The 134,280-nt window shown below is 44.2% G+C and overlaps 1 protein-coding gene across 7 annotated transcripts; it reads left to right on the top strand.

Annotated features, from left to right (window-relative positions):
- The first annotated feature begins 14,544 nt into the window (after positions 1 to 14,544).
- Positions 14,545 to 129,009, top strand: LOC144595905 (sodium channel protein type 2 subunit alpha-like). Of its 7 annotated transcripts, none has more exons than XM_078403790.1 (27): positions 14,545 to 14,709; positions 42,881 to 43,197; positions 44,883 to 45,003; positions 45,884 to 45,971; positions 47,365 to 47,493; positions 49,082 to 49,173; positions 52,499 to 52,756; positions 54,441 to 54,504; positions 55,922 to 56,063; positions 58,369 to 58,575; positions 59,817 to 60,095; positions 62,977 to 63,357; positions 68,032 to 68,164; positions 71,134 to 71,372; positions 75,006 to 75,179; positions 75,926 to 76,282; positions 77,572 to 78,048; positions 89,305 to 89,425; positions 103,191 to 103,345; positions 104,064 to 104,237; positions 104,629 to 104,751; positions 109,144 to 109,416; positions 113,522 to 113,575; positions 115,491 to 115,628; positions 121,876 to 121,980; positions 122,335 to 122,605; positions 124,663 to 129,009. In XM_078403790.1, the coding sequence occupies exons 2-27, from the start codon at positions 42,934 to 42,936 to the stop codon at positions 125,844 to 125,846; spliced, it is 6,003 nt and encodes a 2,000-aa protein (XP_078259916.1). In that variant the 5' UTR covers positions 14,545 to 14,709; positions 42,881 to 42,933; the 3' UTR covers positions 125,847 to 129,009. The 7 variants fall into 7 exon arrangements, with proteins under 7 accessions (XP_078259916.1, XP_078259918.1, XP_078259920.1 ...); XM_078403792.1 differs by lacking the exon at positions 14,545 to 14,709 and adding an exon at positions 17,011 to 17,223; XM_078403794.1 differs by lacking the exon at positions 14,545 to 14,709 and adding an exon at positions 17,299 to 17,682 and having other exon boundaries at positions 62,977 to 63,324.
- Positions 129,010 to 134,280: the final 5,271 nt, after the last annotated feature.

Raw genomic sequence — 134,280 nt, 5'->3', positions numbered from 1 at the left:
ATTATTATTATTGTAGTGGCCTGGCGGAGGCCAGAGAAAAGGCAGGACGCCAGGCAGGTTTAGATAAAGGTCTTTATTAGGCTGTGAGCTCCTGCTCACAGCGTAGTCCACCTAGGGATGAGCCACGCCTCCCAACGGGCTGGCTTTTAACCCCTTACGCCTGTCCGTCAAGTGACGAGGGGGCTGACCCAAGGAGTGGCCTGATCCCCAGGGACCGCCACAGGACCCCCCCCAAGAACCGGAGGTACAAAACGGACAGGAGGGCGCACGAGGCGACCAGCCCGGGTGCGCACCATGACCGGCGCAGGGACCGGCGACTGACCGACAGGTGGAGGGGTCGTAGCAGACACTGGCGGGGGTAACGTGAACGGGGGGCGACCGCGCGGGTGGGGCTGCACAACCGGCACCGGCCGATCAATGTCCACGTGTGCCGGCTTCAGCCGTGCGACCGAAACAGTCTCTCTGCGACCCCCCATGTCCAGAACAAATGTGGCCGAGCCGTGTTGCAGGACCCAGAAGGGGCCCTCGTACGGCCGTTGGCGAGGTGATCGGTGCACGTCCCTGCGCAGGAACACAAACTGGCAGTCTTCCAGAGCGGCAGGGACGTGTGGATGGGAGGTCCCATGACGTGACGTGGGCACAGGTGCCAGCCTGCCCACCGTCTGCCGAAGACGTTGCAGGGCGTCCGAAGGCTGCTCCACTCGACCCTGCGCCGGTGGGATGAACTCCCCCGGAACCGTCAAGGGGGCCCCGTACACCAACTCGGCGGAGGAGGAGGCCAAGTCCTCTTTGGGTGCGGTGCGGATCCCCAGCAAAACCCACGGCAGGGCGTCCACCCAGTCTGGGCCCGTGAGCCGAGCCTTCAGGGCGCGTGATGAATGTCGAGGTCACCAGTGTAGTGGCCTGGCGGAGGCCAGAGAAAAGGCAGGACGCCAGGCAGGTTTAGATAAAGGTCTTTATTAGGCTGTGAGCTCCTGCTCACAGCATAGTCCACCTAGGGATGAGCCACGCCTCCCAACGGGCTGGCTTTTAACCCCTTACGCCTGTCCGTCAAGTGACGAGGGGGCTGACCCAAGGAGTGGCCTGATTCCCAGGGACCGCCACATTATTATTATTATTATTATTATTATTGTTGTTGTTGTTGTTGTTATTATTATTGTTATTATTATTTACAGTGTACTATGTTTACATATTCTGTTGTGCTGCAGCAAGTAAGAATTTAATTGTTCTATCTGGGACATATGACAATAAAACACTCTTGACTCTTGACATGTATGCACAGAACGCTAATGAGTTGCTTATTGGAGGCTTGTTAATCTTTGGACTTTAGGCTTTTGAGAAACAGCACAGAAACAGGTCCTTCAGCCCACCGAATCCGCACAAACCACTATTACCCCATACACTAGCACTATCCTACACACTAGGGACAATTTTACCGAAACCAATTAACCTACAAACGTCTTTGGGATGTGGGAGGAAACTGGAGCACCAGAGGAAACCCACAAAGATCTGCCAGAGAACAAAAACGTTGGATCTGGAAAGATTATGTGGCTCCAACAGCTAATATGGACCAAAAAGCCAAACATTTTGTGGCTAAGGTTGGTTCAAATTATCAGTGGGCAGTACTTAAAATGTGCATTAGGGGTGTGTATTTGTGCATTCAAGTATATAGTATTTGCTCATCTTGAAATGTCTCTGTCAGCTCTCTTCACTGATATCATGACTGGGGAACCAGACATGGAGAGCATGATTCTCAAGAGTCAAGAGTCTTTTATTGTCATATGTTCCAGAAAGAACAATGAATTCTTACTTGCTGCAGCACAACAGAATATGTAAACATATTACACTGTAAACAATAGTACACTGCAAACGAGAGAGAAATAAAGTTCAGTGTGTATGTGCACGCAGGGATTAAAAGTACCATTAGCAAATTTGCAGATGATACTAAGCTGGGGGGTAGTGTGAATTGTGAGGAAGATGCAATAAGGCTGCAGGGTGACTTGGACAGGTTGTGTGAGTGGGCGGATACATGGCAGCCTTATTACACACGCACAGTTTAATGTAGATAAGTGTGAGGTTATTCACTTTGGAAGTAAGAATAGAAAGGCAGATTATTATCTGAATGGTGTCAAGTTAGGAAGAGGGGATGTTCAACGAGATCTGGGTATCCTAGTGCATCAGTCACTAAAAGGAAGCATGCAGGTACAGCAGGCAGTGAAGAAAGCCAATGGAATGTTGGCCTTCATAACAAGAGGAGTTGAGTATAGGAGCAAAGAGGTCCTTCTACAGTTGTACCGGGCCCTGGTGAGACCGCACCTGGAGTACTGTGTGCAGTTTTGGTCTCCAAATTTGGGGAAGGATATTCTTGCTATTGAGGGCATGCAGCGTAGGTTCACTAGGTTAATTCCCGGAATGGCGGGACTGTCGTATGTTGAAAGGCTGGAGCAATTAGGCTTGTATACACTGGAATTTAGAAGGATGAGGGGGGATCTTATTGAAACATATAAGACAATTAGGGGATTGGACACATTAGAGGCAGGAAACATGTTCCCAATGTTGGGGGAGTCCAGAACCAGGGGCCACAGTTTAAGAATAAGGGGTAGGCCATTTAGAACGGAGATGAGGAAGAACTTTTTCAGTCAGAGAGTGGTGAAGGTGTGGAATTCTCTGCCTCAGAGGGCAGTGGAGGCCAGTTCGTTGGATGCTTTCAAGAGAGAGCTGGATAGAACTCTTAAGGATAGCGGAGTGAGGGGGTATGGGGAGAAGGCAGGAACGGGGTACTGATTGAGAGTGATCAGCCATGATCGCATTGAATGGCGGTGCTGGCTCGAAGGGCTGAATGGCCTACTCCTGCACCTATTGTCTATTGTCTATTGTCTACACACGCACAATTAAAAAAATATATATATATATGCACACACGCACACATATATATATATATATATACACATACACACGCACACATACATACACACAAAAAACAAACAATAGTAGTGCAATAATAACAATAATAGTCTATTGTAGTTCAGAGCTTTTTTGAGGTTGTGGTGTTTTATAGCCTGATGGCTGTAGGGAAGAAGTTGTTCCTGAACCTGGATATTACAGTTTTCAGGCTCCTGTACCGTCTTCCCAATGGCAGGGTTCTATGGAGATTATGCAACCTGAAATTTCTCCCCAAGATTTTGAGTGGGCTGGGATGATACCATTACATAACCTTTGGACGAGGATCAGCAATTCGGTATATTGGAGATTACTGTTATGAGTTGTATTGTGTTCAGCTTTTAATGAAACATTTATGCAAGTGTTACACCAAACTCTGTTCCTATTCCACTTTTCTTTCTAGTTTGGAATCCTTTGGAACCTGGATCAAAATCAAAACGGGTTACTAAAAGTTGGAAATCAGAAGCAGCTTTGAATCTGGCAGCTGCCAGAGCTCCCTGCAAGTTGACAGGGCTGTTGTGTGGTTCATGTTCAATTCTTATATTAACCTGGGATCAGCTTCAGCTCATGGAGCATGGACTCACCTGATGAAAGAGCTTGAGTCTTAATCTGTGCTTAAACGTTACCTAGCCGTTACAAGCAGCCAGAAATAAATGGCTTGAACACTGGCCTGCAAATTATATTATTTATTTAAGCCTGTGTAATAATTATCCATTTTTCTCTTTTTATGCCTTTCACATCCCTTTCAAGAGAGCATTTTCCAGTCACTTCAAATATTTTTATTATAGTTACAATTGTAGCAAACTCCTACAAACAAGTGATAATTGCCCCATAATTTATTTATTAATGTTTCCAAATACACAGGACAAGATGTTAGAAATCCAAAGTGCCAAATGTCAACTTGCTCCCGGTGGTGATGGGAGGCTTATGCACTCACCTATGCTCCTCCGATGTTGAGAAAGGCTAGGCAGACACATCATTGGGGTTATCAAGTGGGCAACTACTTTCATCGACGTTTCGCTGATTGGACCCACGACTTCTCCAGTAGGCTCAGCAGTGCATTCTGGCGTCCCAGAACCACCCCCCTCTGCATCTGCCTAGCTGGCTTATTTGGGAGACCAGATGGGGTCTTTCCTCTTCAGCCAGAGCCACTGGCTACTCCGCTCTGCCACCTGTGATGTTTCCTTGATAGCCTGGCGTAGGGCTTGTCCGCTGATCCCCAGGTCCTTCATCAGTCTTACGGTAGATGTTGCCACAAATCCTCGACATCCAACTTCTACCGGGCAGATCTTTGCTTTCCAGCCCCGCTGTTCTGCCTCCGCTGCAAGGTCTGTGTAGCGCAGTATGTGTGATAATTCTCCCATTATAAAATAGTAATGGAATCTTTCCAACTGAGCATGTAGGCTGGTTTATGGCACGATGACCTTCAGTTATTTTCACAATAAGCGTGATCTTTATTCAGTTACAATTCATGTTTAAAAACAACAGAGACAGCAGCGTGTCGTTCATTTTCACATCATGAAACATTAGAGAAAAAGGCAATATTGCCCATCGTCTTTACTATCAATCCCATACCTCCACTTATTTCCTTACAATTTATTTTCTCATGTGCCCACAACTCCACCTTGATTCTCCTACTACTATTTGAGGTAATTCCGAGTATTCAATTAACCTACTTGCATGAAGTTGGGATGTGAGAGAAAATTGGAACAGCAGGGCAGGAACTTGTACAGTCACAGGGAGAATGTAGAAGCTCCACATGCCATTGGGGGTCAGGATTGAACAGTGATGAGTGAAGTTGCAAGGCAGCAGCAGCAACTGCAGTCCAAGCCATGGTTGACCGAACCAACACGAACATAATGGCTGAGTAAGCCTGGATACCCAAAAATGATGACCCCTCGTGCTTGTTTCACTATTCAGTACAATTGTGGCTCATCTTTTACCTCCAGTGTGTCACTTGCTTGCACCTGCCTTGTGTCCCTATATTCTGTAGTTCCTCAACGTCTAAAAATGTGTGTTGGTCAGTTTTTGACAGTAATTCATGCACTCTGTCTCTCTTCTCTTTCTCTCTAAATGTCTTTACTCAGAGTTGCGAATCTTTGGAAATCTCTAATCTCCGAGGGCTGAGACTGTGCTGAGTATATTCAAGATCAAATCAATTTCTTGTCCCAATGTGTGGAAGGGGTCAATTAAGCATCAGGGTGGTTGGGGTAGAGGGGAGCAAGGTATATTTGGAGAGAGATGAATGGGAGTTTGAGCTAAGTGGTGTGGGCAGTAGATTACACACAGTGGTCCACAGTGGTCTTTGGTCCACAGTGGTCTTTGGTCCACAGTGTCCGTGCTGAGCATATAAAGTTCAACTAATCTTCTCTGCCTGCATGTGCTCTATATCCCACCATTCCCTATATATCTATGTACCCATCTAAAAGCTCTTAAATTGCATCTGCCTTCACCACCACCACTGACAGTGTATTTCATCACACTATGCTCATGTGCGGGCATGGAGAAACTTGCCCTGTACATCTCCTTTCAATTTTACCCGTCTCCCCTTAAGGCTATACCCTCTGGTAATTGACAGGCATTTCCGCCCTGGAAAAGGGGAGCTGACTGTCTACCCGATCTGTTTAGCTTAGTTTAATGTAGAGATACAGCATGGAAACAGTGTGTAATTGTATACACTTCTATTGTCTCCACTCAGCCTTAGATTCCCGAGAGAAAACAATGCAGGTTTGTCCAACCTCTTCTTACACCTAATACCCTACAATCGAGACAACATTCTAGTCAAGCTCTTCTCCCAAACCTCCACTTCCACCCTGAGCTACACACTGTACTTAAAATGCAACCTAACCCTTTCAAGTGAGAGTTAGATTTAACTCTTAGGGCTAAAGGAATCAAGGGATACGGGGAAAAAGCAGGAACAGGGTACTGATTTTAGATGATCAGCCATGATCATATTGAATGGCTCAAAGGGCCAAATGGCCTATTCCTGCACCTATTTTTCTATGCTTCTCTGTTTCAGGGTCACAGGGAGAGTGTACAAACTCTGTACAGCCAACACCCGAGGATAGGATCGAATCCGGCTGGCGCTGTACGGCAGCAACGTTACCGCTATGCCACTGTACCGCCCTAATCAATAATTCATTTGTTTCTTATCAATAGAAAGTAATGCATGATGGTTGGTGCGAAAGAGATCAGGGGGAAGAAAATATGAATGTGGCCGGGAAAGGGTGGATTTTCAAAGGTTTTCCCTTGTAGGTTTGGTGGAATTGCTGCCGAGGCAGTTTCCAATCCCTCTGCAGTCTATAAATAATTAAAAAGCTTAATGTTAACCAAAGACAGGGCCAGATCTTGAAATATATCAGTACTGACTGAACGGAACATCAGTGGGGAGGTTTTCCCTCACTCTTTTCTCGCAGGGCAGGGGAATCAAGAACTTTAAGGTGAGAGGGGAAATGATTTAGTGGGAACTCGAGGGCCAACTTTTTCACGCAGAGGATGGCGGGTGATTAGTAAGGGCATTAAAGTTTACGGGGAAATGGCAGAAGAATGGGGCTGAGAGGGAAAAATAGATCAGCCATGATCAAAAGGCAGAGTAGTTTTGATGGGCCGAATGGCCTAATCCTACTCATATGTCTTATGGTCTTATGGTATATCAAACGAGCTGCCAGAGGAGGTAGTTGAGGTAGGTACTATAGCAACATTTAAAAGATACTTGATCGGGTATCTGGATAGGAAAGGTTCATAAGTTCATGTTCATAAGTTCATAAGTTATAGGAGCATAATTAGACCGTTCAGCCCATCGTCTACTCCGCCACTCAATCATGGCTGATCTACCTTTCCCTTTCAACCCCATTCTCCTGCCTCTCCCCATAACCCCTGACACCCGTACTAATCAAGAATTTGTTTAAAAGAATATGGACCAAACACGGGCAAATGGGTCTAACGTAGATGGGGCATCTTGGGGCAGCATGGATGAATTGGGCCGTATGGCTCCATCACTTCAAATAAATACCAAAGTTTATTATCAATTCTTAACTGTTGTGTTTGATAAGGAGACAAGGAGGTGGGAGTTAGACGAGGAATGCGTCCACCTGACATTACATTATTCCAGGCCTGCTGGTGTCTACTGGATACCCAGAGTTAGTCGTGATCTTCGGCAGCAGTGACTGGAGCAATGTAACATCACCGGCACAGACCACAATCCGATACAGGACTGCTGGAAAACAGTGACATCCAACAAACCATCACACTGGGAAATAGGAAAAAAACATTCAGGGGTGGCACAGTGGCACAGCGGCAGAGTTGCTGCCTCACAGTGTCAGAGACCCAGGTTCAATCCTGACTAATGGTGCAGGCTGTATAGAGTTTGCATGTTCTCCCTGTGACTGCGTGGGTTTGCTACAGATGCTTGGGTTTCCTCCACACTCCAAAGACGTACAGGTTTGTAGGTTAATTAGCTTTCGTAAAATTATCCATAGTATGTAGGATAGTGCTAATGTACAGGGATCGCTGGTCAGCGTGGACTCGGTGAGCTGAAGGGCCTGTTTCCATGCTATATCCCCAAACTAAACTTAACCAAATGAACACAAATCAATGGACCAATTGTAAAATTTTAAACATCATCAAAATTCCTAAAAATCTAAAACACTGAACAGGAAATGATGCATGCACAGGAGAGGGTGCAGAAGGTGTTTACGAAAATGATGCCTGGATTAGAGGGTATTAGCTACAGGGAGAGGTTGTTCAGACTTGGATTGTTTTCTCTAGAAAGCCGAAGGTTATGGGGAGACCTGATAGAAGTACAATAAATTATGAGGCGTAGATAGATAGGGTAGACAGTCAGAACCTGTTTTTTTCAGGATGGAAACGTCCAACACTAGAGGCATGGCTTTAAGGTGAGAGGGGCAAAGTCTAAAGGAGAAAGCGAAAGTTGTTTTGCACAGAGAATGGTGAGTGCCTGGAATGTGCTGCCAGGGGTGGTGGTGGAGGCAGATACGATAGTTGTGTTTAAGAGTCTTTTAGATAGGCACATGGAAGTGCAGGGAATGGAGGGTTATGGATCCCATGTAGGCAGTGGAGGGGAGGCTGCTGAAGTCAATGGTCACGGGTGGGTGGTGTTGGTGGGGGCGGCCATGGGAGGCCCTGCAGCCGGCGGGTGAGCAAGCGGATCGAGCGCAGCCTGCGGCAGCTGTATGAAGCGGTGGTGGAAGGAGCCGACGGCATCGCGTTAGGCCAGGAGAGCCAACAGACTTCAGGAGAGGCCAACAAGGCGGTCAGAGATATTACGCGTGGACAATAGTGTTGGAGTTTACTCTAACGTGGGGTCTGTTAAATTTTAATTTAATTTAATGTAAAATCGTTGAAAACATTAGCGACGCAGTGGTATAAGAAAATAATTGCAGATGCTGGTACAAATCGATTTATTCACAAAATGCTCGAGTAACTCAGCAGGTCAGGCAGCATCTCAGGAGAGAAGGAATGAGTGGTGCTGGTTTCCGACGGGCACGGTGACGGACGCACCACACATCTCTGTCCTCCATATAGCTGGCAAACTCCTCTTTTGTCTCTACATATGCGACTTCCATCAATGTCTTCAGCATGGTCTTGTTTGGTCGTCCCGGGTTCCGTCTTCCATGGGTGGGTTCCCACACCACAACCTTGATTGCTGGTATTTCTGGATGGCAGTGGGAATGACGAGCGAGCCTCATCCTTCTCGACCTGATCTTCTCGGTCAGAGGAGGGATCTCCCCATAGAGCTGGGCATTGGTGATGTGGTCCCTCCAACTAACATTTTGAACTTTTCTGAGCATTCGGGTGTAGATACCATCGGGAGACTTGGACAGTGCTCGAGTGAGAGTCCATGCCTCACGTCCATACAATAATATTGTCTCTACAGTTGCATGGAAGAATCTCAGTTTGAGACTGTTAGACATCCGAGACGTCCAAATATTCCCCATGTTATTGAGGGCTTTCCATGCGAGCGCTTTCCAGACCTTGTTGTCATTCTCCGAGCTCTGCATCCTCGCTCCCAGGTACTTGAAGTCCTCCACTTTCTTGAGAGATGCACCGCCACTGGTTTTAAGAGGCTCATGGTCACCACCATTGAACGCCACGTATTCCGTCTTCTTGGCATTGAGGTGGAGGCCCACTTTCTCGCACTCCGTCTCAACCCTGCCGAGCAACTTTTTTACCTCCCCAATTTGGTCTGACAGCAGGGCGATGTCATCAGCGAAGGTGACGTCTGACAAGTTTACTGACCCGATTCTTCTCGAATGCCTTGGGGTGATTGTGAAGCCGAGATCCTCGCGTTCCTTGAGCGCCTGCCTCATTGCATAATCAACGACAAATGACAAAGAGAAAGGGTGCCAGCGTGTCTCCCTGTAATACCCCCGCGAGGATTTCAAGCAGTTTGCTCTCGCCACCCGGGATGCCAACCTTAGCCGCAGTGCCCAAGTGCATATCCTCAATAGCTGTCAGGAGATGAGGAGGAATACCATAAGCCTTCAAAATCCTTATCATTTTGCATCGATGAATCGAGTCAAACGCCTTCTTGAAATCAATGAAGGTTAGGACAGCCGGCAGGTTGTTATTCTTCACCTCCTCGATGATTCTTCGGAGGCAAGGATCTGCGTGACTGTGTTCCTCTTCTCTCTGAAGCCGTTCTGATTGTAACGTAGCCTCGGGTCGATAGCAGCCCTAATCCGGTTGAGAATCAAGCGGTTGTAGACCTTGGCCAAGACACATGTCAGGCTGAGGCCACGATAGTTGTCAGTCTTGTTCAGGTTCCCAGATTTGGGGACTGGGATGATGTTGGATTGTGACCATTGTGTTGGCTAGTCATTCGTCATTAGCGCTGTGTTGCAGAATTTGAGCATGATGTCGTCGAGCTCACAGTTTTCCAACACCTCTGGAGGGATGTTATCAGGGCCTGGACTCTTCCCTTGATTCAGCGTCAGAGAGTTGGACAAACCCACCCATTGCAATTGTGGCCTGTTGGAGCCATTGAGCCCATCTTCTTGCTAACCAATTGGCACACAGGGCTAGTCGCATTTACCTGCATTTGGCCTATATCCCTCTAAACCCTTCCTCTCCATATAAATGAAATCTGATGTTATGGGGCCCTCAACTTCCACAAGATTTTAATTTATGTTGGAGATTATTTTTTGCATTAGAAGTCCCAGAGGTTTCTGTGGCAACCATGTAGAAAATTGATATGTGGGAAAGGAAAGGTCATCATGAATAAAACAAAACACACTTGATGTATTCGAGGTCATTGATGAAAATATTGCTCTTGGAATTTTGGCTGCAGTAAAATTCTGGCTTTTTGTGACAATGGAAGTCTGATGTTTGTACAAGGATCAGAGGTTAAATGTACAATCTTTGTTTTCATAAAACATTGAGCATAGGGGCAACACAGTGGCACAGTGGTAGAGTTGCTGCCCTACAGTGCCAGAGACCCGGTTCAATCCTGACTATGGGTGCTGTCTGTACGGAGTTTGTACGTTCTCTCTGTGACCGCGTGGGATTTCTCTGGGTGCTCCGGTTTCTTTCCACATTCCAAATACGTGCAGGATTGTAGGTTAATTGACCAGTAAATGTGTAGGACAGTGTTTGTGCAGGGGATCGCTGGTCGGTGCAGACTCGGTGGGCCAAAGAGCCTGGTTCCGTGCTGTATCTCTAAAACTAAGAGCAGTACAACATAGGAACAGGGCCTTCAGCCCACAATGATCATGTTGAACATGATGCTAAACTAATCTCATCTGCCTGCACATGATCCACATACGTTCATTCACTGCGTATCCATGTACCTATGCAAAGGCCTCTTAAACACCAACAAACTGGCTCATGAATCTCTTTTAAACTTTGCCCCTCTCACCTTAAAGATGTGCCCTCAAGTATTTGATATTTCCATCCTGAGGAAAAGTTCTGATTGTCTACCCTATTTTTGCCTCTCATAATTTTACGTACTTCCATCAGATCTCCCCTCAAATTCCAGCATTCCAGAAAAAACTATGCAAGTGTTCGACCTCTTCCTGTAGCCAATATCCTCTAATCCGGGCAATGTTCTGGTAAACTCCACCCTTTCCAAAACCTCCACATCCTTTCAGCAATGAGGTGACCAGAACTGTACATAATATCCCAATTGCAGCCTAATCAAAGTCCTGTAGACATTTGGCAAAAAAAGACATTTGGACAGGTACATGGACAGGAAAGATTTAGAGGAATATGGGCCAAACGTGGACAGGTGGGACTAGCACAGATAGGCCATGGACAGACAATGTTGCAGGCCAGTCTTCTTCAGACTGATGGGGAAAAAAGCTGGAAGAGAGAGTGATAGGTGGATACAGGCAAGGGGGTAATTAGCAGGTGGGTGAAGTAAATGACAAAGGCTTGAGGTGAAAGGAAACAAAAAGGTTGGTAAATAAGGAGAGAAAAGGAGGAAATCTGGAAGGAGGGTATGAGTGGAAGGGGACAAATTGGGCTGAAGAGTCTGTTTCCATGCTGTATGGCTCTATGAATCTATGACTCTATAAAGTTGCATCATGACTTCCTGACTCTAATACCCAATTCCCCGACCAATAAAGGCAAGCGTATTGTAAGCCTTATTTATCAGTCTATGTGCTTATGTTGCCACATTCAGGGCGTTTTGGAGTCCATTATCTCTCTGCACATCAAAACAAACCTACATCTTTCTGGACAGATGTTGTCATTCCTCGGGGCATGTTCTCTGGTGGCTTCGTGGACTGTAGGCCAGGCTCTCTGAGCGACAGATGCTACACTTCATCACTGCATTGCCAAGGCTGCTTTCCTCTCCTGTTCTATCCTGTTACCTTACCAGCAGACTAACTGATAACCAGATGTGCCAAATGTGTTTCACTGCATTAATCCACTGAAGGTCTCTCTCTTATGCTTCTCACCTGTATTTACTGAGGGTGAAGACAGGGATGCTTAGGGATTGAGGGAAATGAGTAGTGATATGTTGGACCATATCCAAATTACAAAAGAAGAGGTTCTAGCAGCATTCAAGGATATCACGATGGATAATTCCCTGGGGCCTGACAGCCTGGGATTTCTCCAGGTCCTCTGATTTATTCCCACACTCCAAAGATGTGAGTTTGTAGGTTAATTGGCTTCTGTGAATTGGCCCTAGGGTGGGCTTCCCCGTGGTCCAAGGAATGGCAGATGGAAATAACTCTGACAAATGTGAGGTGTCAAACCAAGGCAGGACTAATGTAGTGGATGTGAAGGCACTGCAGGGTGTTTTTGAGCAGAGATACCTGGGGTTAAAGATACACAAGCTAGTAACCATTTGAAATCTGCTTCCCATTCCCAAACTGCCCATTCTGTCCTGGACCTCCCCCTTTGCCAGTGCGAGATCACACATAATCTCAAGGATCTGCACCTTATTGCTTACAATGAAACCGATATACCTCTAGTTTCCCTCTCCCTTGACTCAGTCTGAAGAAGGGGTTCGACCCGAAACGTCACCTATTCCTTTTCTCCAGAGATGCTGCCTGAGTTATTCCAGTAATTTGTGTCTATCTTCTCACAACGCAATGGTATGGACAATGGATTCTCCAATTTCAGGTAACAAACCCTCTTTTCCCCCACACCAACTCTCTCTTCTGTTGCCCCCACCCCTGTACGCACCCATTTCTCAAACCATCCTGCCCCCTCCCCCTGCATGTCCCCCCTCACCTCATCCACCCATATACCTCCGTCGGCTTTACATTTCGCTCCTACTCTTCTCTCCTTATCTGACACCCTTTTGTTTCCTTTTCACCTCCAGCCTTTGCCACTTACTCCACCCATCTGCCAATTACCCCACCCATCACCTGTATCCACCTATCACTTGCCAAGCCTTTGTTCTGCCTCCATCTCTCTCTTCCAGCTTTTTCCCCATCAATTTGAAAAACCTGACCCAAACATCATCTGTCCATGCCGTCCATAGACGCTGCCTGACCTGCTGAGTTAAAACCATAAGACATAGGAGCAGAAATAGCCCATTCAGCCCATTCAGTGCCTGCTCTAGCATTCAATCATGGCTATCTATTTTTTTCTGCTCAACTCCATTCTCCTGCCTTTTCCCCGTAACCTTTGATGCTCCAGCAGTTTGTGCTTTGCCCCCACCTCTTTTCATTATGAAGATGAGTCCAAATCTGAAACGTCGCCCATCCATGTTCTCTGGAGATGTTGCCTGACCTGCTGAGGCACACCGGCACCTTTTAGTTCAATGTTTACTGTTCAATTGGAAAGCAAACCATCAACATCTACTGATCTATGTTTATATACAGGGGTGTTGCATGTGTATTTGTTATAATCGAATCAAGGCGATGATGTGTTGGCAAGCATTCGGAAGTGTTTCTGTTTATTGGTCTTACCTGCCGAGGATTCCCCAGGGTTAACCTACCTTTTGAATTAATGCCCAAGAGGGTGATACATCAGCTTTACGCTACAATTGGAATTAAAAAGGAAACATATATTGGATTGGGGTGTGGTTGTATTTTTAATGTTTTGTGAAATTTCAGTGATGGGAACCAATGTTTGTTTTAGTGGCACAGTGGTGAACAGTGGTAGAGCTGCTCCCTCACAGCGCCCGAGACCCGGGTTCCATCTAGACCTCAGATGCTGTCTGTGTGGAGTTTGCATGTTCTCCCTGTGACCTCATGGGGTTACCTCCGGGTGTTCTGGTTTCCTCCCACATCCCAAAGACGTGTGGGTTTGTCGATTAATTGGCCTCTGTAAATTGCTCCTAGTGTGTAGGGAGTGGATGAGAATATGGGATAACATAGAACTAGTGTGAACAGGTGATTGATGGTTGGCGTGGACTTGGTGAGGCGAAGGGCCTGTTTTTATGTTGTATTTCTTTCTTCCTAATAAACAAATAAATAAATGTAATGGTGGAGGAAGGAACTGCAGATGCTTGTTGACGAAAAGAAAGACACAAAGCGCTGGAGTAACTTAGCAGGTCAGGCAACATCTCTGGAGAACATGGATAGGTGATGTTTCAGGTTGGGTCTGACGAAGGGTCGCGATCCAAAACGTCACCTATCCATGTTCTCCGGAGATGATGCCTGACCCGCTGAGTTACTCCAGCACTTTGTGTCCTTTTTAGTAAATGGTCTATCTTGGTACTAGCTATTACCAAGCTTTTCCAGCTTTCTTCTCCCCCTTTCTTCCCCAAATCAGTCTAATCAAGGTTTATATTTCCTAAAGTGTAAAAGATTAAAGACAGATTTTCAATATATTAAGGAAAAAGGGTGGGACAAATGGAAATACTTGGGACATCCTGGACTTGGAATTTGGCCTAAAAATGAGTCAGTTAGCAAATCCTTCTCGTCTTAGTGTAATTCATTGAACATGTTCGGCCTCACTTTCATGTATCACCAGGTCCAACAAGCCGGCATGCAGTGAAGTGCTTTGTTGTTTGTGTGTGTGACTGGGATGGAACTCAACATTAAACAGTGCTCCCTCCCTCGGATGCCTCCGCCAATGAGGGATTAATCGGTGCATGGGAGACCTGTCTGAGTTGACATGGAAATCAGACAGACGTCCTACACGGTGTGTGATCCTCAGAGGCATCCGCGTCATTGTTACCAGCAGGGGAATGAATGACCGGAAACCAGCAGTCTCCCCGCTGCCTGTAACTGACGAGATATATATCTGTCCTAAAGACGCTGAATTCTCAACTCAACCCTTTACACAGCGTGCAGATCAGAAGGCAAATTTGGGGAGTAGACTCCGTGAAGAGACACATTGGGAAGAATGGTGAGTCTGTAATTGGGGTGATAGGGCAGGAATTTGTTAAAGGGATCTGATTTTCATTGGGAAGATGGAGCGTGTTGATGGCAGGGTGGGAATTAGCTCCAGATGAGATGGATGGATGAGGCTGATAATCGGGCGCGTCTCCCATTGATGCAACGTTTTGCAATGAAAAACAAACTGCACCTAATTTGCTGGATGCACCACCTTGAATGAGACTTTTCGAGAATTCTCTGGGTGTGAGTTCAGAATGTCTCTCCCCTGTGGACAGGAGCAGTAAAAACACTCGCAGAGATTCAACTTGTTGCTCCTTTGCAGACGATTCGCCACCCGCGAATCATCTGCAGATGATTGTCAGGGAAACCTAGAGGGTGGGGAGCTCTTCGCTGGCTTTTTTCTTGCATTTCTCAATTTACCGTGTACCATTTGTTTTAGTTTTAGAGATACAGCATCGAAATAGGTCCTTTGGCCTTCTTACACCCTTCAGCCAAATGAGTCCACGCCGGCCCGTTCACACGAATGCTACGTTATCCCACTCTCTCACCCACTCCCTACACACTAGGGTGCAATTTATGGAGGGCCAATTAACCCACAAACCCGCACGTCTTTGGGGTGTGGGAGGAAACAGGAGCACCCGGAGAAAACCAACCGAGTCCTGAAGTGCTTAACATTATAAAGGAGCAATTTGCCTGCTAAAGTAATGACATATTTCTCATATTTATTTCGGTAGACAATGAATCGAAATCGGTAAAACATTATATATTACTAGACCAAGTGGATCCGTTGGGCTCAAACCTCTCCTGCATTGATACAGCACCCTCTCCTACCCCTCCCCTCCCCCCTCCCTCCCTCCCTCCCTAGGAGATAGATTTAAACTTTAAAATGTGAATAACTTTTAAAATATAATACAGATTTCAATAAAACTACTTGCTTTACCATTAAAGCGATGACGGTGAGTAAGGTGGGCCTAAAATTGTCAAGCTATCGTGTACCGTTTTGGCTGTAGTTCGATCACAAATAAACAAACAAACGAGAATTTTGGTATATAGATGATAGCGTGTTGCAAGGTGTTGCGTTAAAGGAACCACATGAAAATGCAAATACGAAGTGAAATATCGGTTATCAATAACCTTAGGGAAATCTTGAACGATGTAGTTTATGTTAAACAATCTATATAACAATAACAACAACTTGTTATGACACCTAAACGCAGCAAAGGGTGCTTCAGAAAAATATATAATTCAAACAAGAGACACGAGGAACTGCAGATGCTGGAATCTTGAGCAAAACACCAAGTGCTGGAGGAACTCAGTGGGTTAGGCAGCATCTGTGGAGTGAATAGACAGACGATGTTCCAGACCAGGGCCTTTCTTCAGATTGAATGGAGTTGGGGGAGCTGGAAAAGAGAGGTGGGGCGGGACAAACTAGATTTAACATCCAGATTGGCAAAGACCAGATGAGGAAGAGAATGTCAGGATTTAACTCACTGGATTAGACACTGGTGGGTTTATATGGGGATGTTGAACTCAGAAGTCAAAGCTTCCAAGTATCCAGAAGGACTTGGATCTACTGCAGATCAGAGGTGGGCTTGGCCTTAAACAACCGTTCTTGTTTATTTTAGACTAACTTGAACAACTTTTCAAGGCTAATCAGAAATATTACTAGTTTTAAACAAGACGAACAGCCAAACGATTAGCTATCAGCTAACAATCCATAAAATAATGATCTGCAAAATCAGAAAACATAAAATGTATTGGAACCTTTTCCCCAGGGTGCAAATGACAAAGACTAGAGGGTATTGCTTTAAGGTGAGAGGGGCAAAGTCTAAAGGAGATGTACGAGGCAAGTTTTTTTACACAGAGGGTGGTGGTTTTTTTACACAGAGGGTGGTGGGGGCCTGGAACATGTTGCCAGGGGCGGTGGTGGAGGCAGATACCATACTGGCGTTTAAGAGGCTTTTACATAGGCACATGGATGTGCAGGGAATGGAGGGATATGGATCTTGTGAGGCTAATTATTCTTGGCATCATGTTCAGCACGGACACCGTGGGCCAAAGGGCCAGAACCTGTGTTGTACTATCCTATGTTCTAAAATAGAATTGAAGTTAGTTCCAATTTATGACATTTACTCAGATTCAATGACAATGTAGAAATAAAGAGCAGATGGTATGACAATTGCTGATAAAATAATATCATTTAAAAAAAATCAAATATCAATATTTTAACCGTGTATTGGACTCATTTTGTTAATAAGATAATAGAACTGATTCTTCACTTCCTCCTCCCTTGCGACGAGAAGATGGTTGATGGGGAAGGTGGTGGTGATGGAAGAGGAGGCTGGGTGAAGTGGCTGGCTGGGCTGAGCTAAGGGAGCTGGAGCTGGGCGGAGATCTTGAAGAGAGACTGTGGGGAGAAAACCATCAAACATGGCGAGCGTTGCAGTCTTCTCTTGCCTCCCCTCCCTCCCTCCGTTCCTCAACACCCATTGCTGACTGACTGACTGACGCCTTGCACGGAACTGTAAGGAGGGGGGGGGGGGGGGCGAAGAAATGCGGCTATTTATATACAGTATGGGTTTTTTTGGGGTGACTGGAGCTTTGCAATGTGGAGCTCCGCTTGCCAGTCGCTGTCCATGGTGCTGACGGTGCCGCAGGCTGATCAATAAGCCCAGCACCACCGTCCCTGTCCCAGTCTCTGTCTCTGTCCCACACCGGGCGTCTGTAACCATCTACTGCATCAGGGCTAACAACTTCAAGTGGTGAGCCGCGGCACGGCTGCTGATTTCAGGCGGTTATCGGTGGACGTGGCGGCAGGGCCGTGCATCTTTGGACAGCAGCGTGTGTCAGGGTGTTACAGCGATACCAGGCGTTTGATTTAAGACTCTAGAGGTTGGGGAGGAAACAGCGCCCTGTTTGCTTGATCAGCGACTCTGTCAGATTCAGCTGTGGAACATGGACGATGTTTACCCTCACCCTATCTGTAGGTAATGGTCGGATATCACCGCTGCCATGTCGTCTCTGCTTGTTTTTTTAAAATATATAATGCGGCGATATAATGTGCATTTTATTTTGCAAAAAAAAATCCAGCCTTTCCATTGTGTGCGGGATTCGCGAGGTTGATCAGAGCTGGTTTATGATTTAGCAGGGAACAATTTCAGGATTGGGGTGTTTACCTTTTGGGATGGGGGTAGGGATGGAAATCAGGGTTTCTGGAGAATATTGTGACATGGATGTGTTGGTGTGATGCAAATTTAAATCCTGCTGGGTCTAAATGTATTGATGTTTGTATGTTGTGAATGGTCAGGATTTAAAATGGTCCTGAGCAATGTAATAGACATTATATCATTTGCACGCACAGGCACACACGCACACACACACACATAGGCACACACACACACACACACACACACACACACACACACACACACACACACACACACACACACACACACACACACAGATTTGTGAATTTTGCTAATCTCCTTATGAATCTGATATTAAAAGTAGTAATTAAAGACAAACAAGCCGTGTGGCTGCCCCCTAAAACAAACCATGTATATGTATCAAGTTGTGATCACCACCCTTTTTCTTTGAGGACAATCCTTCGGTGGGATAAATTGTTGTCTAACAAGGTGGGGGCGGGGTGGGGGCAGTAGTTATTGATTTTATCGTCTTTCTCTACTAAGGGAGCGTATGAGAGATGTTGAAGCCATCATCTGGTATGAACTATCGTCATCACGATGTGAGATGGAGAGAGAGAAAATTCTAGTACAACCAGTTTTCAGTAGCTTGCATGGGCGGGATTCACAGGCAATATCATTATCTTTGTACCTCATGCTATGTGAGGTGGTTGGGGAAATGACCAGGGGATTGCTTGTCTCAGCACTCCACATATCGGACTATATTTGGTAAACTTACTTACCTAGGGTAAGAAACCCAAAGAGTGCACAAATATTGTTTGCATATTGTTAGATAAAACTATAACCAAGGATCCACGAATAACATAAATAATCATTCCTTCAATACAGGTCATTTTATGGTCATTTATGCGTGCATCGAGTAACAATAAATATTTTTTAGCGGAGAAGATTTACGAGAATGTTGCTAGGACTTGAGGGCCTGAGCTACAGGGAGAGATTGGGCAGGCTAGGACTATTCCTTGGAGCACAGGAGACTGAGGTGTGATGTTATAGAGGTGTATTAAACCATGAGGGGCATAGATAGGGTGCATGCACAGAGTCTTTTACCTACAGGATAGGGGAATCAAGAACCAGAGGACATAAATTTAAGGTAAAAGGGGAAAGATTTAAGGGCATTTTTTTCACACCAAGGGTGGTGGGTATATGGAACGAACTGCCAGAGGATGTAGTTGAGGCGGGTACTGTAACAAAATTTAAAAGACATTTGGACGTGTACATGGATAGGAAAGGTTTAGAGGGGTATGGCCAAACATGGGCAGAAGTCCCTTGTATGGGGACACCCAGAATGCAGATGGGGCATGTTGGGCCAAAGGGCCTGTATCAGTGCTGTATGACTCTGAGATGATATTTAAAGTAATAGTGCTTACACAAAGGTATGCTTCAGGGAAGGATGAGTTTGGCCAAACTAATTGTTATTTACATTAACAGTTTGGGTGCCAATGTTGTTAACATTGAGTAGACTTGCAGATGACACCAAAATTAGTGGTACTGTGGACAGTGAGGAAGGGGATCTACGTTTACAACATGATGTAGTCCAGTTGGGAGGGTGGGTCAAGGAATGACAAATGGTATTTAACTGACAAGTGTGAGGTGTTGCACTTTGAGATGTCAAACCAGGGCAAGACTTACACAGTAAATGGTAGAGCCCTGGAGAGTGTGTAGAACAGAGAGACCTGAGGGCACAGGGGCATGGACCCTGAAAGTGGTGAGTCAGGTGGACAGCATGGTGAAGAAGGCATTTGGCACCCTTGCCTTCACTGAGAAGGGTTGCGAGTACAAACGTTGGGACATCATGATGCAGAGGTACAAGTCGTTGGTAAGAACTGCACACAGTACTGGCTGCCGAGCTATGGGAAGGATGTCATTAAGCTAGAAACGGTGCAGTAGAGATTCACGAGGATGTTACCTGGGCTTGTGGCCTTGAGCTATAGGGGAAGGTTGGATAGGCTGGGACTTTCTCCTTTGAAGCATTGGAAGTTGAGGGGTGACCTTATTGAGGTGTACAAGATCATGAGGGACATGGATAATGTGCACACTCACAGTCTTTATGCCAGGGTAGCGGATGCTAAAACTAGGGGGCATAGGCTTAATGCGAGAGGGGAGAGGTTTTAGAGGGACCTCAGGTTGTTGATAATATTGACTGCATTCTGGAGTGTAGATGGAGTCAATTTTGGGGTCTGAAGAAGCGTCCCGACCCGAAACATCACCCATCCCTTTTCTCCAGAGATGCGGCCGGATCCACTGAGTTGCTCCAGCATTTTGTGTCTATCTTCAATGGTGGTGGAGTTTGGTCTGTGTGATGGACTGGGCTACTTCCACATCTCTCTACAATTTCTTATGGCCTTGGGCAGACCTGTTGCTAAGCGGAACTGTGATGCATCTTGATAGGATGCTTTCTACGATGCATCTGTAAAACTTGGTAAGAGCCATTGGAGACATGTCGAACCGTTTTAGTCTTGGTGGAGGTGTTGGTGCGTTATGTTGGCAATGACTTTGATGTGGTTGATCCAGGACAAATTGTATACTGAGAATCTTGAAGCTCTCAACCCCATCTCCACTTCAGCACCATTGATGCTGATTGGGGCATGTACTCCATCTTGCTCCCTGAAGTCATTAACTAGCTCCTGCACCTTGCCGACATTGAGAGAGAGAGAGAGAGAGAGAGAGTTGTCATAGCACCATGTTACTCAACTCTCTGTCTCACCATTGTTCAAGATCCAGCCCACCATAGTGATCGGCAGACTGCGGTGGTGGGCCGGATCTCCAACAACGATGAGAAGGCCTACCGGGAGGAGGTGGCTGATCTGGCACTCTGGTGTCAGGACAATAGCCTCCTCTTGAATGTCACTAAAACAAAGGAGCTGATTGTGGACTTCAGAAGGGCTAAACATCCAAGGACGTACACGCCACTGGAGATAAATGGGTCTATTGTGGATAGGGTGAGCAGTTTCAAATACTTGGGAGTCCGCATCGCAGAGGATCTGACGTGGGCAACGCACATTGCCGCACTGGTGGGTAAGGCTAAGCAGCGCCTTTACCACCTTAGACAACTGAGGAAATTCAGAGTGTCGCTGAGGATCCTTCATTGCTTCTACTCTGGGGCTGTAGAGAGCATCCTGTCCGGCAACATTACAGTCTGGTTTGGGAACAGCTCTGCCCAGGGCAGGATGGCCCTGCAGAGAGTAGTGCGTTCGGCAGAACGCACCATGGGAACTACACTCGTCCCCCTGCAGGACCTATACATCAGGAGGTGCAGATCCAGAGCAAGCAAGATCATGAGGGACCCCTGCCACCCCAGTAACGGACTGTTCCAGATGCTACGGTCAGGCAAACGCCTCCGCTGTCACGCTGTGAAAACGGAGAGGATGAGACGGAGCTTCTTCCCACAGGCCATCAGGACTGTCAACTTTGATAACCCCAGAGACTAAATTTTTGTCGACACTTTTTGTGCTATGTTTAGTAACTTATTAACTTTATTTATATGCTGTAACTGTAATTATTTTTGTGCACAACCCGCAGGCATTGCCACTTTCATTTCACTGCACATCGAGTATGTGTATGTGACAAATAAATTTGACTTGACTTGACTTGACTAGTCAGCAATTTCAGTTTTGTTTTATTGCAGCAGCTGCTGGTAACATTCCAGCTGAAGTAATTATTCCAAAAGATAGAGAGGGATAATTAAATGGAAAACATATATCGATATAAATCACTTTCTGGTGAAAAAGGTAATATTGGTCTGTTTTTATAAAATTAGTTTATCTTGGTTGGGAGATGCCAAGACAGAGTGTGGGTGTGGGTGTGGGTGTGGGTGTGGGTGTGGGTGTGGGTGTGGGTGTGGGTGTGGGTGTGGGTGTGGGTGTGGGTGTGGGTGTGGGTGTGGGTGTGGGTGTGGGTGTGGGTGTGGGTGTGGGTGTGGGTGTGGGTGTGGGTGTGGGTGTGGGTGTGGGTGTGGGTGTGGGTGTGGGTGTGGGTGTGGGTGTGGGTGTGGGTGTGGGTGTGGGTGTGGGTGTGGGTGTGGGTGTGGGTGTGGGTGTGGGTGTGGGTGTGGGTGTGGGTGTGGGTGTGGGTGTGGGTGTGGGTGTGGGTGTGGGTGTGGGTGTGGGTGTGGGTGTGGGTGTGGGTGTGGGTGTGGGTGTGGGTGTGGGTGTGGGTGTGGGTGTGGGTGTGGGTGTGGGTGTGGGTGTGGGTGTGGGTGTGGGTGTGGGTGTGGGTGCGAGCATGTGTGTGTCTGTAGCTTTACACTTAATGTTAAACTCTATGCTGTAAGGAAACAAGTTTTTCCCAAAATATTTGTGGTTTCATTCGGTGCAAAATATTTACTATATATTGATTTTCATTGTATTTGGTTAATTGTCTGATAAAGTGTGAACAAATAACCACAGAAAGGAACATATGCAGATATTACTAATTGAGATGCCTCCTGTTGTACATTCCTGAAGGCATATCTGCGGTAGAATGTAACTAGGAGGTGAATGTTTAACAGATTAAATACTGGTCAGAAGAAGAGTTGGAACCTCACCTATTCCTTTTCTCCAGAGATGCTGCCTGACCTGCTGAGTTACTCCAGCGCTTTGTGTCTATCTTTGGTAGAAACCAGCATCTGCAGCTCCTTCCTACACTGATTAAATACTATTGTTTTCAAGAATATGCATACTTTGTGTCATAACTGAATACATGAGCAGAATCTGTCAGCTGCACTATTTCCCGCCTTGAGTTTGTTGGAAAAGCTGGGGTGAATCTTTAGACTTGAATTCAGTGATTTAAGGATTGGCAATATATGTCGAACATCTGATGATGTATGATTGTAAATGAGAAGAAAACAATACATTGTTTTATTTAAAAATATGGTACTGATTTATTTGTAGCTGTCAGTATTTAAACATTTGTATTGAAGTGTGGGATATTCCCCAGCCTTCCCCTAAAGATGGCTTGCACTGGGATTGGGACCGTCTTTAAGGTTGGACAATACCACGTGTTGGAAATGCCAAGTGTATCAAGCAAAATGCAATATAATCGTACCTGCAGAAATCTACAATTTTAACTTGAGCTAAAATAACAGGCAAACAAGATGGAGATACAAGGAACTGCAGATGCTGCAATCTTGAGCAAAACACAAGGTGCTGGAGGAACTTAATGGGTCAGGCAACATCTGTGGAGAGAATGGACAGGTGACATTTCAGGTCAGGACTTTTCTTCACTCATGGATTATAGCCACCACCCTCTGAGTGAAAAAGTTACAGTCAATGTACAGAGCAAAGAAATTAGAATATAATGTTACAGTTGTACAATATATTGGAGAGGCCGAATGTTGAAAGACTGGAGTGACTAGGCTTGTATACACTGGAATTTAGAAGGATGAGAGGGGATCTTATTGAAACATATAAGATATAAGATTATTAAGGGATTATTAAGGGGTTGGACACGTTAGAGGCAGGAAACATGTTCCCAATGTTGGGGGAGCGCAGAACCAGGGGCTACAGTTTAAGAATAAGGGGTAGGTCATTTAGAACAGAGATGAGGAAAAACTTTTTCAGTCAAAGAGTTGTAAATCTGTGGAATTCTCTGTCTCAGAAGGCAGTGGAGGCCAGTTCTCTGAATGCTTTCAAGAGAGAGCTAGAAAGAGCTCTTAAGGATAGCGGAGGCAGGGGGTATGGGGAGAAGGCAGGAACGGGGTACTGATTGAGAATGATCAGCCATGATCACATTGAATGGTGGTGCTGGCTCGAAGGGCCGAATGGCCTACTCCTGCACCTATTGTCTATTGTCTTTTGTCTATTGAGGTATTGTGTTGTGTTGAATATTGGTCACCCTGGAAAGGGTGCAGGGAAGATTTATGAGGATGTTGCCAGGATTTGAGGGGCTGTGTATAAGGTGAGGTTGGAGAGACTGGGACTTTATTCCTTGGCGCGCAGGAGGATGAGGGGTGATCTTATGGAGATGGAGATGCATAAAGTCATGAGGGGAATCGATAGGGTGAATGTAGTCTTTTACCCAGAGTAGGGGAATCAAAAACTAGAGAATATAACTCTAAGGTGAGAAGGGAAAGATGTAATAGGAACCTAAGGGGCAACTTTTTCACACAGTGTGGTGGGTATATTGAAACAACCTGCCAGAGCAGGTAGTTAAGGCAGGAACAATAACAACCTTTAAAAGGCACTGGGCCGTAGATGGATAGGAAAGGTTTAGAAGGATATGGACCAAATATGGGCAGGTAGGATGAGTTGTAGATGGGGCATCTTGGTCAGCATGGATGAGTTGGGCCAAAGGGCCTGTTTCCAAGCTGTATGACTGGAAAGAAAATACTCTTAGTGCGACCTCACCAATGGTGGATTCAAGCAAGCACAAACCCTTTCCTATGTTCTACGTTGCTTAAGTAGGACCTTCTTAGAAACCTATTTACATTTGGCCTAGTTTTGTGTTTCACCGAACCTTGCCAATTGTGGTCCACTTCAACATATTGAATAATGTTTGTGTGCTTGTTGTAGGTGGGTGGACATGGTGGGACCACGAGATGCCACTGAGAAGAATGTGGCAGATTGCTACTGGCTATTCTGTGGATGTTGTGCACTGAGGTCATAGTGTGAGGCAAAGTAGCCATGGGACCTTAAAGCGCATGTATTAGTGCCAGGCATCATCTTCACAGTTTAGTTTATTGTCACGTGTACTGAGATACAGTGAAAAGCTTTTGCTGTGTGCTAACCAGTCAGTGGAAAGACTATACATGATTACAATCGAGCCGTCCACAGTAAAGTCCGATTAATGACAGTCTCCGACGAGGTAGATAGTGGCTCAGGACTGCTCTCTAGTTGTTGATCGAATGGTTCAGTTGCCTGCTAACAGCTGGGAAGAAACTGTCTCTGGAGGTGTGCATTTTCAACACTTCTATATCTCTTGCCTGATTAGAGAGGGGAGAAGAGGGAGTGACCGAGGTGAGACTGGTCCTTGATTATTATGCTGGTGCCGAGGCAGTGTGAAGTGTAGATGGAGTCAATGGAAGGGATGGTTGCTTTGTGTGATGGTCTGGGCTGCGTTGACAATTCTCTGCAGTTTCTTGCTATCTTGGATGGAGCTGTTTAAAAACCACACTGTGATGCATCCCGATAAAATGCTTTCTATGGCACATCTGTGGAAGTTGGTGAGAGCTGTTGGTGACATGACACCCTCTTCCACTGTTAAACTCGGCTCTGAGATACAATTAGAATGATTCTGTGTACAGCCACACCTGATTTTTAAAAAGTCAGGTTGCAAGCAGGTTCCACGGAGCCATCCACAAGCAACTCCTGCATAATTAGATGGATGAGCATGTTGGCATTCAGCCCACTGAAAGCAGCTTGTTTGCTGTAAAAAAATAAAGCTACTCAGCTTTCATTCTTATTTACCAAATTAACTCAGAGGAAATGCACATTTCTCATTAAATCATCCGGTCATAAATTCTGGAAAATAGAAGGCTTGGCCACATCTTATTGTACCGGGCCAGATTTTCCATATTGATTGGAAATGTCGCTTTTGGTAGGCTGGGAGCATTCCTTCCTCACTTGCTATCATTCCCACTGAACTCATCTCTGCAGCAGTACCTGAAGATCAGCTATGAGCAACGTGCCTGGCATCTGACCAGCCTGCCTCTTGCCTTGAGAAGAGAGTGAACGAGAATATTTATCTTATTGGCTGGTATTTTGCAATTGACACTTAAGGGTCAGATTCCTAGCTAAAGACAATTCTTGGCTTATTGGCTAAATGTTGCAGATTCATTTACTTGAAAGGTACAATACCCTCCATAATGTTTGGGACAAAGACCCATCATTTATTTATTTGCCTCTGTACTCCACAATTTGGGATTTGTAATAGAAAAAAATCTCATGCGGTTAAAGTGCACATTGTCAGGTTTTAATGAGGGCTATTTTTATACATTTTGGTTTCACCATGTAGAAATTACAGCAGTGTTTATACATAGTCCCCCCCCCCCCCCCATTTCAGGGCAACATAACGTTTGAGACACAGTAAATGAAAGTAGTCATGTTTAGTATTTTGTTGCATATCCTTTGCATGCAATGACTGCTTGCAGTCTGCGATTCATGGACATCACCAGTTGCTGGGTGTCGCCTCTGGTGATGCACTGCCAGGCCTGTATTGCAGCCATTTTTAGCTTATACTTGTTTTGGGGGCGAGTGCCCTTCAGTTTTCTCTTAAGCATTTAAAAGGCATGCTCAATTGGGTTCAGATCGGGTGATTGACTTGGCCACTCAAGAAATTACAATTTTTTAGCTTTGAAAAACTCATTTGTTGCTTTAGAACGATGTTTGGGACCATTGTCTTGCTGTAGAATGAACGTTGAGTGTTGAGGCATTTGTCAATGAGTTTTGAGGCATTTGTTTGAACTTGAGCAGATAGGATGTGTCTATACACTTCAGAATTCATTATGCTACTACAATCAGCAGTTGTATCATCAATGAAGATAAGTGAGCCAGTACCTTCTGCAGCCATACATGCCCAGGCCATAACACCCCCACCACCGTGTTTCACAAATGAGGTAGTATGCTTTGGATCTTGGGCAGTTCCTTCTCTCCTCCATACTTTGCTCTTGCCATCACTCTGATATGTTAATCTTCGTCTCATCGGTCCACAAGACCTTTTTCCCAAACAGTGTTTGCTCTTTTAAGTACTTCTTGGCAAACTGTAACCTGGCCATCCTATTTTTGCGGCTAACCAGTAGTTTACATCTTGCAGTGTAGCCCCTGTATTTCTGTTCATGAAGTCTTCTGTGAACAGTGGTCATTGACAAATCCACACCTGATTCCCGAAGAGTGTTTCTGATCTGTCAGACAGGTGTTTGGGGATTTTTCTTTATTATAGAGAATTCTTCTGTCAGTAGCTGTGGAGGTCTTCCTTGGCCTACCAGTCCCTTTGCGATTAGTAAGCTCACCAGTGCTCTCTTCTTAATGATTTTCCATTTGATTTTGGTAAGCTTAAGGTTTGGCTGATGTCTCTAACAGTTTTATTCTTGTTTCTCAGTTTCATAATGGCTTCTTTGACTTTCATTGGCACAACTTTGGTCCTCCTGTTGATAAACAGCAATAAAAGTTTCCAAAGGTGATGAAAAGACTGGAGGAAAGACTGGGTGCTGAGAGCTCTCTTATACCTGCATTAAGGAGGCAATTAAACACACCTGAGCAATTACAAACGCCTGTGAAGTCATGTGTCCCAAGCATTATGGTGCCCTGAAATGGGGGGACTATGTATAAACATTGCTGTAATTTCTACATGGTGAAACCAAAATGTATAAAAAGGGCCTTTATTAAAACCAGACAATGTGCACTTTAACCGCGTGTGATTTTTTTTCTATTCCAAATCTCAAATTGTGGAGTACAGAGGCAAATAAATAAATTATGGGTCTTTGTCCCAAACATTATGGAGGGCACTGTAAAATCCCAAATATCATAACTTTTTAAGATGCCGCTGCAATGACCGTATGAGGGTCCTTTCCGGGTGCTGCAGCACGGCACCTCGACTTTTGTGCTCGACATGGGTGGCCGGCGAGAGACTGTTTCGGTGGGTCGTCTGAAGCCGGCTCATTTGGACATTAGTCAGCCAGTACAGGTGACCTTGCCTCGCCGTCGGGGACATCCGCCGCCCGTCCTCTCCCACCCTCATCGTTGCCGGTTGTATTCCCGAGCAAGGGTGATGTATTTACGAGATCGGGCCACCTCGTTCGTATGCCCGCTCATTTTCATTCCTCCGGTTCTGGGGGGGGGTCATGTGGCGCCATCTAGTGGCCAAGCCACTTATTGATCAAACCCTCGTCAGTAGAGCTGGAACGATCACATGACTTGGTTTTTGGCAAGGAGGAGAGAGAGAAGACGTCAGTCGAGTAGTGTGTTCAACAGCAGCCAAAGGAACTTTGCCTTGGTGTGCACTACACAGCAACAACACGAACTTTGCCTCAGTGTGCTCTACACAGCAACAACAGGAACTTTACCTTAGTGTCTATCAAACGCGCGTGTGTACGATAGCTGTAACTGTTAATAAAACATTGGATTGTACATGCCTGTGAGTCTCTACAATTTGTTTATTTGTTTCTCTGAGGGAATGAGAGGCAATTTTATTTTCATGTCCAGTGAGGAATAATCATGACCCAGTCTACCTTTCAGTTTAGTTTAGTTGAGTGTTGCAGTGCGGAAACAGGCCCTTCGGCTCACTGTGTCCGTGCCGACCAGCGATCCCCGTACACTAGTTCGATCCTACACATTAGCAACAATTTGCAATTTTTTCCAGAGCCAATTAACCTACAAAAGTAACGTTTATGGATTGTGGAGGAAGCCAGAGTACTTGGAGAAAACTCGCGTAGTCACAGGGAGAACGTGCAAACTCCGTACAAACAGCACCCGTATACAGGATCAAACCCAGGTCAGTGACGCCATAAGGCAGCAATTCTACTGCTGCGCCACCGTGCTGCCCCTGAAAACTCCCCAGTGCAATTTAGCTTCCTCAATGGCTTTTTCAGCAAGAATTGCAGTACTGGGGAGGCACAATGATGCAGTGGTAGAGGTGCTGCCTTACAGCGCCAGAAACCTGGGTTCAATCCTGACTACGGGGGCTGTCTGTATGGAGTTTTCTGTCAGTTTTTCCATCTTTACCAATGGAAGTACTTGGTCAATATGTGGTGGCATAAAGAGGACTGAAGCAAAAATATTTGAAATCTACACTTCTACTCATCTTATGAGTGTGTGAGACTTGAATGCTTGTGAGCTGCATGAGTCTTAAATGTTTTTGCAAATTAAACATTTAATCTTAAATATAGGAAAGATTTAATAGGAACCCGAGGGGCAATTTGTTCATTCAGAAGGTTGTGGGTATATGGAACAAGCTGCCAGAGGAGGTAGTTGAGTCAGGTAATATAACACCATTTAAAATACATTTGGACAGGTACATGGATAGGAAAGGTTCAGAGGGATATGATAAGTGGGACTGGCTTAGATGGGACAATTTGGTCAGTATGGACAAGTAGGGCTGAAGGGCCTGTTTCCGTGCTGTATGACTCTCTGGCTCTCTGTGTGGGTACCAGCCCTTTCAAATGAATGCTCCATCTTCATTGAATTGCAAAGATTCCCAGCATACACATAACGAGGGTGACTAATCTGACAAACTTGAAATTTATAGTTCAAGTCGTGTAAAGGTTTGGTAGTGCAGCACTGGGGGTGGTGTGAATGAGTGTGAGTAATTCACAGAGTTAGTCGATGCAGCAATGAAAAAGCTGAAAATTCTATTAACTTGCCGTTGACACCTGGTCCAGTAATACATCCTGCAGAATAGGATGAGTGCGGTACATTTTTCATCAGGCCAGTGTTAACTGACACTGTTATCAGGCAACTGTACCATCCTCTCACCAACTAGAGACCTCCCATCCATCTCATTGGAGACCGTTGGACTTTACTGGACTTTATCTTCCACTCTACACTATGATCCATTTATCCTGCATCTGTGCACAGTGGGTGGCTAGTTTGTAAATAAGCATAGTTTGTTTCGCTGATTGGATAGCACGCAACATAAAAGCTTTTTACTGTACCTCGGTACATGTGACAATAAACCAAACTAAACCTGTTGGTGTGGGGAGCAGAAGAGCAGCAGGAGTTACGGGTGGGGGAGCAGCGTGAGAGGAGGCTCTTTCATCCAGGGACTGAAAACATCATCCTTCCGACGGCACGGACTCAGTGGGCCAAAGGGTGTGTTTCCTTGCTGCATCTCTAAACTTAACTCTAAACTCATTTAAATTAGTTCCTTCCTTTAATTTAGCCATAGAAACATGGCATCATGCTGGCAAGATGGTTATGGTTGTGTTCTACCCAGGATCTCCCATCACCCTTACAAGAAAGAAGTTGGTCTTTTACCCAGGGTAGGGGAATCAAGAACTAGAGGGCACAGGTTTAAAGTGAAAGATTTAGTAGGAGCCTGAGGGGCAACTTTTTCACACAGAGGGTGGTAGGTATTTGGAACAAGCTGCTAGAGAAAGTCGTTGTGGCAGGTACAATAATTATATTTAAGAGATATTTGGGAAATTACATGGATTGGGAAGATTTAGAGAGGTATGAGCCTTGCCAGGGCAAATGGGACTAGATTAGATGGGACAAATGTTTTGTTACACTGCTACCACGTCAGGTATTTAAGGGGTATATCACCAATCATTTTATAGATTTTCAGTTCTTTTCTGAGAACCATATCTCTTCCTCAGCTTGTTTAGGGTGACACAGTGGCGCAGCGGTAGAGTTTCTGCCTTACAGCGCCAAAGACCCGGGTTCGATCCTGACTATGGGTGCGGTCTGTACAGTGTTTGTACGTTCTGCCTGTGACCATGTCGGGTTTCTCCGGGTGCTCCAGTTTCTTCCCTCACTCCAAAGACGTGTAGGTTTGTAGGTTAATTGGCTCTGATAAAATTGTAAATTGTCCCTGGTGTGTAAGATAGTGCGAGTGTATGGAAGTGATTGCTGGTTGGCGTGGATGGTGGGCTGAAGGGCCTGTTTCCATGCTGTATCTCTAAAATCTAAAGTAAAGTTTAAATTTAACTCAGTAACAATGCCTGCATAATTACTCTGAAGTTATTATTGCCAGCCAATTTTAAATCTTCTGTCTTTGCATATTTGCTGCTGCAGGCTTTGTAAGTGACACAGAACAACGGTGGATGAAAGAAATGACGATGTAGATTAACTATTATGTCACTGGTCGGTCAGACTGATTTGAGAACCAAGGCGTAGGAGCAGTCTCTTGTGAAGAGAAATCTGGAATATTCTCGGATCTCCTTCCTAAATTTGTAGCACTAAATGGGGCGGCACAGTGGTGCAACGATAGAGATGCTGCCTTGCTACGCCTGCGATATGGGTTCAATCCTGACTATGGGTGCTATCTGTACGGAGTTTGAACATTCTCCCTCTGACCGTGTGGGTTTTCTCCGGGTGATATGGTTTCCTCCCACACTCCAAAGATGCACAGGATTGTAGGTTAATTGGCTTCTGTAAATTGTCCTTAGTGTGTAGGATAGAACTAGTGTGTGGATGATCGCTGATTGACATGGAATCGGTGGGACAAAGGGCCTGTTTCCATGCTGTATCTCTAAACTAAACTAATTGTGGAACCCTTTATCCTTCATTAGTGCGTATAATCTATTTGAAGATAGATACAAAGTTTTGGGTTGAAACCCTTCTTCAGAGTGAGAGTCAGGGGAGAAGGAAGCTAGAGGTATGAAAAGGTACAGGGTCTTTTCTTTGATGGTATAGCGTGCAAATAAAAGCTGTTCACTGTACCTCGGTACATGTGACAATAATAATGAACAAAGATCCTGGAATCCGGAATAAGGATCATGTTATTTTTGATGAGCTCTCAGGGAATTCTGTTGGGTCCCAAAGTAATTTTTCAGGCACCATTGAATAATTAGACTTGTAATTGATAGCAAGCTTCTGAGAAAATGACATGGAAAATAGGAAATGATCTGGTCAAAAACCACTCTCAATATGTGAAGTGATCAAAATCTTTAGAAGGGTAGAATGCATGCATTTGGGATTTAATGTGGATAAATGGAAATTTGATGGCTTTGAGGAAGAGAATTGGACAGATGAGTATTCAATTAATGGTCTCATGACTTTGAAGAAAACGAGTAAATTCAGCAATCAGTATATTGAGCTGCAGTTTGTAAAAAACAACTAGGGAAAATGGCATGAGAGCAGAGTATAAATGACATTGTTCTGATGGATCCGTTCCTAATGCGTTGTCTCATTTGGGTTCACGCCCAAGCTTCTGTGGCAGTCCGGCAGGACTCCAGTGTCGGTGTGTCAGAGGGATGAGGCATGAGGAGAGATTGACAAAGATTGAAGATTTGTCAGTTGATTAATGATTGTCATTGTTTCATACAGCACGGAAACGCCCATGTTGACTTATGTGCCCCAGCTAAGCTAGCCCCATTTGCCCATGTTTGGCTCACATTCCTCCAAAACACTCTTGTCCATGTGCTTTTGAAACGTTATAGTCCCTGCCTCAACTACCTCCTCTGGCAACTCGTTCCATATACCCTCCACCCTAGTGTGAAAAAGTTGCACCTTGGGTTCCTATTAAATCTTTCCCCCTACTCCCCTCATGATTTTGTACTGTAAGATCATCCCTCAGCCTCCTGCCCCATCACGATGTCCCATCTACATTAGTCCAACCTGCCCGTGTTTGGCCCATATCCCTCTTAACTTTTCCTGTCCATGTAAATGTCCAAATGTCTTCCTGTTGTTATAGTAGCTGCCTCAACTACCTCCTCCGGCAGCTCGTTCCATATACCCACCACTCTCTGATATGGAAGAAAACAAATTTATAAAAATGTTTGAAACTTAACTGGAAAGAGGCATAAGAATTAATTTTAATCCATTTGATCAATGAATGCTAAGCAAGCATTGTCCTGTTGGATATTTCCCTTTGTACGTTTCCCTGCAACCACAGAGGATGCAACACCTGTCCCTATACCTTCTCCCTTGACTCCATCCAGGGATCCCGACAGTCCTTTCAGGTGAGGCAAAGGTTCACTTGCACCTCCTCCAGCCTCATCTACTGTATCCCTTGTTCTCGGTGTGAACTCCTATATAATCCAACTCTTATGTGCCTGTGCATCAACCATATCCCTCCATTCATTCACGTTATTCCCTTTATCATGCATCTGTACACTGTGGATGGCTCGATTGTAACCATGAATGTCTTTTCACTGACTGGTTAGCACGTAGCAAAAGTTCTCATCACATAACAATAAACTAAACTCAACTCAATCCATGCACCTATTTGAAAAGTCTCATGAACACCACTATCGTATCTGCCTCCACCACCACCCCTGGCATTGAGTTCTATACACTCAACACCCTCTGTGTAAAAAACATAAAAACCTGCCCCCCACATCTCCTTTAAACTTTGCCCCATACAACTTAGAGCTATGCTCTTTAGTATTTGATATTTACATCCCAAGAAAAAGGTTCTGATTGTCTACCCTCTCTGTGTCTCGTGATTGTTTACACTTCTATCGGGTCTCCTTGCAACCTCCGGCATTCCAGAGAAAACAATTCAAGTCTGTCCAACCTGTCCCTGTAGCTGACATCATTCTGGTAAACGTCCTCTGCACCCTTTTCCAAAGCCTCCACATCCTTCCTGTAATGGGCCTTATCAGGAACTCGTTAATACATTTGGATGAAAATAAATAGGTTATCACTGAGTTAAAGAGACTAAAAATTCAATTGCAGCATGGATCACGATTCATCAGAAAACAATAGTATGGAGAATAAACAGAAAATAAATCAGCCTGAAGAAGGGTGGCATGGTGGTGCAGTGGCAGAGTTGCTGCCTTACAGCACCAGAGATCCAGGTTTAATCATGACTACAGGTAGTGTCTGTATGGAGTTTTTATGGTCTCCCTTTGACCGTGTGGATTTTCTACGGGTGCTCTGGTTTCCTCCCACACTCCAAAATGTACAGGTTTATAGGCTAATTGGCTTGGTAAAATTGTAAATTGTCCCTTGTATGTAGGATAGCGTTAGTGTGAATAGGTAATCGCTGGACGGCGTGGACTTGGTGGGCTGATCCAGAGCAAGCAAGATCATGAGGGACCCCTGCCACCGCAGTAACGGACTGTTCCAGATGCTACGATCAGGCAAACGCCTCCGCTGTCACGCTGTGAAAACGGAGAGGATGAGACGGAGTTTCTTCCCACAGGCCATCAGGACTGTCAACTTTTATAACCCCAGAGACTAAATTTTTGTCTACACTATAGTAACTTATTAACTTTATTTATATGCTGTAACTGTAATTCTTTTTTGTGCACAATCCGCAGGCATTGCCACTTTTATTTCACTGCACATCGTGTATGTGTATGTGACAAATAAATTTGACTTGACTTGACTTGAAGGGCCTTGTTCCGCACTGTATCTCTAAACTAAACTAAACTAACCTCAAGGGTCCCGACCCGAAACATCAGCTATCCATGTTCTGCAGAGATGCTGCCTGACCCACTGTTATAGAGTCATAGAGTGATACAGCGTGGAAACAGGCCCAACGGCCCAATTTGCCCACACCGGCCAACATGTCCCAGCTACATGCGTCCCACCTGACTGCGTTTAGTCCATATCGCTCCAAACCTGTCGTATCCAAGCACCTGTCTAACTGTTTCTTAAACTTTGGTATAGTCCCACCCTTAACTACCTTCTCAGGCAGCTTGTTCCATGCACCCACCCCTTGGTGTGAAAAAGTTACCCCTCAGATTCCTATAAAATCTTTTCCCCTTCACCTTGAACCTATGTCCTCTGGTCCTCTACTCTGGCAAGAGATTCTATGCATCTACCTGATTTATTCCTCTCATGATTTTATACACCTCTATAAGATCACCCCTCATCCTCCTGCACTCCATGGAATAGAGACCCAGCCTACTCAACCTCTCCTTATACTTATAGCTCACACCCTCTAGTCCTGGCAACATCCTCGTAAATCTTCTCTAATTCCTTTCAAGCTTGACAATATCTTTCCTATAACACAGTTCCCAGAACTGAACACAATACTCTGTTACTCCAGCAGTTTGTGGTTTTTTAAAATGTAAACCAGCATCAAATACTTGTTTTTTTCAGCAATATACAGAATATATAAATTCTGAACTTTTTCTGTTGTGATTATGGTGTTTACAGAGTACAAAGGTTATATATCTGGTGGACTGCTGCTGCAACTAAGAATTTCATTGTTCAATTTGGCTATATGACAATAAAGCACACTTGACTCTTGACAACTTTCAAGTCTCTTTCATGGGCTGTCAAACTCCTTTAAGCTATTGAAGTTCATGATGTTGTTGAGTGAGTCTTGTAGGAAATGAGACAACACAGCAAGTTTTCACAAGTAGCAACATTAGAATGACCAGATGGTCATTTTGCAAATGTTCAGAGAGAAACCTGTTGTACACAATGGTGACATTGGATCTTGTACATCCACCAAAGTGGGCAGATGAGTTGATGTATTGGCCCAGGTAACTCCTCTGGCAGAGCGGCCCTGTACCAGTGTGTTGGCCGCATTTCTGTGGACAAATGGGGTTTCAATTCGCAAGTTGCTGTCATAGGCAGGACTTGCTTAAGTGTCACATCTGGTGCAAGGAGAATGGACAGTGTGTAAGAGAACTGGAGACACAAGGAACTGCAAATGCTGGTTTACAAAAGAAGACTCAAGGGTCCCGACCCGACATGTCACCTTTGAGTTTAGTTTGGAGATAATGCATGAAAACAGATCCTTTGACCCACTGAATATACACTGGCCATCAATCACCCACACACTAGTTTGATGTCCCACAAACTAGGGCCAATTAACCTACAAGCCTGCACGTCTTTGGGACATGGGAGGAAACCGGAGCACCTGGAGAAACCCCACGTAGGGAGGTCACAGGGAGAACGTGCAAACTTCACACAGACAGCACACAAGGTCAGGGTCGAACCTGAGTCTCTGGTGCAGTAAGGCAACAGCTCTACCACTACACACCTATCCATGTTCTTCAGCGATGCTGCGTGGCCTGCTGAGTTACTCCAGCACTTTGTCTCTATCTTTGTATGTGTGTGTGTAACATAAGGTGTGAATCAATCAAAAGTGAAAAATTATTTCAAATGCAGAGACAATAATTGATTCAGGTGTGCTGTAGCACTCTATTTCTGGCATTTTTCACCCAGTAAGCAACTTGAAGATGTTGTCTTATGTACATTGAGGGTGTGGGAAGAGTGGTCTTGTTGGGTATACCTGTGAATGTAGGCATGAGAGAGGGATTGTCAATCTCATTATAGTTCCTTGTTGGTGGCTAGCCAAATGTGCTTGTTTATTCACTGCCAGACATCAAAGCCAGTGCGAGAGATCTCTGGGTACAATATCTGCCAATTCTAATTGTGGCCCACCGAGTCTGTGCTGATCAATTAACACCCCTACACTAGTTCTATTTTATTCCAGTTTCGCATGCTACACATTCGGGGCAATTTACAGAAGCCATTAACCTACTAACCAGCAAGTCTTTGGAATGTGGGAGGAAACCAGAGCACCCAGGGAGAAAACCCACGCGGTCACATGGATAATGAACAAATTCCACACAGACAGCATGCGAGGTCAGGATCGAACCAACGTCTGTAGAGCTGTAAGGCAGCAGCTCTATCATTGTGCCACAGTGCTGCCTCCAATTATTGATTATTGTATATTTATTTGTGTGTTATGATGTTCAGTTTAGTTTATTGTCACGTGTACCGAGGTACAGTGAAAAGCTTTTGTTGTGTACTAATCAGTCAGTGGAAAGACAATACATGATTACAATTGAGCCATCCGCAATGTACTGATACAGGGTAAAGGGAATAACGTTCAGTGCAAGATGAAGTCCAGTGAAGTCCAATTAAAGACAATCTGAAGGTCTCCAGTGAGGCAGATGGAAGGTCAGGACCGCTCCCTAGTGGATGATAGGATGGTTCAGTTGCCTGACAACAGCTGGGACGAAACTGTCCCTGAATCTGGAGATATATATTCACACTTCTGTACCTCTTGCCTGACGGAAGGGGGGGATGAAGTGGGAGTAACTGTGGTGAGATTGGTCTTTGATTATGCTGGTGGCCTTGCCTAGGCAGGGCGGGCAATTCAGAAGGAGATTATTGAACTGTGGAAGGGAGAAGGGCAATATTTAGGAGTCAGGGTGGGAAGGAGAGAAGCAGCTGGGGGCCAGAGATGAGCAGAGAACAGTTCATGGGAGTCAGGGATGCTGGAGGCAATGGGGAATGGGGAAGGACTGAGGTATAGGTTTAGCTTAAGTTTATTATTGTCACATGTACCAAGACACAGTGAAAGGCTTTGTTATGCTCGCTATCCAATCAGATCAGATAATGCTACATACACATAAATACAATCAGGTCAAACTCAAATGCAATAGATGGAGCAAAGGAGAAGATACAGAGTGCAAAGTATAGTTCTCAGCATTGTAGCGCAACAGTATCAGAGACAAAGTTCAATGTCCGCAATGGGGTTGAGGTGAATCGGACAGTTCAGAAGCCTGATAACAGAGGGGAAGAGACTGCTCCCGAGTCTGGTGGTGTGTGTTTTCAAGCGTATATCTTCTGCCAAAAAAGGAAGCAGAGAGAAGAAGAAATGACCGGTGTGGGACAATTCTTTGATTGTAGACACTAGAGTTACTCAGCGGGACAGGCATCATCTCTGGAGAGGTGGGTGATGTTTCGGGTCGAGACCCTTCTTTGGACCCAAGCCGTATCACAAGTCTTTGATTGTGTTGGCTGTTTGTCCCGAGTCAGCATGGTGAAGATGGAGCCGATGGTGGGGAGTCTGGTTTGTGTGATGGACTGGGCTACATCTACTCCTCTCTTCAATGTCTTGCGTTCTTGGGCAGAGCTGTTCCCAAACTAAGATGTGACACAACCTGACGGTATGGTTTCTATGGTGCATCTTAAATCTCGAAGTTTGTCAGAGTCAATGGAGACATGCCAAATCTCCTCAGGAAATAGATGTGCGTTCTTGGCTGTCGCATCAATGTGGGTGGTCATTGGTATTATTAACGCCAAGGAACTAGAAGCTCTCAACCATTTTCACTATGGTGCCATTGATGCTGATTGTGACTTGTACTCCACCACACTTCCTGAAGTTGATAACTAGTTCCTTCATCTTGTGGACACTAAAGGGCCTGTCCCACTAAGGCAATTTTTTTGGCAACTGCCAGTGACTGTAAAAGTCGTAGCAGATCGCAGAAATTTTCTTTTACCCGACGACAATGCCGAGTCAGGTCGAGATTACACCGTCTTCAGAAACATTGCGAAATTCCCACGCTGTTAATGCTTCTCCGGCGTCCTAATTTTCGCTGAAATCACTGACAAGTCGGTAAGTACGAGATTTTTGAACTATAACATCTTGTATGGGTTACTTAAAAACCAAGCTTCACTGTAACAAGGCAAAAACTGGATTTACTTCCAGTTTAATAATAGCTGTATTAACAAAAATAATTTAAAAAGTGGTTAAGTGGATTTTTGTGGAACGTGTGTGGGCATTCTTTGAAAATGTATGGGAGATGCATATCTGGTTTCTGGGTTGCATATCGGGGTTGGGAGCCCACTTTAAATGTAATGGCTGAGGGCCATCAACATCGTGAAAATTCCCACGCTTACCTGACCGTCAAACTGTCGCCTCCAATCTACCTGTCAAATGTCCTGACGGTAAATAAATTGGTTAAACACATGCATTTTATTTTGAAATGACTTTACTTATTTTAATATTATGTGCTTCTAAATGCATCTACGAGAACCTAGCAAACCTGGGGACAGCATGCGACAGCGTCCGCAATAAGCAACGATAACTGGCGACAAGCCAGCTGTCGCCGAGAAATTTAACTCCGGATGATTTCTCAGCAACGCGCTGAGATCCACTACGATTTTTGGAAGACTCCTCACGATCATGCCCGCGACACCCCGGCGAACTGTCAGCGACAGCCTAGTCGCCGGCAGTCGCCTTAAAATCGCCTAAGTGGGACAGGCCCTTAAGTGCTGGAGTAACTCAGCGGATAATGCAGCAACTCTGGAGAAAACGTCTGGGTGACGTTTCGGGTTAAGAGTCTGAAGAAGGGACCTGACCCAAGATATTAATTAGCCTTTTTCTCCAGAGATGCTACCTGAGTAGCTAAGTTACTCCAGCACTTTGTGTCTATCTTTGGTATAAACCAGCATCTGCAGTTCATTGTTTCTTCATTCATCATGTTGTTGCCCTAATACCATGCCACTAAGCTCTGTCTCCTGCCTGCCTGCCTATACATGGGGTAATTAGGTTAGGCGAGATGGGTGCTTGTGTTGAGACAGATGTGTAACAGAGGGGTTGTGGAGAGAAACGACTTCAGGCTCAGTGAAGGTGTGGATTAGTGCTTGGGTACGGATCTGAAGAGCTGCTAGTGGGGGATAGTTGAATGCAACCGAGTTTGAGATGTACATAGTTACAATGAAGATTACATTTACGCAATTACTGTATAAAATGTAACTAACTTAGCAACTGCATGTGCAGATACCGGGCCTGGCAACCCTCCCCCAACTGTGCACGTGCAGATACCGGGCCCGGCAACCCTCCCCAACTGTGCACGTGCGGCTGACGGGCCCGGCAACCTTCCCCCAACTGTGCACGTGCAGATACCGGGCCCGGCAACCCTCCCCCAACTGTGCACATGCGGATACCAGGCCCGGCAACCCTCCCCCAACTGTGCATGTGTGGATACCAGGCCCGGCAGCCCTCCCCCAACTGTGCACGTGTGGATACCAGGCCCGGCAACCCTCCCCCAACTGTGCATGTGTGGATACCAGGCCCGGCAACCCTCCCCCAACTGTGCACGTGCGGCTGACGGGCCCGGCAACCCTCCCCCAACTGTGCACGTGCGGCTGACGGGCCCGGCAACCCTCCCCCAACTGTGCACGTGCGGCTGACGGGCCCGGCAACCCTCCCCCAACTGTGCACGTGTGGATACCAGGCCCGGCAACCCTCCCCCAACTGTGCAGGCGCGGCTGACGGGCCTGGCAAGTGGGAGCGCAATGCACAGGGGCGGCTGCCACGTTGAAACTTGTCCCATTCACAGTATAAAGTTTATTAAAGTTTATAAAGTGAATTACTTTTAAAATATAACAAAACTTGATACTGCCCACCGCAGGTGAGTGGTGAGTAAGGTGCCCCTAAAATTGTTGTATAATATAAAATGCACCACTTTTAGGGGCACCTTACTCCCACACTCGCCATATATATAGATAGGCCTAACGCAGGCAGGTGGGATTAGTGTGGATGGGACGTGTTGGTCAGTGTGGGCAAGTTGGGCCAAAGGGCATATTTCCACACCATTTGACACCATGACTATATTGCTTAGAGTCACAGAGTTGAATAACATGGAAATAGGCCCTTTGGCCCATCAACTCCATGTCAACCAATTTGGCATATTCTGCTAGTCCCATTTGTCTGCATTTGGCCCATAGCCTAAATCCTTTCTGGCCAAATGTCTTTTAAAAGTCAAAATTGTATCTGCTTCTATAGCTTCCTTTGGCAGCTCGTTCCAGATACGGATTATCCACTGAGTGAAAAAGTCGTCCCTGAGGTCCCCCTTAAATCTTTTCCCTCTCACCTTAAGCCTTTCCCCTCTAGTTTTAGAATATTCTACCCTGGCAAAAAGACCGTGAGCATTCATTGTCATCGTCTCCATAGTTTGCAAATATATTGAAGTCTGGAAAAAATTATTACATTAATTTCATCGAACTTTGGGAAGATCTGGGCTTGCACCTTCGAGTCTCTTTACTAAATAAAAGCCATTCTCTTTATTGGAATGCCGTGAAGATTGCTGAGAAGTGGGAATTGTACAATAAGGATCATAAAATTATGAGGAGCGCATAAATAGGGTAGACAGAGAACCTTTTACCCAGGCTGCAAACGCAAAAGACAAAAAGGCAAAGCTTTAAAGTGAGAGGGGCAAAGATTAAAGGAGACGCATGGGGCAGGTTTTTTTACATCGTACCTGTAACACACTGCCGTGGCTGGTGGTAAAGGCAGACACAAGAGTGGTGGTAAGAGGCATTTAGTTAGGCACATGGATATGCAGGGAATGGAGGGATCTGGATTACGTGCAGGCAGAGGAGATTAGTTTAAATTGGCATCATGTTGTGGGCCGAAGGGCCTGTTCCTGCACTTTATATTCTATTAGACCAAGTGGACCCGTTGGGCCCAAACCTCACCTACATTGGTGCAGCACCTTCTCCTTCCCCCCTCCCCCACCCCCCTCCTCCCACCCCTCTCCCCCCTCCCATCTCCCCCCTCTCCTCTCCCTTTTTCCCCTTCCCTCCCTCCCCCCCTCCTCTTCCCCTCCATCCAATCTCCTTCCCCTCCCTCCCTTCCCCTTCCCCCCCCCTCCATCCCCCTCAACCCCCCTTATCCTCCCCCCCTCCCACCACCCCCTCCCTCCCTAGGAGATAGATTTAAACTTTCAAATGTGAACAACTTTAAAAATATAACACCAATTTCAATTAAACTTCTTCCATTAGCACCAAAGGGGTGACGGTGAGTAAGGTGGGCCAAAAATTGTCACGCTATCGTGTACCGTTTTGGCTGTAGTTCAGGAACAAACAAACAAACACACGAGAATTTTAGTATATAGATAAATGTATTTGTTTAAGTGGAATTTTGAACTGAGAGTTGACCTCCCTGGGTCGCTGTGTCGAAAGGAACTGCAGATGCTGGTTTATACTGAAGATGGACCGAAGATTGAAGGAAGGTCCGGACTCAAAAAGTCACCCATACTTTTTCTGTGGAGATGCTGCCTGGCCCACTGAGTTACTCCAGCACTTTGTGTCTTTTCCTGTGCTGCACCGTCCCTAGTACAACCAAGGTAGTTTGTAGTTTGGAGTTTAGTTGGAGATCGTAGTGTTCAATAGCTTGATGGTTGTTGGGAGGAAGCTGCTCCTGAACCCGCACGTTACAGTTTTCAGGCTTCTGTATCTTCTTTCTGATTGCAGGAGTGAAATGAGAGCGTGGGCAGGGTGGTGTGGGTCTTTGATGATGCCTTTTTGAGGCAGCGTCTCCTTTAGATCCCTTTGATGGTAGGGAGGTCAGTACCCGTGATGGTCCAGGCAGTGTCCACTGCTCTCTGTGGATCTCTTTGATGGTGGGGAGGTCAGTACCCGTGATGGACCGGGCAGTGTCCACTGCTCTCTGTAGATCTCTTTGATGGTAGGGAGGTCAGTACCCGTGATGGTCCGGGCAGTGTCCACTGCTCTCTGTAGATCTCTTTGATGGTGGGGAGGTCAGTACCCGTGAGGAAGAACTGAGCAGTGTTCAACACTTTTTGCAATCATCTTCATTCCTGGACTTTCAAGTTGCTTTCCCTCAATTTGGTCCATGATTGTAATTTATTTTCTTCTGACTGTCACTTGTACGGTGCACTTCGCCATCTGCCCGACTGGAATCTGCAGACGAAGGTTCAGCTGAGACCTTGCCATTGAGATCCGTAGAGTTTCCTGTTACCCCTCCTGCACTCGCACACTCGACTTTCCCTTCCACTTCCATTATTTCCCTCCATCCGTGTGTGGGTAACGGAGGGAACTCTGCACGTTGCAGGCGCTGGTGAACGTTTCCTGGAAAGTAAATTGAACTCAAAAGTAAAATGGAGACACGAGGAAGTGCAGATGCTGGAACCTTCAACAAAACACAAAGTGTTGGAGGAACTCTTGCACGCAGGTCTAGCAGCATCTGTGGAGGGAATGGACAGGTGAGAGGTTGGAACATCGCCTGTCCATTCCTTCCACAGATGCTGCCTGCCTCCACCAGCACTTTGTGTTCTACTGAAAAGTTATTCACTACCAAGTTTTAAGATTGAAAATCTATGAATGTGAAATGTAAATCACAATAAACAATACAATATTTTGTGAAGATTACAGCGAAGTATGAAATGGTTACTTTGCAATGATTTTAATGATATTGAAATGATAAGCATCATGCATGATTGTTTAGTTTATTGTCACGTGTACTGAGGTACAGTGAAAAGATTTTTGTTGTGTGTGATCGTCAACGAAAAGACTACATGGATGCAAACAAGCCATCCACATTTCATAGATAAAGGATAAATGGTACAATATTTAGTGCAAAATAAAGTGCGATAAAGTCCACTTAAAGATAGTTAAAGGTCTCTAATGAGGAAGATGGCCAAATTCGTTGTCAGCAAATTAATGCTATTACCACCTTGATTATAATTATCAACACACATTTGGAATTGAACTTGGAAATCAAGTCAAGTTTATTGTCATTCACACATGTGGGATGGTGACAGGATGGTTCAGTTGCCTGATAACAGCTGGGAAGAAACTGTCCCTGAATCTGGAGGTGTGTGTTTTCACACTTCTGTACCTCTTGCCTGGTTATTTTCAGCGTAATGATTTTCCTCTGTGTGTATCTGTTTTAACGCAGCGCAATTTTATGCATGAGGCTAGACGTTAATCTCCAAGGTGCACGATGAAAAGATGGCGCAAACACAGCTTGCACCACCAGGACCAGACAGCCTCGTGCATTTCACCCGTGAGTCGCTTGTGGCTATTGAGAGATGCATCGCGGAGGAGAAGGCCAAGAAACCCAAGGACCAACACAACAACGATGACGAGAATGGCCCAAAGCCACACCGTGACTTGGAAGCCGGCAAATCACTACCATTTATTTATGGTGACTTACCTCGAGGGATGGTTTCCGAACCTATGGAAGATCTGGACTCATTTTACAGAGCAAAAAAAGTGAGTGTCTCATTGGATTTTTAAATGAGAAATGTACTTGGCAATGGGTTTAATGTTGGTACTTCTTCTTTTGCTTGTTTTTACATTTTTTGTGAATATCTAATCCCATTATGTGTGACGATTATTATCACTTGGTATAAGATGACCTAAATCTGTTTCTGCTTGCCAGTGAATTCTGCTGCTGGAGACCTGAGGTTTGGAATCTTGACCAAACAAAGTGCCACAGTGTCATACAGCACAGAAACAGGCCCTTCAGCCCAACTCCTGCCTGCCGACCAAGATACTCCATCTACACTAGTCCCAGTGTTCTACATTTGTCCCATATCCTTCTAAACCTTTCCTATCCATGTACCTGTCCAAATATCTTGTAAATGCTGTCATTGTACCTGCCTCAACTACCACTTCTGGCAGCTCGTTCCATAAACCCACCACCTTCTGGGGAAAAAATTACCTCTTAGGTTTCTATTAAATCTTTCCCCTTACCTTAAACCATGTCTTCTGGTTCTTGATTCCTCTACTCTGGATAAAAGTCCCTGTGCATTCACCCTATCAATTCCACTCATGATTTTACACACATCGTATGTATGGAGTTTGTACATTCTCCCTGTGACTGCACAGGTTTCCTCTGGGTGTTCCGGTTTCCCCCCATATTCCAAAGGTGTGCAGGTTTGTAGGTTAATTGGCTTCTGTAAATTGTTGCTAGTGTGTAGGATAAACCTGGTGTATGAGTGATCACTAGTCGACGTGGACTCGTTGGGCTGAAGAGCTTGTTTCCACACTGTGTCTCTGAACTCAACTAAACTAATTAGATTTAAACATTATTCTCATATATATGTAACAACTACTATCCAGGATGTTTTTCTGTTAAATTTGATTTTATCTTTAAGGATTTGTAAGCTGGAAAGAGTGCAGAAAAAATGTTGCCAGATCCTGAACCATAGGGAGAGGTTGGGCAGGTTGGGACTTCATTCCTTGGAGTGCAGGAGTCTGAGGGGTGATCTTATCGAAGGGTACAAAATCATGAGGGGAATGCATTCAAGAGAGAGCTGGATAGAGCTCTTAAGGATAGCGGAGTCAGGGGGTATGGGGAGAAGGAAGGAATGGGGTACTGATTGAGAATGATCAGCCATGATCACATTGAATGGCGGTGCTGGCTCGAAGGGCCCGAATGGCCTCCTCCTGCACCTATTGTCTATTGTCTAATAGATAGGGTGAATGCACAGAGTCTTTCGCCCAGAGTAGGGGAATCAAGAACCATAGGGAATAGGTTTAAGGTGAGAGGGGAAAGATTTAAAAACAACCTGAGGGGCAACCTTTTCACACAGAGGGTGGTGGATATATGGAATGAGCTGCCAGAGGAGGTAGCTGAGGCAGGTACGATTACCTCCTTTAAAAGACATTCGGATAGGTACATGGATAGGGTAGGTTTAGAGGGATATGGGCCAAACACGAGCAGGCAGGACGAGTGTAGGTGGGGCATCTTTGTTGGCAAATGGGGCTACGTTAGTGAGTTGGGCCGAATGGCCTGTTTCCATGCTGTCTGACTGACTCTAACTCTGAATTGCTGTTGCTGTTTCTATTTTGCTACACATAAAATAATTGCGGATTGTATTCAATGTTTCACATCAAAATGAAATTGTTTGTGGACTTCCATTCTAATCATGTCATTTCTTTTTCCCTTCCAGACTTTTATAGTATTGAACAGAGGGAAGGCCATCTTCCGATTTAGTGCCACACCTGCCTTGTACATTTTAAGTCCTTTCAATCCTATAAGGAAGATAGCTATTAAGATTTTGGTACATTCATATCCTTTACATGGTATATTGTTAAAATGTAAAATGCAATGGTGTTTAAGAACTAGAGATTCCTCTTTATTTTCTACATGGATGTAGCAATATTGATAAAATTCATACCCAGCCAGGCTACATAGAAAGTGCAGTTAAAATCGAGGTAATAATTCTTTGATTCCAGATAGGGATACATGGCAGATATTGTCCAGCCGTTTTATCCTTAAACAAATACTTCTAAGGCTGAACATTATTGTCCAGCATGGCTATTAGAATTATCAGTGTCAAGAAAGAGCGGGATAGACACAGTGGCGCAGCGGGTAGTGCCGCTGCCTCATAGCTCCAGAGACCTGGGTTCAATCCTGACCTCTGCGTGGAGGTTGCGCGTTCTCCCTGTGGGGTTCCACCCACATCCCAAAGACGTGCAGGTTTGTAGTTTAATTGGCTTTTAGTAAATTGCCCCCCAGTGCATAGGGAGTGGATGAGAAAGTGGGATGGCATAGAACTAGTGTGAACGACTGATTGATGGTTGGCATGGACCGAAGGGCCGCTGCATCTTTCATAATCATCGTTGGCTGTTAAAGGTTATGGGAATTGCTAGAACTGCCATAGGGGGAGGGAAGGAACCTGGATGGTTAAAGTCTCTGAAGAGAGTCACTCATCTTCCCATAATTTGGTTCGTAAAGATTGGAAAATGTTGAGAACTGTAAAGTCTAGCGAGTTGTTGGGTGGAGGGTAGTGGAAGTAAGCACTTGGAGAATGCTATAAATGGCTGAAGTTCAAGAAATATAGTATCATTACCAGAAACATGAACCCTTTCTATATCGGGATGGTGAGGAATTAATTCAACATGATGTAATTTCCATACGCTGTGACGTTTTCTTGACTAAATCATACATTGTTCAGCATGCTCATCATGTGCACTATTATGACCAATTGTGTGTTTATGACAATGCATAACCCACCAGACTGGACCAAGAATGTAGAGTAAGTACACACCACTTTGTGTCTTCTTCAGTTCTTAAACAAATAATAGGGGGTACAGTGACGCAGCGGGTAGAGCCGCTGCCTCACAACGCCAGAGATACGGGTTCGATCCTGACCATGGTTGCTGTCTGTGTGGAGGTCGCACGTTCTCCCTGTGAACTCGTGGGTTTCCTCCGGGTGCTCCGGTTTCCTCCCACTTCCCAAAGATGTGCAGGTTTGTTGGTTAATTGGCCCTCCGCAAATTGCCCCTGGTGGGCAGGGAATGAATGAGAACGTGGGATAACATAGAACTAGTGTGAACGGGCGATCAATGGTCAGCATGGACTCGGTGGGCCGAAATGTAAATCTTCCTGCATCGCTGAGCCAAGCTAAAGTAATCTAATAAGATCTCCATATTTTGCCTCAGAAATAGCTTAAATAATACATTTAAACTTCATAAATGAATTTAAATAAATTCCTTCCAATTGCACGCACACATTTTCATATTTGATCACTCCTGCTGAAACTTCTGACGAATATCTTGCGGTTGTCCCCTTGTTACAATGTCCCTCAATATCCCCCCGACTCGCCGTTTCCATGACCTTCTCAAAAAGATCAGTCATGATCGAACGGCGGAGAAGACTCGATGGGCCAAATGGCCTAATTCTGCACCTATGCCTTATGGCCTATGGTCTTCGTCAAAGAGATCTTTAAGGGTCTGCACTTCAAATTAACTCATACAGGAAAGAGTCGGTATGATTAAATCACTAATGACCGTGATTAGGCATTGACGAGATCATAGAGTCAGAGTCATTCAGCACCGAAACAGGACCTTGTCCCACTGAGTCCATGTCGACTAAGGTGCCCCATCTAAATTAGTGCCATTTCCCTGCGTTTGAACCTTGTACCATGCACCTGTCCAAGTGTCCTTTAAAGATAAAGGCAGTATAAAACATGGAGAACATAGAACAGTACAGCACAGCAACATGCCCTTTGGCCCACAATGTCCATGCAGAACCTCCTGCCAAGACCTTATCTGCCCTCCATTCCCTGCATATCCATGTACCTGTCCAAAAGCCAATAAATGCCACTACCTCATATCTGCCTCCACAACCATATCGGCAGTTCATTCCAGGCACCCACTACCCTCTGTGTAAAAACAAGCCTGTCCTGCACATCTCCCTTAAACTTTGCCCCTCTCACCTTAAAGCTTTGCCCTCTAATGTTTGATATTTTCATCCTGGGGAAATAGATCTGTCTACTTTATGCCTCCATAATATTTAATGTAATAGAAATCAAAGGCATTTTTGTAGCAGAAATCACAGTAAACATCGCAGTCTTTCTAGAAGGAAAATGTATGAAAGTTTCCCTTACTGAAATAGCTGAACAGATCTTTTTATTGTTATTCCAACAGGTATACCTTCACTGGTATATACACATTTGAATCACTTATAAAAATCCTTGCAAGGGGCTTCTGTATCGATCACTTCACATTTCTCCGAGATCCATGGAATTGGTTAGATTTCAGTGTCATTGTCATGGCGTAAGTATCTGCATCAAACGTTCTCTGCGTTCTCCAACTCCGACGCAATGTCCTTGCACCAACAACTGTGTGAATGATGAATTCAAAAGACTGCGCCGTGTTGAATTGCCCTTGATCAACATTGCCGACATTTCCATCAGAGAGGCTAGTTGGCCTTGAAGGAACCCGATCAATTGAGAAATACATTTTTGATGTATTGTTGTTGCTTGATGTCTAAGTGGGTATAAGGTGCAAAACTGAATCACACTCGAAGGTCCCAGCTCCGATTCCTGATGATTGATGTTAATTAAACCATTTTTACTTGGGCTGTCAGTGAAATGCTTAGATTGATCCAATGGATCTCGTATAATTACAGATTCATACAGCATGGAAACAGGCCCTTTGGCCCAAATTGCCCATGCCCACCCAGATGCCACATCCACACCAGTCCCACCTGCCCCGGTTTGGCTCGTATCCCTCTTAAAATTTACCTATTCATATACCTGAGCAAATATGTTTTAAATGTTGCTATGGTACCTGCCTCAACAGTTCGATTCATATACCCACTACCCTCTGTGCGAAAAAATCACCCCTCCGGTTCCCGTTAAATCTTTCCTCTCTCACTTTAAACCTGTGTCTTCTGCTTCTTGATTTCCCTTTTATGGGTAAAAGTGTGAATTCAGCCTATTTATTCCCCTCATGATCTTATACACCTCTATAAGATCACCCCTCAGCCTCCTGCGCTCCAGGGAATAAAGTCCCAGCCTGCCCAACCTCTCCCGATAGCTCAGGCCCTCGGGTTCGGGCAACACCTTTGTCAATCCTCTCTGCACTCTTTCCAGCTTAATGGAATCTTTCCTATAGTAGGGTGACCAAATCATATCATTCCTTGTTCTATGTTCCAGGAAATGTAAACCTAATCCCAATACACAGCACGTAGACCCTGTGTCACAGTACCAGAGCAAATCTCCTCTGTACTCTTCCCAGTTTAACGACCTCCTTCTTACAGCAGCGTGGCCAAACAGGCTGAACACAATTTATCTCAGCCTGGGAGGGAAACAAACAGAAAATTCAACAAGTGTTTACTTTGTTGGGTTACGTTGTGGAGTTTGCACGTTCCCCTTGTGATTGCGTGGGTTTCCTCCGGGTGTTATGGCTCCCTCCCACATCCCAAAGACGTGCAGGTTTGTAAGTTAGTTGTCCCTCTGTAAATTGTCCCTAGTGTGTAGGGAGCGGATGAGAAAGTGGGATATCACAGCGCCAGTGTGAGCGGGTGATTGATGGTCGGCGTGGACTCGTTGGGCTGAAGGGCCTGTTTCCATTCTGTACCTTTCAATCAGTTCAATCAATCCCCTATTGGGAAAACACATATTTAAAAACATATTGAAATGATTACAAAGCCAAAATAATTGTGATTTAATTCTACAGGTATGTAACAGAATTTGTAAACCTAGGCAATGTTTCAGCTCTTCGAACTTTCAGAGTATTGAGAGCTTTGAAAACTATTTCTGTAATCCCAGGTAAGAAGTGATTGATGCTCGGTGTCGGTGACTCCCTGTGTATCTTCAGCTGTATCTCTCTGTGTTGTCTGTGCCCTCCCCTATTACAGATATCTGACAGAGTTTGTCGACTTGGGTAATGTCTCAGCATTGAGAACATTCAGGGTTCTCCGAGCATTGAAAACAATCTCAGTCATTCCAGGTGAGACCTGAATTAAACACCCGGGCTGACTTCAATTTGTACATTTATGCAATACAGGTGCACCACCCATTTTCCGGCACCTTTGGTTCAAGTTGCCAGGCCGTATTTGAAGGGATATTGGTCGAGAATGAGGGGGGACCTGGCGAGGAGGGGGTGGGGGGAGGAAGGGGGGGAGGAAGGGGGGGGCTGCTGCCACATGCGGAGGCAGGCAGTAGTTCGGTTAACTTTTGTAACTTTGTTGATGCCAAAACGTGGTGTCACTTGTGTAATGCCTAGGTGAGGTGGTGACAAAACAAAGCATTTCACCGTACCCAGGTACAGGTGACAATAAAGTATCACTGAATTGTCACTGAATCATTGAATGACATTATTCGTTTTGCCGGACCCACAGAGGTCACGTAATAATAATACAACAATACACCTCTGACCTACGAATTATACCCCTCCACTGGCTCTCAAGCACACTGGATTTCTAGAAACAAACAAAACAAATCTTAAATGTAACTTAATTTTGCAGAGAAACTTGTATTTCTTACACGAACAGCCCAGTTAATGAGTTGCCCTTGGAAGTCCTGATGAGGGTGGGATCAGCGGCCTTGTCGACCGTAGATTTCCCGAATCTGCCGATGATCTGGTAGGGTGGGCATGCCTGTCCGGCCTGGGCCTCCGAGAGGAGTCCAACGGTACTGGGACAGACTGCCTCGGCTGCCGAAGGGCACAAATCGCCCGTGCAATTCTCGATGAGGTCAAGATCGGCCGCCCCACCAGCCTAGGGGACACATTTTCGGGGGACTTCTGGGGGGTGGGTTTCAAGTGAGCTCTCATAATTTTGTCCGGATTGAAGGAGGTTCCAGACCACCAGTTGCTGGAAAATCTGTGATGGAGTTGTTTTGCAATTAAAAATATCGCCCAAATGCAGGAATCATAAAATATTTCTGAAATATTCCTTGCTTTTGAGTGTTTATTTTTACGTGTGGGTCAGCCTTGATGCTTAATAACTTCTTGCATGAAACGTTGTAATATCCAAGCATGAACTGTAGCATCCTACAGTACCTGTCACCCTTTCCCCACAATGTAAATTAATCAATGCATTCTGTTAAGGTTCTCTGTTGAAAGTATGCACTTTTTCTTTGCTGTAAATCAAACCTCATTCATAAGCAATACAAACAAAAGATTTTTAAAAATACACATGCATGCAAGCATTGTTAAGTTGTGGTCATCTTTGTTCTCCAAACCAAATTGGTTGTAAAACATCTTTATTGTTCCTGGGAGATTTTCACTTCATATGGCCATTTTTACAATATGACGACAATTGATGTAATTTAGAAACAAGGAACTGCAGATACTGGTTTATACCAAAGATAGACACAAAATGCTGGAGTAACTCAGCGGGTCAGGCAGCATCTCTGGAGGATAAAGGATAGGTAATGTTCCGGGTCGGGACCTGCCTGCAGATGTAATTGAGATTGGTTAGTGTTCAATGGTGCAAGCTGGTTCAAGTTTCATGTGTAATTACATTACACTTTCTATTTCTGAAGACTGGGCACGTTTCTGATCTCGTTCCCTGTTGCACTTGTGATGTTTAAAATCTCAAACAATCAAGACCATAAGACCTCGGGGCGGCAAAGTGGCGCAGCTGCCAGACCTCGGGTGCTGTCTGTGTGGAGTTTGCATCTTCTCCCTGTGACCGCGTGGATTTCCTCCAGGTGCTCCTCCCATGTCCCAAAGATGTGCGGGTTTTGTAAGTTAATTGACTCTCTTTAAATTGCTCCTCATGTGCAAGGAGTGGATGAGAAAGTGGGATAACGTAGAACTAGTGTGAACAGGTGATCGATGGTCGGCGTGGATTCGGTGGGCTTAAGGGCCTGTTTCCCTGCAGTATCTCTAACTAAATCGTAAGACATAGGGACAGAATTAGGCCATTCGGCCCCATTAAGTCTACTCTGCTATTCCATCATGGCTGATCTATCTTTCCCTCTCAACCCTATTCTCCTGACTTCTCACCATAACCTTTGACACCCTGACTAATCAAAAGCCATCAATTCCCACTGTAAAGGATGCGCAATGACTTGGCCTCTGAGGCAATGAATTCCACCAAAGTATTTGTCATATTTGCTTTAAACCAGTAAATGTTTTATGGCCAGTGGTCCTAGTCATGGCAAAACAAAAGTACTTTAATAGTTAAAACATTAAAATCATTAAAAAATTCAGAACATTCAGGTTTGGAAGAGACATTTACAAATATTCTCCCTCTGTGCTCCGTCTTCAATGTAACTACAGCTTCAGGATCGAGAAAATACCTCCTTTTAAGATAAAAAATATTGAGTTGACCAATAGAAATAAACGTTGGGGCAGCACTGTGGTGCAGTAGGTGGAGTTACGACCGTGCATTTGCACAATGGTGCAGTTGGCATGTTCTCTCTGTGACTGCGTGGGTTTCCTCCTGGTGCTCTGGTTTCTTCCCACATCCCAAAGACGTGCAGGATTGTGGGTTAATTGGCCCTCTGTAAATTGCCCCCAGTGTGTAGGGAGCGGTAGAATCTGGGGTGAGTTAATGTGGGGTAGATATAATTTGGGTGGGTCGAAATAAGGAACTGCAGATGCTGGTTTACCATGGGAAAGACAAAATAAATGCTGGAGCAATTTAGCAAGTCAGGCAGAATCTGTGGAGAACATGGACAGGTAATGTTTTGGGTCGAGACCCTTCTAACCTCTTCAGACTCGTATAAATTGGATCAATGTGAGTTGGGTGGTCTCTGATGGACTTGGTAAGTCAAAATGCTTAAGTTCAGGGGTGTATGTTATTGTATCTAATTTTTCATACATGCATATGGACACCTCTCACCCCATTCATTATTTGAAGCACTGCACATAAGATTAACTTTAGCTGCACAAAACGCTTTTCATTATTCTTGCACTACATCGGGCACTCATTCATTACATGAGTCTGCTTCCTGCAAATTCTCACAAGACTATGTTGTTTCTTTCCAAGTATTGTTTGCATGAGATTGGTCAATACAATACAGAAGGAACTGAAATAAAATAAGAACACCTTGGGAATGCTCAGCAGGTCGGGCAGCTCCTGTGGAAGGGAATGCAAAGTTAATGCTTCAGGTCACTTCTTATGAAAGTTGATTGACCTGAAATGTTGATTCTTTCTCTCTCCGCAGTTGCGGACTGATGTGCTGAGTATTTCCACCACTTTCTCTCTCTATTTCAGGTTTCCATCATCTGCGTTTGTTTCTTTGCTTTTCAATGATAAGAAGATCTGATTTTTTTTCTCTTGGATGTCAAAAATATTGACGAACATCTTTTTTTGTTGCAGGTCTCAAGACCATTGTGGGTGCCCTGATTCAGTCGGTGAAGAAACTGTCGGATGTGATGATTCTGACTGTGTTTTGCTTGAGCGTATTTGCACTAATAGGGCTACAGCTGTTCATGGGAAACTTGAAACATAAATGTGTACAATGGCCGCCACCAGACTTTGGTTTTAATGCCACAAACACTTCGTTGGGCCTGAATGACACCATGACTGATGAGACCCAGAACACATTTGACTTTGAGAGCTACATCTTAAATGATAGTAAGCACCTAATGTTCGCATTAGATCATTTATTTGTACATTTGGAAAGTTGTGTGCCGTTCTGGTCACCCTATTACAGGAAGGATGTGGAGGCTTTGGAGAGGGTACCAATTTAATTTAGTTTTGTGTATTGTCATGTATACTAAGGTGCAGTGAAAAGCTTTTACTTGTGCACTAACTAGTCAACGGAAAGACTGTACATGATTACAATCGAGCCACCACAGTGTACAGATACATGATAGGGGAATAGGTGACCAAGACTGAACACAATACTCCAAGTGCGGCATCACCAATGTCTTGTACTTAAAAATAATTATTTTAATTAACTCACCAAGTTTTTAAAATACATTTTACCCTACATCTTTGCGAAAGCCTTTGATTCTACACTGGGATTCAGTTCAACAGGAAACAGCAATTGGGAGACTCCAGGGTTATCCGAACCTAATTTAATTTCTACTCAACGTCTCCATTTGCTCTTGCAGTATATATATTCCAAAATAATTTACAAAACCAGGGTAATCTGCTATCACCAGCTGATTCATCATAATTCAATTTGGAATTTTCCTTGTCACAGAGTCATACAGTATACAGTCATACATGTATCTGTCTAAATATTTCTTAAACATTGCGATAGTACTTGCTTCAACTACCTCATCAGGCAACCCATTCCATTTACCCACCACCCTTTGTGTAAAAAATGTTACTCCCCAGGTTCCCATTAAATCTTTCCTCACCATAAACCCATGTCCTCTGGTTCTTGATTCCCCTTCTCTGGGTAAGAGACTACGTATGTTTACCCCATCTATTTCTCTCACGATAGAGTCCTGGCCTGCTCAACCTTTCCCGATAGCTCAGGCCCTTGAGTCCTGGCAACATCCTTGTAAATTTTCTCTGCACCATTTCCAGCTTGACAACATCTTTCCAATAACATGGTGCCAAAAACTGAACACAATACTTTTATTAATGTTGTCTTGTCTATGTTTCAGCTGCTCCATCACTTTCATTTTTTCCTTTATTTTGAACTGAGCAAAACTTAAAAATTGAGATATTGGTATTGACCAACATGCGTATCTCATTTATGCTGGTGCCAAGGATTAATTTACCCTGCTTTCTTTAACATCAAACTTTTCTATGTATTTCTTAGTTACAGGTCCTCCACTGATTTTGCACCTCCTTTCTATTCAGATAAAATTAGAGAAATGTGCTTGAAATCCTTCTCTGAAGTCCCCCTCAAAAATATAGCGCCCAGGCCGATCTTAATCTCATCGGGACTTCTGTGGACAGTTGGTGGGTCGAATTTGCCCCCCGCGGTTGAGGCTCTGGAATTCCGGCCCGGTCGTCGCCAGCAGATCCGTTCCCATTGCCGACTTTCAACGCCAAATTTGCAGGCCGATAATCCGACCTCCCCCCCGCCCCCCAATGAGGCCTTGACCTCTGTTGATCCGGCAAAGTAGATGGTACGGCAAGGCTCTGGAACCAGGAGTGCCGGAAAATCGGCGGTGGACCTGTAGTACTGTGGAGAAAAAATTGCAAATGTTTCACCAAGGCTCCTCTCGTGCTCTGCATAAGCAAATCTGGAAATGGATTGTGATTGTTTATTGACAAAAAATATATTTACCTACATATGTAAGAAAGTGCATTTCTAGGAAAAAAGCAAGTAACATTTTTACCATTCAATTAACAGCAAATTACTATTTCTTGGAAGGATCCAAAGATGCATTGCTTTGTGGCAATGGCTCAGATGCCGGGTGAGTTTTCCTTTTAATTGTGCTTCGGTCTGAAAATGTATAAATTAATGGTTAACTATTCCAATTGTGAAAATTTGATGCCAATATAGAACACATGGCAGATATAATACTCTACGTAGATATAATCAAGACAAACTCAAGTAAAATAGGTGGAGCAAAGGGGAAGACACAGAGTGCAACCATAGCAAAATTTTAGCAAATTAGATGGTCTTAAAAGAAGAAAGGAAACTACTGACAGCATGTCACCTGAGACAACTGGGTCAGAGTGATTTAAATTTACATTGCTTTAGAATTTACAAGTAGTTATGTTAGCTTTTAATACCAACAGACCATAAGACATAGGAACAGAATGAGACCATTCTGCTTCGCCATTTGATCATGGCTGATCTATCATTCCCTCTCAACACCATTCTCCTGCCTTCTCCCTATAACTTTTGACGCCTTTAGTAACCAAGAATGTATCAATCTCCGTTTTTAAAATCCCCAATGACTTGGCATCTACTGCTGAATGTGACAATGAATTCCACAGATTCACCACAACCTGGCTAAAGAAATTCCTTCTCATCTCTATTCTAAAGGTACATCCATTTATTCTGAGGCTGTGCTTTCTGGTCCTAGACTCTCCCACCACTGGAAACATCCTTAAGTTTACGTTTCAGTTTGTTACTCTCACATGCATTGAAGCACAGTGAAAAACTTTGTTCTGCATACTATCTAAACAGATCAGATAATACAATACATAGCTACAATCAAGTCAAGTACAATAGGTAGAGCAAAGGGGAAGATACAGAGTGCAGAATATTGTTCTCAGCATTGTAGCGCATCAGTTCCACAGACAAAGTCCAATGTCTGCAATGGGGTAGAGGTGAATTGGACAGTACCCTGGCTAATGGAAGGACCATTCAGAAGCCTTGTGTTGGAGCGAGAGGAGTCTGTTCATCTGCTAGTCACTGATCTTGAAGAACAAATAGGTTCTTGGGGCATATAAACTTGAACTAGCTTTATTGATAAAAAAAACATCCACAGTGGCGCAGCTGTAGAGCTGCTGCCTCACAAGAGACCCGGGTTCGATCTTGACCACGGGTGCTGCCTGCACCGAGTTAGTACATTCTCCCAGTGACTGCGTGGGTTTTCTCCGGGTGCTCCGGTTCCCTCCCACTCTCCAAAGATGTACAGGTTTGTCCCTAGTGTGCTAGGATAGTGCTAGTGCTAGTGTACGGGGTGATCGCTGGTCGGCGTGGAGTTAGTGGGTTGAAGGGCCTCTTTCCACACTGTATCTCTAAAATGACAGGCAAACCAGTAAAGGGGGACTGCCGTTGTGAATTGGAGAGAAACATCAAACTGAACAGCTTGAATTATGAAAAATGTTAAATATTTTACTTGTGCTTTTTATTCTTTGTTATTTTATTTTCCTCAGTCAATGTCCCGAGAGCTATACATGCATGAAAGCTGGAAAGAATCCGAACTATGGTTATACAAGCTTTGACACATTTAGCTGGGCATTCTTATCATTGTTTCGACTAATGACACAGGACTTTTGGGAAAACCTTTACCAGCTGGTAAGCATCATTTGTCTCGTAGCGGACCTTGAAATGTATGTGCTTCGTTGTACAGTATTTAGCACAATTGAGTGACACCTTAGAACAGCATGTAAAAGACATTTCGACAGGTACATGAACAGGAAAGGTGTAGAGGAACATGGGTCAAATGTGGGCAGGTTAAGTGTCAAGTCAAGAGTGTTTTATTGTCATATGTCCCAAAACAGAGCGGTGAAATTCTTATTTGCAGCAGCACAACAGATATGTAAACATAGTACTCTGTAAAACCCATAATAAATAACAACAAAAAAGTTGAGTATATATATTAAGAAAAAACAAATGGACAAATAAATAGACAAAATGTGTAGGAAGGAACTGCAGATGCTGGTTTAAACCAAAGATGGCCACAAAAAGCTGGAGTAACTCAGCGACAATAATAGTGGACTAGTGTAAGAGGGTCATTTTGGTCGACATGGACAAATTCAGCCGAAGGACCTGTTTCCTTGCTTTATGGGCGGCACGGTGGCGCAGCGGTAGAGTTGCTGCCTTACAGCGAATGCAGCGCCTGAGACTCAGGTTCGATCCTGACTATGGGCGCCGTCTGTACGGAGTTTGTACGTTCTCCCCGTGACCTGCGTGGGTTTTCTCCGAGATCTTCGGTTTCCTCCCACACTCCAAAGACATACAGGTATGTAGGTTAATTAGCTGGGCAAATGTAAAAATTGTCCCCAGTGTGTGTAGGATAGTGTTAATGTGCGGGGATCGCTGGGCGGCGCGGACCCGGTGGGCCGAAGGGCCTGTTTCCACGCTGTATCTCTAAATCTAAAAATTATTTTATGACTCTATGAGATTGAAGATGTTGGAATCTTGAGCGGGTTGAGCTACTGCCTCACAGCGCCAGAGACCCAGGTTCCACCCTCACTACTGTCTGCACGGCGTTTGCACTTAACTCCCTGTGACTACGTGGGGTTCCTCCGGGTGCTCCAGTTTTCTCCCACACTCCAAAGATGTGCAGGTTTGTAGGTTAATATGCCCTCAGTAAATTGGCCTTAGTGTGTAGGAAGTGGATGAGAAAGTGGAATAACAAAGAACTAGCGGGAACGGGTGATTGATGGTCGGCGTAGGCTAGGTGGGCTGAAGCACCTGTTTCCCACACTGTATCGCTAAACTAAAATAAACATTCTTTTCAATTGTATGATAGCAGACATGTCGTGGAATGAATTATTTAAAATTAATCAATAACTAGCTTTCATAGATACTGCTGAAGCAACTGGATTTTTGACTCAATGAGACATAAGTCTCAGCTATGAGTGGAATAATCTTCAGTGATAATGACCCAAATACTTACTGTTTTGAAGAGTCCTGGTGGAAAGGAGAGTGCAGATATTAATAAATGTTATAATTGAATGCTCATTTATCATTGATGAATTAAGTCAGGGTGGAGAAGGTGAATATTACCCTTATAGTTCAGTTTGTTTGGATATTAAATACTCTTTGGTTGAGTACAATTTTGAGGATCAATACTGCACATCTAGATCCCCACATCTAAGTCACAGTCACAGAGTCGTACAGCACAGACGGACACAGAATGCTGGAGTAAGTCAACGGCTCAGGCAGCATCTCAGGAGAATATGGATAGGTGATGTTTCAGGTCAGGACCCTTCTTCAGACCATCTGACCCAAAACATCATCTATCCATGTTCTCCAGAGATGCTGCCTAACCCGCTGAGTTACTCCAGCACTTTGTGTCCTTTTGTATAAAACGGCATCTGCGGTTCCTTGTTTCTACATACATTTTGGAAACAGGCCCTTCGGCCCAACTAGTCCAAATGAGACTATCCCATTTAGGGTAACGGACAGCACGGACGAGTTGGGCTGAAGGGCGTGTTTTGTGGTATATGACTCTTTGACTAAAATAAAATAAACTTTTTAGAGGTGCCAATACACAGTACCAGCAAGTATCTTCAGAAAAAGAGGATTGTGTTTTTTTTAGTCATGGTCATGCAGCATGGAAACAGGCCCTTCTTGCTCACACCAAACTTGTCCACACCGAAACTTTCCCACACTGACCAACATGCCCTATCTATACCAGAAGATAGACACAAAAAGCTGGAGTAACTCAGGGTGGAGAAGGCCGGAGTAACTCAGGCAGCATCTCTGGAGAGAAGAAATGGGTAACGTTTCCGGTCGAGACCCTTCTTCAGACTATACTAGTCCCACCTGCATGCGCTTGGCCCATAACCCTCGAAACCTTTCCTATTTTGTACATAATTCCTGATTTTTCAGGACAAAGAGTAACGGCGAGTCTAACACTTTGATCCATCAGACCTTGCGAGCCGCTGGAAAAACGTACATGATCTTTTTTGTGCTGGTCATTTTCCTGGGATCGTTCTACTTGGTCAACTTGATCCTGGCTGTGGTGGCCATGGCCTACGATGAACAGAACCAGGCCACGCTTGAGGAGGCAAAAGAAAAAGAAGCAGAATTTCAGCAAATGCTCGAACAACTGAGAAGACATCAGGAGGAAGCCCAGGTAGAGTTTTTGTGATCTTGTTTCATCTTGTTGACGATGTGCTGTTACATTATGATAATGCTTGGAATATTATTCTGCATTGATTACGTGGATGAGACAGATGAGCTTAACTTGGCATTATGTTTGGCACAGACATAGTGGGCCGTAGGGCTTGTTCCTGTGCTGATCATCGAAAAGATCAGATATACTATACATACATACAATCAAGTCAAACTCAAGCACAACAGTAGAGCAAAGGGGAAGATACAGAGTGCAGAATATAGTTCTCAGCATTGTAACGCATCAGTTCCAGAGACAAAGTCCAATGTCCTCAATGGGGTAGAGGTGAATTGGACAGTACCCTAGATAATGGAAGGACCATTCAGAAGCCTGAGAACATTTCACGCTTTCAAGCTTCTGTACCTTCTGCCGGTCGTGTGCGGGGAGAAGGACTGACCAGGACTGACACGATAGTGCAGCAGTAGAGTTTCTGCCTTACAGCGCCAGAGACCTGGGTTGAATGCTGAGTATGGGTGCTGTCTGTTCAGAGTTAGCACGTTAACCCTGTGACCGCGTGGTTTTTCTATGCGTGCTCTGGTTTCCTCCACATTCTAAAGATGTACAAGCTTGTAGGTTAATGGGCTTTGGTAAAGTTGTAAATTGTCCATAGTGTGTGGGATAATGCTAGTGTATGGGGTGATAGCTGATCTAAACTAATGTCTAAAGTAAAGTCTATGCCTTTGACAATAGACAATAGGTGCAGGAGGAGGCCATTCGGCCCTTCGAGCCAGCATCGCCATTCAATGTGATCATGGCTGATCATTCTCAATCAGTACCCCGTTCCTGCCTTCTTCCCATACCCCCTGACTCCGCTATCCTTAAGAGCTCTATCCAGCTCTCTCTTGAATGCATTCAGAGAATTGGCCTCCACTGCCTTCTGAGGCAGAGAATTCCACAGATTCACAACTTTCTGACTGAAAAAGTTTTTCCTCATCTCAGTTCTAAATGGCCTACCCCTTATTCTTAAACTGTGGCCCCTGGTTCTGGACTCCCCCAACACTGGGAACATGTTTCCTGCCTCTAACGTGTCCAACCCCTTAATAATCTTAATTGTTTGGTTCTGGTGGCTGCTTTTCCGAGGTAACGTGAAGTGTAGATGGGGTCGATGGTGGGGAGTCTACTCTGTGTGCTAAGAGGGGAGGATGATTGTTGGTTTGTTACCTAACGTTGGAGCATTCAGTGGTGTTGTTTCTATTGAACAGGCTGCAGCAGCTCTGGCAGCTGAGGTAGAGGAGGGAAGCGAGAGGGTTGGAATGTGTGAAATGTCACACAGTTCCTCTGATGCATCGAGGCTCAGTTCAAAGAGCGCCAAGGAGTGGAGGAACAGAAGGAAGAAGCGGAGACAAGGAGGCGAGGAGAAAGATGATGAGAAGATGCACAAATCGGAATCAGAAGACAACGGCAGAAAGGGAAACGGATTCCGGTTTTCCATTGATCGGAACGGCCTTTCTTATGAGAACAAAAACTCCTCCCCACATCAGGTATGAAAATATGTTACACAGAGTGTTTGCCACTATCTATTATTTAGCGATAATTCACTTAGATTTTCAGAGGGAAGGCAACAATGCAAAAAGAAATTGAAATGACAGGTGAATTATCTAGAAACAAAGAACTGCTGATGCTGGTTTATACAGTGCCCTCCATAATGTTTGGGACAAAGACCCATCATTTATTTATTTGCCTCTGTACTCCACAATTTGAGATTTGTAATAGAAAAAATCATTTATGGTTAAAGTGTACATTGTCAGATTTTAATAAAGGCCATTTTTATACATTTTGGTTTCACCATGTAGAAATTACAGCAGTGTTTATACAAAGTCCCCCCATTTCAGGGCACCATAATGTTTGGGACACAGCAATGTCATGTAAATGAAAGTAGTCATGTTTGGTATTTTGTTGCATATCCTTTGCATGCAATGACTGCTTGAAGTCTGTGATTCATGGACATCACCAGTTGCTGGGTGTCTTCACTGGTGATGCTCTGCCAGGCCTGTATTGCAGCCATCTTTAGCTTATGCTTGTTTTGGTGGCTAGTTCCCTTCAGTTTTCTCTTCAGCATATAAAAGGCATGCTCAATTGGGTTCAGATTGGGTGATTGACTTGGCCACTCAAGAATTGAACAATCGAAAAACTCCTTTGTTGCTTTAGAAGTATGGGATCATTGTCTTGCTGTAGAATGAATTGCCAGCCAATGAGTTTTGAGGCATTTGTTTGAACTTGAGCAGATAGGATGTGTCTATACACTTCAGAATTAATTATGCTACTACCATCAGCAGTTGTATCATCAATGAAGATAAGTGAGCCAGTACCTTCAGCAGCCATAAATGCCCAGGCCATAACGCCCCCACCACCGTGTTTCACAGATGAGGTGGTATGCTTTCGATCTTGGGCAGTTCCTTTTCTCCTCCATACTTTGCTCTTGCCATCACTCTGATCAGTTAATCTTCGTCTCATCTATCCACAAGACCTTTTTTTCCAGAACTGGTTGCTCTTTTAAATACTTCTTGGCAAACTGTTACCTGGCCATCCTATTTTTGCAGCGAACCAGTGGTTTGCATCTTGCAGTGTAACCTCTGTATTTCTGTTCATGAAGTCTTCTGTGGATAGTGGTCATTGACAAATCCACAACTGACTCCTGAAGAGTGTTTCTGATCTGTCAGACAGGTGTTTGGGGGTTTTCTTTATTATAGAAAGAATTCTTCTGTCATCAGCTGTGTGCGTCTTACCAAACAGTTGATTTTGGTAAGCCTAAGGTTTGGCTGATGTCTTTAACAGTTTTATTCTTGTTTCTCAGTCTCATAATGGCTTCTTTGACTTTCATTGGCACAACTGGTCCTCATGTTGATAAATAGCAATAAAAGTTTCCAAAGGTGATGGAAAGACTGGCGGAAAGACTCGGTGCTGAGAGTTCTCTTATACCTGCATTAAGGAGGCATTTAAACACACCTGAGCAATTACAGACACATGTGAAGCCATGTGTCCCAAACATTATGGTGCCCTGAAAAGGGGGGACCATGCATAAACACTGCTGTAATTTCTACATGGTGAAACCAAAATGTATAAAAATGCCCTTTAATAAAATCTGACAATATGCACTTTAACCACATAGTTATTTCTATTACAAATCTCAAATTGTGGAGTACAGAGGCAAATAAATAAATGATGGGTCTTTGTCCCAAACATTATGGAGGGCACTGTACCAAACATCCTCTTCAGATCATTCACCTTGTCGTGGTGAAGAGGCTTGCGTGCCCCCATGATTCCGAGAGCGATGCTGTCAGAAGCACTAGCTTCTGGTAGGGCCACCCACGGCATTAAGGTCGAGGATGAGGGTCAAGACTAAGAACGATCCAACCCACAAGACCTCAACGGCGGACCCGGCGGACAAAGTTATCTTGAACTCAACGGCTGTGAAGGCGGATGAAGGCTGCAACAGATCTATCAGCTCCAATCGTCTTGGTTCCCTTGCCATTGGAATGAGTTGATTGATTTGTGAAGGACCGTGTGCTTCTTGGAGTGCAACATCAAGTATATGTTAAACAAACACACAGGCGTCTTCGTTCTGATATCGGAACGTAGACCATCATCCTCGACCTCGAGGGATAGTCACAACGACAACCAAAGATAGACACAAAGTGCTGAGGTAACTTAGTGGGATAACATTTTCACACAGAGCTGCCAGAGGAGGTACTTGAGCAGGTACTATAACAACATTTAAAAGACGGACAGGTACATGGATAGCATAGGCTAACAGGGATATAGGCCAAAAATGCGGGCAGGTGGGACCAGTGTTGATGGGTGTCTTGGTCAGCATTGGCAAGTTTGGCCGAAGGACCTGTTTCCATGCTGCATCTCTGAACTAAACTTAAGTTGTTCTCAGGAGTGTTTTGATAGGTTTACAAATACAAAGAACTGATTGAATTGTTGGATCCCAAGGCCAAAGGACCGGAGTAGACCTGAAGGGCCGAAGGGCCTGTTTATGCACTATATCTCTGAATCAATCTAAATTAAACTAAACTAAAGGAATCAAATATCAGTGTGAAGTGTTTATGACACTGAGTGAGTGAAGTGTCACTAAACTCAACTAAACTCAACAAATCAAATATCAGTGTAAAGAGTGGGTGGCACTGAGTGTAGTGTTTCTAAACTAAAACAGAGCTCAACTAGAGCTCAACTAGGGAACTAGAGCTCAACGAAAACTCAACTAAAGGAATCAAGTATTATTGTAAAGTGTGGGTGGTACTGAGTGAAGTGTCTCCAAACTCAGCTAAGCTGAGCTAATCCTAAACTAAGTTAAAGGAATCACATTGGTGTGTGAAGCATGGGTGACACTGAGTGAAGTGTGTTCTCCTTCTCTTCCAGTCACTGCTCAGTGTCCGCGGCTCCATCTTCTCTCCCCGACGGAACAGCAGGAGCAGCATCTTCAGCTTCAAGGCCCGGACGAAGGACGTGGGCTCGGAGAACGATTTTGCCGACGACGAGCACAGCACGTTTGAGGACAACGAGAGCCGTCGGGGCTCGCTCTTCATCCCCCGCAGACAGGGCGAGCGGCGCAGCAGTAACGTCAGTCAGGCCAGCCGCTGCTCCAAGATCCTGCCTGTCCTTCCCGTCAATGGGAAGAAGCACAGCACGGTGGACTGTAACGGAGTGGTCTCACTGGCCGGTGGACTCTCGACACCAACCTCACCCATCGGACGCCTACTGCCAGAGGTGATAATAGATAAGCCATCTACTGATGATAATGTAAGAAAGTTTCATATAGTTAGGTTGGATTTGAAGGCTACGTCAGTATGTGTTTATCCACTAGGATGCAGTGGGGAAATGCAGAGCTCAGCTAGCTTGCAAATGGTCTGGGGTTTTAAAGAAAGGCAGCGGGCAATGTCAGCCAGTAGGTACACATAAAGTGCTGGATCAGGCAGTATCTCTGGGTCAGGCAGTATCTCTGGAGAAAAAGGGTGGGCGACATTTCGGGTCAGCTAGGAGTACATCGAAAGTCCTACCGATAGCAATACGGGTTTGAGTCACAAAGTTGGACGTCATAGAGTCATACAGCATGGAAACAGGCCCTTCGGCCCAACTCATCCATGCCAACAAAGATGTCCCCTCTCCACTAGTCGCAAGAGAGTCAAGAGTGTTTTGTCATATGTCTCGAAACGGAACAATGAAATTCTTACTGTAGCAACACAACAGATATATAAACACAGTAATCTGTAAACATCATAAACAACAACAAAAATCAGAATATATATTAAAAAGACATAATAAAAGTGCACCTACCTGCGATTGACCCATATATCCCTAAACCTTTCCTAATCATGTATTGTCAAAATGTCTTAAATATTATCTGCCTCAACTACCTCCTGTGGCAGCTTGTTCCATATACCCACCACCCCCTGTGTGAAAAAAAAATGCCCCTCAGATTCCTAGTAAATCTTTTCCCTCTTACTTTAAACCTATGCCCTCTGGTTCTTCATTCCCCCACCCTGGGTAAAAGACTCTATGTTTACCCTAGTTGGACTTGAATGAAGACATCATGAATGATTGTTGAATAAGCACATTACTGGAAAGCAAGGAAAATATCCATGAACCCTCTATTTATTCACTAAATGCTGGAGTAACTCAGCAGGTCAGGCAGCATCTCGGGAGAGAAGGAATGGGTGACGTTTCGGGTCGAGACCCTTCTTCAGACCTGCCAAATTTCATCAGGATCTTACTGCAGTGAGCTGTGTCTCATTCTTCCAAAGAATGGCCCTATATAAGTGTCTCAGGAGGTAGCTCCCTTTTCCACCATCAATCTGGGACTCAAGAATCCACTTAGTGAATAAAAATGAAAGATGTGGAGTGACAGACTTGGATATAATGGATGGATTCAAACAAGGTTAAAAATAGATATAATGGATAGAATGGATTATCGCAATGTAACATTAGTTTGGCCTTTCCCTTAAATCCTACAGAACATAGAACAGTACAGCACAAGAATGAGCCCATTGCCCCACGATCTCTGTGCCAAACATGATGCCTGCACACAATCCTTATCCCTCCATTCCCTGCATATGCATGTGCCTATCCAGATGTCTCTTAAACGCCACTATCATATCTGCCTCGACCACCAACCCCTGGCAGCAGGTTCCAGGCACTTACCACCCTCTGTGTAAAAGAAAATAAAGTTGCCCCACATATCTCCCTTAAACTTTGCCCCTCACCTCTTGTCAAATCTTTTATGGAAAGTTCATCTAAAGATGCCAGATATACTGGGACCTTGTTACATCTGACAATTGTCAGTCTTTTAGTTGGTTAAAGCCATCCCCCTTTGAGATCCCTTATGAGATCTGCCTGAATGGAAGGTACTATCTACAAGGAAAGTTTACTTTAGAGATACAGCACGGAAACAGGCCCTTTGGCCCACTGAGTCCGTGCCGACCAACGATCACCCATACACTCGTTCTATACTACACACAATTTACAGACGCCAATTAACCTACAAACCTGCATGTCTTTGGAAAGTGGGAGGAAACCGGAGCACCCGGAGGAATCCCACACGGTCACAGGGAGAATGTACAAACTCTGTACAGACAGCACCCATAGTCAGAATGGAACCCAGGTCTCTGACACTGTGAAGCAGCAACACTCCGCCACTGCTCCACCCAGACGATGGACAGACTTGGGTTGTTTTCTCTGGAACGTTGGAGGTTGAGGGGAGACTTGATAAGAGCATATAAAATTATGAGAGGCATAGATAGGGTAGAAGGCGAGAACCTTTTTCCAAGGTTAAAAATGTCAAAGACTGGAGAGCACAGCTTTAAGGTGAGAGGGACAAACTTTAAAGGAGATGTGTGGGTCAGAAAGAGGTGAATGCCAGGAACGGACTAATGCGGTTGATGGTGGAGGCAGTGGTGTCTAAGAGGGTTTTAGAAAGGCACATGGATATGCAGGGAATGGAGGGATATGGATCACGTGCAGACAGAGGAGATTAGTTGACTTGGCATCATGATTGGCATGGACATTGTGGGTTAAACGGCCTGTTCCTGTTCTGTACTGTTCTATGTTCTATGTCGCTTGTTCAGTGGAGGGTAACTAAGGCTGGCAACCTGTTAAACAGTGAAAGTTGGGCCTTCTCAAGGCTGGTAGTGGCCCTTTGGTGGGAAATGTCAATAGTTTTGACCTTAGTGACAAAGGTCCACATAGATAATTTGTTTACAGCCTGTACTGTACTAATGTCGTCTCCTAGAGTATAAGAAGCCATGTCGTCTCCTAGGGTATAAGATGCCTTGATGTAAGCTATGTTTATATATATAAACAAAATCAACAATGCACTGTATATGTGATTCATTTGGGTTAATGCTATAAATGTAGTGTTTTATAATATATGATTTTTTTTCGAGTTGTGCTATTAAATTCTCTATAATAATGCACATTTGTTTTGGATACAAAAGGAACTGCAGATGCTGGAATCTTGATAAAAGACAAAGTGCTGGTGGAACTCAGCAGGTCAGGCAGCAGCTGTGGAGGGAATGGGCTGACGCATTTCAGGTCGCGGCCTTTCTTACTGATTAATCGGTGAAAAGAAGGGTCCCGACCCTAAACTTTGCCTGCCCATTTAGCTCGACAGATGCTGCATGACCCGTTGTGTTCCTCCAGCATTTTGTTATTTACACATAATTTTTTTTCAGGTAAGACAACATGGTGACTGGAACTCAGATAAAACCATTCCTCATGAAGCAGCTTGGAGTGTAGTACAGGGGAATTATTCAAACTCAATCCAGCATGAGCTTGTACTTTCCCAACAAAGGTTCTAGAGTCATACAGCATGGAAACGCCCTTCAGCCCAACTTGCCCATGTTGCTCAAGATGCCCCATCTACATTAATCCCACCTGCCCACATTATACCCATATCCCTTTCAACCTTTCCTATCCATACCTGTCCAAATGTCTTTTAAAAGTTGTGATAGTAGTCCCTGCCTCAACTACCTCCTCTGGCAGCTCGTTCCATATGCCCTCTGAGTGAATAAAAGATGCTCTGTTATCCCACTTTCTCATCCACGTCCTACAAGATTATGAATTTACATTATAGTTGCAGAACCAAATCCACTTTCCAATGGGCAGTGGGCAACTCCACACTGACAGCACCCGAGGTGAGGATCGAACCCGGATCTCTGGCGCTGTGAGCACTAATTCACTCAAGTGTTTTGATAAAGTCCTTATAGACTCTCTACGTTAACAATATGTCAGCAAATAATTAGCAGTGTCAGTAAATGAGGAATGGCTCAGCAATCTCAGGGCAACAGCGATCATAGGATGTGTAAAAATGTATAAGAAAAATGTTCTCTTTACTTTCAATGATAATCAGATGCCACCAGGGTTTTAAAAAAATGTGTTAAGACTTGTTAAATGTATATGCAAAAGGAAGGTATTGAATGATATAAAACATGCAGTGCTTCAGTGGTCTTTGAATAAAACGGTTATTTAGTTTAAAGCCACAGCATAGAAACAGACCCTTTGTCCCATCGAGTCCACACCAACCATCAATCCCCAGTGCGCACTAGTTCTATGTTATCCCACTTTTTCTTCCACTCCCTACACACTAGAAGCAATTTACAGAGGGCCAATTAACCTGCAAACCCGCACGTCTTTGGGATACGGGAGCAAACCGGAGCACCCGGAGGAAACCCACGTGGTCAAAGGGAGAACGTGCAAACTCCACACACAGGCAGCCCCCAAGGTCACTGCCGGGTCTCTGGCGGTGTGAGGCAGCAGCCCTACCCGCTGTGCTACTGTGGCGCCCTATGCATCATTCATTTGAGTAAATCAACTGGCCTGTTCACCATTACCTTCAACTCCGAGCCACCCTTTTACCCCCTCCCTGTGTTTAAAACAAAAAAATTATTAATTACAATGGTACACCACTTGTAACTGCTGCTGCGAGGTCAACGATTTCAAGAGTGCCTCAGCAGCATCATATCCAGACCTGTTTCCACTCATGTACATTTCACAGACCAAGAAAAGGGTGCCACAGTGGTGCAGCAGTAGAGATGCTGCCTCACCGCGCCAGTGACCCTGAGTACTGGTGCTATCTGTACGGAGTTTGTACATTCTCACTGACCACCTGGGTTTCCTCTGGGTGCTCCGGGTTCCTCCTACATCCCAAAGATGTGCAGGTTTTTACTTTAATTGGCTTCCAGAAATTGTCCCTAGTGTGTAGGAGTAGAACTAGTGTATGCGTGATCGTTGGTCGGCACGGACTCTGGGCCAAATGGCCTGTTTCCATGCTGTATCCATAAATTAACCAAACTTAAAATGTAAGCAAGAGAGGTGTGGGCTAAGTTTGTAATGCACAAAGTTTTATTCCATTGTTGCTACTGATATTTGACAGTGAGCATGGCGAGTTAAACAGCATGATTGAGTGTGTGTGATTTCCAGGGCACCCACACAGATGCAGATCGTAAGAAGAAAAGGATTAGATCTAATCAACTTTCCATGGATTTTCTGGATGATTCCATTCCGAGGCAGAGAGCTTTAAGTGTGGTCAGCATTCTCACAAATACTATGGAAGGTTGGTCTACGCTTTTATTGCACTTCAGCATTTGCCTAATGATTGCATTGGGAGGCAGCAGATCTATTGGACACAAGCAAATGACGGAGAGTTTCCTAATAATATGTTTGGTCGATTGGATCACTGCATTTCGTAAAGAAAAGATATCAGCTGGGGAGGAACTAACATCACTGTTGATTTATTTTCCATTAATTAAGATGAATGTAAAATCAGGTGAGCTTCTTTGCTGGTACGATTTCCCTCCAGACACTGTCAGAGTAGATCAAGTGTGCCAGGGCACAGAAATAGGAGAATCTGCCGCTATGATGTTTCACAGTAGCTCCTTCCAGTTTAATTCTCAGCATATCTGGGCTTTGTCAATGTGCTGCTGTGTTTAGATTGAAAAGGGTGTTGGCAGCAACTGAGTGTCAATGTGGTTTGGACCCATTGTGTTGACATTGATTCCTGATATGGCCCGGCTCTCTCAGGAGGTAAAGGTCAACTTCCTGATGCCACAATCCCTCTGTGGACAGAGAAAAGCCTTGGGGATAAATCTAAATCTATGCACATGATGTGCCCTAGATTCAGCAAGGCCACCAGCATAATCAAGGACCAGTCTCACCCCAATCACTCCCTCCTCCCCTCTCCCATCTGGCAAGAGGTACAGAAGTGTGAAAAGCACATCTCCCAATTCAGGGATAGTTTCTTCCCAGGCAACTGAACCATCCTATCACCAGCTAGGGAACGGTCCTTACCTCCCATCTATCTGAAGAAGGGCCTCGACCCGAAACATCACCTATTCCTTCTCTCCAGAGATGCTGCCTGTCCCGCTGAGTTACTCCAGCTTTTTGTGCCTATCGCCCATCAACCTCATTGGAGATCCTTGGACAATCTTTAATCAGATTTTACTGGACTTTATCTTGCTCTAAACATTATTTCCTTATCCTGTATCTGTACACTATGTGTGGCTTGATTGTAATCGTGAAAAGTCTTTCTGCTGACTTAATAGCATGCAATAAAAAAGCTTTTCATTGTACTGTGTTCCTGGAGGTATCTTCAGGAAGACAAAAGTTTGTGCTGGAGTGTTGTCAATAAGCAACAATCAACGAACCAATTACTAGGACAACAGTTGCCTCTGAACATGAGCAGCACAAAACTCTTTACATTGGATTTGAAATGGCCGCTATAGTTCTCAGCATTAGTCATAGAGTCATACAGCGTGGAAACAGACCCGTCGGACCGACTTGCCCAAACTAACCAACATGCCCCATCTACACTTGTCCCACCTGCCTGCGTTTGGCCCATATTCCTCTAAACCTATTCTATACATGTACCTGTCTAAATGTTTCTTAAAAATTGCAAAAGTATCAATTATCTCCTCTGGCAATTTGTTTCACATCCCCATCACCCATCAAGTTCCTATCAAATCTTCTCCCCCTTACCTTAAACCTATGTCGTCTGGTTCTCGATTCCCCTACACCGGGCATGAGACTGTGCATTTTCCCGATCTATTCCTCTCATGATTTTGTACACCTCTATAAGATCACCCCTTATCCTCCCGCGCTCCAAGGAATAAAGTCCTAGCCTGCCCATCCTCTCCCTCTCGCTCAGGCCCTCGAGTCCTGGCAACATCCTCGTAAATCTTCTCTGCCCCCTTTTCCAGCTTGATATCTGACTAATCCAAGATTTTTTGCTGGAAGTGAGCAAGTTAATTCTGGCAGTGCCTATGATGAATAATGAATGAAGGAGATGATGGTAGTAACTCTGTTTAATAATGTAGTGTGGAGACAGTAGCCCAGATACGGCTAATCTGAAACTGATGGGCGCATAGGGAATTTAAAAACAAATGGCCGGAGGATCTCAATGGGTCCTGGAGAGAGGGTAATGAATACAAAAGACAATAGACAATAGACAATAGGTGCAGGAGTAGGCCATTCAGCCCTTCGAGCCAGCACCGCCATTCAATGCGATCATGGCTGATCACTCTCAATCAGTACCCCGTTCCTGCCTTCTCCCCATACCCCCTCACTCCGCTATCCTTAAGAGCTCTATCCAGCTCTCTCTTGAAAGCATCCAACGAACTGGCCTCCACTGCCTTCTGAGGCAGAGAATTCCACACCTTCACCACCCTCTGACTGGTAATGGGTGGGGGGGTAAGGGTGGAATAGAAAATGGGAGAGAGAGCTGATTGACCTTGGAGGTGGTAATGTATCTCAGGCATAACCTCCCCTAGAGAGTTGTGGAGTTAGTTTAGAGATACAGTGTGGAAACAGGCCCTTCGGCCCATCACGTCCATGCCGACCATTGATCACCCGTACACTAGTTCTATCCTACTCATTATGGACAATTTTTCAGAAGCCAATTAACCTACAAACCCAGTTTCAGGGAGGAAACATGAGCACCCAGAGGTCACAGGGAGAACGTGCAAACTCCGTACAGACAACACCTGTACTCAGGATTGAACCCAGGTCTCTGGCACTGTAAGGCCGCAACTCTACTGCTGTGCCACTGTGACGCCCCGATTAAATACCCTTTAACCTGTATCTGTATAGAGTGGATGGCTTGATTGTAACCATGTATAGAAACAAAGAACTGCAGACACCGGTTTATAGCAAAGATAGACACAAAGTGCAGAAGTAGTGCAGCAGCATCTCTGAAGAACATGGACGGGTGACGATTTGGGTTGGGACCCTTCTTCAGACTGAGCCGGTCTGAGCACAGGCCCAGACCTAAAATGTCACCTTTTTCTCCAGAGATGCTGTCTGACCCATTGAGTTACTCCATCACTTTGTGTCTATCTTTTGTAATCATTTATAGTCTTTCTGCTGACTGATCAGCAAATAACAAGAAAAAAGCCTTTCACTGTACATTGGTACACATGGCAATAAACTAAACTGAAACTGGACTGTGTAACATTGGTAGGCATTATCTGATCTGCCGGTTTGATTCATTGATTGATGTTTTTTATAACTTTTGTCTCCTCACTGTAGAACTGGAAGAATCGCGACAGAAATTTCCGCCCTGTTGGTACAAGTTTGCAAACAACTTCTTGATCTGGGACTGCCATCCGCAATGGCTGAAAGTGAAGGAGATTGTCCACCTGATTGTTATGGACCCTTTTGTGGATCTGGCCATCACTATCTGCATCGTGCTCAACACCCTGTTCATGGCGATGGAACATTACCCCATGACCGAGGACTTTGAGAGTGTGCTTTCTAACGGCAACTTGGTATATGTTCAATTGACCCACATCGCACCTTGCCATGCTAGAACATAGACAGCATAGCACAGGAATGGGAGCTTCAGCCCTCTGTGCTGAACATGCTGCCGAGCTGAACTAATCTCATCTGTCTATACATGACCCATATCCCTCCATTCCTTGCGCTTCCATTTGCCTATCGAAAAGCTTTTTAAACGCCACTATCGTATCTGCCTGACAGTGCATTCTAGGCACCCACCACCCTCTGTGCAAAAAAACTTGCCCCACACCTATTTATTACTAAAACTCTCATCTTGTTAGTTTGTTGGTTTATCAGTTTGCTTGATCCCAGAATACAGCCAAAACAGTACACATTAGCATGAAAATTTTAGGCCCACCTTAATCACAATTGTCCTGGGGTGGGCTGGAGGAAGTTTCATTCAAATTGGTGTTATATTTTTTGTTATAGACATTTTAAAGCTTAATAATCACCTTTTCCATTTCCCCAGGCCGTCTGCAGCGTTCGACGTCACAATGGGACCTGCCTGAATGCCGGGAGTGGCGGCCAATGGGGGGGGGGGGGGGGCGCAGCTGAGCCGTCCAGCTGCCGTTGCTGCTGAATAAACTTTAATAAATGCGCTCCCCCCCCCCCCCCTCCCACCGGGAGAATTAGTGCCCGTCTGTCGTGCCCCACGCCAGCGCGGCGACAGAGGGTCAGACAAGTTGGCCGTCACCGCCGTGCTGCATTTTCTACGTCACAATGGGCGAAGGTCCACGCATGCGCAGTTGAGGCTCGTTGATCTAATACAGTTGCTGCCCGACTTACAATGCTTTGACTTACGATATTTCGACTTACGATATTTAGACTTTGCGATGGTGCAAACGGCAGCCACCCATAGCGAGCCGCAGCTCGCTTCTGGCCACGTGATCTAATACAGATGCTCCCTGATTTATGATGCTTCGACTTTATTTTGACTTTACGATGGTGCAAACGGCGGGGGGGGTGGGAGGATAAGAGAGGTTGAGGGGCGATTGAGTGGATGAGGTGGGGAGGGGGGGATAAGGGGGATTGAGGGAGGGTGGAGTGAGTGAGTGAGTGGGGGGGGGAGGGGGAGCAGGGGAGGGTGCTAGGCCAATGCAGGAGAGGTTTCGGGGGTTGAGAGGGGATGGAGTGGCTGAGGGGGGAGGGGGGATAAGGGGGGTTGAGGGGGGATGGAATGGGTGAGTGGGGGTGGGAAGGGGGGAATGGGGGAGAGGAGTGGGTGCTGGACCAATGCAGAAGAGGTTTGGGCCCAACGGGTCCACTCGGGCTAGTCTCCTTTAAACTTTGCCCTTCTCACCTTCTAGCTAAGCCCTCTGGTGTTGGATATTTCCACTATGGGAAAACAGGTTTTGTCTGTCTATTCTATCTGTGCCTCTCATAATTTTGTACGCACAGGGTCAAGTTGGTTGTAGTATTGGCTTCATTTGGTAGAATATTAAATTAGTTATCAATAAGTAAGGCAGTCAGAACAAGTGTAGACAATTATACAAAAACATACACAAAATATATAAAGCAGCTTGATTTGGTTTCGTTTATTATTGTTACATGTACCGAGACACAGTGAAAAGATATCACCTAGACTAGATAATGATAAAACTCTCTCACCTATTGGTTAGGTATCTGTAGCCCATTTTAGTACCAAATTCCATTCTGATATTTTATCAGAAGACTCTCTGCAGATGCTTAATATTCCCCCTCTCTGCCGCCACTTTCTGCTTTTGTTTTGAGTATTTTGGTTTTGCTTTAAGATTTTTCAGCTGTGTCTAAATACCATTGGTACATTGCTCGCGCATTAAATCAAGCAGTGGCACTGGTTATAAATTAAACTTTTCTTCTACATTTAATTAAGTTTATTTATATAAAACTTATAACTTCAATTTTTTTTTAAAAATTGAAAATCATATATTCTTCAGAAACAGTTCCAACTTAACCAGTATTGAAATATAGCCACAATTTCCCTGCAAAACTCTGGCATAGTCTGCCCTGCCCTTTCCCCTCCTGAGTACACTCATGTCCCATCCACGAATTCCCCATTTCCGCTTTATCCCCCTGTTTCCCCATCCCTCCTGCCCCCCAATCTCCCACCCCATCCATCCATATCCCTCTCTCCGGCTTTACATTTCCCTCCTCATCTTCTCTCCTTATCTGACACCCTTTTGTCTCCTTTTCAGCTCCAGCCTTTGTCCCTTACGCCATCCATCTGCCAATCAGCACCCCCCCCCCCTCACCTGTATCCACCTGTCGCTCGCCAGGCTTTGTCCCGCCCCCACCTCTCTTTTCCAGCTTTCTCCCCCTTACTCCATCAATCTAACTGAGGTCCTGACCCAAAACAGTGTCTGACTATTCCCTCCACATTTGCTGCCTGACCCGCTGAGTTCCTCCAGCACTTTATGTTTTGGAATATATTTAATGCCTTCCTGCCAGTTTATTCCTTTTCAAAAATGGTTCACCCTTTAATGCTTTTTCTTTCTCTATGTGCCTGGAACACGCTGCCAGGGGTGATGTTGGAGGCAGATACGATAGTGGCATTTAGGAGACAATTGGATGAGCACATGGATATGGAAGGATATGGATCATGTGCAGGCAGATAAGATATGATCTTGGTATCATGTTTGGCACAGACATTGTGGGCCGAAGAGCCTGTTCCCTGTGCAGTACTGTTCTATGTTCTACATTCTATGTCACACCATCCAATATTTAGCCCACGTTAACTACAACAATGGAGTCGACATTGGAGTCGACCTATTGTTTTATGAAGTCAATCACAACCTCTTCATTTAGAGCCTAAATCACATCAACTAATTCCACTCAATCCCTCCTGCTCTCTCTGACCCACCCCTCCTTGCTCTCTATGACCCACACCTGCCGGGTCCCTCCTTGCTCTCTGTCCCCCTCCCCTGCAGGGTCCCTGTCTAGCATTTAGACAGGAACATGGGTAGGAAAGGTTTTCGAGAGATATGGGGCCAAACGCAGGCAGTATAGTGTAGATGGGGCATGTTGCTCCACGTGGGCAAGTTGGACCAAAGATTTTGGCCCACAAAATCGGCCTCGGAAGTCGGCTATGGGAATGGATCTGTCGGCTCCAGCCAGGTTTGAGTTCCAGAGACCTGGCTACATGGAGGCAAAATTGACCTGCTGGTCAGCGCGAAAGTCCTGATGAGGTTGAGATCGGCTGTCATACCCGTCCTAGGCACCACACATTCAGGGGGACCTCTGAGGGGGGGGGGGGGGGGGAGATTTTGTCCGGACTAAAGGAAAGGTCAAACCACCAGTTGCCAAAAAATCAGTAGTGGACCCGTACATTAAGTGCGGCCCCAGCCATGTACAACAGTAGACAAAATGCTGGAGTAACTCAGAGGGTAAGGCAGCATCACTGGAAAGAAGAAATGGGTTATGTTTCGGGTCTTCAGTCTGAAGTAGGGTCTCGACCCTAAACGTCACCCATTCCTTCTCTCCAGAGATGCTGCCTGTCCCGCTGAGTTACTCCAGCATTTTGTGTCTACCTTCGATTTAAACCAGCATCTACAGTTCTTTCCTACACATCTTGTACAACAGTAACTTTATAAACCTGTTTTATTTGAAATGTTGAAAATTACACAATTATTATTGCTTTTATCCAGGTATTTACTGGAATCTTCACTGGTGAAATGATTTTCAAAATCATTGCCTTGGATCCTTATTACTACTTTCAAGAAGGATGGAACATTTTTGACAGCATTATTGTGAGCCTTAGTCTCATGGAACTGGGTCTTGCAAATGTGGAAGGATTGTCTGTGTTGCGATCTTTCCGATTGGTAATTACAAATATTTCATGTCTCTCAATCTTGGATTATCCCCGATATAATGCATCAATATTACAGTTAACAAAATATGGATGTCTTTGTTTCTTTAGACTTTAGACTTCAGCGAAGCAACACGGAAACAAGCCCTTCGGCCCACTGAGTCCACGCCGACCAGCGATCGCCCCGTACACTAGTTTTATCCTACACACTAAGGACAATTTTTCAGAAGGCAATTAATCTACAAAACCACACATTTTTGGAATGTGGGAGGAAACCAGAGAACACGGAAAAAAACTCACATAGTCACAGGGAGAACGTGTGCAAACTCCATTCAGACAGCACCCGTGGTCAGGATTGAACTTGGGTCTCTGGCGCTGTAAGGCAGCAACTCTACTGCTGCGCCACTGTGCTGCCCAAGTGCATTTTGTTAAAAACACAGAGGATTTTAACAAGTAAATGTCAAAATTATTAAACAAGTAAACCTTATAAGAAATCCAAAAGCAATCCTTTTGGACAGGCAGAGATAGACACAAAATGCTGGAGTTACTCAGCGGGTCAGGCAGCATCTCTGGAGAAAAAGGACCTTTCCTTGGGATAGGCATACAAATATACACGGATTGTAGGGATAAGGATTATGTGCAGGTAGATAAGAGTTGGGCTTGGCATGGTGATCGGCATGGACCTTGTGGGCCGAAGGTCCTGTTCTGGTGCTGCACTGTGCTATCTTTTGATTAACTTTCTATCCATTTTTTTTTCAGCTCAGAGTTTTTAAGCTGGCCAAGTCTTGGCCGACACTGAACATGCTGATTAAGATCATTGGCAACTCAGTCGGTGCTCTGGGCAACTTGACCTTGGTGTTGGCCATCATAGTCTTCATCTTTGCCGTGGTCGGCATGCAGCTCTTCGGTAAAAACTACAAGGAGTTTGTCTGTAAAATCGAGAAACGCTGCATACTGCCACGCTGGCACATGAACGACTTTTTTCATTCCTTTCTGATCGTGTTCCGGGTCTTGTGCGGAGAATGGATTGAGACAATGTGGGACTGTATGGAGGTCGCCGGACAGTCAATGTGTCTCGTTGTCTTCATGATGGTCATGGTCATCGGTAACCTTGTGGTATGTTGTAACGCCATCTTTGAACACTTTTATTTCTTTGGTTCTTGGTAAAGTGTCAAATTTAAAGGTAGATGTAGGTGAGGCCACATTTAGAGTATTGTGTTCAGTTCTGGACACCATGTTATAGGAAATATATTGTCAAGCTGGAATGGGTGCAGAGAAGATTTACAAGGGTATGGCAGGGATCCGAGGGCCTGAGATGTTGGGACAGGTTGAGCAGGCTAACCTCTATTCCTTGAGGTACAGGAGGATGAAGGGTAATCTTATAGGTGTATAAAATCATGAGAGAAGCAGATCGGTTAAATGCACAGAGTATCTTCCCCAGAGTAGTAGAATCAAGAACCGGAGGACGTAGGTTTAACGTGAAGGGGGAAGATTTAATAGACACCTGAGGGGTAACCTTTTTTACACAAAGGTTGGTGGGTGTATGGAACGAGCTGCCGGAGGAGGTAGTTAAGGCAGGTACTATTGCAAAGTTTAAAAAACATTTAGGTACATGGATAGGATAGATTTAGAGAGATATGGGCCAAATGCAGGCAATTGGGACTAATGTAGATGGGGCATGTTGGTTGATATGGGCAAGTTGGGCCGAAACGGTCTGTTTCCATAATCTATGACTATGACACTATGGATTAATAATGTATTTCAAAAATAAGTTTTCAAATAATTAGATTATTTGGATGTAATTGGATTAGAGGAGAGGTTGGACAAATTTGGATTGTTTTCACTGGAGCATCAGAGGTGAGGTAGACTTCAGAGAAGTATTTAAAATTATGAGAGGCATTATCAGAGTTGACAATCAGAACCTTTTACCCATGGTGGAAATGTCAAAAACCAGAGAGCTTTACTTGAAGGTGAGAAGAAGTGCCAGTCAAGTTTATTTTTTACACAGAGCGTGGTGTGCCAGGGGTGGTGGTGGAGACAGATACAATAGTCCCCTTTACTGTTAATATACACACGCTAGTGAAGCAACTCACATAAAACTTGCACATTGCATGTAAAAATGAGATGCTAGAAAGAACTATGGAAGGACTTCAATGTAATAAAAAGGGAACTGCAGGGTCTGATGTACACCAATGATAAACACAAAGAGCTGGAATAACTCAGTGGGTCAGGCAGCATCTCTGGAGTTGATGGATTGGTAACATTACGGGTCGGGACCTTTCTTCAGACTGGTGTTTCTGGTCGGGACACTTCTTCAGAATGGGAGAACTTTGTGGTGTATTTCTACATGGTTGCATGGAATTAATGAGAAGGTGAATGTAATTTGTCCTCTGTTTGATTTCTAGGTATTGAATCTATTTTTGGCCTTACTATTGAGCTCGTTCAGTGCCGATAATTTAGCCGCTACTGATGATGACAATGAGATAAATAACTTGCAGATTGCCGTGAACAGGATACAGAATGGCGTGGACTACGTAAAGCGAAACGTGCAGGAATTATTTCAGAAAGCCTTCGTCAAGACCAAAGTGACAGAAGATATCAAACCTCTCGATGAATTGCAGAAAAAGAAAGATATCTACATCTCTGACCACACGACCGTTGAACTGTGCAAAGAAGTGGACTATCATAAAGACGGGAATTGCACAACCAGTGGGATTGGCAGTAGTATGGGCAAATACAATGCTGATGAAGGTGACAACATGTCCTTCATTCACAATCCAAGTCTGACTGTCACTGTGCCAATAGCTGTGGGGGAATCAGACTTTGAAAATCTTAACACCGAAGACTTTACCAGTGAATCAGACACGGAAGGAAGCAAAGAGGTAAAGTGCATTTTATTTTTCTACTGCATAGTGAATAGTGTAAGGTCTGGATATAGTGGATGTGGAGAAGATGTTTCCACTAGTGGGAGCGTCTAGGACCAGAGGGCACAGCCTCCGAATAAAAGGATGTACCTTTAGAATGGAGATGAGGAGGAATTTCTTTAGCCAGAGGGTGGTGAATCTGTGGAATTGATTACTACAGACAGCGGTGGAGGCCAAGTCATTGGATATTATTATAGTGGTGATTGATATGTTCTCGATTAGTAAGGGCGTCAAAGGTTGAGAGGGAAAAATCGATCAGCCGTGATCAAATGGTGGAGCAGACTTGATGGGCTGAATGGCCTAATTCTGCTCCCACATCTTGTGATCTTATGCAGAAAATAACTTGATGTGAATTAGTTCTGCGTGATATAATTGATCAAATAAAGGGAAGCCTGCTATAGATAAGCATTTCCAGCATTTGAAGTAACACGCTTAAAAGTTAGTGCATGAATGTATGCTCTGTTTTTAATAATAGCTGAGATTCAAAAAAGATATAGTTATACAATTTAAGTAAGAACTGTAATGTATTTATTGTAAACGGTGAACAAGAATATTTGCCTTCAGTCCATGTATTTCAGCAACAGAGGAAAGATAATTGGAATAATTTAAAGGAATGTGTTGCCATCAAATACTAATGTGTTTGCTTTTCAGTACGTTCTTTACCGTATTCCTTTTTAGAAATATATTAAAGTTTAAAGAATGGTGGGTGAATGAATAGCTAAATATGAGTGGATGGTGCTCTTCTATTGTTTATACGTTCCAATATTTTTTGTTAATCCTGGTGGTTTATCATTTTATTCAAGTTTAGGGTAACTATTAACGTAGAGGAAAACTTGCAGATAGTCTGACCATTGTCCAAAGGCAGGTATAAGTCATGAATTTGGGAAGTGTTGACCTATGTATATGGAGCATTGCTAGTTTAGTTTAGCTTATTATTGTTATGTGCCGAAGTACAGTGAATAGCTTTTTTGTGACGTGCTATCCAGTCAGCGAAAATACTCTACATGATTACAATCAAGCCGTCCACAGGGTACAGATACAGGATAAAGGGAATAATGTTTAGTGCAAGATAAAGTTCAGTAAAATCCAATTAGAGATAGTCCATGGATCTCCAATAAGGTAGATGGGAGGTCAGGACCACCCATTTGTTAGTGAGGGGATGGTTCAGTTGCCTGATAACAGCTGGGGAAAAACTGTCCCTTAATCTGGAGGTGTGCTTTTTCACACTTCTGTACCTGTTTGCCTGATGAGAGAGGGGAGATTAGAGAGTGACTGGGGTGAGACTGGTCCTGGATTATGCTGCTGCTTTGCCAAGGCATCGTGTAGATGGAATCAATGGAAGGGAGGTTGGTTTGCGCGATGGTTTGGCATGCGTCCACAATTCTCTGCAATTTCTTGCGTTCTTGGAGGGAGCTGTAGTGCATCTTACAGCCGCCATTGATCATGGCCATGGTATCTGGTGGTGATGGGATTGGCTGCTAATGGTGATGACTAAAATGGCAATCAAATAAGCCCTTTATTCAAGGATGATCTTGATGATGGAGCAGCAATCTTCAAGTAGAGACTGAAATTGAAGTGTATTCAGTTCTACTCTCGGCGAGCCTTCAGGATAGTGGAAAAGCGATAGACCTTGAATGTGCATCACAAAAAACAGAATGGGTTTTATAGAGTCATTCAGCACGGAAACAGGCCCTTCAGCCGAATTTCTCCATGCTAACAAATCCTTGTCCCATCTAAGCTAGTCCCGTTTGACAGTATGTGGCCCATATCCCTATAACCTTTCCTGTTCATGTGCCTGTCCAAATGTTGTTATAGTGCCTGTCTCAACTACCTCCTCTGGCAGCTCATTCCATAGACCCACCATCTTCTGAGTGAAAAGGGTGCCCTTCAGTTTCCTATTAAATCTTTCCCTTCTCACATTAAACCTGTGTCTTCTGGTTCTTGATTCCCCTATTCTTGGAAAAATACATTTATTTTCCTCACAATTTTATACAGCTCTATATGATCCACCCCCCCCCCCCCCCCCCCCCACCCATCCTCCTGCGCTCCAAGGAATAAAGTCCTCCCCTGTCCAACCTCTCCCTATCTCTTGCTCAAGACCTCAAGTCCTGGCAACATACTTGTAAATCTTCTCTGCACTCTTTCTAATCTACAATACGTTATGTTTGCAAATGAACCTTTGGAGCAATGCCCCTCATAATTTTATACACTTCTATCAAGTCTCCCCTGAACATCAGACATTCCTGAGAAGACAACCCGAGTCTGTCCAACCTCTCCTGATAGCTAATACCCTGTTGTTGACTTCATCAACAATGTTGACTGATCTTGAGAAAGGTCGGAGAACTTGGGAACTGCTAAGGTGGTGGGAATATGGAATGAGCTGCCAGAGGAGGTAATTGAGGCAAGTACTTTCACAACATTTCAAAGACATTTGGACAGGTACTTAGACAGGAAATATTTAGAGGGATATGGGCCAAATGCAGGCAGGTATCAGAATCTATCCTATCACTTATGACCTTATGAAATTGTGCAACAACATGCACCAAATGCCCCATACACAGAAATAATCATCCTTGTGAATAGTCAGAGCCTTTCAATAGAGTCATACAGCACGAAATGGGCCCAACTCGCCCACACCAATCAAGATAACCCATCAGCACTTGTCCGATCTTGCCACAGAAGGCTGTGGAGGCAGTCAGTGGATATTTGAGGCAGAGTCCATTCTCCTGCCTTCTCCCCATAACCTCTGACACCTGTACTAATCAAGAATCTATCTTTCTCTGCCTTTAGAAATATCCACTGATTGCCTCCACAGCCTTCTGTGGCAAGAATTCCATAGATTCACCACCCTCTGTCTAAAGAAATTCCTCTTCATTTCCTTCCTAAAAGAACGTCTTTTAATTCTGTGGCTATGACCTCTGGTCCAAGACTCTCCCACTAGTGGAAACATCCTCTCCATATCCACTCCATCTAAGCCTTTCACTGTTGTACTTTTCAATGAGGTCCCCCGTCATTCTTCTAAGCTGTTGTCTCTGTGCTCATTGTGAAGACAACGTTGCCACAGGCACTGGGAAATTTAGCCAAGATTTCCTGCAAATCAGCGTCTGAGCTTGTAACCTGTCAGCGAAGAGGAAGTCCCTTCAGGCAGCTTCTTCTACTTTAACTGGGCTGAGAGTCTCCTACGGTAAAAAAAGAACACCACCAATCCTGTATCTGAGACTGAAGCTATCTTATTCATGAGGATAGGCTTATTTTTGGATAGAAATGACTACAGCACCAGAGACCCGAGTTCGATCCTGACTATGACCCCTGCGTGTATATGGAGTTTGCTCATTCTCCTGTGACCCTATGGGTTTCCTCCAGGTGCTCCCGTTTCCTCCCACATCCCAAAGACGTGCAGGTTTGTAGGTTAATTGGCCCTCTGTAAATTTCCCTAGTGTGTTGGGATTGGATGAGAAAGTGGGATAGCATCGAACTAGTGTGAACAGGTGATGGTTGGTCGGCGTGGACTCGACAGGCCAAGGGGCCCGTTTCCATGCTGTATCTCTCAATCAAGATGATTGATTTGTTACCCAAATGTTCACTCATTTTTCTGCATGCCATGTGTGTATTTTGAATCAATATGGTAAATTGGAATTCTATTGACTTGTAATTAGTTCCATCTTCAGCCTGCTGAAAATCAAATCTTGACTTGCAATTGTAGTTCATGTGTTTTATAAGAATACGTGCTACTGTTAACTTACAGCAGCATCATATCAGGTTTCAACACAGCGCTCAATGTATAATATAATAACCAAACAAAAGAGGTTCAATAAATTTTTAAAATACAATAATGTACAAAACAAAACCCGATGTCCCAAGTGCAAACAAGTCAGTTGGTAGCTCATAGTTTAGTTGGAGGTGTAGTGTTCAATAGCCTGATGGTTGTAGGGAAGAAGCTGTTCCAGAACCTAGATGTTATGGCTTTCAGGCTCCTATACTTTCCTCCCAATGGCCTGAGTGAAATGAGAGCGTGGCCAGCTTGTGTCTCTGAGGCAGCGCCTTCTGCAGATCCCTTCAATGGTGGGGAGATCCATACCCGTGATGGACCGGGCAGTGTCCACCACTCTCTGTAGATCTCCTCAATGGTGGGGAGATCCAGACCCGTGATGGACCGGGCAGTGTCCACCACTCTCTGTAGATCTCCTTCCTTGCTGGGCGTTCACGTTGCTGAACCAGGCCGTGATGCAACTAGTCAATATGCTCTATTTAAGAGACTTTTGGACAGGCATATGGATATGCAGGGTGGATGGGATATGGATTAATTATGTGCCGGCAGATAAGGGTTAGTCTTGATATCATGTTCGGCATGGACATTATAATAATAATAATAATAATAATAATAATAATAATACATTACATTTATATAGCGCTTTTCATATACTCAAAGACGCTTTACAGGGATTTAGAGAACATAGGGAAGTGAATAAATAGATAAATAAGTAAACGAACAGAGAAAGGAGACAGAAGGTGGGGTGACCTTCAGTGGTTGAAGGCAGTACTGAACAGGTGAGACTTCAGTGATGTTTTGAATGTGGTGAGTGTGGAGGAGTCTCTGACGGTTTGAGGTAGTGAGTTCCATAGGGTGGGAGCAGCGATGGAGAAAGCCCTGTCCCCCCAGGATCATGGGCCTAATTGTGTGTCCCTGTGCTGTACCAATCTATGTTCTTAACCTTTGTATTATAGTTAGTGCTCTGGTTCCATTATAAATTGCTGGAGGAATCGCGGGTCAGGCAGCATCTGGGGCGGAAATGGACAGACGATGTTTCGGGTTGGGACTCTTTTTCAGGCTGATGAAGTGTACTAACCCGAAACGCCATCTGTCCATTTCCTCCACAGATGCTGCCTGACCTACTGAGTTCCTCCAGTGCTTTGTGTTTTACTTTAGGAAATAGCTGTTACCTCAAATGCTGTTTTCGTCATGCAAGTGTGCACAGCTTATATTTTCAAGAGTGACGTATTGGTTAATGTCGCAACCTGTCGGGGAGAAAAATATATATCATTGAAACTGAGTGGAATGCAAGTTGTAGAAACACGGCAGTATATCATTGTAAGCTCACTAAAGTTCACAATATACACAAGGAAAATCATGGCAATGTACAAACACCTGGCACTTTAAGTCTGTGTTTATGCCTGTCATCAAACTTTGTGTACACTTATCCTAAAATGAACAAGAATGGATCCTAACATAAACAATCAGATATTGGGATCAAGAGAGGTCATACTATCACATAGAATCATAGTGCATCTGTGTTATATGTATTATCTTTCGAGCAGAAACAGTGCATGCCCTCTTTATTTACAATGTAAGATCACACAAGTCTCCAGTCTATGTCTACCTATAAATCCATAGATTCTCTCTATCTACCCAAACTATTTGGCTCAACATGTTGCAGTTTTTATTAGCTGTTAAATAAACTTTGCTGGGAAAACAAAATGTGAAATCAAATATATTTTAACAGTGCAAAGAAATATTGCAAATATTGTGTTTTTGTTACCAAGAGTGCTTATATTTTATCTATATATTAAACCTTTTTAGTAAATGATCACGTTTAAAAATCATTTAAATGATGAGTTTCAATCGTGCTATTTTCTGAGAAAACAAGTTTCTAAGTTCTTCTTTTCTTCATCAGGTTAAATGATGTAGAATCATTTATTGCAGAAACCAAGATGTAGAAACAAGGAACTGCTTACAAAAAAAAGACACAAAGCGCTGGGGTAACTCAGCGGGTCTGGCAGCATTCCTGGTAAATCAGCAGGTCAGGCAGCATCTCTGGAGAACATGAATAGGTGACATTTCACAGAGTGCTGGGGGGTCAGGCAGCATCACTGGAGAACATGGATAGGTGTCGTTTTGGGTCAGGACCCTTCGTCAGACTGGAAGTCTGAGGACCGGTCCCGACCTGAAACGTCACCTCTCCATGTTCTCTAAGGATGCTGCCTTATCTGCTGAGTTCCCCCAACACTTTGTGTCTTTTTTAAATTCCGAAACCAAACTTAGAAGTATTTAAAAATCTTTACGGACCTCGAGTCTGCTGTTTTTTTCCTGAAACAATCAACTGAGCAACTTATTATGAATGTAGCAACGTTAACATTGCATTTTGTGCTGTTCCTTTGAGGACTTAGTGTTTATTAATTTCCTTTGTTAATGCTACCAGTAAAGTTGACAGGTGTATGACCTGCTGCCATTTTTCCAGCCTAATCTATCTGGTTATTATTGCAGTTCTATTCCAGACGCACACAAGTTTTCATTGAGAAGAGAATTGTAAGACCCACTTGTTGTACATGAAAAATAATTATCGCTCATTGCAATAAAAGTTTAAACCGTTAAACTATTAATTCTCTTTAGCAAATAACATTTAATTTTTTTAATCGTTCTGTTCCTCTGATGGGCCTGCGCTTTAGACATCAGATGACTTTAAGTTCAACATTAGCTTCTTGGCATTTTTGATAAACTCTGCTTAAACAGCGAGTCTTGTTTCAGCTCTCCCACTCTGTGCTGTCCAGGACAGGTTTGATGTCCTGCTTTTACTGACGATCATGGACAAAATGAGTGTCAAGAAATTATAAATAAAACCTCTGCAAAATCAAAGCTGAACAAAAAGCATTGCTACACTGACAGCTCGTCAGCATGGAAATGTGGGCAGCTGAACCAAATCCACCACAAAGCTGGCATTGGATTTATACATTGGTGAACTTAGTCAGAACTGATGATGCAGAAAGCAACATGCTATTTGGCTAGTGTCAACTTAAACTGCATATTTTGCACTTTTGATGCAGGCAATTAAAAAAGATTTGATGGGTCAGAAAGAAAAAACTGCAATGTTTTTGTCAGATGGAGCTTCAGATTACCCTACATAGTGGTACTCGGGTGGAATGATGCATGCAATGCTGGTAATCTAAAGACATTGCGGTTCTTTGTGTTCTTGGAGTCTGTCTCTATGACCTAACCTGCTAAAACATGCGCTCACCTTAAGTCAAAAGAAGAGAGTTTTTTACAGCAGTGATTTAGTTGAATTATTATACCGAAGTCAGTGGCAACCTAGAGACTAATTTCAGTTCAGGTTTAGGTTTATTATTATTGTCAAGTATACCAAGGTACTGTGAAAAGCTTTGTTTTGTATGCTGTCCAAACAGATTAAATATACCGTACATAGATACAATCAGTTTAAACTCCAGTACAATAGGTAGAGCAAAGGGGAAGATACAGAGTGCAGAATATAGTTCTCAGCATTGTAGCGCACCAGTTCCAGAGACAAAGTCCAATTTCTGCTAATTCTAATTTCAATTCCTACAATTTCTACAAATGTACAGAAGTTTCCACAAATGACTGCAGTTTAACGAAATAAAACACTTGTTGAGAATATCACCATCGTGATTAATTCAACATTTTGAACAAAATTTAAAATGATCTGTTGCACATGTAATTTAACAAAAGATTAGTACTTACATGTGCACCATTTTTTGAAAAAAACAAATACAATGGGATAACGTTTAAAGAGTAGACAGAGTCTACTTGGATCACATTGTTTGAAAGGTGAGAGGGCACCTTACTTTGTAGGTATACACAGCTCTACCTCCTGTGTGTCACAGCAAGTCATAGAGTTATACAACGTAGAAACTTCGGCCCAACTTGCCCACACCGACAATGTGCCCCATCTACACTACACCTACGTGCGTTTGGCCAATATCTCTCTAAACCTTTCCAATCCGTGGTACCTGTCCAAGTGTCTTTTGTGATAATACCTGCCCCAACTACCTCCTCCGGTGGCTCATTCCATACACCCACCACCCTTTGTGTAAAAAAAGGTTATCCCTCAGGTGACTATTAAATTGTTCCCCCCTCACCTTAAACCCATATCCTGTGCAAGTGGAAATTTTATATGGAGCATCTTCCCTGAGTCTAAATATTTTTCAATAGGTGATTGAATATGAGAGATTACCATAGTGTGCAGTGGAGTCCATAATCTGGTAAAATGCGATTCATGTCAATAAACCATCTAAAAAATACCCATTCTCATTTGTCTTTGTGTTTGGGAATGTGTGGCTGTAAATAACATGCACCTGATTCATAGCAGAGACACAAGAAACTGCAGATACTGGAATCTTGTGCAAAACACAAAGTGCTGGAGGAACTCCATGGTGGCGCAGCGGTAGAGTTGTAGCCTTACAGTGCCAAATACTTGGGTTCAATCCTGACTACGGGTGGTGTCTGTACAAAGTTTGTACATTCTCCTTGTGACTGCATGGGGTTCCTCCGGATGCTCTGGTTTCCTCCCACACTCCAAAGACGTACCAGTTTGTAGGTTAATTGGCTTGTTGTAAATGTAAGTTGTCCCTAATGTGTGTACGATAGTGTTAGTTCATGGGGGATCGCTGGTCGGCGCAGACTCAATGGGCTGAAGGGCCTGTTTCCTTGCTGTATCTCTAAACTAGATAAACTAAACTAAGCTCAGAGGGTTAGGCAGCATCTGTGGAGGGAATGGATAGATTATGTTTTGCGTTGGAACCTTTCTTCAGACTGATCCTTCATCGGATCTTTATCGGTGTGAAGAAGGATGTTGACCCAAAACATCTGTCCATTCTCTCTACAGATGCTGCCTGACCCTCTGAGTTTAGAGATACAGCATAGAAACAGGCCTACTGAGCCCACGCTGACCATCAATCACCCATTGACAATAGTTCCATGTTATCCCACTTTCTCATCCACTCGCTGCACACTAGGGGCTATATACAGAGGCCAATGAATCTGCAAACCCGCACGTCCTTGGGTGTGGGAGGAAACCGCAGCACCCGATGGAAACACAGGTGGTCACAGAGAAAGTGCAAGCTCCACACAGACAGCACCCGTAGTCAGGATCGAACCCGGGTCTCTGGTGCTGTAAGGCAGCAGCTGTACCCGCTGCGCCGCTGTGTTGCCCTGAAGTTCCTCCAGCACTTTGTTTTTTGCACCTGATTCTTAGTTTTTTGCTCTCACATGTCACTGACAGCTACACTTTACCAAATCACTCCCAATGATTTGCTAGTTATGTGGACAAATTTATAATCAACTTTAATCTTCCTTGCGTCCTTCCTGACTGCTTTCTGCTGCAGTAGCATGGAACACAGCAACTTTAACATGTCCTAAGGTGTTGGCTTTGGAACTGAGATGCGCAAGAGATAATGTACTAATGGTGGAGACTGAAAAATAAAAAGACATGTTGAATAGGTTGCATTGATAATCAAAATTACTTGTTGCAAATAGAAGATTCTGTAGGATGGAATCTGCATATAGATCAAATTTGTCAAGCTCATTTTTAAGTTGAGTAAATTACAATTTCTATAGCAAAGTTTAAAACATTCCTATCCATGTCCATTGTGAAATCAAAATAACAGCATCATCCTTTAGGCTTAATTTTAAGGAGCATTTTATTGTGAAGCAAGATTGACATGGCTTTTGATTTAACTAGTTTTGAATTTTTAAGGAGACCTGGCCTTTATTTTACATAATTAAATAGCAATCTTCCATATAGTTGCCTGCTTACATCATATTTTCTTCAGTTGGTTTGTCAGAGCAGTCATGAATGCCATAGCAGATAAATTTGTGCAAACGATCTTGTATCCCACTATATACAACTGGAATGGCCAGCTACTAATTCTCATATTTCAGAGTGGCACCCAGCTTTGTTCACTACTGGTATACAGATATTTTTGTTGTTGTTAAATAAACCTTAACACAATTTAATTAGAATTAATTTTTCCATACAATGCAAATGGAAAACTTTCATGGGACATGTGCCCTTGGTATAAATTTCCAGAACCGGTGTGTGTGTGCCACTTTGATTCATGAGTATTGCTTCCCGAGTTCATCCATTTTAGTAACAAACAAAAGTAAAATAATAACGTGTAAGAATGATCCTAATGCTAATCATTGATCTTCCTTCCTGACGCTCAGAGATTGCGGGAGCTTGGAACCCCTTACACACTGAATGGTAAAGTGTATTTTCATGTCACTGAAAATTACACCTGGAGCGTCGGATTAAATGCATATTCTTCATAAATATCTCATGTCGTCTTTAGAATTGGCGTAAATGTTCTTTCGGATTTAATGACAATCATATGTATATCAGTTAAGCTTATGCACATTCCCACAAACAATTTCATTGTCTTAGAAGCTTTTATGCAAGTCATTTCATAATAATTGTTTAAAAAAGTCTTTGCAACATCAAACCCTGCAGCACAAAGGCTATTACCAGTCTGGTTGATTGATGCCAGTGCTTTTTTGTGACGGTACTTATCGGTACAGTGTACCGGCATGTCTAACGTGACACGCATGTTTATTAATTGTGCTTAGCTAATGGATAACTAAGTGAATTAATTGGGACATTTATTTGTTTCGTTTTTGTTTAGTTTATTGTCACGTGTACCGAGATACAGTGAAAAGCTTTGGTTTGCATGCTATCCAGTTGAAGAAAAGACTATACATGATTACAGTCAAGCCGTCCACAGTGTACAGATAGTGGTTCAATGGTTCAATAGTTCATTAATTATCACGTGTACCAAGGTACAGTGAGATTCTTTTTTTGCATACAGATCAGTAAGGTTATTGCCACGCATAAGTACAATCCCCGGTTAAGTAGAGAATGAATGGAAACGGCCCACTGAACCGATATGCAAGAGTCACCAGGTTTTGGTGTTATTTTGCAGTCTCAGCTGCAGCTAGCCACAAAGGCCCATTGCAGCCATCGCCTCTGTCCAGTCATCCCTTTCTTCGCCCGGCCACGTTCAACCTTCGTGCCCCAGGGGCACCTCCTGCAGCCGCCAACCTTGAGGGCACAGAAGGTGATATCCCCGGTTCATCTTGCCAGCCCTTGTCCATCATCCACCCCCGTGGCCGACTCCCTCCACTCTCCTGTCCAGTTCCCAGTTTTCTGGGCGAGCAGAGGCCGGGCTCAGCGGCTTCCCTCTCCCGGTTCCACGGCGGGCGAGCCAGGCCAGGATGCAAGTCCAAAGTTAGACTTAGAGTTCAAGTATTACATTACAAGTTAAAGTGTCCCTAAGATTGGGTACATTGAAGGGAAAAAAATTGTTGATCAGTTGATACACGTATCGACACCTCTTTGTCGACAGAAATAGCACTGTGGATACCTCTGATATACAAACAATAAACAGCATGCATTTGGGTTTCCTCGACAGAAGTTACCTGATAGCAGCTCATCGGAAGGGAGCACGGTTGACATCAGTCCACCTGGAGAGGGAGAGCAGCCAGAGGAAACGCCAGAGGAATCTACCGATCCTGATGCTTGCTTCACAGAAGGTACGAGGCTGATAATATCGAAGGTTATCTCAACCTCCAAACAGTTAGTACAAACAAGAAACTGTAGATCTGGTTTACACGGGACACAAAGTGCAGGAGTAACTCAACATATCAGGCAGCATCTCTGGAGAACATGAATAGATGAAGTTTTGAGTTGGGATCTGAAGAAAGGTTTGAAGAAGGGTTCCAAGCTGAAACGTTGCTAATCCATCTCCTACACAGATGTTGCCTGACCCACTGAGTTACTCCAGCACCTGGTGTCCCCCTTTTTTACATAGAAACAAGGATTTGCAGATGCTGGTTTACAACACAACACACAAAGTGCTGGTGTAACTCAGAGGGTCAAGCAGCATTTCAGTGTCCTAAGAAGGTTCCCGAGCTGAAACGTCACCTAGCCATTTTCTTCTGAGATGCTGCCTGACCCGCTGTGTTACTCCAAAATTTTGTGCCTTTATGAACTTTGCATTGAAATTAACATACAATAGATTTGTGATAGTTGCCTCATTTAATTTGTACTGTCGGTTGCAATACATCCATTGGAAAAGGGTCAAGTATATTTGTTCCAGTGCTCTGGACATTTACTTTGCTCAGATGGAAAAATTCTGTCCTGTAAAAAGATAAACTGAGTGATTCTAGTGTACACTGATGGGTGTGCTGTAGGGTTACTTACTGTAGTACTGCAAGTGACAACTACTCTGGATGGAGGATCACTGCTGCACATGTCAAATAGACAAGAGCCCTTGGATCTACTGCACAGGCATTACTCTTTTACACTGAGAGGTACAAGTCCCTGGAGTTTAACCAGAAGGTGGTGAATCTGTGGAATTCATTGCCACAGATTCAAGATTCAAGATTCAAGATATCTTTATTTGTCATCCAAAAAACAAGTTTTTTGGACGAAATTTCGTCACCCACAGTCCAACAATAAGAGCAATAAAATAAGCAAATTACACAACCCCAACCAACACAAAACCCCCCAAAAAGAAACATCCATCACAGTGAGTCTCCTCCAGTCCCCTCCTCACTGTGATGGAAGGCCAGAATGTCTTTTTCTCTTCCCCTGCCGTCTTCTCCTGCGGTCAGGCTGTTGTCGTTGCCATGTTCCAGGCTGCGCCGGACGGTGAAATGTCCGCAACGGGCCGACCCAAGCCCCGCTGTCGAGGCCATCATTGGGTACTTTTAAAGTGGAGATTGAAAAGCGCCAAAGGATATAGGGAGAAAGCAGGAGAATGGATTTGAGAGGTAAAGATACATTGAAAGTTAATGGTCAGAATCGGGGCCTGGAGTGCATCACGAGGGAGCAGAATATCATGTAATCACGGTTGAGAACGCATCATATTAGGCAGCCAAGAGAAGGGGTGGGAAAAAGAACCATTACATTTCTGATTGTCCACCTCATCTGTGCCTCTTATTATTTTATAAACTTCCATGAGGTCTCCCTGCAACCTCCAGCGTTCCAGAGAAAATATTCCAAGTCTGTCCAACCTCTCCCTGTAGCTAATACTCCAAAATGCAGGCGTTATCCTGATAAACCTCCTCTGCACCCTCTCCAAAACCTCCACATCCTTTCTGTATTGGGGAGACCAGAACAGCAGCAATACTCCAAATGCGACCTCGCCAAATACAGCCCTTCAGCCCAACCCGTCCATACCGACCAAGATGCCCTATCTAAGCTTGTCCTAGTTGTCTGCATTTGACCCATATCCCTCTAAACCTTTCCTATCCATGTACCTGTCCAAGTGTCTTTTAAATGTTGTTATTATACCATCCACCTCTGGCAGCTCGTTCTGTATACCTATCACCCTCTATCTGGGAAAGTTTTCCCTCTGGTTCCTATTAAACCTTTCCCCTCTTACCTTAAGCCTATATCCCCTAGTTCTTGATTCCTGGGTAAAAGATTCTCTGCATTCACCCTATTTATTCCCCTCTTGATCTTATATACCTCTACAAGATCACCCCTAAGCCTCCTGCACTCCAAGGAATAAAGTCTTAGCAAGCCCAATCTCTCCCTATAGCTCAGGCCTTCATCTTGGCAACATCCTTACAAAACTTCTCTGCATTCCTTCCATCTTAACAACACCCTTCTTATAGCAAGGTGACCAAAACAAAACACAATACCTCGTCAGGGATGGTTTCTTCCCAGGCAATTGAACCATTGTTATCAGGCAATTGAAACATTCTATCGCAACTAGAGAGCAGTCCTGAACTACTATCTAGCTCATTGGTAACCCTCGGACTACCTTTCATCAGACTTTACTGGCTTTATCTTGCGCTAAACGTTATTCCCTTATCATGTATCAGTACACTGATAGGATTGCTTGTAACCATGTATAGTCTTTCCGCTGACTGTTTAGCACGCAACAAAAGCTTTTCACTGTACACGTGACAATAAACTAAAACTAAAACGGAAAACTGAAAGTGAAACAAGTGTGGCCGTACCAACGCCTTGTACAACTGTAGCATAACATTACAACTTCAATACTCATTACCCTGATTGATGAAGGCCAAAGTACCAACCCTATCTCCATGTGACACCACTTTCAGGGAACTATGTACTTGCACTCCTAGATACCTCTGTTCAACAGTCCCCATACCCCTACCATACACTGGTAGGTCCTGTTCTGGCTTGACTTCCCAAAATGCAATACCTCGCACTTGCCTACATTAAACTCCATTAACTATTCCTCGGCCCAATTACCCAGCTGTCCTTTAAAGCAGCAATATGACTTCCTGACTTGTACTCAATGCCCCGACTAATGAAGGCGTACACCATATGCCTTCTTTACTACTCTATCTATTTGTATTGCCACTTTCAGGGAATGATGGACTGTCATGGGTGACTTGCCTGAGTTTGATATTGGGCTATTGGGACCCAAATATTTTGGACATGTTCAGGACAATGTGGACTGATTTCCTCTGGAATGGTCCAAACTAAGCCTTGTGTAAAACTATGTAAACACATGCGTGGTCATGATGCACTGATGAAATACCATCTGATGTTTTAGCGTGACTTTTGTGTGGAGTGCCTGGTTGGATTTGTGAATGAAGTGAAATGACCCAGATATAGTTGTTACCAATTTCCTCTCCAGTCTTGATGGGAAACTAGATCACATGGTGCTGCTTATTTCTTCAACAATGTGTGCTTGAAATAGATTAATTTTGCAGAGTCAAGAGTGTTTAATTGTCATATGAACCGACAGCAGAGCAATTAAATTCTTATGTGCTACAGCTTAACCAGCCCGTAAACACAAAAACACACAGATAAATATATAATGATCATTAATGCAATAACTTAATCAACGTAAAATCAGGTAACCACAATAGTGCAAAACTGTAGTCCATAGTACAGCCAAAGACAGTCCGTAGAAGATCATTGTTGCTGAGGTTAGTGTTGTACAGTGTTCAAGAGCCTGAGAAGAAGCTGTTCTTGAACCTAGAGGTCACAGTTTTCAAATTCCTGTACTTCCCAATGATAGCAGTGAGATGAGTGCATGGCCAGGGTGGTGTGGGTCTTTGATGATGCTGGCTGCCTTTTTGAGGCAGCACCTCCTGTAGATCCTTTGATGGTGGAGAGGTTATAGAACATTTATTCAATTGTGTGTTTAATTTAATTTAGATATTGAAACTTATTGACGTGATGGCAGGGATATTACTGCAGTGTGTTTACTGCAGGATGTGGGAAGTCAGGGGGCACTGCTGGTGTCACTGACCACCACACCTGTGAGAACTGTGAGATCCAGATGCAGCTCCTCAACGTCTGAGTTGGAGAACTGGAGCAGCAGCTGGATGACCTGCGGTCCATCCGGGAAGATGAAAGCTTCCTGGGCAGGAGCTGTTGTAAAGTCAGGTTGGCACTCCAAAAGTACAAGAGGTGCGATGGTTAGAGACGGAAAGGAAGAGGATGAAACTAGTGCAGGAGACCTCGGTGGAAGTACCTCTTGAAAATAGATACACCCTCTTGGGAGCTGTCTGGGCAGACGACACTTCCAGTCTGAGCGGCGGACAGGTCTGTGACTCGAATCCTGGTGCTGAGGCTCGACCGGCGAGACCGACGTCAGGCAGAGCCTTAGTGGTGGGTGACTCCATTGTCAGAGGTGCGGACAGGAGATTCTGTGGCGGCAGGCGAGACTCGAGGATGGTGTGTTGCCTCCCTGGTGCCAGGGTCCAAGATGTCTTAGGCCGACTTAAAAACATCCTCGAGGGGGAAGGTGAATAGCCCGAAGTAGTTGTGCATGTAGGCACAAATGATGTGGGTAAGAAGAGGAAGGAGGTTCTGCAACATGAGTACAGAGAACAAGGTAGGAGGCTGAAAAGCAAGACTTCGAGGGTGGTTATCTCTGGGTTGCTTCCAGTACCTCGTGCTGGTGAGGGTAGGAACAGGGAGATAGGGGATCTGAATGTGTGGCTGAGGAGTTGGTGCCAGAGACAGGGATTTAGATTTCTAGATCACTGGGATCTCTTCTGGGGCAGGGGTGACCTGCACAAAAGGGACGGGGGACCAACATTCTGGCAGGCAGGTTTGCTCGTGCTACACGGGTGGGTTTAAATGAAAAAGTGGGGGGATGGAGTCAACAACGTGGAAACGTCTATGTGCACCTAACTGGAAAGAGAGTGGTGGAAAGGTCATGTTTAAATTAACAGGCAGGGGGATGGAACCCAATGCAAGGAGACAGAGGGACATAAAAGGAGGACTGAGGCAAATGTAGAAGGGAGATAAGAAAATCAAACGTGAAAGCTTTGTGCATGAATGCGAGGAGCATTCGTAATAAGATGAATGAATTGAATGTGCAGTTAGTAGTTGATGAATATGATATAGTTGCAATTACAGAGACATGGCTCCAAGATGGTCTGCATCCCAGAGTACTCAAGGAGATGACCCTAGAAATCGTGGATGCATTGGTGATCATTTTAATTCCAACTGATCCTAGATCTGTTCCTGTGGACTGGAGGGTAGCCAATGGAATCCCACTTTTTAAGAAAGGGGGGAGAGAGAAAACGGGGTTATAGACCAGTTAGCCTTGCATCAGTAGTGGGGAAGATGCTTGAGTCGATTGTTAAAGATGTTATAGCAGCGCATTTGGAAAGCAGTGACGGGATTGGTCAAAGTCAGCATGGACTCACATTTATCAACCTCATACGGCATCTGCCAGCTCACCCAATCTGTCCAAGTCACCTGCAGCCTCATAGCATCTTCTTCGTAGCTCACACTGCCACCCAGCTTTGGGTCATCTGCAAACTTAGAGATGTTATATTTAATTCCCTTGTCTAAATTGTTAATATATATTGTAAATAACTGGAGCCCCAGCACTGAGCCTTGCAGCACCCCTCTAGTCACTGCCTGCCATTTTAAATAGGACCTGTTAATTCCTACCCTTTGCTTCCTGTCTGCCAACCAGTTCTCTATCCATGTCAATACCCTACCCCCAATACCACGTGCTCTAATTTTGCACACTGATCTCTTGTGTTGGACCTTGTCAAAGGCTTTTTTAAAGTCCCGATACAAAATATCCACTGGCTCTTCCTTATCCATTCTACTTGTTACATCATCAAAAAATTCCAGAAGCATCTTCCAGAAGGCTAACTGGTCTATAATTCCCTGTTTTCTCTCTCCCTCCTTTCTTAAAAAATGCCGTTACCCTCCAGTCCACAGGAACTGATCCAGAGTCGAGAGAACATTGGAAAATGACTACCAATGCATCCACGATTTCTAGGGCCACCTCATTGAGTACTCTGGGATGCAGACCATCAGGCCCTGGGGATTTATCTGCCTTCAGTCCAAACAGTTTATCTAACTTCATATCCTGACTAATGTGGATTCCCTTCACTAGATCCTCGGTCCCCTGGTATTTCTGGGAAATTGTTCGTGTCTCCCTTAGTGAAGGCAAAACCAAAGTACTCGTTTAACTGGACTGCCATTTCCTTGTTTCCCATTACAACTTCACCTGTTTCTGACTGTAAGGGACCTACATTTGTCATCACTTCACTAATCTTTTCCTCTTCACATATTTAAAGCTTTTACACTCAGTTTTTATATTCCCTGCAAGCTTTCTTTCAAGTTCTATTTTCCCCCTCTCATTGATAATATGTTGTTATCAGTGCCAGCTTCTACAATTGAAGTCGTAATAGATTCCTGACACAGTAGGATTAGGTTTATTATTATCACGTGTACCGAGGTATTATGGCGAGTCCGGAAACTTGTTGGTTGTAGAAGAAGTTTATTGCAGCCGCAATATTCGAATACAGAGTTAATCAACAAGGTAAAGGACAACCATCAAAAACTTACTGTCTTCTTCGAAGACTTCGCCAAACTAACTATTTCGGGCACCAAACGCGCACATGACATCGCTGGCCAATCAGCGATGTCGCTCCCTGGACCAATCCCCATGGTCGCGTTCACACGTGACCTCGCTGGCCAATCCGAGGGTTCGACGACCTGGACCATTCTCTATGGTCGCTACATGACCCCCCCCAGAACCCGAGGTGCGGAACCTAGCAGGGAGCCGGATTTCGCGACCATAACGAGTACGGAGAGGGACAGCCTGAACCACAGGAGCCGGGGGTTCCGGACTTGGCGGAACAGCCGGAATGGGAGGTCCTGGAGGAACTACCGGAACGGGGGGTCCTGGAGGAACTGCCGGAACGGGGGGTCCTGGAGGAACTGTCGGAACGGGGGGTCCTGGACTGAGAGGAACTAACGGAGGTCGGCCTCTCCTAGGGGTTTGACCGACCAGGACTGGTTGATCCGGATCCAAATGTGCAGGTTTGAGCCGGGACACCGAGACGAGCTCACTCTTGCCGCACATGTCTAAGGTGAAGGTAGCCGTTCCCTTACGCAAAACCCAGAACGGCCCTTGGTAGACCCTCTGCAACAGGGCACGATGGGAATCTTTTCGCAGAAAAACGAACTCACAGTCCTTCAGGGAAGGCGGTTCATGTACCATGGGACACCCATGACATGAAGTCGGAACTGGAGCCAGGGAGCCCACCCGTTCCCGGAGAGATGCTAACACTGATGGGACTGTAGGCAGCTGGTCTGAAGGGTCCGGAAACAGATCTCCGGGTACTCGAAGTGTCGAGCCATATACTAGCTCTGCGGACGACGCACCGAGATCTAGCTTAGGAGCAGTCCGGATGCCCAAAAGAACCCAAGGGAGCTGGTCTACCCAGTCCGGGCCTTCAAGCCTTGCACTGAGGGACGCCTTAAGTTGGCGGTGGAACCTTTCTACGAGTCCATTTGCCTGGGGGTGATATGCAGTAGTGGGTTGTAACTTGGACCCGTACAGTTCTGCGAGCGCGGCCCAGAGGGACGAAGTGAATTGTGGGCCTCTGTCAGTGGTAATAACTGCCGGGACCCCGAAACGAGCTACCCAATGAAGGGCCAAAGTCCTAGCACAAGACGCTGACGAAATATCAGACAATGGGAAAGCCTCTGGCCACCGGGTGAACCGATCCACCACCGTGAGGAGGTGGGTGTAGCCCCGGGAGGAAGGCAAAGGACCGACCAAATCCACGTGGATGTGGAAAAAACGAACAGCCGGGACCTCGAAATCCTGTACGGGGGGCTGGACATGGCGCTGGACTTTAGCGGTCTGACAGGGAACGCAGGCACGCGCCCAACCCGCTACCTGTTTCCGTAGGCCATGCCAGACAAACCGAGCTGCTACCAAAGCAGAGGTGGAGCGGATGGACGGGTGCGCCAGCCCATGAATGGCATCGAAAACCCGGCGCTGAAGGGAGGGCGGTACTACCGGCCTGGGACGGGGAAGAGAAACATCGCACCAGACTTTTGTGCCTTCTGACCCACAAGCTACCTGGGCCAACTTCAATCCCGAAGTGGTGGACTGGTATGCCGAAGCGGTATCCGCTAGAAGCTGTGCCTCCGCAAGCTCTTGGGGATCCACTTCGCAGTCCACCGCCGAAATAGGGGGAAAAGCAGGTCTAGACAGGGCGTCAGCAACGGCATTAAGCTTACCCGCGACATGACGGACATCGGTGGTGAATTCGGAGATAGCAGTCAGGTGCCGCTGCTGGCGGGCCGACCATGGGTCAGACAATTTGACAAAAGCAAATGTTAATGGTTTATGGTCCATAAAGGCCACAAATGGGCGGCCCTCAAGGAAGTACCTGAAATGACGAACAGCTAAATAGAGGGCCAAAAGCTCTCGGTCAAATGCGCTATACATCAGCTCAGCCGAATTTAGTTGCCGGCTGAAAAACGCCAAAGGCTGCCAACGGCCACCGACCTGCTGCTCCAGAACCCCGCCCACCGCCACGTCAGAGGCGTCAACCGTCAGGGCCGTGGGGGCGGAGGGGCTCGGGTGGACCAACATGGTGGCGTCTGCCAAAGCTGCCTTAGCTGCTGTAAAAGCCGACTCTGCGGTCGGGGACCATATCAACTCTACCGGATTCCCTGCAAGGCACTGGAAAAGCGGGCGCATGACTCGCGCAGCTGCCGGGACGAACCTATGGTAGAAATTAACCATGCCTACGAACTCCTGTAGCCCTTTTACTGTGGTGGGCCTAGGAAATGCCCGGATAGCCTCCACCTTTTCGGGCAAAGGGGAGGCGCCGGCAGGAGTAATTCTGTGCCCTAGAAAATCAAGAGCAGGAAGGCCGAATTGACATTTGGAGGGTTGGATTATGAGCCCGTGGTCTTGGAGCCGCTGGAAAACGGTCCGCAAGTGGGCCTGGTGTTCCTGTACTGAGGTGCTGGCAACCAGGATGTCGTCTAAATAAATAAACAAAAAGGGTAAACCCCGGCCCACGCGGTCCATCAGTCGTTGGAAAGCCTGTGCCGCGTTCTTTAAACCGAAAGGCATACGCAACCATTCAAACAACCCGAACGGAGTAATCGTTGCAGTTTTCTGTATGTCCTCCGGTCGCACCGGGATCTGGTGGTATCCTCGCACCAAATCGATTTTGGAGAACACCACCGCTCCTTCCAGCCCAGATGAAAAGTCCTGTAGGTGCGGTATGGGGTAGCGATCAGCCGTGGTGACAGCATTGAGACGCCGATAATCGCCACATGGTCTCCACCCCCCAGATGCCTTGGAGACCATATGTAACGGCGAGGCCCACGGGCTGTCAGACTGACGAACAATTCCCATTTCCTCCATCTTCCTGAACTCTGCCCGTGCCACCACCAGTTTGTCTGGCGGTAGCCTCCTGGCCCGAGCGAAAACAGGAGGGCCTTCGGTGCGGATGTGATGGACCACGCCGTGCTTGGCCGAAGACGTGTCGAAACGTTGAATGAGCAGCTCTGGAAACTCCGCCAGAATCTCAGCATACGAGTCGGGGGCCGCGACGACGGCCTGGACAGTAGGGCTGGGCGAGGAGGCGATTGTCGGAGCGACGTGCTCATCTTCGGCGGAGGGTCGGAGGTCGTTACCGCGGACATCAGGGACCAGTGAAAAAGCCCAGAGAAAATCTGCTCCCAAGATCGCTTGTTTGACGTCGGCTATGATGAATGGCCATTCGTACGTGCGGAGGCCTAACACAAGGGACATCTTCCGTATACCGAAAGTGCGAATTGGGCTGCCATTAACCGCGATGAGGGTGGGACCTGTCTTACCCGATCTGGTTTCGAGGTCAGTCGGCGGCACTATACTGACGATGGCTCCCGTGTCCACCAAAAATTCTGTGTCCGTGAATCGATCATGGACATAGAGGCGCCGGTTCTGGCCAATCGTAACTGCCCCTATGTACGATCGGCCGAGGCATTTCCCGCGAAGGTACAAGGTGAGCGGCAGTTGCGGGATTCGCTACCCCATCGTAGGTGATAATAGCACCAGCCGCGCTTGTGCGGATCTTTTTGGCGGGCTTTCGGAGAATTGGCGGGAGACGTGGCGCCATCTTGCCGTCGCTGTGGCGTGGTCACTGATGTCGAGACCTTGTTGATCGAACCGCTTGCCTGGTCCTTTGCCTTGTTTTTAGCCGCTATGAGCGCGTCCGCTTTCGCTGCATATGCTTCGGGGTCCTTAAAAGAACAATCCGTGAGCAGCAGTCGGACATCCTCAGGAAGCTTCTCGCGGAATGCCTGTTCGAACATAGGGCAATCCGTATGCTCACCGGCTAGCATCATCATTTCGGACATGAGGACGGAAGGCAGTTGGTCTCCAAGATCCGGTAGGTGCAGAAGTCTTGCCGCACCACCATGCTTATTAAACCCGAAGATTCGCAGTAATACTTTCTTCAGGGCCTCGTACTTGCTTTCCGCAGGTGGATTAACGATGAACCGCATCACGCGCGTGGTCGTCTCCGATGATAGAGCGCTGACGAGGTAGTAATACCTCGTGGAGTCGTCCGATATCGTCTTTATATGAAATTGAGCTTCGGTGTGTATAAACCAAGATTGCGGTGCGTGCGTCCAAAACCACGGAAGGTGAACGCTTACTGCGCTTGACTCCGGTGTGCCCGGCGCGGCCATCGCCGACGAGGCGTCGGGTCCCTGCATAGTCAGTGATCGTCCAGATCACGTCGGGGTCACCAATATGGCGAGTCCGGAAACTTGTTGGTTGTAGAAGAAGTTTATTGCAGCCGCAATATTCGAATACAGAGTTAATCAACAAGGTAAAGGACAACCATCAAAAACTTACTGTCTTCTTCGAAGACTTCGCCGAACTAACTATTTCGGGCGCCAAACGCGCACATGACATCGCTGGCCAATCAGCGATGTCGCTCCCTGGACCAATCCCCATGGTCGCGTTCACACGTGACCTCGCTGGCCAATCCGAGGGTTCGACGACCTGGACCATTCTCTATGGTCGCTACAGTATAGTGAAAAGCTTTGTTTTGCATTCTATCCAAACAGATCAGATATACTATACGTACATACAATCAAGTCAAACTCAAGTACAATCGGTAGTGCAAAGGGGAAGAAACAGTGTAAAATATAGTTCTTAGCATTGTAGTGCATCATTTCCAGAGACAGATTCCAATGTTCGCAATGGGGTAGAGGTGAATCAGACAGTACTCTAGTTTATAGAAGAACCGTTCAAAAGTCTGATAACAGAGGGGATGAACCTGTTCCAGAATCTGGTGGTGTGCACTTTGAAGCTTCCTTACTTTCTGCTGGATGGGAGCAGGGAGAAGGAATGACTGGGATGGGGCAAATCTTTTATTTTACGTTGGCTTTTCCGAGGCAATATATGTGTTTCCATATAGAACCTGAAGTTCATCATGAATTCACTCAATATTCAAGCCATAGTCAACCATTCGAGGAATTTGGTGAACATCAGTGGGAGTGGTTATAGTTTCATGGAGTGTTGGAGAGACAGGGCAATGGCTGTTCTCTCTGACTATCATGGTGTGGTTGGTAGGGCGATTGCCTTGTATATGAGTGGGGGAAGGATGTTTGATGGCTTAGGGCCTGTACTCGCTGGAGTTTAGAAGAATGAACTTACCAAATAGTGAAAAGCCTGGATGGAGTGGATGTGGAGAGGATGTTTCCACTAGTGGGAGATTCTAGGACCAGAGACCACAGCCTCAGAATAAAAGGACGTATTTTTAGAAAAGAGACGAGGGGGAATCTCTTTAGCCAGAGAGTGGTGAACTTGTGGAATTCATGCCACTGTGTAGGCCGCTTTGGGTATTTTTAAAGTGGAGATTGACAGGTACTTAGTAAGGGTGTCAAAGATTATGGAGAGAAGGCAGGAGACTGGGGTTGGGAGGTAAAGATGGATCAGTGATAGTTGAGTGGGCTGAATGGTGTAATTCTGTTCCTATGACTTATGAAAATTTTCTGAACCCATCACTGACAAAATGAGAAAATATTAATAATAGCATTTTCTAATTTTTTTTCTTCTATTTTTGACGGATGAAACAATTTATATTTAAATAAAAAATGTTGGCATTGTGTTATTATTGTCATATATACCATGGTTCAGTGCAAAGCTATTGATAAAAATTATTAAAATATTAAAGCTGACTGATGATTTGACAGTTGTTTACTATTAAAATCACAGGAGTGTAACTTTAAATTTAAAGGCATTTCATAACATCGCTCCATCATTCTGTTCCTTAACTTGCTTCACAAAACATCCTGTTTAGCCGCGTAATTGTCATTATGTTTTTAATCTAAATGTTGGTATCTGACTCAACATCATGGTTCAATTAATGCTTTTATTTGTTACCTGATTATCAAGGGAAATGTTTAATCATTCTGCCTATTTGTAATTGCAAAGATTACGGCAGAATAGGGTGGCGACAATGCTGGCTCTCAGTATTCCTTGAAGCTAAGATGCTGTGCCTGTTCATGTCACCACTTATATATTCTAGTTGACCTACTTTTAGGAGCAATACAGAATGTGTCATTTTCCATAGTGCCTCACAATAATTTGCAGTGAACAAAATTAGTGCTTTTAAAATACTGACTACATTTGCAAAGATGGAGCTTCACGTATTAAAAATGTAAACATAGGACATAGAACAGTGCAGCGAAGGAACGGACTCTTCGGCCTACAATGTTTGCTCAAAAAATGGAGACGATTGCTGAATCCCCAACGACAAACCATGTTGAAATACCTGTACAATCTAACAAGGATTTCAGAGCCGTTTTCAGAACTCTGCGCATCAGCCTTTTGAGGGGTGATATTTGGAGTTTTTTTTGTATGTCTGAATTATCTGGGTAGTTTTAGATCATCAGAGATATAAGTTGGTCATTTGGAACAGACCTCATTCGGGGAGCCATTTTCTTTGTATGTTGCCTTGAGGCTTTTACTGTGCTTGCTTTGACTGAATAATCGGAAACCAGATGAATAACCGGAATGAACCGGAACATTTGATCCGAAAGCAGCATGTTAGCTACGGGAGGTAGCTAGACATTGGAAGGGTGGAATGCAGTGAAAACATTCTTTCATTTTTAAACAACTATTTTGAGTTTTGAGTTTGTGTTTAGTTTATTATCACGTGTACCGAGATACAGTGAAAACCTTTTGTTGCGTGCTAACCAGTCAGCGGAAAGACAATACATGATTACAATTGAGCCATCTACAGTGTACAGATATAGGATAAAGTGAAGAACACAAATGACGTTTAGTGCAAGATAAAGCCAGTAAAGTCCAATCGAAGATACTCTGAGGGTCACCAGAGGTAGATAATAGTTCAGGACTGCTCTCTCGTTGTTGCTAGGATGGTTCAGATGCTTTACATCCTATTTGTCTCTTTGCTTTCAACTGCAAAAAAGCCCATTTATTTTAGGTTATAGAATAAAGCAGCCTTCTATCACATTTCTATACTTTTTATTTAAACATAAATAGTTTCATCCTTCAAAAATAGAAATAACCTAATTTAGATATTGCTATTATTTTTAAAAATTCAACAAGTTTAGAGATGCAGCATGGAAACAAGGTCTTCGGCCCACCTAGTCCACACCGACCATCACTCCCTTCACACTAGGGGCAATTTACAGAGGACCAATTAACCTGCAAATCTGCACATCTTTGGGATGTGGGAGGAAACCGGCGCACCCAGAGGAGACCCACACAGTCACAGGGAGAACGTGCAAACTCCACGCAGACAGCATGCCAGAAAATGGTGTAGGTTTCCATTTTGGTTAAGAAGCTGTTCCTGGCTCTGATGGTGCATGCTTTCAAGCTTCTGTATCTTATGCCTGATGGGAGCAAGGAGAAGGAGGGATGACTGGGGTGGGACAAGTATTTGATTTTCCTGGCTGCTTTTCTGAGGCATTGTCACAAAAAATATTGGATTGAGAGATTGCTGTGCTTCTGACATGCCCGTTGTTCACATTTTTCCTCGTCTTTCACAGGTTGTGTAAGAAAATTCCCATTTTGCTATGTCAACATAGAGGAGGACCCTGGCAAGTCGTGGTGGAATCTCCGAAAGACTTGCTACAAAATAGTGGAACACAATTGGTTTGAGACATTCATTATCTTCATGATTCTTCTGAGCAGCGGGGCATTGGTAAGAATGTTTTTACCTTTCTCATTTTTTTTTACATTTAGCATTTTACCCTGTTTGTGCATGTTACAGATGTGGCATTTTTGAAAATAAGTAAACTAAAACTGTGCACTGTCTACTGAGGATCGAGGATTCTTGCCCCTTCTAACTTGCTCGTTCAATCCATCAAAGTAGAACTGGTAGTGCAGACAGCATGAGCTGTAAGTTGTGCAATAGATTAAAATCACTTCATCTCAATTAAGTTTAGTTTAGAGATACAGCATAGAAGCAGGCCCTTCAGCCAACCGAGTCCATGCAGACCATTGATTACGGGTTCACATTAGTTCTATGTTGTTCACTTTCTCACCCATTCCCTACACTCTTCGGCAATTTACAGAGGGCCAATTAACCTATAAAACCGCAAGTCTTTGGGATGTGGGAGGAAACTGGAGCACTCGGAGGAAACCCACGCGGTCACAGCGAAAACATGCAAACTCCACACAGACAGCACCCAGGGTCAGGATCAAACCTGGGTCTCTGGTGCTGTGAGGCAGCGGCTCTACCAGCTGCACAACTGTTGTTGTAAAACCTTGTAATCCCAAACTAACATACCGCATACCAAAACAGAGGGTGGTTTGGTGGATGTAGCAAAAAGGTAAGAATAGGTATGAAATCTGATGTGAAAACCTATATTAACCCTTGTTAGGATGCCTTCATTTTTAGGAATATTTTCTTTTTTTAGGCTTTTGAAGATATTTATGTCGAACAGCGGAAAAACATCAAATCAATGCTAGAATATGCAGATAAAATCTTCACCTATATTTTCATTCTGGAAATGTTGCTGAAGTGGGTGGCGTATGGCTTTGTGAAGTATTTCACCAATGCATGGTGTTGGCTGGATTTCCTCATTGTTGATGTAAGTATTCTAGATAATCCTTTATTTTCTGATAATCCATGTTTTGACAAACACACATACAAGTATATAATGTATGTGTGTGTGTGTATATATATATATATATATATATATATATATATATATATATATATATGTGTGTGTGTTTGTGTGTGTACACACACACACACACACACACACACACACACACACACACACACACACACACACACACACAATGGACAGATAGACAAATCAAATGGTAAAATGTTACTTGCCAATAATCAGCCTGTATCTCCATGTTGTCTTAGTGTCATTGCTTGCAGTTACAGAGTGCTTATCTTGCTAATTCATGATATTGTGGCACACATTACTTTACTTACATGGGATATTTCCTTTTCCCTTTATGGTCTAGGTGTCTTTAGTGAGCCTCGTAGCCAATGCCTTGGGGTATTCGGAACTTGGGGCCATTAAGTCCCTCAGAACGCTGAGAGCCTTGAGGCCTTTGAGAGCACTGTCACGCTTTGAAGGCATGAGGGTAAGATACCAACTCAACACATCCATGGATGTCAGATGCATTTAGATCCGAACAAACAAATCTCGTAGGAATGACTTACATAAGTGGCTCTTTCACAATGTACACACTATCCTAAGTAAAACTGAATTTGAACACCTCAAGAAATACCCATACTTTAAGAGTATTAGAATGCAAACAATTCTCTCATGGCCTGTTATTTGGCAAAGTCTTTTCATTCGTGTGTTCCCAAATATTTTTTGCGATGTTTGGAGAAATGCTTAAGTAGATTTTGGTTTGAACACTAGCAAGGGTTGTGCTAACCTTTGTATTATGTTGCAAGAGGGTTGGATTCAGGAGGAATAAATCTTGTTGGGATTTTATCGGACTTTGCGTAGAGCTCGGCGAGATTACAATGTGCAGAACTAGTGTGAACCGGTGATCAATGGTCAGCGTAATGGTCATTGGGCCAAAGGGCCTGTTTCTATGCTGTGCCTCTAAAAGTAAACAAAAACAAAAAAAGTAAATGACAGGGTCCTGGAAAGTCTTGTAGTACACATATCTAGAAGTACAAGTACATATTTCCTACTAATTGTGAAGCAGATAGGTGTTGAAGAAGGCCTACGGCATGTTTGCTTTCATTGGTCAGGGCCTTAAATATTAGCATTGAGAGTAGTGTACAAAATCATGAGAGGTATACATCGGGTAAACGCATAGTCTCTTGCCTAGAATAGGGGAATCAAGAACCAAAGGACATAGGGTTAAGGTGAGGTGGGAAAGATTTAATAGGAACCTGAGGGGTAATTTGTTTACACAAAGGGTGGTGAGTGTATGGAATGAGCTGCTGGAGGAGGTAGTTGAGGCAGATACTATCGCAATTTTTAAGAAACATTTGGACAGGTAGTTGGACAGAGCAGGTTCAGAGGGATATGGGCTAAATGCAGACAAGGTGGGACTAATGTTGATGGGATATGGTGGTCAGTGTGGCCAGGTTGGGCCGAAGGACCTGGTTCCATGCTGTATGACTACATGACTCTATATTCTAACTGTACAAGTCTTTGGTGAAACCACACTTGGAATATTTTGTGTAGTTCGGGTCATCGAGACACAGGAAGGATGTCAAGGGGGGATCTGAAGGAAATCTACATTGGCCAGGAAATAGTGTTCGGTAAACTGTTGTGACTGAAGGCAGGTTAATCCCCAGGGCCTGATGGTCTGCATCCCAGAGTACCCAAGGAGGTGGCTCAAGAAATCGTGAATGCATTGGTGATCATTTTCCAAGGTTCTATAGGATCAGTTCCTGTGGACTGGAGGGGAGCCAATGTAACTCAATTTTTTAAGAAAGGAGGGAAAAAGAAAACAGGGAATTATAGACCAGTTAGCCTTAAATCAGTAGTGGGGAAGACGCTTGAGTCGACTATTAAAGATGTAATAGCAGCGCATTTGGAAAGCAGTGACAGGATCGGTCAAAGTCAGCATGGATTTATGAAGAGGAAATCATGCTTGACTAATCTTCTGGAATTTTTTGAGGATGTAACAAGTAGAATGGATAAGGGAGAGCCAGTGGATGTGGTGTATCCGGACTTTAAAAAAGCCTTTGACAAGGTCCCAGACAAGAGATCAGTGTGCAAAATTAGAGCACATGGTATTGGGGGTAGGGTATTGACATGGTCAGAGGAAGTAAAGAGTAGGAATTAGCGGGTCCCTTTCAGCATGGCAGGCAGTGACTAGTGGGGTGGTAAATAACTGAGGTCCCAGCAAGGCTCGGTGCTGGGACATCAGTTATTTACAATATATATTAACGATTTAGACAAAGGAATTAAGTGTAAAATCTTCAAGTTTGCGGATGACACGAAGCTGGGTGGCAGTGTGAGCTGCAATGAGGATGCTATGAGGCTGCATGGTGACTTAGATAGGTTGGGTGAGTGGGCAGATACATGGCAGATGCAGTATAATGTGGATAAATGTGAGGTTATCCACTTTTGTGGCAAGAACAAGAAGGCAGATTATTATAGAAACATATAATATTCTTAAGGGATTGGACAGGCTAGATGCAGAAAAATGTTCCCGATGTTGGGGGAGTCCAGAACCAGGGGTCACAGTTTAAGAATAAGTTGTAAGCCATTTAGGACTGAGATAAGGAAAAACTTTTTCACCCAGATTGGTGAATCTGTGGAATTCTCTGCCACAGGGTGCAGTGGAGGCTAATTCACTGGATGTATTCAAGAGAGAGTTAGATATAGCTCTTAGACCTATCAGAATCAAGGGATATGGGGGAAAGCAAGAATGGGGTACTGATTTTGGATGATTAGCCATGATCATATTGAATGGCGGTGCTGGCTCGAGGGGCCGAATGGCCTACTCCTGCACCTATTCTCTGTTTCTATGTTTCTATGTCATTAAGCTGGAAAGGGTGCAGAGAAGATTCATGAGGATGTCACCAGGACTGGAGAGTTTGAATTATAAGGGTAGGTTGAAATTTCCTTTACCTGGAGCATAGAAGTCTGAGAAGTGATTTAAAGAGATGTATAAAATAATGTGTGCCTTAAATAAGGTGATGGTTTTAGTATTTTTTAACATGATGAGCATTTGACAGCACTAGGCCTGTTTAGAAAGATGAGAGGGGACCACATTGAAACTTACTGGGTAGTGAAAGGCCTGGATTGAGTGAATGTGGAGAGGATGTTATCACTAGTGGGAGAGTCTAGGACCAGAGGGCACAAGCCTCAGAATAAAAGGACGTACTTTTAGAAAGGAGGATGGTGAATCTGTGGAATTGCCACAGACGGCTGTGGAGGCCGTCATTGGGTATTTTAAAATCAGAGATTGACAGATTCTTGATGATTAAGGGTGTCAAAGGTACAGGGAGTAGGCAGGAGATTGGGGTTGACAGGGAAAGATAGATCAGCCACGATTGAATGGCAGAGTAGACTCGATGGGCCGAATGGCCTAATTGTGCTCCTTGCACTTATGAACATGAACCTTTCCCTCGGGTAGTGAAGTGTAATACTAGATAGCATAGATGTGAGGTGAGAGGGAAAACATCTAAAAGGGACCCGAGAGGCAGATTGGTATAAGGAAAGAGGAACCTGCAGAGGCAGGTACGATTACAATGTTTCAAAGGCATTTGGACACGTACATGGATAGGAATAGTTTAGAGGGATACAGGTCAAAAACTGGCCAATGGACTAGCTGGAAAGACCTCTTTGTCAGCATGGATGAGTTGGGTGTAGGGCCTGTTTCCTTGCCATAGCTTCATCATTAGCTTCACACATGCTATCTCATCTTCCAAACCAAGACCAACCATTGTTTGATTTCATTTTCCAGCTTTACAATATATTGTCACCAGTTATGATTTGCAATTTTTGTATTTCATTTATAATTTTGCTTTTTTTTCTCCTTAGCAGTAATCAAATTCTGTGACAGCTTCGGTCCGCCACAAGGTTTTTTTCTTTATTTTGCTTTTCAATACATGCATTACTGTTTGCCCAAATAGCTCTGAAAAATTACTTTACATTGTTTTCTTCACTTTATTTGTAATAATTTTATCTCTTAATTTTCATAGTCAATTTAATCATCATTGAATTATTGTTTAGGTGTACTGTAGACGGCTTGATTGTACTCATGTATAGTCTTTTGTTTGACTGGATAGCACGCAACAAAAACACATATGCATGTGACAATAATAAACCAAGCCAAACTGAACTAAACTATTTTATTTTGGCTGTTTGCATAAATTGCTAGTATCAGGCTTCTGAACGGTCCTCCCAGAAACTAGGGTACTGTCCGATTCACCTCTACCCCATTGCAGACATTAGATGTCTCTGGAACTGATGCGCTACAATGCTGAGAACTGTATTCTGCACTCTGTATCTTCCCCGTTACTCTACCTATTGTACGAGTTTGACTTGATTGTATTTATATATAGTATTACCTGATTGGATAGCATGCAAAACAAACCTCTTCACTGTACCTCGTACATGTGACTATAATCAACCTAAATCTAAATTACACCAGGCAGTGAGTATTTTTTTTTTTTTAAGTTGGCAAGATGGCACAGTAACGCAGCAGGTAAAGCTGCTGCATCACAGCGCTGGAGACCCGGCTTCGTCCTGACCTCGGGTGCTGTCTGTATTTGGAGTTTGCACATTTTCCCTGTGACCACATGCATTTCCTCCAGGTGCTCCTGTTTCCTCCCACATCCCAAAGACGGGCGGGTTTGTAGGTTAATCGGGCTATATACATTCCCCCTAGTGTGTAGGGAGTGGAAGAGAAAGTGGGATAACATAGAACTTGTGTGAATGGGTGATAGATGGTCGGCGTGGGCACAGAGGGCTGAAGAGCCTATTTCCCTGCTGTGTTTTTGAAAGTAAACTAAAGACGAAGCAGCTTTCTGATATATGTTTTGATGTTTAGGTGGTTGTCAATGCTCTCCTTGGTGCCATCCCTTCCATCATGAACGTGCTGCTGGTTTGCCTGATATTCTGGCTTATCTTCAGTATCATGGGCGTGAATCTGTTTGCTGGAAAGTATTACCATTGTATCAACACGACGGACGGGACTCGATTCCCCATTCATGTCGTTGACAACAGGACGGAATGCATTCAACTCAATGAGAGCGCTCGGTGGAAAAACGTAAAAATCAACTTTGACAACGTTGGGCTCGGCTACCTTGCTTTACTGCAAGTGGTAAGTTAACTGCTAGCTGGTGAAATAGTCTGAAAGAATAAATGACAGTCAGAACTTCCCCAGCATGGAGTTGTCAAAGTTTGGAGGGTGTAGCTTTAAAGGGAGAAGGCCAAAATATAAAGGTGATAAATTAGACAGTCATAACTGTTTTCCCCGGGGTGAAAATGTCAAATTCTAGAGGGCGGTGCTTTAAGGTGATAAGATCAAGGTTTAAATGTCATGTGCCAGGCAAGTATATAAAATGATGAGAGGCATAGATAGGGTGGATGGACAGAACCTTTTTTCCAGGGAAGAAATGCAGAGCCTAGAGGGCATATCTTAAAGATGAGAGGGGTAAAGTTTATCTGGAACATCGGAGGTTGAGGGAAGACTTGATAGAAGTATATAAAATTATGACCAGCATAGACAGGGTAGAAAGTCAGAACCTTTTTCCCCAGGGTGAAAATGTCCAACACTAGAGGACACTGCTTTAATGTGAACGGGCAAAGTTTAAGGGAGATGTGTGGGGCAAATATTTTACACAGAGGGTGGTGGGTGCCAGGAACATGTTGCCACTGGTGGTGGTGGAGGCAGATACAATTGTAGAGTTTAAGAGTCTTTTAGATAGGCATGTGGATATGCAGGTATGCAGGGAATAAGGGATATGGATCACATGCAGGCTGAGGAGATTAGTTTAGCTTGGCATCATGTTTGGCACAGACATCACCACCCTCTGGCTAAAGAGATTCCTCATCATCTCCTTTCGAAAGGTATGTCCTTCTATTCTGAGGCTGTGCACTCAGGTCCGAGACAATCCCACTACTATAAACGTCCTCTCTGCATCCACTCTATCCAAGCCTTTCATTATTTGGGAGGTTTCAATGACATTCTCCCTTCATCCTTCTAAACTCAAGTGAGGACAAGCACAGAGGTATCTAAAATAATAAAATGGCAGATGTTGAGTATCGAGTACAACCCATTGCAATAAATGCAAGCCTACGTCATTTGCAGCTTGCAGAGTTGAAGAGAGTACAGGGTGAGGGAGAAGATTGTTTGGAGGAGGACCAGGTAAAAGAATATTATCATCTTCCATTGTCCTACCACCAGGTATTTCAAGTTGGCCACAACAGTCTTCTCCATTTGGGTCAGGCCAGAAAGGTGGACTCGACCCCAGTCTGCCCAGATACCTCTGCCTCCAGTTCATGTCATTATTAGCATACGATGAGCACTTGACAGCACTGGGCCTCTACTCGCTGGAGTTTAGAAGGTTGTGGGGGGGACCTCATTGAAACTTGCAGAATAATGAAAGGCATAGATAGAGTGGATGTGGAAAGGATATTTCCACTGGTGGAAGGGTCCAGGATCAGCGGTCATAGCCTCAGAATTAAAAGGTGCTCCTTTAGAAAGGAGGTGAGGAGGAACTTCTTTAGAGGGTAGTTAATCTGTGGAACTAATTGCCACAGAGGGCTGCGGAGGCCAAGTCAGTGGATATTTTTAAGGCAGAGTTAGACAAATTCTTGATTAGAATGGGTGTCAAGGGTTACGTGCAGAAGGCAGGAAAATTGGATTAGGGGGCAGAGATCAGCCATGATTGAGTGGCGGAGTAAACTCGATGGACTAAATGGCCTAGTTCGAGTCCTATAACTTGTGAACATGATAGGAGCAGAATTAGTCCATTCGGCCCATCAAGTCTACACCATTCAATTATGGCTGATCAAAGTTGTTCCCCACTTTGTCCTGGATGAGAAGGACTCCTGTCTACCAATGCAATTGGGTGTGAGATCCGGCCATCGTTGACGAATAGATGGCCATGAGAGTGATTTGTGAAATGTAGGCGTGGGGTTTGCAGCAATGAGAGTGAAATGGAGCATGTGAATGCCAGGAATGAGTCATCGCATCATTGAAATCCACACAGCAATCTGAAGCCATTTAGCCCATGGTCTCCATGACAACAGGAGGTGGTGTTTGCTGATAATGATGAGTACCTGATGCAATGAACAGTCTTGGGTGACGGAGAACAGGGAGACTGCAGTTGCTGGAATCTGGAGAAAAACACAAAGAACATGTCTTTGTGAATACTGCGTCTACTTCCTAATCCACACCCACTACTTATGTGTAGGAAGGAACTGCTGATGCTGGTTTATACCTAAGATAGGTATAAAGTGCCTAGTCACGTAGGTACCTATCTTAGGTACAAAGTCACTTAGCAGGTCAGGCAGCATGTCTGGAGACAAGGAATAGGTGACGTTTCAGGTAGAAAGCCATCATCAGACTCCGACCCGAAACATCACCTACTCCTTGTCTCCAGAGGTGCTGCCTGACTCGCTGAGTTACCCTATCATTTTGTATCTACCTTTTCTCTACCTCTTATTTCCTCTCACTATACTTCCTACGCCACTTCCTATTTCCACTCGCTACGGGTTAGCCACATAGCAGACGTGTTTGCAGGGTCCATAGAATTCTGCCCCCACAATATCAATCTAACCTCTCAGAGGCAGCACAGTAAATAGTGGCACTCGATGATGTATCGGTGAGCAATACTTGGCACAGAGTGCCTATGACTAGTCAATAGATAATGCCTGCTTCTAGTGGAGGAAGGAACTGCAGTTAGTGGTCTGAACTAAAATTGACTTGACTTGACTTGACTTGACTCTCCCCCACCCTAGTTGTCCAGCCAGTTCCACGGTTCACATCCTTGTATCCCTCTCGTTATCACACACCTTCTCCAGCCAACAATGGGCCATTATAGGCTCCATCTTCCCCGAGGTCATCTGTTGCCGGCCCTGATTTGTTCCAGACTTTTCCTGCCTAAAGTTTATTTCCCCCCGCTCCCTCCCCATCTTTACTTTCAGTCTGAAGAAGGGTTCCAAAAAGTCACTTATTTTTTTTCTCCTGAGATGCCGCGTGACCCACTAAGTTACTCCAGCATTTTATCTCCATGCCTAATTAGATCAAATTAATGATGGCGTAATGCCCAGAGTTGTTGGGATCTTAACCCCAGGGTAAACAACTTGCAAGACCACGAAGAAATCAGTAATGTGGCGTTTCATCGAATGACTTGGCATGCTACACTGTTGATCTCCCTTGGGAAATATGTTCCTGAAATCTGGTGCAGATGTAAGGAAGCAAATGCTAACCACAAGACTCAGCAACAAACTTGAATACATCCTCTTAAGTGATGAATAATACGCTTCTATGCTCATTTAAATTGGCCTATTCATAGGCTTTAAACAGCATTTTGATATTGTCTTAACACCCGGAATATATAGCTGCAGAATTGAATGATGTTTGGATTCAAATAGAGACACAAAATGCTGGAGTAACTCAACGGGTCAGGCAGCATCTCTGGAGAACGTGGAGATAGGTGGCGTTTCGGGTCGGAACCTTTCTTTAGACTTTTTCCATTACAGGAAGGATGTGGAGGTTTTGGAGAGAATGTACAAGAGGTTTACCAGAATGATTCCTGGATCAGAGGGTATTGGCTACAGGGATCCATCTTCAGACTGATTGTGGTGGTGGAGAGGAAAGCTGGAAAAGAGGTGGAGGCAGGACAAAGCCTGGCAACTGATAGGTGGATACAGCTGAGGGAGGCTTTCATTGGAAGATGGTTGAGCAAAGGCCAGAGATGAAAAGACAAAAGATATGAGACAAGGCTAGAAGAGGTGTAAATTGTGAATCCAGAGGAAAGAATATAGGTCGAAGAGTAGGGGTAGGGAGAGAAATGGATGCAAGTCCAGATGCGGTACCGAGGGGAAAAAGAGGGGGATATTTGTAGGTTAGTTACCTAAAATTGGAGAATTCAAAGTTCATACCATTGGGCTGTAAACTATCCAAGCGGAATATGAGGTCCTCTAATTTGTGTGTGGCCTCACTCTGGCAATGGAGGAGGCTCAGGACAGAAAGGTTAGTGTGGGAATGGGAAAAGGAGTTAAAGCAGCATCTGCAGTTCCTTGCTTCTACTTAGTATTTAACCATGTTACTTTAGACATATATCAGTTTGCTGTGTTGATCTTAAAATGAAACTTTTTAAATTTAAGTGAAAGTATTAGACTTGCTAATCTAGATTGTGCAATTAAATCTTGGTTTCTACACCAATGCCAATTATTTGTTTGTTTTCTTTACATAGGCAACATTTAAAGGCTGGACGGATATCATGTATGCTGCTATTGACTCAAGAAAGGTAAGTGTACACTCATCAGATTAGCAAGTTATTGATGTGTAGGAAAGAACTGCAGATGTTGGTTTAAATCGAAGGTAGACACAAAATACTAGAGTAACTCAGCGAGACAGGCAGCATCTCTGGAGAGAAGGAATGAGTGACGTTTCAGGTCGAGACCCTTCTTCAGACTCAATGGGTGACAATGGGAAACGTCACCCATTCCTTCTCTCCAGAGATGCTGCCTGTCCCGCTGAGCTATTCCAGCATTTTGTGTCTACCAGCAAGTTATTGATGTTCGGTCTCCAAGTTGAAATATAGCTTGAACACGGATTTTCCAGCAACTGATGGTTCGGCCACCCCTATATTACGGACAAAACTACAAGAGCTTAGTTGAAATTCTGTGAGTGGTCACAGATGGCATTACGATTGGTAAGTGCTCTTTCCCGTCGTGTCCCTCCGTCATGGAAAGAATCAACTATGCTCTCACGATAGACACAAAATGCTGGAGTAACTCAGCGGGGCAGGCAGCATCTCTGAATAAAAGGAATGGGTGATGTTTCGGGTCGAGACCCTTCTTCAGACTGAGAGGCAGAGGAGAGGGAGACACAGAGATATGGAAGAGTAAGGTGTGAAAACAAGACATCAAAAGGGGCAAAGGTTAAGAAAAATGTAGGATAGATCATTATTAGCTAGGGGAAGATGACAAAGAACATACAAAGATAAAATTAAAATGTAATCAGGAGGACAGTCAGATTGGTTGGAGAACTAGGGGGAGGGATGGCGAGAGGGAAAACAAGGGTTACTTGAAGTTAGAGAAGTCAATAATAATAATAATAATAATATATTCCTTTATTTGTCCCACACCGGGGAAATTTGTAGTGTTACAGCGGCAGAGTGGATAGCAAGAGACATTCATTATAAATAAAGATAAAGATAAGGGTAATTGTCATCATTTACTGGGGTTTTTTTTTACTGTTACGGTTAACTGGTCAGTTGACTGGTCTGCTGGGAATAGCGCTGGTTGTGCAGTCTCACAGCAGCGGGAAGGAAGGACCTCCAATATCTCTCCTTCACACACTTGGGGTGAAGGAGTCTGTCACTGAAGGAGCTACTCAGTGCAGTGAGTGTCCTGCATGGGGTGGGAGTCATTGTCCAGCAGTGATGTTATCTTTGCCATCATCCTCCTCTCTCCCACCGCCTGTACTGAATCGATGGGGCAACCCAGGACAGAGCTGGCCTTCCTGATCAGCTTGTCAAGTCACTTCCCCTCCACTGCTGAGATGCTGCCGCTCCAGCAGACCACTCCAGCAGACCACTCCATATAAAATGGCTGATGCCACCACAGTGTTGTAGAAGGTCCTTAGGAGTGCCCCTTGCAATATTCATACCACTGGGTTGTAAGCTGCCTAAGCGAAATATGAGGTGCTGTTCCTCCAATTTGCGTTGGGCCTCACTCTGACAGTGGAGGATGCCCAGGACAGAAAGATCAATATTGGAATGGGAGGGGGAGTTAAAGTTTTTAGCAACTGAGCGATCATGTAGGTTTAGGCACTGTGGTGCAGGTGATAGACCTGCTGTCTCACAGGGTCACCGACCCAGGTTCGATCCTGACTTTGGGTGGTGTTTGTGTGGAGTTTCTACATTTTCCTTGTGACCGCGTGCATTTTATCCGGGTGCTCCAGTTTCCTCCCACATCCCAAAGACGTGCGGGTTTGTTGGTTATTTGGCCCTCTGCAAATTGCCCCTGGTGTGTAGGGAGTGGATGAGAAAGTGGATAATATAGAGCTAGTGTAAACAGGTGATCACTGGTCGGCGTGGACTTGGTTGGCCAAAGGGTCTGTTTCTACGCTGTATCTCTAAACTAACTAAAATAAAACAGAATAAAACCAATTTGCTTTCTGTATTTTTAATCTTTGCCCTAAATTATGTGTTTCAGGTGAAACAGCAACCGGACTATGAATGCAACCTGTACATGTATTTTTACTTTGTTATTTTCATCATTTTTGGATCATTCTTCACCTTGAATCTGTTCATTGGTGTCATTATTGACAACTTCAGTCAACAGAAAAAAAAGATAAGTATTTTGACCAAAATAAAACTAAGATGGTTAATTGGTATTCTGCCTTAAATTTTTGTTTATGAAATGCTGATGGTGACAGTTTTGTGTACTTTCCTTCAAGATTAGATCTTTCATTTTGTAGTGGACAACAAAATATTGGGAAATATTTCACTTTTTAAAGCTGCATACTAAACTATATTACTAATTGTGTCCAATATATTCACCCGCTCATCTCTTGTGGCTGTTATGTTTTCTTTTTTTTCTTTTATATGATGCAAGTGCTTTCGCTGTTAAGCTTGCACCTGCTGTTAACATTTATATTAATCATACAATTTTGTTTTGCAACTTGTGAAGCTTTGTGTATCAATTGTAGAGTGAAATTTTCTTATTTTTATTCATCACATTCAAAGACGTACAGGTATGTAGGTTAATTGGCTGGGTAAATGTAAAAATTGTCCCTAGTGGGTGTAGGATAGTGTTAATGTGCGGGGATCGCTGGGCGGCACGGACTTGGTGGGCCGAAAAGGCCTGTTTCCGGCTGTATATATATATGATATGATATGATATGATCACACAGCTTTTCCTAAAAAACTATCCGTTGTTTTATTGAGCAAAACAGAAAAGTGTGGTTCGAACTCAGCAGGTCGGACAGCATCTGTGGAGGGAATAGAGAGAAGACGTTTCGGGTCGGGACCCGTTGTCTGACTGATCAGTCTGAAGAAGGGTTCACAACTTGAAACATGGTCTGCCCATTCATTCCCTCCACAGATGCTGACTGACCTGCTGAGTTACTCCAGTAGTTATTTGCTCAAGATTCCAGCATCTGCAGTTCCTTGTGTCTCTTTTGTGTTTCTTTGTTCTTTTGACTTTCTGTTCTTTGAGAATTTCTTCATAGGACTGATAGATCTGTATCGTTGCTGCATTCTTCCTCTCTCTTTGAATCTTACTTGGTTTGGTTATTTTTAACTTATTTTTTTTATTACCTGAATCATTTTATATTTTGCATCCATTTAATGATTTTCAGCGTTCTGTGAATTTGATTTTATGGTGTGGTGTATGATTTTGCCTCCTGTCACAAATTGTGTCTGTGGGTGAACCCATGTGGGTGGATTTCCAAGTACAATTTGAAATGTACACAAAGTAGGCAAAAGTATTACTCGTGTACGGTGATGTGAGACCAGGCATAGACATAGAGCTGCAGAGTCCATCACAGAGCTAGCTATACGGCAGGGAAATGGGCCTTTCAGCCCAACTTGTCCATGACAACCAAGATAGCATTCTGCACTTGTTCCATATGCTTGTATTTGGCCCATAGCCCACTAAATCCTTCCTAGATTCAGGTTTAGGTTTATTATTGTCATGTCTACCGAGGTTCAGTGAAAAGCTTTGTTTTGCATGTTATCCAATCAATTTCTCTGGAACGTCAGAGATCGGGGGGGGGACCTGATCGAAGTATATAAAATCTTGAGAGACACAGATAGGGTAGACAGCCAAGGACCTTTTTTCCAGGGTGGAAATGTCAAAGACTAGAGGGCATAGCTTTAAGGTGGGGCGAGGGTGAAGTTTACAGGAGATATGAGGGGCAAGTATCTTTTACAGAGGGTCATGGGTGCCTGGAATGCATGGCCAGGGGTGGTGGTGGAGGCAGATACAATAGGGGCGTTTAAGAGGCTTTTGGATAGGCACATGGATATGCAGGGAATGGAAGAATATGGATCACGTACAGGCAGAGGAGATTAGTTTAGCTTGGCATTATGTTCAGCTCGGACATTGTGGGCCGGCCTGTTCCTGTGCTGCACAGTTCTATGTCATATGTGGTTTGTCATTCCACATTTACCCCTTGATTATTGCAAGGTTTCCTAGTTTCTGATTCCATCTTTCTGTGCATCTGCTGTATATTGCATTTTCTCCACATGCATTCTATCCTCTGCTTCTGGTTCCTTGATGTTTTCAATAAATCGAGTCCCCATTTAGTGTCTGACTGACGTATTATCTGTGTAACTGAACCTCTGTTCTCTTAGTGCCGTTCTTTGTTCTGTGAACCTTACTTTCTGCTCTCTTCTCCCTGTTCTGTTTCTGTGTCCTGTTTCTCCCCCTCTTGCTTTCGTGTGTTCTTTAGTCTTTCTCTCCTCTTTCCAGTTCTGTGTTCTATGTGGCTGAGAGACTGTGACTGACTGATTGCAGAATTCAGGGCATTGACAGCAGGGAGAAGAACTGTTGACAAGGTTAGCAACCATGGAGGAAGTTAACTCTAAGAAGCTGGCACGTCCATTACACTGAAAAATATGGTGCTCTGAAAGCTGCCCTAATTCCCCTGCAAGATCATGTTTGCAATTGGCTCACAAACACTGGGCAGCAGAGTGGCATATTGGCTGAGAGGGTGCCTCAGCGCCAGACCCGGGTGCGATCTGACTTGGTGCTGTCTGTACAGAGTTTGCACGTTCTCCCTGTGACCACGTGGGTTTTCTTCAGGTGCTCTGTTTTTTCCCATATCCCAAGGACGTGCAGTTTGTAGATTAATTGGCTTCTGCAAATCATCCCCAGTGTGTGTAGGGTAGAACTAGTGTAGGGCTGATCACTGATCAGCGCGGACTCGGTGAGCCAAAGGACCTGTATCCACACTGTATCTCTAAACTAAACTAAACAATGCACTGCATTATAACCAGAGTCTTCTGTATGAATCTCATTTCTTTCAATTCCAGCCAGAAATTATTTGCATTTGTAATCTTACTCAATAATGTAATATAAATTGCAAATTGTATATAGAGAAACAGGGAAAACTTGTTTATTTTACATGGTATAAAATCCCTCTGACACCTTTGACAATGACCTTGCAAAGACAAATGTGTCAATTTACCAACTGTAAGCAGATGACCATCCTTGGATGGTTACATCTGAGGTGTCCATCGGTAAATCAAAGCACCCTCTGGTTTCTCTTCTCAGAGATCCCATGTGCACATCAGGGAAAATACCAATTAATTGATGACAAGGAATATTGGGGTAGAATTCAGAAGGAAATTGGTGCTAATTACCTTGAGTGTAGCATCTTTGACAGTGATGGAAACTTTGTGAGGAGCTGTGTGGAGTTTGTACTGTGTGGAGCCAGTAATGTCTCAGACACACCTCGAAAATGCACCTTCTCATGTGTCGGCTAGCATGTCGAGGGAACATGAAGAATCGCAGGTAACATGCGAGTACAAATTGCTGCAAATGTAAAGAGATTCTGGTTATTCTGTATACTGAACAAATAGTTATCAAATGCCAATGGGTGAAATGAAAGGGAGGTCGAGATCTCAATAGACGCATTTCGGTTATCAAAACAATCAGCAAGATAGGCGGATAGGATTATATTTTGGCAATATTGCAGAATTACTGGAATTGAATGGCAATAGATTTCTGGCAGCACTGCAGTATCCGTTAATCCATATCATAGTTAGCTTCATACAGTCGGGCAACAGGCCCTTCGGCCCAACTTGCCCATGCTGACCAATATGCCCCATCTACACTAGTCCCACCTGCCTACATTTTTAGTTTAGTTTATTGTCACATGTACCAAGGTACAGTGAAAACCTTTTTGTTGCGTGCTATCCAGTCAGCAGAAAGAATATACATGATTACAATGTAGAGGTACAGGATGATGGGAATAATGTTTAGTGCAAGATAAAGTCCAGTAAAGTCTGATTGAAGATCGTCTGAGAGTCTCCAATGAGGTAGATGGGAGGTCACGATCACTCTCTTGTTGGCGATAGGATGGTTCAGCTGGGAAGAAACTGTCCATGAATCTGGCCTATGTCCCTCTAACCCGAAGTCCCTCGTGCAACCAGGACAGTTGGTAGTTCGTAGATTATAGTCAGATACATTTTGTACCTAATCCTTCAACATTGCACCAGATATATTTTGGATGTGTGTAGCAGGGCCCCTTGCATTGGGTAGGATCACCAACCTTAATAAGAAAGGTAAGTCTAAAGTAGGGTCTTGACCCAAAACATCACCCATTCCTTCTCTCCAGAGATGCTACCTGTCTCGCTGAGTTACTCCAGCTTTTTGTGTCTATCTTCAGTTGAAACCAGCATCTGCAGTTCCTTCTTACACATCTACTAAATGTTTTGTTTATATTTTACTTTTTTTTGTTGTAATTAATTTTAAAATAATTTTACTTTCCTTAGGTATGCAATAGTCACAGAGTCCTACAGCAGGGAAATGGGCCCTTAGGCTCAACTTGCCCATGCCAACTATGATAGCCCATCGACATTAGACCGAATTGCCGATGTTTGGCTCACATCCCTCTAAACATTTCCTGTCCATGTACCTGTCCGTGTCTTTTAAATGCTGTTATAGTAGCTGCCTCAACTACCCCTTCTGGCAGCTCCTTTTATATACCCACCATTCTAGTAGTGGAGAAGTTCTCTAACCCTGCAGAACTCGCTCCATATCAGTCAACGTTGATGACTAGGTCAACAACAGGATAGCAAACGTCTGCGTGTGGCAGTGAAGAGCAATCACCCATGGCCAAGCTGAAGATGTCTCGTGCCGTTGCCAGCTCCTCCTCACTAAATGCCTGTGAGACTTGCCCATGCCGACCGAGACCCCCTATCTACCTGCCCTCCTTTCGCCCATATCTGTCCATGTTAATTAATTTTTTTAAATATTTAATTATTGCAGACATTTAAAAACAATATTTCAGGGCTTTGACATCATGAACTGTTTGGGCACAGCTGGGACGAGGTATCAGGAGTTGTCATTTGAAGCCTTGGTGACATATCCACTTGTGGGTCGCTTAAAAGACAATTAACCTTCTGTTATCACAAGGGGAGCCGTGTAGTTACTGATACTTAAAGTGGCCTCAAGTTCAGCCTATGCTCAATTACTAATACAATGATAATCTAATAATAGGACAAACTTAATATGTTGTGTTAAACTTTGTAAATAATAAACACAATAGATGTAATGTTAAAATAATTTAAAAATTAAACTAGACCAAGTGGGCCCAAACCTCTCATGCATTGGTGCAGCATCCTCTCCTACCCCCTCCCCCTCCCCCTCCCCCTCCCCCTCCCCCTCCCCCTCCCCCTCCCCCTCCCCCTCCCCCTCCCCCTCCCCCTCCCCCTCCCCCTCCCCCTCCCCCTCCCCCTCCCCCTCCCCCTCCCCCTCCCCCTCCCCCTCCCCCTCCCCCTCCCCCACCCCTACCCCTCCCCCTCCCCCCATTACCATCCCCCGCCTTCCCCTCCCCATTCCATTCCCCTCAACCCCCGTTATCCTCCCCCCTCCCTCCCTCCCCCCTCCACCCCCCTCCCTCCATCCCCCCTCCCTCCCTAGGAGAAAGATTTAAACTTTAAAGTGTGAATAACTTAAAATATATAAAATATATCAATGAAACTTCTTCCATTAGCACCCAAAGGGACAACGGTAAGTAAGGTGGGCCTAAAATTGTCACGCTGTAGTTCAGGAACAAACAAACGAGATTTTAGTATATAGATTGCACAAAGTTTTCTTACAAATCTGTTCTCAAGTACAGTAGAAATTTCTTATCCTTTGAAAAATTTGTTTTCACATTAAATTTTACAACCTGTTTCAATTCAGACCAGATGAAGTTTGGATGGATTGTCACCAGAAATTTGTTTGTTTAGTATTTTAGTTTTTTGTTTAACTTAGTGGTGTAATGTGGAAACACGCCCTTCGGCCCACCGAGTCCACTCTGACCATTGATTGCCCTGTTCCATGTTATCCCACTATCACATCCTACACAATAGGGATGATTTTACAGAGGCAGTTAACCTACAAACGTGCATGTGTTTGGGATGTTGGAGCACCCAGAGGAAACCCACGTGGTCACAGGGAGATCATACAAACTCTACACACTCAGCACCTGAGGTCGGGATTGAATCCGGGTCTGTGGCGCTGTGGGGCAGTGGCTCTACCTCTTAGCAAACCTGTGATATTTATGAAACCATTCATCTAACACCATTGGGCAAGAAGTGTTAAGATTGGTACAAAAAGTACAAAGTTAGTGATGTTTTACAACTTCTAATATCATTTAGAAAAAGGGAAAAATAAAACTGTATTGTTCTCTAATAATAACATTCAAAAATTATATTTACAAATCTGTAAAATGTGGTCATGTAAAAGATATAGTTTATAATACAGTTGACATAATTTGTTGAACTAGAAATGGAGTATTTCATAGATGTATTACGGAACATTATAAACTTAGCATAGAGTGGCCAAGAATATGATTATAATCAGTATGTGTTTGTCATTTTACTTTGGAGGTCAAGATATTTTTATGACTGAAGAACAGAAGAAATACTACAATGCAATGAAAAAGCTGGGCTCCAAGAAACCGCAGAAACCTATACCAAGACCCTTGGTAAGAGGTGGTTATTTAATGTATATCAACAACAGGTGATTTTTACCATTAAACTTGCATTATAAATAAAAAACACATTGCTGAGAAGAAAAACTCAAAGCACTGGAGGGAGAGGGGAGTAAAGGGAGTGACCGAGGTGAGGCTCGTCCTTGATTATGCTGATGGCTTTGCCGAGTCAGCGCGAAGTGTAAATGGAGTCATTGGAAGTGAGGTTGGTTTGCGCGATGGTCAGGGCTGCGTCCGCAATTCTCTGATTTCTTGCGGGTCTTTTGCAGAGCGTAGTAAGTTAGCATGGGTATATTGAAAAATATGTCTATGCGGATGGTTCTAAATGTAATACTATTTATTTTCCAGAACAAGATCCAAGGCATGGTGTTTGATCTGGTAACCCAACAAGTCTTTGATATCAGCATCATGATTCTCATCTGCCTGAACATGGTCACCATGATGATAGAAACGGATGACCAAAGCAACGACATGAACAACATCTTGTATTGGATCAACTTGGTCTTCATTGTTCTCTTCACATGTGAATGTGTGCTTAAACTGATCGCTCTTCGATACTATTACTTTACAATAGGCTGGAATACTTTTGACTTTGTAGTCGTTATTCTTTCCATTGTAGGTAAGAACATCATAAGGCTTACATCGCTGATCAAAAAGTATTATTTCTTGACTTTTTTGCCTCTGAAATTGAATGTACTGGCTTTGATGTTTGATTAAATATTAGCAATTGAAGCTATTTTGTGAAGAATATTAAGTAGTAGAATATAGACTTTTTAACTTTTGGAGATACAGCACGGAAACAGGCCCTTCAGCCCACTAAGTCCGTGCCGACCAGCGATCACCCCATACATTTGCACTATCCTACACAATAGGGACAATTTACAACTTTACTAAAGCCAATTGACCTACAAACCTGTACATTTTTGGAGTGTGGGAGGAATCCGGAGCACTGGAGAAAACTCGTGGTCACAGGGAGACCGAACAAACTCCGTGCAGTCAGCACCCATAGTCAGGATCGAACCCGGGTCTCTGGCGCTGTAAGGATGTAAACCTCTAACATTATCATATCATATCATATATATACAGCCGGAAACAGGCCTTTTCGGACCTCCAAGTCCGTGCCGCCCAGCGATCCCCGTACATTAACACTATCCTACACCCACTAGGGACAATTTTTACATTTACCCAGCCAATTAACCTACATACCTGTACGTCTTTGGAGTGTGGGAGGAAACCGAAGATCGTAAACCTCTAACGCTGTAAACCTCTAACGTTGCTTAAACAAGACTTGATAAATACATTACAGTGAATTAAAAACCATAATAGATGTAAAAAATGGCGGTAATTGTTTGTCCCATGTTGTCCAAATATAATTAAAATGTTGTAATACTGCTCAATATAGAAAAGGCTAGAAAAGAGGAACACGCAGTATAAACCAGTGTCTTTTTACCATTTGTTTTATATTAAGATGGAGGTAGTGATATTTTTTAATTAGGCTATTCAATTACCATCATACAGCATGGAAACAGACTCTTTGGCCCAATTTATTAATGCCCGCCATGATGCCCCCTCTACACTAGTCCCATCTGCTCACGCTTGGCCCATATTCCTCGGACCTTTTACTATCAATGTACCTGACCAAATGTCTTTTAAATGCTGCTATAGTACCTGCCTCCACTACCTCCTCTGGAAGTTTGTTTCCTATACCCACCTCCCTCTGTGCGAAAAAGATGCCTCTCAGGTTCCAAATAAATCCTTCCTCTCCTTAAACCTACTGTACGTCCTCTGGTTCATGATTTCCTTACCCTGGGTAAAAGACTTTGTGCATTCAAATTATTTATTCCCCTCATGATTTTATATTAGGATGATGAGATCACCCCCTCAGACTCCTGTGCTCCAAGGAATAATGTCCAATTTAAATATTAACATAACCTATCAACCCTGAATCTTTTTAGCATTTGTTTCGTAATGGGATTAAGAAGTGATATGTTTAAATTAGCTTATTTCATTAAGTTAAATAGATCAACATGTTAGGGTTAGGATTAGTAAAATCAAGAATTAGAGTACCTTTTTCACACAGAGGGTGGTGCGTATATGGAACGAGCAGCCAGAGGAGGTAGTTGAGGCAGGTACAAAACAACATTGAAAAGACATTTGGATAGGCACACGGATAGGAGATATTTAGAGTTTCGGATGTGAGCCAAACACGGGCAAGTGGAATTAGCATAGATGGGGCATGTGGTTGGCATGGACGAGTTGGGCCGAAGGGTCTGTTTCTGTGCTGTATGATTCTATGACTTTTAATTGTGGTGTATGACTGCAGTGCTTAGAAAATATTCACAATGGAACATGAGACATCTTTGATATTATAAGATATCAGAATGAGAAGTTATCCGGACACCCAAGGGACGACCATGGGAGAAGAAGAAATGAAAGATAGAAAGAATTTATGAAGTACAAGAATGTTTATATGCGTTACAGATGGTGATATAAAATAAAAATTGACCGAAGTGAGCATAATTTTGAATATTAAGGCACTTGAAAGTAATTCTGATATTTGCTTTTCAATCTTTCAATGTTCACTTGATTTGAAACATGGATATGAAATACCATACATGCATTATTACACAAAATAACTGTTAAAATTTTGAACGGTTCATATTTTCTTTCTTTTAGGCATGTTCTTGGCTGAAATAATCGAAAAGTACTTTGTGTCACCTACGTTGTTCCGAGTTATCCGACTGGCCAGAATTGGTCGTATCTTGCGTTTGATCAAGGGGGCTAAGGGAATCCGAACTCTGCTGTTTGCGTTGATGATGTCCCTGCCTGCCTTGTTCAACATTGGTCTGTTACTTTTCTTGGTCATGTTCATTTACGCCATATTTGGGATGTCTAACTTTGCCTACGTGAAGAAGGAATCCGGCATTGACGACATGTTCAACTTTGAGACCTTTGGAAACAGCATGATCTGCCTGTTTCAGATCACTACATCCGCTGGTTGGGATGGGTTATTGGCTCCAATTCTTAACAGTGGACCACCAGATTGTGACCCAAAGAAAGACAACCCAGGCAGCCCCATCAAAGGAGACTGCGGCAATCCTCCAGTCGCAATTTTATTCTTTGTTAGTTACATCATAATCTCATTCTTGATTGTCATAAATATGTACATTGCAATTATCCTGGAGAATTTCAGTGTTGCGACAGAGGAGAGCGCCGAACCACTCAGCGAAGATGACTTTGAGATGTTTTATGAAGTTTGGGAGAAGTTTGACTCGGACGCAACTCAATTTATGGAGTACGGGCGATTGCACGACTTTGCAGATGCCCTGGAACCACCTCTTCGTGTGGCAAAGCCCAACAAAATACAACTCATAGCTATGGACCTGCCCATGGTTAGCGGAGATAGAATTCACTGCCTGGATATCTTGTTTGCATTCACAAAGCGTGTGCTGGGTGAGAGCGGAGAGATGGACGTTCTCCGACAGCAGATGGAAGAGCGCTTCATGGCATGTAATCCCTCCAAGATATCTTACGAGCCGATTACGACCACTCTGCGACGTAAGCAGGAACGTGTGTCTGCGACTATAATTCAGAGAGCTTTCAGGCGGTATCTGATTCGGCGAACATTGAAACAGGCATCCGTCATGTTCAAAGAGAAAGGTAAAGCAAGCGAGCTCTTACCCGGCAAAGAAGAGATGGTGATAGACAAATTTAATGAAATCTCCACAACAGACAAAACTGACATGACACCTTCAACCACATCACCACCATCCTACGACAGTGTAACAAAGCCAGAGAGGACCAGAGAGGATAAAGAGAAAGAAGACAGAGGCAAAGATGTAAGGGAGTATAAAAAGTAAATGCAGACACGTCAAACAAAAAGGATCCACTTGTATGACATTGTTTACAGCCTTTTAAGTGTGACCCAACTGTATCAACAGACTCCATTGGAGATCTATGCCAAACAAATGATTAGTATATCATGAGGTGTCTGACCCTCACCAGGAAACTGGAACTCTGTACAGCGGAGGTCAGCAAGTGGGAACAGGAGCTTACGGTTCCAACTTCCTGTTGACACTGCGGATGAGAAAAGTCAAAACAGAAATGAGACAAAGGGACCAGAAGATTTTACATATTTGTGTGTCATTTATTGTGCAAATAGTAGTACGTTTTATCTGTAAATTTTGCATTCCAGTTGCCACAGTTCCACGCAGTTTATACCTGGCCCACAACAATTCACACATTATTTTATAATTCATAAGTTATATATTATATGTGACTATTTTTCTAAGTGGGGCGGGAGGGCCTTTATGTTCTTGGGAAAAGGTTTCGAGCACTACTTTTAAGGTAAGCAGCTCACCCCAAACGTTTTGGAGAAGGTGTTTAACTTGGGCAAAAACTGTAGTGCATGGCGGCATGCTGCACACTCATCCATTGTGCATGAGGAACCATTACCCCACAGATCAAACAAGATATTTTTTATTGATTTAGTGTTTCAGGGTGGTCCTGATGTCTAAGGTGCTTTACTAAATGTGTTGTGTTATATTTGGACAGTTCTGATATGTGCCTGCTAGTTATTTATGACCCGAAACTGAGAGTTGATGGGTATTTTTATGTGGTACATTTACAAACGACTCTCAGCGGCTGCAATTTTAGTGTACGTTCTAAAGTAAAGATTACCATTTCTTTTTTTTGTACTGCCATGGGTGGATAGAAACAAGGACACAGAGAAAGGGTCTACCCAACAAAACTGAATTGACCAAAACGGAACTTTACAAAAACTGCTCTGCTCTATTGTTTCAGTATTGTTTCACGATTGTCAACTCACAATGGGATTGACATTGCACAAGATGATTAAAACCCCTTTGTTGTGTAAATAATTGCTCCACACTGCGGTGATTATCTTGGCACGGCTGTCACGGTGTCAAATATGCACCACTTTAAGTCTAGTTAGCGAGCTTTTTGCTAGCTGTATTCTGTACCATTATATATAGTTTGAATACTGTCTCTGGTGCATGTTTATATAGCAATGCTGCTGTACACTGTCCATCCACTGCCCCATGAGAAGACATACACCAGTGCTCACACCTCCTAGTTTGCAGTAAACTAAGAAGCTTTATTTCTTTTGGGTTTCTATTCAAATGCATACTGTATGCTGTATGACCAGATTCCATTGCACATTGCTGGAAATGCTCATACTAAGTGGTTGACTTTTCTAAAGAAAATATAAATATTGTAAAAATTCATTTTATTTTACTTTTCAGCGTTTGTACATATAAAATGTTAATGAGAATGATTTCAGGTCAGAACTACAGACACTTTTTTTTACATTGATCCATAGCACTTTTTCATCAATAAACATCTTCCCAAAAGAGAGAGGGCAGAAATTTTTAGTTTACTTTTTATTACGAATGCACACATTTTCAGTCTAGCAAAAATTAATTTGTGCTAAGTTCGGACCACGATTCACTTCTTTCTGCAAAGTGATATCCAGAGATGAAATGAGAGTTAAACATTATCCAGTGATAAAGCACTGCCTATATTGAAGGGGTCAAGGAGAGAAGCCTTGAACCTTTGAGGTGTCCACGTGGACACATTTTGTCTTGTGAAATAATTCATGCTGCACTAGAATGGTTTGAAAATTAAAATGGGTCCACGGTTTTCTTTCACAAGAACAAAGTTGATATTCTTTAATCACACCCAGGTTTTTTTTGTGTTTACTTACACAAAAAGAAATTAAATGTAAACTCCTTATATTAAGCCTATTGACTTGTAGTGTATTAGTGAGCTGCATGCAGGATAATGCTAATATTACCGTAAATAAATGGTAAGACTACATTACAGAAACAAGCTAACAGAATAAATAATTTTTTTAATTGTACGTGATGACTGACTCTGTGTGGATTTTTTTAAAATGTCCGGTTGATCTTGATTAAATTTTACTTTGGGTATTTCTGCTCCTGATAGTACCTACCATGTATGATAGACAATAGACAATAGGTGCAGGAGTTGGCCATTCGGCCCTTCGAGCCAGCACCACCATTCAATGTGATCATGGCTGATCATTCCCAATCAGTACCCCGTTTCTGCCTTCTCCCCATACCCCCTGACTCTGCTATCCTTAAGAGCTCTATCTAGCTCTCTCTTGAATGCATTCAGAGAATTGGCCTCCACTGCCTTCTGAGGCAGAGAATTCCACAGGAATGTTGGGACAAGTTACACTGGGAGCACCCTGTGGCTGATACTTGCCACACAAAGAGCCCACAAGTAAAGCTGAATAAGGGGAACAGCTGACCTGTGTACCCATGAACTGGAGTTCGTGTTTGTGGTGACCAGGGCTCATACAGTAAACACTGACCCTGCCTTTGGCATAATCATGATACCCTTTATCAGTTCCTCCTGCACTTTGTATTCTGCTCAGGATTCCAGTGGCTGCAGTTCCCAGTGTCTATGCTCATTCCCCCAAGTCAGATGTTCAAGCATCGCAACTTTATCTTCGCCAAGTTTTGTACTTCATCGCCAAGTTCAGAGAAAAGTATCCCTGTGAAGTTTAGTTTAGTTTAAAGATACAGCATTGAAACTGGTCCTTTGCCCAATGATCACTCCCGTACACTAGTTCTATCATGCACACTAGGGACAATTTATAGAAGTCAACAAACTCACACGACTTTGAAATGTGGGAGGAAACCGGAGCACCCGGAGAAAACACACGCGGTCACAGGGAGAACATACAAACTCCACACAGACAGCACCAGGTAGTCAGGATCGAACCTGACTCTCTGGCGCAGTGAAGCACCGCCCTAAAATGAAGACCTGATGGCAGTTTTAAATAGAACAGCCAGCATGATCTGAGGCATAACCCAATTGCTTCCAAGTCCATCGCCATAATAAGATTAAATTTATAAGAAAATAACTGCAGATGCTGGTACAAATTGATTTATTCACAAAATGCTGGAGTAACTCAGCAGGTCAGGCAGCATCTCGGGAGAGAAGGAATGGGTGACGTTTCGGGTCGAGACCCTTCTTCAGACTGATGTCAGGGGGGCGGGACAAAGGAAGGATATAGGTGGAGACAGGAAGATAAAGGGAGAACTGGGAAGGGGGAGGGGAAGAGAGGGACAGAGGAACTATCTAAAGTTGGAGAAGTCAATGTTCATACCGCTGGGCTGCAAGCTGCCCAAGCGAAATATGAGGTGCTGTTCCTCCAATTTCCTGTGGGCCCCACTATGGCACTGGAGGAGGCCCATGACAGAAAGGTCAGACTGGGAGTGGGAGGGGGAGTTGTAGTGCTCAGCCACCGGGAGATCAGGTTGGTTAAGGCGGACTGAGCGAAGGTGTTGAGTGAAACGATTGCTGAGCCTGCGTTTGGTTTCGCCGATGTAAAGAAGTCGACATCTAGAGCAGCAGATGCAATAGATGAGGTTGTCAGCATCAATATAGATTTTAAGCTTTCTAGCCCACTTCAAATGTTATGTGGATGTATATAAAATAATAAGAGACATAGGCAGGGTAGAGAGAACCTTTTTCCCCAGGGTAGAAACGTCAACGTTAGGGGGCATAGTGTTAAGGTCAGCGGGACAAAGTTTAAAGGAGATGTGCGGAGCAGGTTTTTGGAAACAGAGGGTGGTGTGCCTGGAACACGCTGCCAGGTATGGTGGTGGTGGCAGTTGTGATAGTGGCGTTTAAGAGGCTTTTAGATAAGCTCAAGGATATGCAGGGAATCGAGGGATATGGATGATGTACAGGCAGAGGAGATTAGTTTATCATTTTGTATGGACATTGGGGGTTGAAGGGCCTGTTCCTGTGCAGTACTGTTCTACTAATGTTCTAAAGGTGATCTTGTTCAAGGTAGAATATTGTATTTGTGTTTGGGGTGAGCATTCCTGGCACATTCCTGCTCATGAGATGAACAGTTTTCACGTTTCCTTAGAAAGTCCTTGGTTTGGTTTTGTTCTGCATCACGACAAGCTGACTTTCCACTGACTCTGCGCTAAACCTCCCTGACGCATGAGAAACACCAAGTGAAAAATATGTATTTTACCTCGCACCCATTGGATAAATCTGATCCTGCCTTTTGTCTCATTCACAATATAAAATATGCAGTTTTTTGCTGTCTGTGAAAATACGTCCTCATCTATTGCTAAGAAACACATATTATTACAGAAGGGTTCCAACCTGAATCATCACCTATCCATGTTCTCCAGAGATGCTGCCTGACCTGCTGAGTTACTCCAGCACTTTGTGTCTTTTTTTGTAAATCAGCATCCGCAGCTCTTTGTTTCTATATATTCTTACAGCTTCTGCTTTGGTGGTCTTGCATAGTAAAGTCTGGTATTGTTGCATTAACCTTTCTTCACATCAAACCTCTCAGTTTCTCCATTTCCTCTGTGCACAATGTTAGCTTGCATGTACATTCTTGTATACAATGAAGCGTTCTTAATGATGACATAAAATGATCAAAGTTCAAATATTTGATAGCAACAGTTAAAAATACAGATAAAATCTTAAACTCAATATTGCAAACCAGATTTAAAACCTTTAAATTATATCTGGGCATTTTTTAACTTTCTTTCTCAACTAAATTTTATTAGGGTGGCACACTGGCACAGCTAGTAGGGCTGCTGCCTCACACCACCAGAGAGCTGGGTTTGATTCTGACCTCGGGTGCTGTCTGTGTGGAGTTTGCCCATTCTTCCTGTGACCGTGTGGATTTGCTCCAGTTTGCTCCCACATGGCAAAGACATACGGGCTTGTAAATTAATTGTCCTCTGTAATCTGGCCTTTAGTTTGTAGGGAGCAGATAAGAAAGTGGGATAACATGGAACTAATGTGAATGAGTGATCGAAGGTCGATGTGGACTTGGTGCGCTGAAGGGTATGTTTCCATGCTGTATCATTAAACCAAAACTAAATTAAAGGGAATATGTCATTATCTACTAATTTCACTCAGAGGATGGTGAGTATATAAGATGAGCTGCCAGAGGAGGTAGTTGAAGCCAGTACAATGATAACAGTTAAAGGACATTTGGACAAGTATGTGGATAGGAAAGGTTTAGTTTAGTTTATTATTGCCATGTGTACCGCGGTGCAGTGAAAATATTTTTTGTTCCGTGCTGGCCAGTCAGCGGAAAGACTATACAATCAAGCCGTTGACAATGTACGGATACAGGATAAAGGGTATAATGTTTAGTGCAAGATAAAGTCCACAAAAGTCAAATTTAAAGATAGTTCAAAGGTTTCCAATGGGGTAGATGGGAGATAGGAACCAATCTTTAGCTGGTGAGATGACAGCTCAGTTGCCTGATAGCAGCTGGGAAGGAACTGTCCCTGAATCTGGAGGTATGCATTTTCAAACCTGTACCTCTTGCCTGATGGGAGAGGGGAGAAGAGGGAGAGACCGGGGTGAGACTGGTACTTGTTCATGCTGGTGGCCTTGCAGAGGCAACGTAAAGTGCAGTTGGAGTCAATGAAAGGGAGGTTAGTTTGCGTGATGGTATGGGCTATGCCCACAACTCTACAATTTCTTGCAGTCTTGGATGGAGCTATTCCCAAACCATGGTGTAATGCATCTCAATAAAATGCTTTCTATGCACATCTGTAGAAGATGTGAATGGCTTACCAATCACGGAAAATACTCCTGAAGACACAAAGTGTTGGAGTAACTCAACCAGTCAGGTAACATCTCGGGTGAACATGAAAAGGTGACGTTTTCGGTTGGGACCTTTCTTCAGACAGATTGTGTGGGGTGGGGGGGGGGTGAGGGGTTGAAAAGTTGGAAGAGATGAGGTGCGGGACATAGTCTGGCAGGTACTAGGTGGATCAGGTGATAGGCAGATGGTTGGACAAAGGCCAGGGTTGAAAAGACAGAAGGTATGCGACAAAAGGATTGAAGAGTTGCAAATGGTGAAGCTAGAGGAAGGAATACAGTGGAACGGGAAGGGGAGGAGAGAAATAGGTGCAACATCAGGTGGGGCACAGGGGAACCTCCTGGTGGTGGTTCTCAATGCACCTGCTGCCCTTGACCTTCTCGAGTTTGGGGAGTGCAACTATGTGCTGGTGGTGGAGTGAATAATGGAGTTATGAGATACCAATCAACCGGGCTGTATTATCCTTGATGGTCGTTGATTTATAAAATCAATAGGCATTCTAGAATTCCATCTTCTCCTTGCTCCCATCCAGCAGAAGGTACAGAAGCTTGAAATTGTGTAACATCAGTCTCAGAAACAACTTATTTCCCTCTGTTATCAGGCTTCTGAATGGTCCATCCATAAAGTAGGGCACTGTTCGATTCACCTCTATCCCATTGTGAACTTTGGACTTTATCTCTGGAACTGATGCGTTACATTGCTGAGAATTATATTCTGCACTCTGTATCCTCCCCTTTGCTCTACCTATTGTACTTGAGTTTAACAATTGTATTTATGTAGTATTATGATATTTATGATAGTATTATATGATTTAATTGGGGAACAAGCAAAACAAAGTTTTCACTGTACCTCGGTGCACGTGACAATAATAAACCTAAACCGAAGTCAAAATGTGTGTTATTTTTAATTAACAGCAGTATTGTCTTGAGTGTTTAGTCCCTTCCCCCTAGAATTTGATCTCCTTTATTAATAATTTTGACGTTCTTTATTTGAGCGCTTGGAGTAATTGGCACTGCTATTTTTCTAATTAACTCTGAAGCAGTATATGTGTGTTCAGATCCACGAGAGGCCTCATTTGAACGGAAAGCTTTAAATACCTACCATATAGATTTAATTTAATACGAATACAACAGTGAAAGCTGAGACCTCAAGAATATTTGAAAACTGCACTGTTGGCCAGGCGTACATTGGTCACAAGACATGTGGAGACTAAGCACAAACAAGGTATCATAAAAAGCTGGGGTAACTCAGCAGCTCAGGCAGCATCTTGAAGAGAAGGAATGGGTGACGTTTCGGGTCGAGACCCTTCTTCAGACTGATTCAAGTACAAACAATATAATTTTTCTTTGACTTTGTACTTTTATCCTTTGAATTGCAAAGGCTAACACCTGCAGATGACAAGATGAACAAATAGTCTGTAAACATTTGGCTCTCTACATTCCCCTGAATTATTTGTATTTACAATTACATGTATAATTACAAATACACAAGAAATTGAAGAGAGTTGTGGATATAGCCCAGTCCATCACACAGGTGTCCCATCCCGTAGTTTTCCTTCTTCTCCCTGCTCCCATCTGGTAGAAGATACAGAAGCTTGAAAACACGCATCACAAGACTCAAGAAAAGCTCATTACCCACTGTAATCAGGCTTATGAGTGGTCCTTCCATAAGCTACATTACTGTCCGATTCACCTCTACACCTTTGCGGACATTGGACTGTCTTTGGAACTGATGCTCTACACTGCTGAGAAATATATTCAGCATTCTGTGTCTTCCTCTTTGCTCTACCGATTGTACTTGAGCCTGCTAGATAATTTAATGGCATTTAACCAATGGCATCAGAGTAGGTTTCATAAACAGTGAGGAGATGGTATTATAGATAGTGAAGATGGTTAACAAAAATACAGCAGAATCTTGATTAACCGGGCAAGTGGGTTGGGGAATGGCTATTGGAGTTTAATGCAGATATTTGTGAGGTGTTGCATTTTGGCAAGTCAACCCAGAGCAGGACAAACACAGAGAATAGTAGACACTGGAGAATGGTGTAGATCATAGGGATCTAGAAATACAGGTGCATAGTTCCTTGAGATTTGCGTTACAGGTAGATAGAGTGGTAATGTAGGCTTTTTTATCTTAAAGAAGTACATTGGCCTTCATTAGGCGAGGAATTGAGTTGGGTCGTTCTGTTACAGTTGCACAAGACATTGGTGAGGCCGCATTTGAAGTATTGTGTTCAATTTTGGTCACCTTGCTATTGGAAGGATGTCATTAAAATGGAAAGAGAGCAGTGAAGATATATGAGGATTTGGCAGATGGTTGGACAAAGGCTAGAGATAAAAAGTAAAAAAAGTATGAGATAAGGTTGTAAGAGGCATGAAATGTGAAAGCAAAGGAAGCTTTGCCCTGCCCCATCTCTCTTCCAGCTTTCTCCCCACCCCCCCCCCCCCCCCCCACCCCCATTGCCTGTATCCACTTGTCAGGCTTAGTCACTCCTGCAAGTGACTCTCATGTGTATTCATGTGCTCTAACAAGAAAAAAATCTGCCTTCAAGCTAATCAATTATTTGATTATAATACAGCTTCTGCATTCTCAAACTAAATCCTGCAGGATTTCTCAAGATGTTTATATTAGAGGAATGGAAGATGCCT

The sequence above is a fragment of the Rhinoraja longicauda genome, chromosome 8 (assembly GCF_053455715.1).
Source record: "Rhinoraja longicauda isolate Sanriku21f chromosome 8, sRhiLon1.1, whole genome shotgun sequence".
Taxonomy (NCBI): domain Eukaryota; kingdom Metazoa; phylum Chordata; class Chondrichthyes; order Rajiformes; family Arhynchobatidae; genus Rhinoraja; species Rhinoraja longicauda.
Note: the sequence above shows the minus strand (reverse complement) of the source record. Positions and strands in the feature narration are given on the sequence as shown.

Coding starts and splice junctions, on each gene's coding strand:
- LOC144595905 (XM_078403790.1), top strand. CDS start 42,934: ATGGCGCAAACACAGCTTGCACCACCAGGACCAGACAGCCTCGTGCAT. Junction 45,004..45,883: donor TAAGATTTTGGTACATTCAT/ATCCTTTACATG, acceptor TAAATCATACAT/TGTTCAGCATGCTCATCATG. Junction 104,238..104,628: donor TGGATTTCCTCATTGTTGAT/GTAAGTATTCTA, acceptor TTTATGGTCTAG/GTGTCTTTAGTGAGCCTCGT.